The sequence below is a fragment of the Chenopodium album genome, chromosome 16 (assembly GCF_948465745.1).
Source record: "Chenopodium album chromosome 16, dcCheAlbu1.1, whole genome shotgun sequence".
In the NCBI taxonomy this organism is placed as follows: domain Eukaryota; kingdom Viridiplantae; phylum Streptophyta; class Magnoliopsida; order Caryophyllales; family Amaranthaceae; genus Chenopodium; species Chenopodium album.
In genome coordinates, this window is record NC_137849.1 from 33,782,818 (window position 1) to 33,926,996 (window position 144,179).

General features: G+C 34.3%; 3 protein-coding genes, 1 long non-coding RNA gene and 2 pseudogenes across 8 annotated transcripts; 2 read left to right on the plus strand and 4 right to left on the minus strand.

The window, feature by feature from the left end:
• The first annotated feature begins 58,298 nt into the window (after nt 1-58,298).
• Nucleotides 58,299-72,002, plus strand: LOC145586397 (carboxypeptidase SOL1-like). 2 transcript variants are annotated; one of them, XM_081643231.1, is made up of 15 exons: nt 58,299-58,588; nt 58,841-58,877; nt 59,070-59,165; nt 59,335-59,365; nt 59,446-59,502; nt 59,670-59,765; nt 61,911-62,033; nt 62,807-62,911; nt 64,257-64,303; nt 68,950-69,075; nt 69,191-69,293; nt 70,244-70,306; nt 70,397-70,480; nt 71,196-71,259; nt 71,502-72,002. In XM_081643231.1, exons 1-15 carry the CDS (start codon nt 58,489-58,491, stop codon nt 71,813-71,815), a joined length of 1,446 nt encoding a protein of 481 aa, XP_081499357.1. In that variant the 5' UTR covers nt 58,299-58,488; the 3' UTR covers nt 71,816-72,002. The 2 variants fall into 2 exon arrangements, with proteins under 2 accessions (XP_081499357.1, XP_081499358.1); XM_081643232.1 differs by lacking the exon at nt 62,807-62,911.
• Nucleotides 72,003-72,046: 44 nt separating this feature from the next.
• Nucleotides 72,047-75,546, minus strand: LOC145584108 (tryptophan aminotransferase-related protein 3-like; annotated as a pseudogene). The gene is made up of 5 exons (XR_014100336.1): nt 75,232-75,546; nt 74,263-74,566; nt 72,988-73,287; nt 72,426-72,706; nt 72,047-72,276 (listed from the first exon to the last, which is right to left on the minus strand). The product of XR_014100336.1 is annotated as a tryptophan aminotransferase-related protein 3-like (transcript).
• An 11,611-nt stretch (nt 75,547-87,157) lies between these two features.
• LOC145585141 (putative S-adenosylmethionine carrier 2, chloroplastic) lies at nt 87,158-107,082 on the minus strand. Its single transcript, XM_081641877.1, has 12 exons — nt 106,919-107,082; nt 105,138-105,242; nt 97,396-97,482; nt 92,275-92,347; nt 91,602-91,692; nt 90,415-90,468; nt 90,235-90,330; nt 89,996-90,085; nt 88,749-88,800; nt 87,844-87,905; nt 87,655-87,735; nt 87,158-87,499 (listed from the first exon to the last, which is right to left on the minus strand). The coding sequence occupies exons 1-12, from the start codon at nt 106,950-106,952 to the stop codon at nt 87,395-87,397; spliced, it is 930 nt and encodes a 309-aa protein (XP_081498003.1). The 5' UTR covers nt 106,953-107,082; the 3' UTR covers nt 87,158-87,394.
• Nucleotides 107,083-110,198: 3,116 nt separating this feature from the next.
• LOC145585142 (uncharacterized) lies at nt 110,199-110,868 on the minus strand (annotated as a pseudogene).
• Nucleotides 110,869-113,903: 3,035 nt separating this feature from the next.
• On the minus strand, nt 113,904-117,694 carry LOC145586398 (putative choline kinase 1). Its single transcript, XM_081643233.1, has 8 exons — nt 117,592-117,694; nt 116,302-116,721; nt 115,619-115,740; nt 115,289-115,484; nt 115,076-115,193; nt 114,877-114,924; nt 114,423-114,523; nt 113,904-114,276 (listed from the first exon to the last, which is right to left on the minus strand). Exons 2-8 carry the CDS (start codon nt 116,647-116,649, stop codon nt 114,145-114,147), a joined length of 1,065 nt encoding a protein of 354 aa, XP_081499359.1. The 5' UTR covers nt 116,650-116,721; nt 117,592-117,694; the 3' UTR covers nt 113,904-114,144.
• Nucleotides 117,695-131,835: 14,141 nt separating this feature from the next.
• LOC145585144 (uncharacterized) lies at nt 131,836-136,533 on the plus strand. 3 transcript variants are annotated; one of them, XR_014100573.1, is made up of 4 exons: nt 131,836-132,340; nt 132,820-133,957; nt 136,081-136,182; nt 136,279-136,533. It is a non-coding gene; the product is annotated as an uncharacterized LOC145585144 (long non-coding RNA). The 3 variants fall into 3 exon arrangements; XR_014100574.1 differs by lacking the exon at nt 131,836-132,340 and having other exon boundaries at nt 132,351-132,938; nt 133,941-133,957; XR_014100572.1 differs by lacking the exon at nt 131,836-132,340 and having other exon boundaries at nt 132,351-133,957.
• The last annotated feature ends 7,646 nt before the right edge of the window (nt 136,534-144,179 follow it).

Here is a 144,179-nt window from a genome sequence, read left to right on the forward strand (position 1 = left end):
TGATATAAAATCAATACTCCAATTTATTTATCAAAACCAATTTATTTAAACATGCTTTTATTTCATAAATCATAATTCAATTCAATTTAATCCAATCATCACAAGAAATCATTCAAACATGCTCATTCAAATCAATCATTTTTCAAGGTATCTAACCACCTAACGTACCTTGATCCTTGCTTAGCAAAAAAACACACAAAAAGAACCTCAAGAATCTTGATCGAACACACCCTACAAATAAATATAACCTTAATCAATATAAGGTTAACAAATAATCACAATAATTAAATTAAAAACCCCCAACTATATGTACATGAACCTTTTAAATTAATTTTCATAAACATCATTAAAAATTTGATTTTACATAATTAAAACTACTCTTAATAATTTTTTTTTATAAATCCCCCAAATAATAATAATAATTGAATAAGAGAAGAGAAGAAGAAAAGATAAGAAACCAAGGAAAAGAGAAGAATTGGATTTGCGTTAGAAAGAATAGGCAGAACTTGCAGAGGCTGTAACTCCTTCGATATAACTTCGAATTGGGTTATTCTTTAGCCTAACCTCAAGGATTTTTCGAGAGGAACAATCTTTTGGGAAATGTCAATACCCCAAAAACTGACCAGAAGTGCCCAAAAATTGGCTTTAAAGATAAACAGGATGATTTGTGTAAAAAGAGGAGAAGAAAAGAAGAGAATTGGTGTGAAGAATGTGAGAGGTATGGAGGGGTATTTATAAGCTAGCTCATGCAAGAATTATGGCAAGAGAATGTTGGAAGAATTATGGCAAGTAGGGTTTATGGAATTACTTGGAGAAGTGAATGAAAGAAATATGGAAAGTTTTGATATTAAAGTGATTGTGTATAATACAATATGGAATGTATGTACGTCATAAAAAATAATAAGGAAATTGGAATTACTTGGGGAATAATTAAGAAGAATGAATGGCAAGAAAATATGATGCTTGGATATTAAAAAGATGGAGAAATAGAATTAAGGAAAATAAAAGATTTTGGGAGATAATTAAAAATACAATTTTACCAAATAAATTCCCCCAAAATAATTCAAAAGGGCCGAAATATTGAGCTTACCATACTCAAATTTTCGGATTCCTCTAGATATATTTAGGAAGATTTTGCTCGGTTTTTAAGGAATAAAATAATTATATAAATAATATAGAATAAATAATTAAATAATTAATTAATAAAATACCAATTATTCACCTATAAATGACCAAGAAAAAAAAAATCAGATTTTCCATACATGGAAAATCCGAAATCCCTAGCTAAATGTTGGGAATTTTCGGCCATCTAAAATAATTAATAAAATATTATTTTGCTTTAATTAAAATATCCGAAATATGTAAAATAATCAGGTTTTTTAAATAAGATAAATGGATAATAAATCTTATCCAAAATAATGATTAGTTTTCAAAATACTTTTGGCGCCAAAATTCAAATATTATTTTTGCTCCAAATAATGAATTTACTAAAATCCTTAAAATAAAATAATTCCTAATTAATTAATTAATTAGAAAATACGTATGAAAATATGGAGTATTATATTTGGGACCAAACCCTCAGAAATTATCAACCTTTCACGTCTAGGGCGAAGGTAACTTCGAAATTGGCTAGGTGTGTCTGGATCTCGTGAATGCGATATTTTGTAAAAGGGAAAGATTTAGAAAGAGGGAGAATAAGCTATTAGGTTGAGAGCATTAATGATGATTGAAAACGAGGAAATACGACCCTATATATAGAGAAAATAGTCCGGAAACGATAGAAAATAATTAGAATTTGAATCAGAATAAAACTGGCTCCTGTCGCGAACGACAGGACCCAGCGCGAAACGACAGGGATCATGCATGGCGACAGGCTCTGTCGTTTGGCGATAGGTTTGTTGTTTGGTGCTGGTTTAAAAGATAAAACGCGCATTTGTACGGAATTCTTTTCCTAATATAATTAAGCAATTAAACTCCGTGTTTATCAATTTTAGATCAGATTTTATCATAATAAAATACTTTTTTTTTTATTTCAAATCAAACTCATTATTCTCAAAAGATAATTATCAATCCTAACTTCATTAGAACTCAAATTAACCTTCTAGATTATTCTAGAAGATTAGAATTAATCCTAATCATTTTAGGAATAATAATTAATGGGCCCTCCACTAGATCATTGAGCCATAAAACTATTTCAGATCTAATTTAGTATTTTGGCCATAACTTCCTCATTATTCATCAGAAGTGGACTTATAATATATCATTGGAAAGCTCTTTGCGAGCCCGATCCAACTACACTATTATTGGACCCTTGTTATGGACCAAGATAAATTGGATTAGCTATTTTCATAAATAGAGTAGATTTTTGAAAACAGAAGGAAAGATTTTTATTAGAACGACCATATCACAAGACTTTTCATACCTTTACCTCGTTCAATAATCAAGTGACGTGAAAAGTATTCATCACTAGGTTTGGTTTTTGGGGAGACACATTTAGGTGTCTACACATACATACATACTTGAATTTTTGCCTAACTCTTTAAGAGCATGCGGCAGATGACAAACCGATTGTACTTGCCCCTGGACGGCTATGTGGTTGGTTTCAAAGCTTATTGATAGATTGACTTGGGAACTTTTGATACTTTAAAGAGTATGAAATGTTCCTAAGTCAATCAATCACAGTAGTAATTGCCCCAAAGCAAGTACACAGCTGTCCAAGCATACAAGAGAGTAGTCGTTATCCCAGGCGGTGAAATAGTTGTATTGAACTTCTTCTCCTCCGCCTAGGGTATTTGCAATCCAATTACGCTCAATGTCCTTTTTCCCCATTAGGAGGACTTGCATAATTTCGAAAAATAATTTAAGTTAGAGCTTCGGCCGATCACTGGCTGATGTCTTTAGACATTCGGTTCTCGTAGACTTAATTGTTCTTTAGATTACCTAGGTCAGACGGTTATGAGTTGACCAAATAGGTCGTTCAATTGTTGCCGTCTGTAATCGTTTGTAGAACACTGTGTCACCCAGATGGGAGATGCTCTCTGCGATGATTCCACCCGGATGGGCGTTGCCGGACGCCTTACTCATATTGGAGCAGATGAATTTATAAAATAAATTATCATCCGGCCATTGGCCTCACGTCTCTTAGACATTTGTTTAGCTACTAAGTTTTTAACTTAATTTATCATCCGGCCATTGGCCTCATGTCTCTTAGACATTGGTTTAGCTACTAAGCCTTTAGCTTTTAGATATAGCATGTGAAATTGGCCGTTTGTGTTTTGCACAAGCGACGCTTTAGCCATATTACGCATGTACGTAAAGCAATAAATAACAGAATTGAAAACAAAATGCAACTTTTCATTGATAGGCTTTTCATTTACAAAATTTATAACTCAGAAGTAGTACTTTTTGAGGTTATCTACATTCCAAGTTTTGTGCAGCCACCTACCGTCTGGGGTTTCCAGGCGGTAGGTGCCGTTCCTTAATTATTCGTAAATTTGGTAGGGACCTTCCCAATTAGGAGTTAACTTTCCCTGCTCATTAGCCCTACCGGTTGCCTCCATTTTCTGTAACACAAAGTCACCCTCTTTCAGGGGCCGTTTGTGTACTCTTTCGTTGTAGGCACGGTCATTCTCAGGCGGTAAATCTCATGTCGCAAGGCGGCATTGCCCCTGTGTTCCGGGAGTGAGTCCAATGCTAGCCACATGGTCTCCCAGTTTGCCTCTTGATTGTATAGCATGACTCGAAGAGTCGACTCATAATGCTCGATAGGCAAGACGGCTTCAGCACCGTAAACCATGAGAAATGGGGTTTCACGGGTTGCCCCTTTTTCAGTTGTCCGGATGACCCATAGGAAGTGAATTTATTCTTCAGCCCATAAACCACCAGCCCTTTCTATTTTCTTTTTAATGTCGTCTAAGATGAGTTTGTTGAAGGCTTCAACTTGGCCGTTTGATTGGGGTCGGCTGACTGATGCTAAACAATGTGAGATCCCTTGATCTCCTAACCAAGTTTTGAGCTGAGGCGTTTCAAACTGAGGGCCATTATCAAAACCATAGACATAGGTACCCCAAACCGGGTGATGATGTTCTTCCAAATGAAAGAGATGACATCCTTAGTCTTGATATTTTTGACCGCCTCTGCCTCAACCCACTTGGTGAAATAATCCACAGCCACCAAAATATACCGTTTTCCGCCTAGTGCAGGCGTATACGGACCCAAGATGTCCATGCCCCATTTTGCAAACGAGACTGGGCTATGGATTACTGTTTAGTCAGTGGCCGGTTGATGGATGAGCTTGCCAAAACTTTGACACTTGTCACATTTTTTGACCATCTCCATGGCGTCTGACTCAAGAGTGGGCCAGAAATAACCCTGCCGCCTGGCCCTGACAGCCAAGGATTTGCCGCCTATGTGAGAGGCGTAATATCCCGCGTGCAATTCTTCGAGAACTTCCTGCCCCTTTTCAGGGGTAACACACTTCAACAGAGGCTTTAAGAAACCTGCTTTGAAGAGTTCTCCGTTTCTTATCTCGAAGTTTGCAACTCGTTTCTTCATGACATCCGCTTCCTGTAGTAAGTCAGGGAGCGTGCCGTCTTGCAAGTATGCCCGGATGTCATCCATCCAAGTAGAGCTCCGGTCAAGTATCCCAATGGGCTATTCTTTAATAATTCTTTGTTTTTCCATAACTTCCCAAGAGACTGACCAAGGCGTATTACAGGAGGCGGAGGATGCCAATTTGGATAGTGCATCCGCCTGATTGTTTTTAAGGCACTTGACTCAGACGGAATTCTTCAAGTGTCTCAGCCTCAGCTTTGACTGCCTGAAGGTATTTGATCATAGCTGGATGGGTGGATTCATAGTCACCATGGTATTGGCTTACAATTAACTGTGAATCAGAGCAGGCGTCAATTTTTGTTGCCCCTGCCGCCTTACACATGCGGATACCGGCTACCAGGGCTTCGTATTCTGCCTCGTTGTTTGAGGCCTGAAACTTGAATCGTAGTGCATACTCATATTTGTCCCCCTTAGGAGATTGACAGATTATGCCTGCACCACAGCCGTTCATGGTAGAGCTCCCGTCTACATAAACTTTCCAAACCTGATCAATATTGTCCAGTGCAACCGACCTTGTCATTTCGACAATGAAGTCTGCGAACGCCTGACCCTTCACTGCCTTTCTCGGATCGAAAGTGATTTCAAGACTTTGCATTTCAATAGCCTATTTGAGCATCCGACCGGATGACTCCAAAGTTATCATAGGCCTCTTGAGAGTTGGTCTGTGTAGACCACAACCGTATGTGCCAAGAACTAAGGTTTTAACTTCTTGACAGCCATGTAAAGAGCAAGGCCAAATTTTTCAACCATGGGGTACCGTAGTTCAGCATTTCTAAGTACATGGCTAATGAAATAGACCGGGAGCTGAATGTTGTCTCTCTCAGCAAGGAGAAAAGCACTGAGGGCATGATCTGAGACGACTAAGTACATGTGAAGCGTCTCTTTGGGCAGAGGGCTAACTAGCCTTGGCAAAGAGTGTAAATGTTCTTTCAATTTCTGAAAGGCCGCCTCAGCATCATCCCCCCATTCAAACCTTGTCTTCTTTTTGATCGCTTGGAAGAAATAGAGGCACTTGTCACCTGACCTGCCGAGGAATCTCCCCAAAGCCGCCAGTCAATCGGTAAGTTTATGAACTTCCCTTACAGTACGGGGTGACTTCATTTCTATCACCGCTTGTATCTTCTCTAGGTTGGCCTCTATCCCCCTTTGATCAATCAGGAATCCGAGAAACTTCCCAAACTCAACACCAAAGACACACTTCTTGGGATTGAGCATGACCTTTTGCCGCCTAAATGTGATGAAGGATTCTCGGAGGTCAGCAAGATGATCCGTCTTTTGCTTGGATTTGACTATCATGTCATCAATGTACGCCTCTACATTCCTCCCAATCTGATTAATGAAGACAGTATTAATCATCCGTTGGAAAGTAGCAGGCGCATTATTCAAGCCAAATGGCATCACAGTATAGAAGAATAACCCTTGATCAGTGACGAAGGCCGTCTTCTCTTGATCTTTTTTCCACAAGGGTATCTGGTGGAAACCCAAGTAGGCATCCATAAAACTCATCAAGGCATGCACAGTTGTAGAGTCGACCAAGCTGTCGATCTTTAGAAGCGAGTAACTGTCCTTTGGACATTCCTAGTTCAAGTCAGTGTAATCTACACACATGCGCCAGGTAACATTCGGCTTCTTTACAAGCACAACGTTGGCAACCCAATCATGGAAGTTACATGGTCGAACAAACCCATCGTCTAACAGCCTTTTAACCTCGGCAGCTGCTGCCTGACTTCTCTTCTCGCCGTGATTTCTATTATTTTGCCGGATAGGCTTCTTCTTAGGATCAACGGCGAGTTTGTGGACAACGAGATCCAAGCTGATGCCTGGCATCTCTTCCACTTCAAAGGCGAAAATGTCTTTGAATTCCTTCAGCAGAAGGTGCAAGTCTGCACCCAACTTTTCAAAAGCACCCGTCCTTACCTTAACAGTTCGCTTTGGATGGCTGTCATCCAGAGGAATATCAATATGATCACCAGCCAGCCGGGGACGGAGTTCATCTGACCGTTCCCCGGTCAGTGATTGCTATTTTTTCTCTTTATTCACCTCCACCAGCTGATTAGCTTTTCTTTTCTTTCCGGTTGTTGGTGCGGCTAGGTCAGAGTCCTTGACATCGTCAAGGTCTATTGGCTCCTTCACATGACCAGCTGCAGCAGCCGTTGGTTTAACGTCTAAGAGGTAGCACTCCCTTGCCGTCTTCAAATCCTCGTTCACGGAGCCAACATGAGCCATAATCCTTTTCATATTATAGCAACATGAGAGCTGGGATGATGATAGCCTTGCACTCGTTCAAAGTGGGATGACCTCGAATAATGTTGTAGGTGGTCAGCTCCTCAACCACAAAAAATCGAACGATCATATGCCGCCCTTTTCCCTTCTCCCCCAGCCGGATGGTTAAGTCAATTTGTCCGACTAGGTGTATAACCCCTCCCCCGAAACCAACAAGAGGATGGAAGACGTTGCGCAGTTTGTCCAGCTTGTACTTCAGCTTGGACAGACACTTGTAGCTGATGAGGTCAGAGGAGCTACCTGTGTCTATAAGGATCCGACCAACCAGTTGGTTGGAGACCTTACATTTAATGACAACCGGGTCGTCATGCGGCCGGTGGACTTTACTCTAATCCTTCTCAGTGATGAAGACATCTAGAAAGGTACCGCTGGCAGATGCCTGACCCTCATCAGCAACATGGATCATCTTTTTCAGATGATCCTTGATGCCCCGAATGGTCGGACCACCACTTGCGAATCCGCCTGCTATGGTGTAAACCGACTCTTTGTCCGTGTTCGAGCTACTAGTAGGCTGGAAAGTTTTGGACGACTGTCCCGGATTCGTCTTAACAGTCGCTTTGGACTTCAAGACATAAGATTTTAGCACCCCCTTGTCAGCCACACGGTCCAACGTCCGCTTGAGGCTATAACAGTCGTTGGTGTCATGGCTGACTTCCTCATGGAAGTGGCAGTATTTATTTTTGTTCCGTGACTGGACGGAACTCTTCATCGGATTCGACTTCTCAATGGTCAGCCGATCCTTTATCTCCATGAGGATGGAGTAGCAGTCTTTATTAAACTTGTACCTTGGAACGTACGGTTTGAATTATTTCTTTTTCTTCTAGGTCGGCTGATCAGATTCATCAACCGCCCAGACTTCTTTTCTCTTTTTGCTCTCTTTAGCTTTCTGAGCCGGCTGAGCAGACCGACTCTCTTTTTTCTTGTTAGACTTTTTGGAGTCTGACTGATGGCTGGACGAGCAGAGGTCGATGGCTTGAATAAAGCTCTCCGCCTCCATCAGCGCCTCTTGGAGGGTGAAGACCCTCTTCCTGATGAGGTCAAACTTAAAGGTTGACCCATCCTTCAGACCCTTGAAGAAGTCTGTGTAGGCTACCTCATCAGACAGCCCTTGAATCTGGATTCTCACCAGATTGAACCTCCTGACGTAGGAGCGGAGTCCTTCTCTCTCTCTCTGCTGTATGGTGCTCAAGTCAAGACTTATTTTCTTGGCAGGGATGTTCATCGAGAAGTTGGAAGCAAACAGGAAGGCAAGCCTCCTGAAGCTATCAATGCACCAGGCTGGCAAGTTGCCAAACCATTGTTGGACTATACCCTTCAAGGTAGCCAAGAAGCATCCATCACATAGCATCTTCCAACCCCTGCATGTTCATAAGGTTAATGTAGGCCATGAGGTGGTCCTCAGAGTTGGTGGTACCATCGTAGGCACCAACCAAGACATTCTTAACCTTGGCCGGATGTGCCGCCTCGGTTATCTCCTTGGTGAACGCAGAGGTTTGTTCACCAAGTCTGAGCAGATGGAGCTGCCAGTCTAGGGGCTGGACATTATGTGCCGCCTGACCTCCGAAGAGGGCCGGCTGCATGAATGGTGGGACATACTGCCCGTATGGCATCTGGGGCATATACGGGACTGACCCAATCATCTGAGGGCCAGTATGGACGGACTTGCTACTTGTATGGCTCTCATGTAAGGATTGAGAATTCCTTGCGGATGTATTTTTAAAGGTGTCTGGAAAGCTCGATGTAGCGGCTGACTCAGACAGCTGCTGACTCCTAATATGCTCGATGATGTGTCGAGCATCGGAGAACGTTTTCTTGCTGCCATCCGGCTGAACAGCTCGGATGACCTTCCTTTTTCTCGTCTGAGGCAGAAGGATCTTGGACTAGTCACTGGCAGGCATAGCCTTCTTCTTTGGATGTGGAGTAGGCTGCCTGTCTCTAACTGACTTTCTCCTCTCATTTTGAGGAGTCTTCTTGGTCAACTGACCCTTGCTAGAGCCAGCCGTCCTCTTGTTGATCAGGTCCTTCATTTCACCCTTGAAACTTGTCATGAATTTCATGAGTTCGTCTCGGGTGACTGGAGCCTGACCCCTTGCCATGTGGGTGTTCCCAGGCGGTGGTCCAATAGACTTGATGGGACCAGCTTCGTTGTTGCCCCGTTCAGGTCTATCCCTAGAACAGATGCGCTTAGAGATGAGTGACCCATTGCGGGCTACATAAGTTTTGACTTCACAGTCGTTATCTAAATCATGGCCCGTATGGACCTCCCTGTCGACCATAGGCCGGTTGGGATCAGGTAGTGGTACAGAATCTTGAACCATCTTAGAAGTACTCTCCTTACAGACGACGCCAAATGTTTTGGGTGTTTTTGTCCCTTGGGAGAGTTACGTTACCAAGACTGGTCCGGCACGATCTGTACCTGCAAAACACAGAGACTCCGGCTGGTAAGAGCTCCGCCTCCAACGATCAAGTTAGTATTGGTCGTAGTGGATGAAAAGGTGCAGAAAAGGTAAAGATGAGATCTTCTCGAATTCCGGGATTAGGTTTTTTCTCTGATGTGGGAGAATGTAGGGTTGTTGTAATAAATGAATTGTGTCCCCAAAATGGGGGAAATATCCCAATTTATAGGGTCATTGGGAAAAGTGCCCTTCATTAGGTCAAGATGACCTAATGGGCTGCGCCGTTTTGCGGAGTTCTTGGTAATTGGGCCCTAAAGGCCGCCATTCTATTTGTCATATGTGGCTGACACGTGTCAGCTGGTGAGTGGCCCATGTTAGACCTATCCAGGGTTGACATGTGTCCCTCTCTGATTGGGCCACATGTCTAGGGTATTTTTACCCTAAACAATAATTTTATAACAATTTTGCCATTCACGCTTTTGATGAAAAGGAATATGGCTGAAAATGGGCGAGGAGAGAGAAAATGGCTAAGAAATAGTTGAGGAGAGAGAAAATAGCTTAGAAATGGGTGAGGAGAGAGAAATTGTAAATGGAGGTTTTGAGGGTTTTTTTTTTTGTATATATTGGGTAAAATCAGTTAGTATGTAATGGCTAGTGGATATGGAGGTAGCGGATGGGGGTGTAGGTAGAGCTCCCTACTCTAGAGTGTAGAGATAGATAACTCTCCAACTACACAATTATTGGACCCGGACTATGGACCAAAACAAACTGGTTTGGACTATTTTATAAAGAGGACACGAAATGAATGATTTTTTATTTAAAGACACGAAATGAATGATTTTGGATAAAAATATTTAAGGGAAGGTTAGAAATGGTTAAAGCTAACGGGAAATTCACGAGACTCTTTAACTCTTCACCTAACTCGATAATCAAATACGTGAAAGGTACTCATCACTAGGTTTGGTTTTTGGGGAGTTACAATCAGGTGTCTACAGATACCTAAAATTAAGTTAGTTAATTTTATTTACACACATTAATGATCCGTGCCATTTATGGCACCTTTAGGCTACGTTTTCTTTATATTTCTATGCTCCTTTGTAGTCGTTTATGTCGTGTTTTTAGAGAATAATGCTCGATTCGCGTGTTTTTGTGTTAGTTTAGAGAAATGCATGCTTTTAATGGTTTTCTTATCATTTTATTCATTTCTCGGCTATTTCTCTTGCTTCTATGTTTCTTTGTGTTGTTTTGTAGGTACGTCGCGGGCCATATGCATGGAAATTGAAAATAGCACCCACTAGCATCAATATGCACTTTTCGGAATTGAATTTGAGTTTGAAACAAAGGAAAACGAAGGATTGCAAAGTATCAAATAGGACCTTTGTGCATTGTTTCAGCCATATCTCAAGTGCTACAGATCGGATTGATGTGATTCGAGTTGGGTTGGAAACAAGACTTAAAGAGCTTTCCAATGATAGGTCGCACGCCTTCATACGATTCATAGATTGAGAGTTACAGCCTTCCGAAGTTAGCCCTGAAATTCTGCCGCGGGCGCGGGCTACAGTACCCGCGGGCGCGGGGTTGCTGCAGCTCCAAAACTGCCGTTTTTGGGCAGTAAGCACCCGCGGTTATCCCGAGGGCTCCCCGAGGGCGCGGGCCTTGGCCCCGCGGGCGCGGGCTTGGGTCGCGGGCGCGGCTATCGGGGTTTCCGTCTTCCTCCGCGGGCGCGGCCGAGTTCTCCGCGGGCGCGGGAAACTGGGTCTTTTACGATTTTAAGCTTCTTTTCTCCTTTTGTTTATATAGTTTTTGGTTTCCTTTATTCTTCATTCATGTAATTCTTTAGTTTTAGAATAGTTTTCTCTCTCTTAGGTTGAGAGCTTCTCTCTCTAGATTAGGAGTAGTTTTAGAGAGAGAAAGTGAGGAATTTCAATGGTGATTGAGAGATTGAAGATGCAAGTGTGACAATTGTGTTGGAGATCTTCCTAATTATCAATGAGCATTTCTAAACTCTATCTCATTCAATTGTTTTGTTTAATTTGATGTTTGTTTGGTTTGATTTTGATATTTGATGTTTGATTAGAGTATTTGTTCTTGATATTTTGTTGATTCTTGTTTTCTATAGTTAATAGTAGATTTGATGATGATGTTTCTTGAGTAGTTTACTTGCTAGGGTTTGGGTAAACATGTGTGATTGATGGATTGAGATTGATTTGGGAATTTGAGTAGTTCTTGTGTTGTGATTAAATTGATTCATAGAGGTTTGCATGTTGCATAAGTTTGATTGGAGTAGCTAACCATGATTCCTAGCATTGATTGCATGATTGAATTGATTGACATGACCACTTGATATCAATTTGATCATAATTAGTTGAGTATTTGATTATGTTTCTTCATATTGTTTAGCACTAGAGAAATCTATGTTAGAGAGTGTGAGGATGATTACTTGAATGCCCCTAATTGCTCCTACTATTTGTCTTTGCATTGCTTGGATTGCTTGACTCCCTAATTAGCTTGGTTATCATGAATGCATGTTGATCCCCATTCCCTAGTGTTTCATTTGTTTGATTCTTGATTTAGGAAGTAGAATAGCGTTAACTTTCACCTTGGACTTCGACCTAGCTTAGGCGTTAATTAGAAATACTTGAACATAACCGTTCCTAGTGGTTCGACCCTTGACTTACCTATATACTTGTATTTAGGTAGTTGAGTGATTATAAATTTGTTTGACCGTAGGGAGGATTAGTTCAACGACATAGTTTTCCCCACGTCAAAATGGCGCCGTTGCCGGGGAACGGTGTCTATGTTTGAGTGTTTTTGATTGCTTGAGTCTAGGTCTTTGTTTATACTTTTCTTTTATTTCTTTTTGTTTGCATTGTAAAAAATGGCATGTCTCTCATTTCCTCAATTTGACAATGAGCCTTTTTGTGAATATTTTAATAGACTAGAGGGATTTCTTGATTGTAATTGTTGTAATATTTGGGAGGCTTGTGAGATTTGTTATTTTGGTTTGAATGAGCAAACTAGGGATGAAGTTGAATGCATGCATAATGGTGAATTTAGAGCATTGTCTATTGATGATGCTTGGGATTTTTATGTTTGGTTTGCTAGGAATGTCTATAGTAGGGGTAATCATGATCCTAATATTGATATGCAATGTGTTGATTCTTCTAATATTAGCATGAATTCCCATGATTTGTCACATGATCCTATTGGTGAACCTAAAATACATGATTTCAACTCTATTTCCCCTTTTGTTCATGATGATGAAGTACATGCTCAAGTTGATGCTAATGGTGTGTTTCAATATTCTTCATTATTTACTATGTCTTCTTGTGATGTGCTTCATTCCCTTAATGATGAATCTCATGTTCTTGATTTTGCCCCCACTCCCCAATGTGATGTATATGCTCTTGATCATAATGTTGATTCTTCCAATCTTGGTTGTATTTCTTCTCCTCTTGTTGAACCTCAACCTTCTACATCTTTTGAATCTCTTGTTGATGTATTTGAATCTCAAATTAGGCACATTGAGCTTGATAATAAGTTTGGGCCTAGTAAGGAGATGATTCTTAATTCTATGAGAGGTCAATTAGAGATAATGAAAAAGAGTGAGAAATGTCTTGAGGAGGGAAAGAGAAGAAAAGAAGAGTTAGAAGGCCAATTGTCATCCTTGATGCTTATTTGTGAAAAATCCCAATTTAATGTGTGTGTTGAGGATGATGATGATGATTTTGAGCAACCAAGAGAGTGTGAGGATCCCATTTGTGAGCATTTGAGTGATGGTGAAGGAGTTGAGAATGAAGAGAGTGTTGATTTTGAAAATCCTATCCCTCTTTCCCATCTTGACGAGTCTCTAGTGCATGATTGTGACTCTTCTATCCATGAGTATTTGGATTCACTTGAGGTTATGTCTAATATGTTTTTTGAGTGTCAAATGAAAACCCATAGCCTTTTGAGTGAGTTTATTAAGAATGCTTCATGTGAGAGAGATGAGTTTGAAATGAATTTACATCCATTCATGCATGGCTTTGAGACTTTAGGCTTTAAGGAAGTTGAGGGAGTTGTTGTTCATGGTTGTGATGGAGGGGATTATGTAGTTCCTCTTGGAAGTTGGATGTTTGAGGGAGATGTTGATCATGAGTGTTCTTCTTTTGAGGATTCTATGATTGATTTTCATGCTCTAATTGGTGATTTGAGGCATGGTGGTGAAGAAGAGTTCATTTGCGAGACCATAGCTCCTATTCCCTCCTCACATGTCCCTTTTTCAAGGAATTTCAACCATATCCCCTACACTCCTATGTCCCTCCCTTCCTTTGTTAATGAGCCTATTGGGGACCCTCTTGTCTATGATGGTTTTTATGTGGCTCATTTGTCCCCGATTGAGGAAAGGGGTTATATTGTCACCCAAAAATATTCTAGTGAGGAGGATTTGCCTTTTTCTTTTTCTTTCCATTCTTTTATTCCCCCTTCTTCTTCTTATTTTCTTGTTTTTCCTTTTGATCCCTCTTCTTCTTTCTTTTGGCATCTCCCTTCTCACTTGCGTGCAACGATCTTGTTGCACGTCCTTATCCCGTCATTTGCCTACCTTTTATCATACGAAATGTGTAGTAGTGCATTTGACAAGCTCTTGCGTGCGTTGAATTATTATTTTTTAGAGCGGTCAAGCTTGGACCTTAAGCAAGCCTTTCTCGGGAAGTAACCCGTGTTTTATTGCTTTCATTTTATTTTCTTTTTAGATTAGATTTTATCTCATGGAAATGTTTGTGTGCCTTTTGCTAGGTACATGACTTGATATACTTTGGTGCTTCAATATGGATCAAGAATCAAGGAAGGTTGACTCCTATTTTTGCTAGCATAAGGAAGGCAAATTCAACACTAGAGGTTGTTAGCCTTGAAAGGGTAAAATTGGGTCATTTGCGGGTATTTACACCCACCTAATATCCGGTAATATCCTTCCTTGCTCTTTCTCTAGTGGATGATGACTTGTTGGACATATGATGGTTTGTTGGATTGATCTCCTTGTGTTCCCCTCCCATGGATTATATAATTTATGTTTGAGTGTAATGTCTCATTCAAGCTTGGGGGAGGGTATTCTATCATGTTTGGTGGGATGTTGATTCATATATGCTATGCACCTTTGTATATGCTTTTCCATGTTCTTATATTTTGAAAAACTCCAAAAAGATTTTTGTTTCCATCAAGGCAAATTTGCAATGTGTTTTTTTTTTTTTTTTTTTTTTTTTTTTTTTTTTTTTTTTTTTTTTTTTTTTTTTTTTGTTCTTGCTTTGGACATAATAACATTTGGACTTGCATAATTGAATGCTTTTCTTCCTAAATGGTAGTGGTGTGCACGGTTTGAGATTACGTTTGGTTGATTCTAGGATAAAGCATGCTAAGATAGTTGTCTAGAACTAGGGGGATCATGAAGCCGGATTCTACTTGTTTGTGGCATGTTTGGTAGTTGCTCCCTTTATTCGATTTGACAACCTTAGTGAGTTTTTGCTACAACCATGTGAGATTTATATTTGTTCAAGCTTTCATCATATTCTTGCATGAGCGGCATGGATCCTTGACTTTGCAAGCCTAATCTATAAAGCTTGATGTATGATTCTTAAACCCGAGACCGAGCTATCTAGGGAGGACAAAGGCACCTTTTTCGGGGTGGTATTTTTCATTTTTAGGTTAGTTTGTTTCATATTTGTTTTTGGGTTTCCATTTGCCTTCTTGCAACCATTTGAGCCTATTTCCTTCTTTTCAAGCCACATCTTTAGATCTTTGGCCTTTTGTTTCATTTTCTTTCTTTTCTTGTTTTTGTGAAGCAAATTGACCATATTTGATGGAGTTTGTTGTGGTGAAGTTGGATGTTTGGTTTTTATAAGTGCAAGATTGTGTTAAGTTTTCTTTGTGAATAATGGCAAGTGTATATGAGTAAAAGCCGTCCTTAATCATAAAAGGCATGGACTAATAAATTGCATCATAGAAAAAGCCGTCCGAATTTAGCAAAAGGCGAGGACATTGCAAGTTTAAGTAAAAAAAAAAAGAAAAAAAAATTGATTGAAAAAGTGAAAATTCAAAAATATTTTGATGTATTCTTTTCTCCTCCTAAGCATTGAGGACAATGCTTCATTTAAGCTTGGGGGAGAAGCGTTTATGCTTTTTGTATATATTTCTTGTGGGTATAGCTTCAAATAAGCTTGGGGGTGTTGCTTTTGTTTGGTGATTTCTTGATCGTGTTGTTAAGGATTGATCACCCTTTTGCTTCACTTTTTAGGAAAACCGCCAAATTTTAAAAATTTTAGCCTACCTTCACCCTTTATGCCTTACGTTACAACCTTGGGGAAAGACCTTTTGACCTAGAAAGTTGAGTCATTATTCGGGGGAGGGAATCATGGGTCATTGCCTAAGGAAAGGGGATGCGAAGTCAAGATGTCGAGTAGCCCAAAAATTTGATCTTTTTCCGGTTCCTTCGCGGAATCTATGAGATGCTCACTAAGGGGAGATATGAGATTAGTAGGGGGAACGCGGTAAGACCGTTTGGGATGAAAGTGGAGTGTGATAACTAGTTCCTATGCTTAGCATATTTATGTTTCAATCAACCTTAGGTATCTTATAGCGTGCACTCCCTTACTTGTTTAGAAAGATTTGCATCCACTTGTGCTTGTACATTTGCAAAAGTCCTTTCATGAACATTTGTTTGCTTTTCTTGTATTTTGTTTTCTTTTTCATGCTTTGCCTTGTTTGTATTATTATGAGAGTTATGGGTAAACTCTTAGGATACCCTTACGAGAGCATCACTCGTCCTCTAGGGCGATCTAGGGGTTTAAATGGCTTGTCTTTAGTTGCTAAAATTGACCGTGATTCCTACGAAAGTGAGTTAGTGTATATTCCCATCTTCATTCTCTAGTTTTCTCGTTTCTTTTTTTGCTTGAATAATGTCATCATTTTTCCCTTGGGTTGGATTTTGTTTTGCTCGAGGACGAGCAAAAGTTTAGCTTGGGGGAATTTGATCCGTGCCATTTATGGCACCTTTAGGCTACGTTTTCTTTATATTTCTATGCTCCTTTGTAGTCGTTTATGTCGTGTTTTTAGAGAATAATGCTCGATTCGCGTGTTTTTGTGTTAGTTTAGAGAAATGCATGCTTTTAATGGTTTTCTTATCATTTTATTCATTTCTCGGCTATTTCTCTTGCTTCTATGTTTCTTTGTGTTGTTTTGTAGGTACGTCGCGGGCTATATGCATGGAAATTGAAAATAGCACCCACTAGCATCAATATGCACTTTTCGGAATTGAATTTGAGTTTGAAACAAAGGAAAACGAAGGATTGCAAAGTATCAAATAGGACCTTTGTGCATTGTTTCAGCCATATCTCAAGTTCTACAGATCGGATTGATGTGATTCAAGTTGGGTTGGAAACTAGACTTAAAGAGCTTTCCAATGATAGGCCGCACGCCTTCATACGATTCATAGATTGAGAGTTACAGCCTTCCGAAGTTAGCCCTGAAATTCTGCCGCGGGCGAGGGCTACAGTACCCGCGGGCGCGGGGTTGCTGCAGCTCCAAAACTGCCGTTTTTGGGCAGTAAGCACCCGCGGTTGTCCCGAGGGCTCCCCGAGGGCGCGGGCCTTGGCCCCGCGGGCGCGGGCTTGGGTCGCGGGCGCGGCTATCGGGGTTTCCGTCTTCCTCCGCGGGCGCGGCCGAGTTCTCCGCGGGCGCGGGAAACTGGGTCTTTTACGATTTTAAGCTTCTTTTCTCCTTTTGTTTATATAGTTTTTGGTTTCCTTTATTCTTCATTCATGTAATTCTTTAGTTTTAGAATAGTTTTCTCTCTCTTAGGTTGAGAGCTTCTCTCTCTAGATTAGGAGTAGTTTTAGAGAGAGAAAGTGAGGAATTTCAATGGTGATTGAGAGATTGAAGATGCAAGTGTGACAATTGTGTTGGAGATCTTCCTAATTATCAATGAGCATTTCTAAACTCTATCTCATTCAATTGTTTAGTTTAATTTGATGTTTGTTTGGTTTGATTTTGATATTTGATGTTTGATTAGAGTATTTGTTCTTGATATTTTGTTGATTCTTGTTTTCTATAGTTAATAGTAGATTTGATGATGATGTTTCTTGAGTAGTTTACTTGCTAGGGTTTGGGTAAACATGTGTGATTGATGGATTGAGATTGATTTGGGAATTTGAGTAGTTCTTGTGTTGTGATTAAATTGATTCATAGAGGTTTGCATGTTGCATAAGTTTGATTGGAGTAGCTAACCATGATTCCTAGCATTGATTGCATGATTGAATTGATTGACATGACCACTTGATATCAATTTGATCATAATTAGTTGAGTATTTGATTATGTTTCTTCATATTATTTAGCACTAGAGAAATCTATGTTAGAGAGTGTGAGGATGATTACTTGAATGCCCCTAATTGCTCCTACTATTTGTCTTTGCATTGCTTGGATTGCTTGACTCCCTAATTAGCTTGGTTATCATGAATGCATGTTGATCCCCATTCCCTAGTGTTTCATTTGTTTGATTCTTGATTTAGGAAGTAGAATAGCGTTAACTTTCACCTTGGACTTCGACCTAGCTTAGGCGTTAATTAGAAATACTTGAACATAACCGTTCCTAGTGGTTCGACCCTTGACTTACCTATATACTTGTATTTAGGTAGTTGAGTGATTATAAATTTGTTTGACCGTAGGGAGGATTAGTTCAACGACATAGTTTTCCCCACGTCAATTAATCACATAAGGATTACATTACAACGAATGTCGTTATTCTAATTTAATTCAAATTCGTGAAATAAACAAAATAAATAAGATTTGCCTTGTCTTGGGTGATAAAACAATCAATTAATTATTTAAATTCTAGTCTTGATTAACGCAAGAATACTATGTGAAGTAATTAATTAAATTTTATTTAAAGTGATCAAACAACACTAATAATTGATTAAAAGTTATTTAAGCAAGAAAAGAAAGGTGATTTATCTAAGTGCTTGGAAATTTACCACTTTTCCTTTCTAAATCTTTGTTTAGAAAACTTATGGACTCCTTGTTCGGGAACCTCCACTGTAAGAACAAAACGACAAGAGCGATGATTAGTGCATAAATTCACAAAGTTTCTGGTGACTTTTTAGGTTAATTTATGTGTCTTCAAAGCTCGTATTGAACCTTTATTTATAAGGAATGGGTGAGTTTAGGGTTTTGAACTTCTGTCGTAGCAGGTGGCGCGCGCACATCTTAGTGGGTGTCGCGCGACTGCTGCGTGCAAGTGATTAAGTTGCGCTTTTCAAGACAGCGCAACCCATGGTCTTTCGCGTGGCTTTATGGATTCAATTTAGTATATTTATGAAATTTTGAATCTTCAAATTCCGCAGCACACCACTAGAGGTTGCGTTGGGTGTCACGCGTAGCCTTGAGAGTTGTGCGCGCCAGACCAGCGCGAGGCTTGAGTTGCACACGGTTTTTCCTGCAACAGCCTAGATGCACTTCTAAATCCGTCAAAATTAGGTTTAATCTCGAGATTAGGCCTAATTGCTGATTGAGCTTAGTATTAACAAGATTTGGTTCGTTTCGTTTTGGGTCAAGCTAGTTGGTTTATGTGTTTAAGGCTTTAATCAGTAGTCCATAAGCATTCTTTACTCCAATCCAACACAAAGATGGAATTATTTATCGTCATAGCACTTCCAGTCGGGACAAGGGACCAAAAGTAGATTTCTACAAAAATAATTTTCGGCGTATATTTCGCATACAAAGACCACTTTTTCTTCGCATTTTGAACACATTAAGTGCAAGTAATAGCTATTTTAAACAACATTAAGATTCTATAATTAATGCGACTGGGTGCTTCAATTCAGCTATTAAAAAATGCACAAGGCAATAAGGATTATAGCCTATGGTTTTGCAGTTGATCAAGTTGACGAGTATCTTAAACTTAGTGAAACAACATCTAGAGAATGTCTTACACAATTTGTTAATGGAGTTATTGCTCACTTTTCCACTAACTACCTTCGTAAACCAACACCCATATTAAAGATGTCCAACGTCTTTTGAGAGAAGGGGAGGAAAGAGGTTTTCCTGACATGTTGGGGAGCATCTATTGCATGCACTGGGTGTAGAAAAATTGTCCAGCTGGGTCATGGAAAGGTATGTACCAAGGTAGATCTAAAATAGCAACTGTGATCTTAGATGCTATTGCTTCAAGGGATTTATGGATTTGGCATACTTTCTTCGGGACACCAGGGTCGTACAACGACATAAACGTACTTCAATGTTCCCCAGTTTTTGATGATATTATGAACAATCGAGCTCCACAAATCATGTTCACCGTGAATGGAAATACTTACAATAAAGGTTTTTATCTCACCGATGGTATTTATCTAAAATGGTACACATTTGTGGATGCCATTACTACCCCACAAACCGCTAAGCAAAGGTTGTTTACTGAACGCCAAGAGAGTGCTTGAAAAGATGTTGAGCGTGTCTTTAGTGTGCTACAAGCTCGATTTGCAATAATTAGGAAACCTGCTTTGGCATGGAACATTGATATGCTATGGAAAATCATGATGGCGTGTATTATAATGCACAACATGATTGTTGAAGATGAGCGTGATACTTATTTGAATTATAAAGACCCTTGTGAGTTTGCCCAATACCAACCAAAAAATATGATAGGAACATCAATGGGAAATGCTACGACAATCACTGTTACACCTAGGCATTATGGTCCGCACAATTTTCGTAGATATGGATGGATACAAGACAAGAGGTTCGTGATAGAACAACTCATTTTTCATTGAAAAACGACTTGGTTGAACATTTATAGGGGAGGTCCAGGAGATTGTCTGCGGATTATTTTTTTAATGTACTAGTTGCTTAATTAATTTAAGGTTTTTCGTTATTTTAGTACGTAATTAATGTAGAACTGTGTTATTCAAATGTACACGTGTTTGTGTTGATTGGTTATTTAATGCAAATTTTAATTTTATAATATAAGTTATTTAAAGGTTACAACTCGATTTATTTTATCAATAGTAACTAAAAAACAATTAATTAGGCTAATTTATATTTTAATCACTTAAATTATCATTGTTCCAAAATTAAATATTTAGTTAAGAAAGATATTACGTGATGGAATATATAAAGTAGGAGTGAGGAAGGGAGAAAGGATCCTCTTTGATGAGTGGAAAAATAAAGAAATAAAAAGAGGAAAAGGAAGGAGATAATGGGAAATGATGTGGAAAAAAGAGAATATGATGTGTTAAAAGAAGAAAAGGAGAGTAGAAGAGAGGATATAAGTATCCTCTCTAATAATCTTACTCTAAGAATAATGTATATATAGTCCTTTGAGTCCAACAAAAAATGTATATAACCCTAAAGGTGAAGGTAGAAGTGTAATTCAATAAAGGTAGCTACACCCCTCCTTACCCTCTGCCTTGAATGATTGTCTCAATTGCTACTACTCTACTAAGCTATTCTACTACGCTAGCATTGTGATCATGTAATACTACTCTGTACATTTATTAACTAGGATTATACATGTATAAGTGTTAGTTCTAGAGAGCTCTTCAAGTGGAAAGTGACGGCCGATGGCGGTGCTGTGGTGGTAGTTGCCTACTTGGTATAATATGTACAAGAAACAAGGAGTGAAGTTGATGATCCTTGTGATGTAAGATGGTATGGTAAGGGGCAAGGGGTAATTTTGATCATTTTGCCACCTCACTGATGTAGTGATATGGGTTAAAGTATTTGTTTGGGCCAAATAAACTAGAATATATATTGTCCATGTCATTGAAGTCAATTGGTCTTACATGCATCCTTATGTAGCTAGGATACATGCAACACCAGTTCAATAAAGAAGCAGCCCAGTTGTAAAACTCGCCCAAATGCCCCAAAAAGAAAATTCAACCCAACCCAAACCTTCACTTCCCAAACGCGACCCACACCAAATCCATATTTTGGTTTTTCTAAACAATAAAGATGACGTCATTAGGAAAGAGTGGGGATGTAGGCAGCTCTACCTACCCCGGGGTGTAGGCAAAAATTTGTAGTAGTTGGATGGTGTAGGCGTCGTTTGAAGTGCACCTACGTTAATTATGTGTGAATATGCTTGGCACTCTTAGAAGATACGATTAGGGACAAGGAAAGTAGGGAGCCGCTAACAAGTTTTTAAGGAACTTGTAAACCGTTCACGGATCATAAAAGGCAACCACGATAAAGGGACAACGAAAGGAAACAACGATTGACCCGTGAAGGTGACATCCCCCATTCAAAATCCATGAGATTACTAACTCCATATGGTTCGAAACCACGAAAGGAGGATCGGGAATAATGGTACGAAGTGAGTCATGGAGTCACATTCGCCCGTATTGGCCTCTACTCGATTCTTATAGAGAAAAGTGATTCCTGCGATCTCAAAGGCATATAAACAAAATATTCATTTTGCTCCAAACCATTATTATGCTAAATTGGTTGCATATTAATGCAACATATAATTCTAAAATATTTTTTATCACTTGATTAAACAACAAGATTAAAAGGAACCTAAACCGGTTGTCCAAATTATCTTATTAGTCGTGATTTCCAATTACATATTCCCTTTAACATACAATATGGTGATCATAATAACAATAGAATAAACAATAATATTGGAAGCAATTCAACAATAAATTGTTAGTGAAATCAAATCATAATAAACCTAATCATGATACTAGTAACAAGAATAAAAATAAGAGTAATTAAGTGATTAATTACTCACTTTCCGCGTTTCCTTGAATTGCTACATCATGAATAAACTGTTAGTAACTTCAATAAATATATAAATAAAATTAAAAAAATTAAATTAAATAAAAAGTAGAGTTGATTTGGTCAAACCCTTAGTTAATTATACCTTTCACGCCTTGGTTTTAAGTATAGAACTTTGGGTATTGTATGGACTCCTTAGGGTGCTTAGGGGAAGTATTATGGAAGAATAGGGAGACTAGTGTTTAGGCTAAAGAGGGATAAGAGAATGATTTTGTGATCAAGCTTGTTAATGATTGAAAAAGGGGTGATATGAATTCTATTTATAAAGAAAAAAGAAGGGTCGAAGAATTAAGATAAAATCCGAATTCGAATCGAAATAAAACTCTTGCGATAGGCAGCAGTTTTTGCTGTTTTTTTCATATCTTTTGATCCAAAAATCGGAATAATATGTCGTTGGAAATCTCTTGACGTCTACTTTCTAACCCAATTGGAATCAGATTAAAATAGTTTGTAGAATAAAGATATGGCCGAAATAGTGGGACGGTGTCAGTTTTGGATAGAGTTTCGTATTTCTTTTATATCTTTTTCATTATAGCTCAGAATTAATATTATAATATATCATTAAAAAGATAATTTCAAGAGCTATACAACCATCTAAGATTTAGATAAAAAAATATGAGGCACAAAAATCATATCTGACTATCTTTGAACGTCTTTCAATTCGAATAAAATTAGGACTTTCAAAAACAGGAGTTTCATTCAATTTCAAACTCTTTAATCTTATCTTTACATAAAGGATAATTAAGATCTTTTAGAAACTTATAGAAGCTTCCAATTAATCCTAATTGGTTTAGGAATGGGATTAAATCCTTTAGACCCTCCACATGATCATTGGGTCGTAGGTAAGGTGGGCTTAGGTTCAGTTTTGGCTCAGTTTAGTACTTTGACCATAACTTATTTGTTATAACTTGGATTTGAGCTTATAATATATCGTTGGAAAGCTCTTTTCAATTCCCATACAACTATTTAATGATTGGACCCATATTATGAACCAAAATAAAGTGGTCTAAATTATTTTATAAAAAGAACACGAAATGAATGATTTTAAGGGACACGAAATGAATTATTTTGGATTTAAAGGCACGAAAAGAGGAAAATAAGTTATGGTTTGGGGAAATGGGATAGGAATTGGGTTGGTTTATGAAATGTATTGGGATTGAATATGGATTTAAGCACTCCAAGATTAGATACTCAACCCGACCAATAATGGCGGTGAAAGGTTGTTCATCATCGGGTTTGGTTTTGGGGAGACATTTTTAGGTGTCTACAGATAGGGTTTGAAAAGAGCTTTTCAACGATATATTATAAGCCCAAATCCGACTTATAATGAAGAAGTTATGGCCAAAATACTAATTGTTGTTAGCTAGTCTCGAGACCAGCTAGAGTTGGCTGGTCCCTCATTTCAAAAATGAGCATTTACCATAACAAAAATGAACATTTTCTAACTAACATATTTTACAATAATTTTGTATTTCTCAATAATTAAATTTTCATTTTCAGGTAGTATGATGTTCATTCGTATAAAATAAATGTTCATTTTCATGACGTATGATGTTCATTCTTATAAAATAAATGTTCATTTTCTTTTTTAATTAATGGAGTATAGATTTTTGTGTTTGTTCATTTGTATAAATTGTTCGTTATTATAGTAAAGGATGTTCAATTATAAAACATTAGATGCATAATATATTTTTTTTTTTTGGTTTCATAGTCTCTTTATTTTTATTCTTATATTATAAATGTTCATTAACTAATTAATCTTTCACCATGGAAATCGGGTTGGAAATCGAAAGGGAAATCGGGATGGAAATCAAAATGGAAATCGGGATCCATGGTCTTAAACAACCCCTTTCTTTCTTTCTCCTTAAACTCCCAAAATTCATACTACTACTAAAACTACTACTAACAATAACTATACTATTTTCTTCACATTTTAAATTCTCAAATGCTTCAATTCACACTTACGATCGACAAATTTTCAGTGAAGTCGGCACTTCTAATCTTCTTGCTGGTGGCAGTGAAGCTATTCATGCTTCTCGTTCTTCCTTTTCTTCTCCCATTTATGCGCGCGTCTTATCTCACTCTCTGAATGATGGTACCTCATTTATTTGGTATTTTTCTCTCTCCTTTGATCAATATGTGAATACCCTTTTGTTTGTTTATCCTAAATTTTTGATTTTATGAACTGGGTTTGATTCTGATTGTTTGTCTTTGTTGGACTTGATGTTGCTACACATCGTTGCCTTCCATTTTTCACTCACTTTGATTATGCAATGTTCAATTACTAAATGTTCATTTTGTTTCTAAAAAATTTTCATTTTTATAATGCGAGACCAGCCAGGTATGGCTGGTCGCAAGACTTGCTAAAAATTTGCGCCAAAATACTAAATCGAGCCTTACCTACGACCCAATGACCGTGTGGAGGGTCCATTAACCTTAACGTCATTCCTAAACCCATTAGGACTTATTACAAGCTTCTAGAATATTCTAGAAGGTTGTTTTGAGTCCTAAATCCATTAGGATTTGTTATTGGCTTCTAGAATCCTTTAGAAGAATCTAATTTATCCTGTTTTTGAAAAGATAAAAGACTTAGAATTTTATCGGATAAAATACTTGTTTTCAAAAGATTTGATTCTGATAGAACTAGAATACGTACGAAATTTCGTCTAAACAAATTTGATTGGAAGACAGATTCCGTACGAATTCTATCTTCCAAAAGTATCGCTGAGCGATGCTAATATCGCACAGCGATATAAGTATCGCGTCGCGATAAAAGTATCATGTCGCGATATAGCTGTCGTTTCGCGATACAATTTGTTTTATCCCAAGCCGGGTTCTGACTCTTTTCTGATATTTTCCCTCGTTTTTCTCTATAAATAGAGGACATTTTCCTCTGTTTTCATTCACCAACAATCATCATCTTAATCCCTTTCTAAGCTAAAGCTTATTATCTCTCTCTTTCTCTCTTGATTTCTAGCCTAGCCTTAGCCTAAACACATCCCGACGCGTTCAGAACACACATACTTTGATACTTTTCCTAATCAAACACCATACCTCATTCACGAGATTCGAATACTCAAAGCCCTTCTAGAAGTCGCCTTCGACCTCGACGTGAAAGGTTGATAGTTTTGAGGGTTTGGTCCCAAATCCATATTTCAATTATTATTTGAGTTATTTGTTTGATTTAATCTTTCTTGAAGTTACTAACGTGTGTATTATTTTGATAGAAAGAGATACGAGACATCAAAGTAAGTAATTTGATTACTTAATTATTATTTCGATATAGAAATCATGCTTAGAATATTATTTTAATTCCTAGTATCATGTTAGGATGTCTTTATGATTTCTAGTATCATGTTAGGATGTCTCTATGCTTTCTAGTATCATGTTTAGGCTAAAGCTTTGATCTTTGTTATTTAGCGACATACTAGGATTTGTTATTAATCCGTTTAGTATCATGCCTAGGATCTTGCTAATTATATTTTGACAATATTATTATGATGATGATTCTTGTGTCAATAATTATACATTGCTTGATTATTCATATTTATTGTTATTTCTTGATCACGCCTTTCTTGCGGGATTAAAGAGAATTTGTACTTGAAATGACGCTTAATAAGATAATTAATAATTTGATTTAGGCTACTATGATTTTAATTCAAGTGATCACCAATAATAGATTTATTTGTGCATTAGTAATCAACCAATATAGGTTAAATATGCTTAGGATTAATTTATTGTATGTATGTTGATCGGAAAACGCACATGAATATCATAAGAATTAAGTAGAGGCCGGTTTAGAGCGGGTTCAATCTCTTTTTGGTTGGATTCGTACCATCATCCCCGAATATTCAGTCATAGTTCTAGACCACTATGGAGTTAGTGATCTTCGTGATCGTGAATGGGGTGTAATCTTTACATACAAGTTCCTAAACTGTTGACGACTCTTTTATCTCTAGCTTTCTTCCCTTTGGATGTCACCATGCTTAAATGCATGATCATAGTGGGGCTCAAATTTGATGTTTGAAATATTCTCTACAGTATCACGTTGCATATATGGTTTAGTAATGAACTTGTGGAAAAGGAAGAGCTAGTAGAGGCTGCATTTGGGCTAGAATAGCGCTTCCGCCCTAAAAGAAGCGTTATTTTAGTACCCTCACTCCCGAACTCATTCCTAGTACAAGTAGACCAATTGTGGCATGGGTAAACTTATGATTCATGCTAAATATCCCTTGAACTCTAATTGGGAGAAAGGCATGAATGAGGTTTATGAGTTTTCCTAAAACTCATTGGCGACCCCTTATTAGTTTCTTACAAAAAAAGCGTAATGATATGATCAACTCTAATTCAAGGTCATCCAAACAGTCAGGAATTCAAATCTTAACACACCCTAAATAAAAAGTATAAAGTCTTAGGATTTTAAAGGACCATGAGTATAGAGGAGAAGGATCCCCTATGATAGGCACACCCTCCTTACAATTTTAATTGTATATTGGTTGGTCACTGAAGTAGTCTGCAACCAAACGATCGTGAGCTGCTTCATGATCCCTTGGAACAGTTACCCTCTTCTTTAATTTCTTGGATTTTGATGTTCATTTTGTTAAACATTGGTGTTAACAACATGTCGTATTGCGCCTTCCACTACGTGCATGTAATTCATGACTTTCCTCAATAAAATCCATCATCAAGTAATCATATAGATCAACACTTGAACTTGATGAATTTGAATCAATGTTCATATTGCAATATGATAATTGGTTAAAAAAATTTAGATAAAGGTTGTTGTGGGTTTGAGATGTTAAGTATATGAATGAATACAATTTATAGACAATGTGTTGGTAGATCAATTTTGAAGATAAGGCTAATAATAAAAAGATAAGGTTGGAGATAAATATGTCAGAAGGTAAGATTTTGTAGAAGATAGGATTCAAAATCATTACATATGATGTTGCTTAAATTTACTATATTGTTGGGAAATTAATCAAATTGAATAAAAGTGGTTTTTTTTTTTTGTGACAAATAAATGGAACATAACTAAAAACATTACAATTTTGTTATATATATATATATATATATATATATATATATATATATATATATATATATATATATATATATATATATATATATATATATATATATATATATATATATATTGATTATAATTAAAAATCTTACAACATACAATAATTTACTAACAATTATACTAACAAATTCTAACATTGATAATAATAAAAATAAATTTGGTCTACTACTGATAATTAGAGGAATACACTAACACTAACGAAAAGACTATGACAATATATGAATAAAAATGACAATACTAACCTTAACATTGAATTATAATTGTAATTAATACTAATTATTCAAAGCAAAAAACTTAGTATTGAACTCGTCTCTTAGCTTCAAGTACATTTGTGCTTCAAGTTCATCATCATCTTATTTTTGCATCAACATTTCTAACATCCGAACTTTGTGGCCTCCTCCCTTTATTTTTTTCTTTCTTCACCTCGTTCCTTCATTGCCTCAAGCATTCGTATTCCCAAGTCATTCCTCTTTTCACTGAGAGATTCAAGAGTTGTGTTAAAGAGTCTAAGACTTGCACTTGTAGAGAAGAGGGGGATTGTTTAGCCTTCATTTTTGTTTGCTTTATGCCGCTTGGTCATTTACTTCTTCCCTCAACCTTAATTGGTGAATTTGGTTTAGACCTTTTATTACTTCCCCCATTTTCGTGGGTAGTTTATGGGAGGTTATCATAAGGTCCCATTTCGGAAATTCCCTCACAATATAAAAACAATGCAACAAAGGGAACATCTTACCATTGGTTTTGTAATAACCTTTATGAGCAAGTCGTTCCAAATTTTGTTCTAATTCTCCACTATTTTTCTCCCGTAAATGAATACCATACACATCTACCTAATTTGAAACATGTTGATTGATATGGTCCCAATGATTTTGCATAGATTTGATCGTTCTTGGACGAATATTAGAATTATCTTCTCTAGCACGCTCGTATAGCTTCACAATTTCTACCCATAACCCGCTTTTTTTTGTGTTCGTGTTCCGAAGAACATCACCTCTGGCGTTGATGTAGGCTGATACAAGTGCTTTGTCTTCGTCTGCATTATATTGTGCTGCACTATTCTTCTGCTTAGCATTGGTGAAAATTTCTTGGGGAACAACTTCAACATCAACCTCTTCAATATATTCTAGATGTTGTGCCCCTCGTAATTCTTCTATTGGAGTCGAGTTGCTACTACCAATCCCTTCGGGAGATTGCTAATTGGATTGAGTAAAATGTTGAGATATGGAAAACGATTGAGTATCTTGAGAAACAGGTTGTTGAAAATGGTGTGCGTAATTTGGATTTATATAGGTCTTGGTTAATTAGCATACGATTAGAAAGCAGATTGAAATTGAGGGTTATGGAGGATATTTGGATCAAATTGGACATTGTTTGGATTATATTGGGAGTTTTGGTTAAACGGAAAATTTAAGTTGTGCCTGTGGTTTGCATTATTTCTATCCATATTGAAGGAAAAATAAAAGGAGGATTACTATATGATAATTAGAAAAGAGAGGTAAAAAAGGATAAAATGTATGAAATATGATTAAATTTAGGTTCATTACATAGAGGTAAAAAAATATAATCAACCAATTTTTTTTTTTTTTTCAGATAAGTTACATTTTTTTTATTTATTACCGCTACAAATTTTAAACCACTGTTAATATTATCACCCAAAGCTGTTAGACTTCAGATAAAAATATAGTCATTGGTTTTGGTTAAAATATAGTTGTTGAGTGTTTACTGCATGCATGCTTCTGTGGGACCCTTGCATCAAGTTGTTGGCTATGTTTTTGTTTTTTCTACAAAAACTCATCGTTTCGGTGAATAGAAAGGCAAAATGTGTGTATATATATATATATATATATATATATATATATATATGAGTTGTTCTCCACTCACATGGAAGGTTCTACCATAGTTGTCAACTACGGACGACTATGGACGACTATAATAAGAGATTAAATCTGAATCGTTTATTATGTTTGTTGCTTAATCTTAGCCTTTGAATATTACATTTTTAAAAAATAAAAAAATCTAATTTACACATCATTTAATTTATGACCAGTCAGCGATCAGTCAGCAAAGTGTTGTTTGTTTTTTTACTTTTAGAGAGTAAACTTTTTTCCAAATTATAATATTATAAAGAACCATCCAAATAGATTATAAATTTGATAAAAGTCATCCAAAATAAATATATAAAAAAAAAATTGTACAGCTTCATCCCCCATTTTGATAGCTTCATTCATCATCAATGACATACTTCATCGTCAACCTTCGATCTTCATTAATCATTCAAAAAATATCCAAAAATTACCAAATTATATATGGAATCAATAAGATTATTGTTTAATATAATCATTACATTTATGCTTCAATTTTTTATTTCAAAGTTTGTGGCCATTATATTAGATCAAATCTTAGCCTTTTATTTATTATTTTAAAAAATATAAATCATTGATTTGAAATTTAGGATGATTTTTTAGTTTTTCAAAAAAGTTGATGAAAAACAAAACAAAAAATAAAATTGTTTTAGTTTACCCAAAACTTTATTTTCAATTCCTTGATCTCTAATCTTCTGGAATTAAACATGTTTTAATGTTGCAAGTTTCTTGATTGTTTCAATATTCCTTCGACTTTTCCCCTCCTTATTTATTTTTATGGAGCAATGCTTAAAGTATAATACACCATGGAAATTGTTAATACCATATTCATGTTTTTTTTTTTTTGGAAAAAGCTGGCTCAAAATTTTCGTTTATCTCCAATCTCCACAATGTATTTGGCATAATCCTTTGTTAGAACATTCTAGGCATTAGAGTATTTTGTTGAAGGAAATCACTTCTATGACCTTTCCATTTAACGTTCACCAAATATAGACAAATTACAAAAAGCAATATTGGGCTACAAATCTGCCATTGATTTGCTAATACTAAGGAAACTAGCTAAAACTAAGGTAACCGAATATTTGACAACTAGGAAAGGATATACGAAGTATACAATTAAAGATCATTATATACAAAATAATCTAGAATATATCCGTAATATATTGAAGGAGTGAAGGAGGAATTGAATCAAAGAACTAGCCTTTTTTTTTTTATTCTCTCAAAAAAAAAAAAGAGCTGTTCTTTTTATTGGTCAATTATCCTTTGTTTATAAATTATAAAAATAATTGTCACCCAAATCAACAGTTTATAATAATCAAAATAAATGGTTGAGATTAATTTAATATAATGGCTACAATTATATTGTAGCCACTCAAAAGTCATCCATAATGTATAAAAAAAAAATCTTTCTATATTTTAGAGGATATAATCAACCTAAATATATAACAGTATAAAAAGAGAAAATGAACTTATTTAAAAAAAATGAAATTCGTTTAAAAACAATAAAAAATTAATTAGCCTTGGTTTTTTTTAAAAAAAAAAATGAAAATGCAATTATTTAGTAAAATTAAAAAAGAATGTGCTTTTAGGGTGATTTGTAATCTTTGACTACATCTTTCCATAATTATCTATTTTTTTTTCTAAATTTTACAATATATCAATATGATAATTTGATTTTTCCTCAAAAAAAAAAAAAAATGGTTTCAAAAAATAATATATATATATATATATATATATATATATATATATATATATATATGATAATTATTTTCCCAAATTTGCATTGACATTTAATTTTAAAAGATTTTTTTTTTCCAAAGAAGTCCCTAACACTAATGCAAATTATTTATTTGATTATAAGATATTAAGATTTAAATTAATGCAAATTATTTATTGTCAAAGTTAATAAATTGAATCGAGACAATTGAACAACATAAACCATGTAAGTAGGTCGGGAATTTTTCACAAAAAAAAAAAAAAAAAAAAATCCCATAATACCATGTGCATCTATTTTGTCTAATTATATATAAGTTTTTTTTTTCTTGTGTGTGTGTGTGTGCAAGACAAGTCTAATACGAAGTAATATACGTAAGGAAGATGAACATAGGTTCCTGAAATAAGAGGTATTGGATTGTAGTTTGTTTACTTTGTTTTTTATTTTTTTGAAATTAGATAATTGTAGACTATTGTGGTTTGTGGCTTGGGGTTTGTTTTTGTTTAAACTAGTTCTTAGCCCGAACAACGTTCGGATATTCACAAGAAAAAAAATTATTTTTTATAAATTACTATAAGTTTATAAGAAATCTATTTATTTTAACAAATTATTATAGATTGGATACGGTAATGTAGAGTACTTAAGTTTGTTGACATGCTATGAATTTAAAATCCTTTTTTTAAGTAGAAAAAAAAAATAAAATTTATATATTCACGATTAAAGATTCAAGGAAATATACATTTTATAGATTAACGATTAAAAAATATTCTACTTATTTAATTTGTTATATTATTGTTCTATTTTTTTAGGTTGTTTAGGTTGCATTATTTTTTTTTTTAATATTATCAGCTATTTTTTTAAAAGGAAAAAAGGATTTTTGGCGGGAAATTTTTTATTATAAACGCGACACGTGTACTTTGAGGATAATACTGGTGATTACTTTAGTATATAATATTGATGATGATTGTCTTATAAAACAACCAAATGAAAAAAACTTTTAGTGACTAGTCGAGGGATTTTTTTATAAAGAGTATACAATACTTTTATATGTTTAAATTAATTATTTTTTGAGTCAATAAGACATGAAAAAGGTGTGTATATATCTATTTGATTGAATTTTGTTGAAATATGTATTTTGTAATATTCAAATGGGACCTACCAATTAATATATAGATAACCTCAAATGTTAAGGGTTTAATTAAAATGGATATATAACACAACAAAACTATATATTCTAATTTATTTTATCTTTTTTAAAAAAAATAGTTGTATAGCCGTATATTTTTTGTGTCCAATGTGTCTTAATATTCCACTACTTTTTTCCAAGGTATTGAGTGATGGACTAAGAAGCAAAGGGAGTACATGCGATTGGTTAATTCTTTATATTGTTTTTTGAGTTTTTTGGGTTATTCCATTAGATTATGATGTTATATTGCGCTCACACATACAAACTCACACCCACACACAATCTAAATTAGGAGTTTAGGACTACCTTACTTAATTTTAGTAACCTTAAAATATTCTTAACCGGAACTACATAATACTCCCTTCATTCTTTTTAATATTTTCGATTTCAATTTCGATATGTTCTTTTTTTTAATCTTCCCACTTTTACTTTATTTCTTTAATGGTAAAAAATAATTCCGCTTTTATCACTTCTTACCTCACCAGTCACCACATAGCCCAAATAACAATATAATAAATTAATAATGCCAATAATGTTTATAAACAACTTTACATGAGCAACAAATGAGTAGCCGGAAAAAAAGAATGAAAGGAGTACTTAATTAATAGGATTCACCTACTTTGATTGTAGTAATCATCAAATATTCTTTATTGTGACTCTATAATAATTAATTGGGATTGCCTAATTTGATTATAATAACCTTGAAATATTCTTTGTTTTTTTTAATAATGAATTGAAAAATTCTTTATGAGGACTCTATAATATTTAATTGGAACTGCTTAAATTAATTTTTAAAACCTTAAAAAATTCTTTATTGGGACTCTATAATACTTAATTGGGACTGCCTAAATTAATTATAATTATTTTTTATTGAGACTCTATAATACTTAATTGGGAGTGCCTAATCTATATACTATACTAAAACAGTGTACACTAGCTTCATGGCTGCCACATGTCCCTGTTTTAGGAATTTTTTTTTTTTTTTTGGTAAAATGTATAATTGTTAAAGATCCTATTATTAAAGATACTCCGAGATAATATCTTGACTTTCTTAATATTGTTTCTCAATTAATATTATTCATGGATTTTCAACATATATTTAGTCCATATCATTTGACTTTAGATTGCTTAATTCAAGAGGAGTATATGTTGTTATTTTGTACTCCGTACATTATATTTTGGGTTTCCTTATTAGCACACGTACAACTATATTAGAGCATGTTATTCCTTCTACCTAATTTTTTTCCTCCCCACATTATTCCTATGGCTACTAACACCATTCCTAATGATGTTGAAGCTAATTGTGCTTTGTTGTCAACCTCACTAATATTATCAAACTCAATTCAATCAATTATTTATCCTGAAAAATTCAACTTGAGACTATACTTGTGGGATATGACCTTTTCAAGTTTCTTCATGGACCTCACCCTGGCCTCCTCCATCCATATCTTTTATAATTAAGTCAAGTTTATATTACGGATTAGTAAAAGATATATTTGATTATATATTAAATGTAGATTATCACTCAAATATACTAATGTGTATAAAGTATATATCTTATTTAAAAGATATAATCTATATACTATACTAAAATAGGGTACACTAGCTCCATGGCTGACACGTGTCCCTATTTTAGTTTCATTTGTTTTTGGTTAAAAATTATTACGTGTATATTTGTCAAAAATCCTATTCATATATATACTATTGAATATTTTTACATAAGAATATTATATTATAATACTTAATTTTATTGAGTACTACATAATCTGAACCAAAGATAACACATGTCCCTATTTTAATTTATTATAATTTTTATTTTTGGTTAAAAAATTTTACAGTGTATTTTTTTCAAAAATCTTTTTCATAAATATTATTGTATATTTTTACATAAGAAAATATTAGTAAAGTACTTATTTTATGGAGTACTATTAATCTTTCTCAACTTTAAATAAACATGTATAAAATCTTTGTCAAATAAATATTATATTTTTAACAAAAATAAACATATGTTTTGAACTGTATTAGTTTAATATAATTCCTTTTATAAGTTCTTTATATTAGAAATCACTAGATTTGTTCAAAAGATAGGACTTAATAGGATAGGCCACACTGCCACACTTCCTATGTAGGTTTTTTTAAAATAATAGTATGAGGCATGTAAGTGTATGTGAACCACCCTATAAGAAAACTATAATTTTCATTTTTAATATAGATTTTGGTACTAATTTTATATGTGTAGCCAACCATCATAGGGTTATCGATTAGTGTTATAGGGGTTACCCAGTTAGTGTTACAGTTATTACTTTGTTATTGTTGCACTTTGTTATTTAAGGGTTACTAAATAAGTATAATAAGATTCTGTTCACTTCACCTTAAACTCTTAAAGATATAATATTTGGTAAAAATAATTTTAGTTTAGTATAAATAAGTTCAATTTGGTATATTTAATTTCAGTTCAGTAAAAAGCAATTACTTTAAAGAAGAAATATAATAGAGAAACAATAAAAAAAAATTATCAACAAAAATAATTTCAATTCAGTAAAATTAATTTTAGTTCTGTATAAATATTTTAAGTTCACCAAAAATAATTTTAGTTCAATAAAAATAATTTCATTTAAGCAAATATAAGGTGAAGTGAACCGAGCTTAGAAGTTACTCTATCAATATAATAGGGGTTAGTTTGTTAGTGTCATAGGGGTTAATTACTCCGTTTTTTACAAGCGGTCACACAGTGTGACAAGCCGCACAAAAAATATGTTGTAGATTTTGTATATGTCATCACGGGTGATATGTAAGAATGATATGCATATTTTTGCATCTCTTATATGCATCTCTTTAAATAAAAAGACAGATAATCAAACAATTGACAAGTCTAAACATCATTCTGAGATTAAAATTTTAGAAAAAAAAAATTATACTTTGTACTAAGCTTTTAATTTTAGACATGTAAGTTTTTGGTTGTAGAAGGTGCAATAGATGTGTGGTGATGATCAAGTGAATTTATCATGTCATAAAATTAAGGTAGTAAGTGATGGGATCAAAAATCCTATTTTTAAAAGTTTCATGTTAAATTTTAAGTGTTTTTAGAGGCCATAGAGGAGAAAAAAGATACGAAATTACTTGTGATATACGAAGTACATTATATAATGATCATATTGTTATTATAATGGTAAAATTTTCCAAAAAATATATTGAGTTAGAGGACGGAGATAATCATTTAAAAGGCAAATTTTTATATGTGGCTGGCTACACTCCGTGTGGCAGGAGTTACTCGATCAAAGGTTACTTGAGGGGTCGGTCAGGGGTTAGTTAAATACTCGGTCATGGGTTATTTAAGAGGTTACTCGAGGGGTTACTCAGTCAGGGTTTACTTGAGGGGTTCGGTCAGAGGTTAGTTACTCGGTCATGGATTACTTAAGGGATTACTCGGTCAGGGATTTTTCGAGGGGTTACTCGGCCATGGGTTACTCGGGTTACTCTGTTACGGTTTAATTTAGGGGTTACTTTAGGATTTTGTTTAGGGTTACTCGGTTGTCATGGGTTACTTGAGGGGTTCGGTTAGGGGTTACTCGGTCTGGGTTACTCTAGGGGTTACTCGGTCATGAGTTACTCAAGTTACTCGGTCAGGGGTTTGGTCAGGAGTTACGAGTTACTCGATCAAGGGTTATTTAAGAGGTTAATCAGTCAGAAGTAACTCGAGTAACCCCTTACTGAGTAACTAGAGTAACCCCGGCCACACGGTGTGACTAGCCACACAAAAAAATTCTCCCATTTAAAAATGAGTTGGCCAATGGCGCAAGTAGAATTGAGGGGAAAAAAATATGACTTAATGTGGGTATTGATTGTTAGTTCATTGAGTTGAATTATTTTTCAAATATTTCTATACAAGATAAGAATTTAAAAAAAATGAGTATTTATAAGTAAATTCATTATTACTCATTAAATCATTTTATTTTGAAATTTTCGTGAAATGAGTATGAGTATCAAGATTTATAAGTCGTGCATCGCACAGGTGCTATACTAGTTAAATTAATTATAATAACCTTCATATATTCTTTATTAGGTTTTTATAATACTTAATTAGGAATGCCTAATTAAATTAATCAGAATAACCTTCAAATATTCTATATTGGGAATCAATAATACTTAATTAGAAATACCTAAATTAATTATAATAACCTTTAAATATTCTTTATTGGACTCTACAAAACTTAATTATGAGTGCCTAATTCAATTAATTATAAAAACCTTCAAATATTCTTTATTTAGACTCTATAATACTTAATTAGGACTGCTTAATTAAATTAATCATACTAACCTTCAAATATTCTATATTGTGAATCTATAATATTTAATTAGGACTGCCTAGAGTAATTATAATAACCTTTAAATATTTTTTATTAGGACTATATAATACTTAATTGGGAGTGCCTAAATTAATTATAATAACCTTCAAATATTCTTATTGGGACTCTATAATACTTAATTGGGGTGTTTAAATTAATATAATAACCTTCAAATATTCTTTATTGATACTCAATAATACCAAATTGGGATTGCCTAATTAATTATAGTAATCTTCAAATATTTTATATCGGACTCTATAATACTCAATTGGGGCTGCCTAATTTGATTTTTCCCACAACAACAACAGGGATGGGATAGAACCTAACCACTCTAAACTGACAAGCCTCGAATTCGGATTAGCCCAAATGGTGACCCAGGTAGGAACACAAAATAAAACCTTTAAATATTCTTGATTGAGACCACATATTACAGGGTTGTTCTGTTCACCTTCTTTTCACTTACTTCCGGTTTAATATGTTTAGATAAGTTAAGTTAAGTTCAGATAAGTTCAGATAAGTTCAGTTCATTAAATAAATTCTAATAAAGGCTACCCCAGGCCAAGATCAAATTATTAATAATAAGTATAAAATATAATAATTGAATATTAATAATATATTCATTAAACAATTCTAACAGTACTATGTACACAAGGCTGTATTGTTTCATATGTATGATCACTATCATTGATTAATTGGTCAAACATTTAAATTAGATAAATTGAATAGTGGAAAAAAAATTCAATGTAACACTTAAAAGAAGAAGCTAAGAGTAATAGTAATAATAACAATAACAATAACAAGTGTTCTTAATCAAATGGAACTTTTTATGAATTACGAGTGCTAAATTACACGCACATTTCAATAGTACTATACATGCAATACTATAATGTTTAATTTAGGTTATTTTCGATAAGTGTTTATTCGGGTAAAGTAATTAAGCCCTAAATCGGTTAGGTCATTTTAAGTATTTGTTAATTTTGGGTTGGCTCATTTTAGGTATAGTTCAGGTCGCATTGGGTTTCGGGTCCGTTTGGGTTAATTAATTCGGGTCAAAATCGGGTTGGGTCACTTTGGGTTTCAAGTCACTTCAGGTCGGGTCACTTTGAGTATCAGGTCAATTTTAGGGCTGGTCAATTCGGATATCGGGTCAATTTCAGGTCGGGTCGATTCGGGTATCAAGTCAACTTCGGGTCGGGTTAATTTGGGTATCGGGTCGATCGAATTAGGTATTGGGCGAATTCGGGTCAACCCCACTTCGGGTCGTGTATGGGTCGGGTCGGGTTAGATTTGTGTTCGAGTCAATTTCGGGTTTACGTTTTCGGGTCATGGGTCGGATTAGGTTTGTCATGTCTACTCCGTGACAAAGTAGAAAAATTTTTATGTTTGGAAAGAAATGTATTATTATCACTTTCATTTTTTTTTTTTAAAACATATTATCACTTTGATTGAAACAATTAACTTAAGAAAAAGTTTTTTTTTTTTTTGAAGTAAATCAATTAAAGTTTGGAAAAAAAAATAAAGGCTTGTTTGGCATCATTTTTGGTTTTCAGTTTCTTGTTTTTTTTTAAAACTAAAAACCAAAAACAAGAAACAAGAAAAAGATGTTTCCACTTTTCTGTTGTCAGTTTTCAAAATTATCATGATTTTAATAAGTTTAAATAATTTTTGCTTCATTATGGACATATATCCACTCTTAAAAAACAAAAAACCAAAAAACAGAAAACCACAGTAATGCCAAACAAACCCTAAGTTATTTAATTATTTTTGTATATTTTTTCCCTTAAACACTTAATTAATTAAATATTGATCTAAATACATATTTGAAATCAATGAGTACATAAAATTCTCGTAGGAATTTAATGTAATGAGAATTGGTTGCACTTAATATTACGGCATCAATTTTTAAGTTGTTGGGTTTTTTGGTTGGGCTGAGAGTGAGTTATTTAGGAAAAGAAAAGATATTTTTTGTTGCAAATTTTACCCTACACTACAGTGTAGGTAGTGTTACCTACACCCCATCTAACGCAGCATTTTGCGTGCTACCCACACCCCCAGTAAGCTTCTTCATTCTTCAATTGTTTCCTTTTTTTTTCCTTTTTTCCTTAATTCTTTGTTTCTTTCTTTTCAAGCTACGTATATATATTAATTTAAACCCTATATTTTCTCTCTCCTTAATTGAAGAACCTCCATTTTTGTAATTGATCAACCTCAATTTTCACCATTTTTGAATCGATTTTTTTTTTCTGGTTAATTCATTCGAATTTGATTATCATTATTGTTCATCAATGGCAAATTCTTCATCTGGAGATTGCGATGATTTTGATCGTGATTGCGAGCGGTTGTTTCCTTTTGGAGTTCTTTTGGTTGAATCGTTTGCTCAACAATGTGAGTAATTAGCATCATAATTTTGTAATTTTTGATAATTTTGTAAGTTTGTAATTGTATAATACTCTGTTTATTTGAATAATTTGTTCGTTTGGTTGAATTGTTTGCTCAACAATGTTAGTAATTAGCATTATAATTTTGTAATTTTTCATAATTTTGTAAGTTTGTAATGTTATAATGCTTTGTTTATTTGAACTTAATTTATATATTATGATTCATTTTTGTTGTTTTAACTTTCTAATGTGATTATATTATGCTGAAATTTTGTAAGTTTGATTATATTATATTTTGTAAGTTTGTATTGTGATACTCTGTTATGAACATTTTGGTTGTTTAATTTCTTTGCTCTGTGTTTTAGAATTGTGTGTTTTTGTTATGAACATTTCGTTGGTTTATTAATTTTAAAATTGATCATGTGCTGTTTTATTTTTGAACATTTTATTTATTCATTATTGTTCATTCCTGAAACCCTTTATGTTCATTTATAATTGTATATTTAAACTTTGTGCAGTGTATATTTATAATTGTATATTTAAAAGTATAATATTGTTTATGAAGAAGCATCAAAGTCTGAATTAAAGGATAAACAATTTAAATCTAAAGATGAAGCTTTTGATACGTATAACGAATATGCTTTTAGGAAAGGTTTTGGAATTCGAATTGGGAAGAGTAAAAGAAGAAGAGATGATTCATTTTTGATGAAAAGATTTGTTTGTTGTAATGAAGGATTCAAAGATGATAAGTGTAAGAAAAAAAGGGTTTATGAGAAGCTGGATATTCGAACTGGTTGTTTAGCTTTTGTGCAGTTTCATATTGATCATTTAGGTGTTTATACATGTACAAGACATGAAATGTTTCATAATCATGATATGATTCCTCCTGAAAAAAGGCATTTGATAAGGTCTCAAAGGGCTGTCAATAAAGATCACTTCTTTTCATTTCTACAATGAAATTGAGCGGAGTCAAAGTTACCGATTCTTTGAGGGTTCTAAAGAAGGAGGTTGGTGGATCTCCTAATCTTTCTTTTACTGCTCCTGATGTGTACAATGCATTATCATCTGAAAAAGCTGTCAAAATTGAAGGATGTGATAGTAACCAATTGATTAAATATTTTGCGAAGAGACATGTGGATGAGGCAGATTTTTACTATGATTTTGAGCAAGATGATAGTGGTGCTTTAGTTAGCTTTTTTTGGCGTGATGGTAGGATGATGAGAGATTACCATTACTTTGGAGATTTGTTGGTTTTTGATACAACCTAAAGAACTAACAAATATGGAATGATATGTGCTCCATTTGTTGGGATGAACCATCATGGTAATAATGTCATGTTTGGTATGGGTTTATTCTTAATAAGCGCACCGAGTCTTTTGATTGGTTGTTGAATACATTTCTACAGTCAATGGGAAGGAAAAGTCCTATTACAATTATGACAGATCAAGCACAAGCGATTGTAGCGGGTATAAGAAACATTTTTCCTTCAACCGTCCATCATCGTTTATGTGTATGGAATCTTGAACAAAATTCGAAGAAACACATTGGATCATTGAGAGCTTTGGAAGGCTTTACAGATTTGCTTGGATATCTTTTGAAGTATTGTGAAACTCCTCCTGAATTTGAACATTTCTGGAAAAGGTATATTATTATTTTAATATTTATTTTTGATTTTTATTATGTGATATATTTGATTATTATGTCATATGCATATGAACATTTAGTGTTTTACATATGTTCATACAATTTATGTTTTTTGTATGTTATCATAATATTTATTAGTGTCCATGTTGTTTATGAACATTATTCTTTATACAAATGTACATATATTAATTTATATTTTGTTCAAATTTCAATTAATATATGATCATTTCTGTTGTACAGGATGTTGGATAAATACAAGTGTGAAAATGTTGATTGGTTATGTGAATTATATAAAATAAAAGAAATGTGGTGTCCTGCTTACTCTAAGAAGTATTGGTCTGGTGGTCTTTTGTCCTCTCAACGTAGTGAAACTACTAATAAGTCAATTTCACAACGTCTTAATAAGACCCAAGGTTTATGTGATTTTTATCATGTTTTTCTTGATGTCATTTCTGAGTGGAGAAGTAAGGAAGGTGGCAAAGATTTTAATACTTTGAGGGGTAATAGGCACCTAGCATTTGCTAATATTGGTATATTAGTTCATGCAAGATCATTGTACACTATTCAAGCTTATGTTCTTTTTGAAGAAGAGTTCATTAAGGGGACTACTTATGATCATGTTGATAATGGTTTGTGTTTTCCAGAATATTCATATCTTCTTTGGAGACCTAGGAAGGATATAATTAAGCATGAAGTTGTTTTCAATAAAGAAACACATGCAGTTTGTTGCACATGCATGTACTTTAGTGAGACTGGTTTACTTTGTTCTCATTCTCTTCGAGTTTATCATTTGCATTGTGTACGTAATATTCCACAAGAGTATATAATGAAACGATGGACAAAGGCTGCCATGTGTAGTCATGGTATTGAAGAACCTACTTTGAGCACAAATATTGTGGCTACTAGTGTTTGGAGGTCAGAAACACTTCGAAAGTTTGTTAAGTTGATAACAAGTTGTCAGAATTCTTTGAATGCAAGGGCAGAGGTTGAATGTTGTTTCAATATTTTAAAAGAAAAGGTTGAGAGCATATCAGGTGCAATTGATTTTAGTGAACCTGTTGAAGAGGTTGAAATTATTGATCTTGAGATCAAGAATCCTCCAAAAGCTAGGCCTAAAGGTGAGAGGAATGTAAGGCCTAAGAGTACCTTGGAGAAACAGTGCAACAAGGCAAAGGGTAATTGAAAGAGGAAAAAGTCAATGTACACTCCTTACAAAAGGGGTATAGGGCAAGCAGTTGTACAGGTATATGATCATTTAATATTTCAGTATTGAACATTTGTGTTTTCTGAAATGAACATATATATATATATATATATATATATATATATATATATATATATATATATATATATATATATATATATAGGAACTTGCTGAGAATGGGTGTGCTTTTACCTATGCTAATTCTATCAGTGATCCCACTGAATTGATTGTTTTGAGAAATAAACAGTCTCAGGTAAATTTAAATGTTAAAAAAAAAAGTCTATTTATATTTTATATATTAATGATTTTTAATTGTTTAAAAATACAGGTTGGATTGAATTCAGTTGTTTTAGAAGAAATTCCTTCTAGTTTTAAGGAATCGGATCAGAGTTTTTCTAATGATTTTGATCAAGTATGTTTGTTTGCTATTAATTATAAATTTATTTTATTTTTATGCATATGTTATGTATATAATATTTTATTTATTTTTTGTAGGCTTCTGGTGAAAGCACTGTTCAATCCAGCATATCTGTTGATGTTGATATTTCATCTCTTGCTAAGGTTTTTTTTTTCCTTATATGTTTATATAAGTTTTTGTAACTGATCATATATACTTTTAATAATGATCAATTTAATTTTTTTACAGGCGAAGGATTTAAATGTTGTTGAAGGTGTTTCTGCTGTTCAATCTCGTTCCAATGTTGGTGCAAATAAAGGTGCTGCTGGTGTTAAAACTTTTTCTCAAGTTAATTCAGGAGTTCCAATTCATACTAGTGCTTCAAAAAAATCTTCTACTGGTGTTCAACCTACGGTTCCTAGGATTGTTCAAACTGCACCTCAGAATTGTTCAAACTTTAATCCAGAAATGTTCAAATCCAATTCTACAAATGTTCATTCAACAAATGTTCAAGGTATTCCTCCTACAGTTCAAAGAAATGATCAAGGTTCTCGTATTCAAAATGTTCAAGTTATTTCTCCCACAGTTCAAAGAAATGATCAAGGTGCTCGTGTTCAACCTAGTGTGTCAACAAAATCTCCTGCTGGTGTTCAACCTACGGTTGCTAGGATTGTTCAAACTGCCCCCCAGAATTGTTCACAATTCAATCCATAAATGTTCAAATCCAATTCAAGAAATGTTCATTCAACAAATGATCAAGGTTCTCGTGTTCAAAATGTTCAAGTTATTCCTCCAACAGTTCAAAGAAATGATCAAGGTGCTCGTGTTCCAAATGTTCAATCAAGAAATGTTCAATTAGGTTCTGGAAAAATTTCTTCTAAGTATGACAGGTTGTTAGCCTTTTTTGATACAACTGTAGCTAAACGTTTGGCTAATAAAGATAAATAGGTTAGTATATTAGATCTTTATAAATGTGGATTTAACTTCTTATTTGTAATGGTGGTTTAAGTATTATTTTGTAATGTTGAATTTTCTGTTTATTATTTTAAAGACATAAAAATTTTCTGTCTATTTCATATAGTTCTATTTAACTCTATTTTATATATTTTGTAATGTTGAACTTTATATTAGAATTTTATATGTTTTTAAAATTCAACATTTATAAATGATTATATAGTCATTTGTATATGAACAAAAGTAAAGATCAATTAGAACTTTATATTAGAATTTTATATGTTTTTAAAATTCAACAATTATAAATGATTATATAGTCATTTGTATATGAACAAAAGTAAAGAACAATTAAAACTTTAGATTAGAATTTTATATGTTTTTAAAATTCAACATTTATAAATGATTTTTTAGTCATTTGTATATGAACAAAAGTAAAGAACAATTATCCATTTTGTAAAACTTATAAATTTTTTCATTCAAAGATTAAAATGAAATATCAACAATAAATTTTTAACAAATAAAATTCATAAGTCTATTTCTTAAAAAGAAAAAAAATATCTATAAGTCTATATATAATATATGAACATATACATATTTGTAAATGAACATATGATACTACTCCTTTGCAAACTTTTTTGCTTTCCTTCTATTTATTCTTGATTCAAAATTTTCTTCAAACAACATCAGTTCCGTTGTGTATTGGATCCTAAGCTTCCTAATTTGGTTCACATGTTAAAGAAAATGAATTATCAAATTTTAATTTTGAAACACTGTTTTATAAATGAACATTATATCTTATATTATTGAACATTTAATAACACATAATTGAACATGTATCTAAGTATAAATGAACATATTATCTCACCATCAATTTTGGTTGTTCTTCATACTTTTCTTGGACTGAGACATGTTGTGGCAGTTTTCTATTGTCTATTATATGAATTTTGTCTTCTATATGATTAACGCACAACAGAAAAAAATGTTGAGAAGTTGATACTGGGAAGAAGACCTGAACAAATAATAAAATATTATTGAACATTTTACTAAATATAATTGAACATTTGTATATGATTATCATGGCAATACCTGTTTGTATCCAACAATGCTATCAATTTTATTCCCCTTTAGCTCGTTGTTCATTTTTTCTATGAAGGATTCAATTCTTTTCTCCATGGATGAGCCTTCTTGACAAAGTCTATTTGTGCACATAATGTGTTGTTGAAATAAACACAAACATATTCAAAATTAATGAATTTTTAGCAATTATAAATCATATAAAACAACACCTATACTTTAAAAAAGAAGTAAAACTAACATGAAGCATTGTTGAGAAGTAAATCTTGTTTCTTGGCTTTTTATGATTAAGAAACCTTGCCCATGCATCTATCACACAATTTATCACTTCAACATCATCTCCAAGTGTTTTCATTTCTTGTCTATTGATGTGATTCAACCCATCATAATATAAAAGTGCACTGCAATATGAACATTTAGTAATATAAAGGTGAACATATTTTCTAAGATTATATTTAACCTTAAGTAAAATTAGTAAAAGTAAATACCTTTCATCTTTTCCACCTAGTGCAAAGTCTACTGCAACTTGGTTCATGGTTTTGTCATCTTTGAATAGATCCTTGTATTTGATCATGTAAGGAGATCGGAAAGCAAGAGGAATTGTTTGCTTTTCACGTTGTGGTCTTGTTGTACATTAAATAAAGTAGTGAAATTAAGAACATTATTTCTTATACAAATGGACATTTATATGTATATAAAAAAATATAAAATTGTACCTTTCAACTTTTTGCCTTCCAGTGTTTTTATCCTTTTCTGCAATTGACTTTTTCTTTTCATCATTCCTGGACATATTAAATAAGAAAAATGAACATTTAGTTATCTGAAAATGTTCATTAATAATTTTGAACATTAATTTTATGTATGTACCTTTTTGTGACTTTTAAGAATGTTGTATCAGTCTCCTTGGGTTCACTGAAATGTCAAACAATGTCAGTACATATAAATAAAATGATAAGTCATATAATACGTTATGTGCATTTTCAATTCATAAAATGAAAGATATTTATATAACATAAACCACACATTCATATTACATATTCAACAAAATATTGTACACACATACAATAGTTTATGAAACACCAGTTTGAAGTTACAACACAATAGTTACGTAAGTTAAATTGTTCCATCTAGATAATTTATCCTTACTAATTACATAACCCTAATAGTAAGACACGTCTTCAAGTTTTTACCCCTCCACTTTTTCATCATTCTTTGTTTTTTCAAAAACATCTTCCTTGTCTTGTTCTGCTTCTCCGATTGGATCATCACTTTTTCCACCAATATCTGACTTAGTGTCAGCATCAACTTTTGAACCAGATCCTGCATCTAAGAAGAAATAAAATTAGATATGAATACTATTTCTTTGTAAATGAACATTTGACTCTTTATAATTGAACATTCTACCATTTCTTCAGCTGTATTATAAATCATCATTATGGGTATACATAAAGTTAATAGTATTACACATAATAATTAGAAATGAAGATTTATTTTTCACTTATGTACATTATTTATTATATAAATGAACATTTTACCATTTGTTGAAGTTGTTGGTGGTTCAATTATATTACCAAGTGTTGAAATGTTGGGTCCTGTTCCTGTTATTAAAACTTAACAAATTAAAATAATTTAGACCACAAATTGAGAATTTTGCATATAAAAATCAGAATAGTGTCTTTGAGTTAGAATTTACCAATGGCTGGAGAAGGTGGAGTCAACCCCAAGCTGAAAGCTTTTCTGATGTCATATTCTTGTTCTTTTTCCTTTCCCTTTTTGGTCATTTGCTTCTCAGAAATTTGCTTCTCAGACATTTGCTTCTCAGTTGTTTGCTTTTCAGATGCTTACATCAGATCCTTCTCAGCTTGATCAAGTGCATTTAGGAAATCATCACTGCTAAAGAATTCTTCATCTTGGCTTAGAATTGATGGTTCCCTACTTGCCACCTTTCCTAACACTTCATCAACTTTTTTGACCAAGTCATTTCCAGGAAAGATGTCCTTTGCCTTCACCAATTTTGTAGAAAGCTTTGACAGGTTTGAACAAGTTGTCTTTACCAGGGTTACAAAATCATCCATGAAAACCTAGATTATAAGAATGAATATTCAGAATTATGCAGATGAACATTTAAGATCATATAAATGAACATTTATGTTAACGAAATTGATCATTTTATAACCTAAGGACTTTCTTCAACTTTTGCAGCAATCCTTGATAGAATTTTTCCTCTCCCAAATCCCAAATCAAATTCAGTCTTTATCCTTTAAAGAACCATGTCTCTTTTCCATGCAGATATAATAGGAAATGTTCTTGGAGGCCTTTTGTCTAACCTCTGAACCCTATCAAAATAAAACAGCTACAAGAAAAAAGAAAACAATGAACATTAACAATAAAAGAAATGAGCATTTATCAAAATATAAATGAACATTTTGTATCTAAGCATTTACCATCAGAAATTGCAGAAGGCCTTTGTAGAACCCCTTGCCTTGCTTCTTTCTCCAATCAACATGACTTTTGATAAGTGAGTCAAATACATATTGACACCAATTCAAATTTCTTATTCTTTCTTTGTCCATCATAGAAAAAAGAAACTTGAAATGACATTCATTGTTTGCACTGCATTTCATCATGCAGTTCACAGCCACTGCTAAAAAGTTGGTTATGAAATGTTCACTTGGTGGTCTGTTATTGATGAATTTGTCATGTATGTATCCATTGACAATCTATAAACAAAATGACAAAATATTTATAATTGTTGATCATTTAATGTATTATAAATGAACATTTAAAACTGATCATACCTGACTCACTGATGGACTTTTTCCTCCCCATGACTTTCTCCATTTCTTCAGAAATTCTGCATACTCCTCACTAGCTTTATCAGACTTTGCCTTAACAGTTGGAATTTCTCCTGTAGGCAAGCCATAAACTACCCTCACATCCTCTACCTCGATTTCTATTTTTTCGTTCTTTGGCAATTCAAAAGTTTGGCTACTCTCTTCAAAACTTCCCAATATCCAATTACAGAACCTTTGATCAAGTTGAGGTAAACTAATGTCAAGAAGTGATCCTAACCCTATATCAACAACTTGTTGTTTTTGCTCAGCTGTCATTTTATCTATCCATTGCATGAACTTGACATGTCCTCCTCTTTTTGATGCTTTCTCTTCCTCAAATTCCTCTCCTGTATTTCCTCAACTTCCTCAGTTTCCATTGCTTCAACTATTTCAGTTTTCATTTTCTTTTTTCCCCTACCTTCGCTCTTTCCTTGATCATACACTACCAACTTTTGCTCCCCCTTTTCAGCCTTTGCCTTCACTAACTTATGTGCCTTCCCCTTCTTTGCCTGTTTCTTCTTTGGATTTATTTCCTCCTTCTTCTCCTCCTCCTCCAACTCATCATCTTCCTCACTGACAGGCTCTGCGTCAGCTTTATATATTGACTCTTCACTATCATCGTCACTGTTAGTTGAACTTTCATCAGTAGGATCTTGAGATGGTTCATCAGATGGTACTTCTTGTATTTTTTTTTCCTCTTCCTAGCATTTTTCTTGGCAGGGCTGACAACTGAAAATTGAAATTTATATAAAAATCATCTCCATATGATTTTTAATGTATTGAAAATGAACAGTAACAAAATGATAAATGAACAAAATTGTTTTTATAAATGATCATTCTATATATAGAAATTGAACATTTATAACATATCATTATATACCTGCTTTTCTTTTGCCAGCAACCTTAGAAGTTTTCTTCACTTCTTCTGCAGTTTTCTTTTTTCCACCTATATATTGAAATTGAACATTAATAATACATCATTATATATGATCATTCTATAGATTAAAATTGAACATTTACCCTTTTTGGCTTGTTCTTGTACAACTTTTTCAGCAGGAGCACCTGACATTTTTTTAAGAGGTGCTGCAACATATTCAGCAGGACCACCTGACATTTTTTTTATTGGAGTAGGTGCTGCGGATGGTGCATCAGCTTCCTTTTGAATAGGAGAAGTCCTTGTAGACATTCTTCTTTTCTGACCTTTTTTCGCGGTTTCTTCGGCAGGCTCAACAGCCTCCTTCTAGCCTCCCTTTTCAGATTCATCTAACAGAACATCTATTTTGTTTTTAAATTTTATGTTAGTAAAGTTAAAAATGTAATATTTATTATTAAATAGAAAAGTATTACCTTTACATTGGCTTCTTGTAACTCTACCACTTGGCACAACAGGACTTTTATTTTTGTTTTTCCTTGCAACCATTTTGTATCTTGATTTCCTTTTGGTTGACTGTTCACTCTTTTGAGATGAGGCAGTTGTTTCCTCACTTATTTTTGTGAAATCTTTATCCACATCTTTATCTAGCAGATGAGTTTCATCCTCAATTTCAACATAATCAGATGTCATTTGTGCTGCATATTAAATGATCAAATATAAAACATTAAATAAACATTTATGTAAATAGGATGACAAATGTTTAATATATACAATATAAATGAACATTTTAGATAATAAATATTACCTTTCTTTAGGCTTTCATTTGCAGTTGTATCTTTCATTTTTTTAGGCTTTGTCATGTCTTGCTTTCGTCCATCTATATAAAATTAATTAGTGAAATTTATTAATCTTCTTGAACATTTAATATTATGCAGATCAAAAATGAACATTTTATGTAATGAATATGTACATTTTTCAATATTTACCTTTCAGATTTGTTGTCTTTGGAAAGGCATCTTCCACAGTTTTCTCTTTAGGGCTTTTCTCTTTTTCAGGCCCTTTTTTTCCCTCTTGTCCTTCTATGAAAATTTAATCAGTTAAAATTGAAATTTATTAATCTTATTGAACATTCAATATTATGCAGATCCAATATGAACATTTTATGTAATAAAAATGTACATTTTAAAATTTTTACCTTTCAGATTTGTTGTCTTTGGAAAGACATCTTCCACAGTTTTCTCTTTAGGGATTTTCTCTTTTTCAGGCCCTTTTTTCCATCTTGTCCTTCTATGAAAATTTAATCAGTTAAAATTGAAATTTATTAATCTTATTGAACATTCAATATTATGCAGATCCAATATGAACATTTTATGTAATAAAAATGTACATTTTAAAAAAATTTACCTTTCAGCTCTGTTTCCACAGTTTTCTCTTCTACTGGCCCTTTTTCTTTCTGTTTTGCTTCACCTTCAAAAGTAATAGTATTGTTAAAATTGATATTTATAATTATTAAACAAAAATATTCAATAAATTTGAACATTTACCTCTCTTGATTTCCTTGCTTGCCTTTTCCATTCTTTTGAGATTTTTCATAATTCTGATTGTCGATTCTTTGTACTTCCTGTAAATGTATGATACTGTTATATAATTTTGAAATATCTACATTATTTGATTATATTAATTCACTTATTCAAATTTGTACATACTTTGGGTTTCTCTCTATGTCTAAATGTATTTGTTGCATCTTGCCTTTAAGGTTGTTATTTTTGATTTTTTTTCCTTGCACGCTTCTGTTGATCATCATCTTTGGGTTTTATGATAATTCATTAAAAATATGTTTAAATTTACAATTTTGATTAAATAAATAAAAAATGAACATAAAGTCTATAGAAAATGAACGTTTAACTTATCTTACTTTTGGCCAGGAGTATTGTTTTTTGTATTGCTTTGCAAATGAACATAAAGTCTATAGAAAATGAACATTTAACTTATCTTACTTTTGGCCAAGAGTATTCTTTTCTGGATTGCTTTGCCCTTCTAGTTGAACTTCTTTTTGCTTACTGAAATCAATACTAAAATATACTTTAAATAAAAATACACATAAATGGTACACAAAATAGATAGTTATCAAAAATGAAATGAGCATTATTTTATACATATAAACTTACTTGTTTAAAGTGTATCTTTGATAACTACTACCATATTCATTTTGTTCTATATCTTCTTTAGAGTTAATAGTTCAGATTTTCCATCTCTAAATTGAAGCAAGTGTATCACTCTAAATGGCACATCACTACATTATAAATTAATTACAATACATTAGTTTGAATGCAAATGTTCATTAATATATGTGCATGATGCTTCAATGAAATGTATATTTGTTATTTAAGCCTCAATGAATACTCAAATGAACAAATATAAACATATGATCATAACTATATCTATAAATGAACATTATGAGTATCAACTATGATTATATACAATGATGTTTCAACAAAATGTACATTTGTTCTTTAAGCCTCAATGAATACTCAAATGAACAAATATATATATATGTTCATAACTATATCTATATATGAACATTATGAGTGTCGAATATGATCATATACAATAATATAACCAAATCATAATAACTTTGTATATGATCAAATACAAATAGCATATTAAACAATGACAAAACCAAAATATTATCAAATACAAAAAGCATATTAAACATGAACATAATATATTCTGTAAATGATTATATACCTTGGTAATGGAGACATTTTTAAATCTGTAGCAATTGACTTGTCAATATCTTTTAATAGTTCAGGATCTACAATTGGAGCCTTTTCGCGGTTTTTTTTCAATTTTTCTACTCTTGACTGAAGAGGTTGATCATCATCGTCTCTGTTTTGTTTAATAAATTGTTAATTTTTTATTAAATTGTTAATTTTCTGTAAAATCTTACTACACTCTCAAGAAATTGAACAAAAATTAGGGTTCATAAATAAAATGTGAAGAAATTGAACAAAATTGAACAAAAATTAGGGTTCATACTCGTCATCAGAATTTTTCACCGAACTACTCTTCTTTGAAGTATTCTTCTCGAAAGTGACTCTACAATAACAAAAAAATGAACAAAAATTAGGTTTCATACATAAAATCGCACTACAATCGCCATCGCAAGAAAATGAACAAAATTACTTACTCCTTAGTTACATTTTGCTCCGATTTTGCAGTTTCATCTTGTATGTTCTTCTCTGAAGTGTTCTTTTGCAAAATCACACTACAACGCAAGAAATTGAACAAAAATAAGGTTTCATTCATAAAATTGCACAACAATTGCAAAAAAATGAACAAAATTACTTACTCTTTATCAAAATGTTGTTGTGATTGTTTAATTTCTTCTCGAATATCAGACATTTTAAGCAATTTTGGAGTATTTTGAAGCAATTTTGCAGTAATTTAAATCGATTTTCGTTGGGTTTGATGAGAGAGAAATTCTAGAGAAAGGAAGAAGATGGTTTCTAGAGAGAGAAAATGATTTGAAATTTGGAGGTTTTTTTTTATGTAAATATATATGTGGGGTAAGGGCGGTTATTTTTTCATTTACTGTGGTTAGTGGGGGGGGGGGGTGGGTAGTTACTGATGTTATGTGGGTTAGTGGGGGGTGTGGGTAGGATGCTAAATGTTTCGTTTAGAGGGGGGTGTAGGGTGTGGTACCTACACTAGGGTTTAGTGTTCACTAATTAATTTTTTGTGAAGTAAATCATCAATTAAATTTAGGAAAAGAAAGATAAGTATTGAATTTTACTTACCCATTTTTAAATCACGCTTCTTTTTAAATAACGCTTAATTCCAGTTCTTTTGTCTTCAAAAAAAAAAAGTTTTTTTAATTAAAAAAATAAATATGTTTAGGTAAATTTCTCCCTTGAATAACACTTCTCTCTAATTTTATTTTTTTCCTTAAACAAATAAATCTACTTTAATATTTTACCTAAAATCATGCCATCTCTTTCTTAATTTAATTTTATTACCCTTGAGAGCTTCAACCTTCAACAATGGCATATTGTTTACATTTGAGAGTTTCAACATTCAATAATGGCGGATAAACTAAATATATAAATAATTTAATGATAAAAAACAAAATTATAAAATATAATACATTGTACATGCTTATTCGAAAGAAATATGTTTAAAGTTAACAAAGTGAATATAATACCTATTATATATGCGAATCACATTACTATAATTGATTAATACAAATAATTATTATTTCAAAAATTGAATTGAATAATTTAAATGATTGTATACTGTAGTTAGACTCACAAATTCATCGAAATAAAATATTGGTTGAATGTTTAAGGATGAAGATGACATAGGTTGAAGATCGATTTCAATTTTAATGGGAGAGATGATTTAAGTTTTTTTTTTTTTTTTTTTGTTTTAGTAAAAAAGAATTTTCATGCGTGTATAAAGAATTATCTAGTAACCAAACAAGATTTTGATGACTGTGTAGCATAGGTGTTAGATTAGATGGCTAGGATTTGATAAAGAAATATCAATGGTTCAGATTTAATCTCATAACGTGTCGTAGATAGTCGTCCGTAGTCGATGACTACCCTAGAATTTTTACCACTCACATATCCTCTTCCAAATATTTAATATCCTCTCTAACTCCAAAGAGAATATATTGCATTCCTCTTTAAAGTAGTATCCTTTCTTACAATTTTACATCAAAGAGGATACTACTTTGGAGGAGAGAGAGTAAATCCTCCCTAATGTGTGTGCTCTTACACTCCCATAGAGTTTATATATATATATATATATATATATATATATATATATATATATATATATTAAAGATTTTTCTTATTTAATTGACATATTTTTATTTTGTTTTCAATACTAGTTACTTTTAGTTGGTGTGGGATTTGATGTTGAGAATTTTACCCCAAATTAACAAAATAGAAAAAATGTTGTGATTATATAGTTTGGTTTTGAAGGAAATTATAAAGGTTGCATCCTCTCTAAATATTTAAAAGATAACATAGTATATTCTAATTTTGGCTTCATTTTGTGATTTATATTTAAAAATATATTCGTTTGTGTCTTGGTAGTTTTGTTTTAGTGAATATTTTCATAATATAAATGTGACTAACTGAATGTGTCAACTAATATGATACAAAAGGACACTAGTGTCTAGCTATGCAATCTAGCATGACCATGGTCCATGGCAACCGGTATTGAGCAAAGTGATTTGACATTCTTCCCAAAGCAAACAAGGGCTTAGGATTAATAGGCGCATAGCATCACGGTCTGAGATTTTGGGCACCGGAACATGCGGTGCGCTCTACTCTTTTGGCGGCAAGAACGCTAGTCTTGTGCAGCATCGAGACTTGTGAGCACGAAGCAACACAAGCAAGCAATTAATTAAATTTTCAGAGCACTCATGTCTATTTGGCGACGGAGTGCGGGTGGTCAGGACTTATGACGGTCGATACTTTAAGGCGGGCACAGGCGAGTCTGAACCACGAGTTCATATAGCATCAAGTTGGTCTGAACCACAAGTTCATATAGCATCAAGTTGGTGACAGTAGGAATCGAATAGCGACGACCCACCACCTTCCTCGTCGCACAGGGAGATGGGATTTTTTATATCTAGTGATCAGAACAACCGGCGCGCAAAACTGGTTGCTAGGAACGGTAATAAGTTTCCAACACAGGTTGACCACGGTAACCGACATCCAAAACCGATTACCATCCTTGGTGACCGGTTTTGCACGCCGATTGACCACGGTTAACTAGTGTCCAAAACCGGTTACCGTGGTGTCGGTCTGCCGGAGATTTTTTTTCAGAAAAAAGATTAGAGGTGACGAATTTATTACCTCCGATCGTCGCTGCCGCCACTCATAATCCACCTCTTATGTACTGCCACCGCTTCCCTTCCACCTTCGACGTACTGCCGCTGCTCGTACAACCACTGTTGTGTTGATGGTGGTTGGGAAGTGGTGGTTGCAGCCCTTATGGGTGATGAGAGAGAAAAATAAAAGAGGAAGAGGAAGATGGGTAGGGGGTATAATAGGGGTATTGATGTCCATTCACCTTAAATGTCGGCGATTTTGATCAAAATTGTTGGCGGAGTTTAACACCCCCTTAGCTCACCTATGTTTGACTTCATTTAATTATAAGTTATAACTAATAATTCAAAAAAACTTGGGGGAGGGGGGTTGGGCCTTGCCCATCATATTATATAACCAAGATCCAGTGACCCCTGAATTGAATATGTACAATTATTCTACATGCGTTAAAAATTCACCTATTTTCGATATATGGCTTATGATTTTAATTCAAATAACTATTGATTACTTTCTAGATGTAGACTGAATAGGATCTTAAACTTTTCGCTGGAAAAAAGTAGTAATTCATGCAATATGACTATCTCACACAAATTGAGCAAACCAAGTATACATTGTTTTCACATAAATTGCAATTGGACAAAGCATGTTGCATGTAGCAAACCGCAATTTCTATAGTACTCATGGAGTACCATGAGCATGGTACTCCAGGGGGTCAAATACTGGCTTTTTAATTAAAAAAATCCGTTCTCTATTTTTGTTCTCCTGCTCTTTCATTTGTCTTACTTTATTTTTCAAAATTCTTCAAATAATCACTCTATTATTAAGAAATTTTGTTAAATTGAAGAGCTAATTGTTCAAATTACCAAAATCAGAAAAATTAAAACCCTAAAAATCAAATTGAGTGTTTTATATTTGTGAGAATCTGATAAATTTGAACAGCAATTTGAATGAAGATGATTTTATTTAAAGAAGAGAAAAAGAATCGAACAAATTTATGAGAATTTTCTAAAGAAATTTTACGTAGAAATTAATTTACTTGAAAATTAATTGAGCTCATTTTTTCGGAGAGGGATATTAACATATTGTTCTGTAAAAATAACATACATTTGAAAATAACAAAAAGTTGAAGCAAAATAACAAAAAGTTCAAGTAAGATAACACAATAATCTTTTACCAAAATAACAAATGATTTCAGTGAAATAACACAAGGTTTGTGTGAAATAACACAAGTTTATAGTAAAATAACACGGGCTGAGGTTTCCACAAAATAACAGTAGAACTTATCAAAATAACACATGGTTTACGTAAAGTAACACAATGTTTTAGCAAAATAACATAAGGTTATTTTAGCAAACAACAACATAAGATTTGCGTAAAATAACATAATGTTTTAGCATAACTACATAGTATTTTAATTAGTAAAATAACATATAGTTTTCATAAAATAACACAACATTATGGCAAATTCAAAAATAACATAGATTCGATTGAATCAAATCAAATTAACATATTTAGTTCAAATTAGCAGTATCATTTTCAATTAATTAAATTAAAAATAAAACAAATTAAATATACTTACTCTGTTTTGCTCATTCTTGTTCATGATTGTCGTTTCTTTATATTTTTCATGAATATAAACCATTTTTTATATAGTGAAATTGATTTTCAACTTTGATTGAGCAATTTTGGTGCTTGTTTGAGTGGTTAAAATAATAATCAAAATAAATTTTGTGGTTTTTGTTAAAAAGAATGAAGGATTTAATTATGTTAAAATGGTGGGTTGGGAAATTAAAGAGATTAAAGGTGGGGAGAGAGAGCTTTCCAAAAAAAAAAAAAAAAAAAGGTGGGGAGAGAGAAAGTAGAGAGAGAAATGAAATTGAAATTTTGCTTATTTTAAATTTATATTCATTTATATACTCTCACAGCTTTTTATGTTATTTTGTTTTAAAAGTATGTTATTTCATTTAATATGTTAAAGTACCATGAGCATGGTACTCCAGTAGTACCTAATACTAATTGGTAGCAAACACTATTTCACGCAAGTAGTATTTGTCCTAGTAAGTTAGTTGTATGAAAAGGTATGATCAATTCCTCCAAATTGCATACAAATTGGATAGATTACCTAATAATGGTGATAATGGCGGAACAAAAACTTTTTTTAAGAACTATTATGTTCAATTTTTGGTTAATTTCTTGCTTTCATATGTTTTTCTTTAGTTCTTGATACGCAAATAGTATGACACTATGACCAAACTGATTTCAATATCATATTGCTCGCATAACACATGAAACATAATTAATAAACAACACGTACGTGTTGTGCATTTAGCATTTGCTACACTTTTTGATTTAAATGATATGATGGTCTTAATCTTTCCTTATAACAAAAATAAATAATAAAAAAAGAAAAAAAATGAAGGTCTTAAACAAATAATGTTTAACACTTTTATGTATCTAACTAACCACTTTTAAAATGGGACAATGAGTAACGGGTAATGGGTAATACCAAGTAAAAAAGTTCAAAAAATTGTCTCAATAAAAAAGGCAACTTTATACCTAAGAAGGTTTGATGTACTATCATTAATCATAGACAAGGGGTGAAAATGTTAATGACATTACCTATTGCAGGACGCTGCTAAATGACCCAAGATTAGGGTCGTTCCAATCATTTTGGAAGCCCTGTTCTAAACTTAGAAATTGGGCCTAATTTTATTTTATTTATTTATTTATTTTTTTTTAACGAAATTATTATATAACAAAATTTTAAACAAAACTTAATCAGTTCAACAACTCCATGGCATGCATCTTCTTGACTTCTTGTTAACCACTTAACTTATGCCCAATTTATTATTATTATTACTAATTTACTATGAATCTTAATTTAACTTTTTTTAATTCTGAAATATAATTTGAGTATAATAACAAAGGTTATTGAAGAAAATAGGAGATTGAAATTTTGAAAAGAAATTTATAGGGGTAAAAAATTTAACCATTTGATAAACGAAAATTAAGGGGTTTAATTGTGCAAAACACGAAATCAATTTTTCCTTGAAAGCAATTCAAGATTTGAGAAAATATTCTTCATGCCCGTTGTAATTGATAGAAGGCAAAGCTTTAAATATGGAAATTGAATAATTTGGAGGTAAAACAATAAAATTAAATGAAAAAATAGGAAGGACTAGAAGGGAAGATAGAAAATTAGGAAAAAAAATTCAGAAATTTGTAGGTTGGAGCAATTCACGAAGTATGGGGAGATGAATCTAGACAATTGATTAATGATGGGAGTAAATGGAGGAAGCTAACTTTCAGCCTTTCATTGCCTGAGATCAGTTTTTTTTTTTTTTTTTTTTTTTTTTTTTTTTTTGTTTTTGTTTTTGTTTTTGTTTTTTCCTTCTTATGGCTGGGTTGGGCTTCAAAAATAGGGACCCCCAAAATTTCGAGGCCCTGTGCTAAGGGCCTGTTTGCACAGGGCCTTAATCGGGCCTGCCCAAGATGGCAAGTTAGAGTAGCTCATGTCTATCGAGAGGGGAATCGAGCGGCGGATTGGTTGGCCAATTGCGGAGTTGTTCAAGACTCTCAATTAGAATACATTAATAATGTTCCCGTAGAGCTTAGTCGTATATTAGAGGAGGATGCTAGATGTGTGGCTATGCCACGTTTTATTCCTCCGTAAGAAGTAGTTTATTTGTTTTCTTTTTTTCTTTCTCTTGGTGTTTGTACCTCTTTTGAATAAAAAAAAAAGAGAAAAAAAAAATAATCATAGACAATAGTGTTTGAGTCTTAAGGAGCAAGATATATGTTAGCTCAATTTGTAATTTAATACAGCATCAAAAATTATAGGTAATCTATTTTATTTATACAAAGTAGTTTTTTAAAAAAGGGTGAGACAGCTTTGATAATGTAAGGCTAAATGTTATATAGCTTTATAGAGTATTATATGGTTGATCTTATGGTGACTTTAGGTTGTCTCATATAAAAGAATTTAGAAAAAATCAAACAATATCATTTAGCTTAGCTAATGTAACATTGGGGATAGTATCTAGGAGTTTGAAATTGATTGGAAAATGCACGAGATAGACAAAATTGAGCTCAATTGGAACTTGAAAAATCTAATTCAACCTAATTCAAGTCAATTGTGATAGATGAACTATCAACTATCATTGAAATTGCTACAATATTAAAGAAATATTTTTCAAACATAATCATATGTTTTCAATCTAATTATTAACATAAGCCTTATTTGGCAAATGGCTGTTGGCGATTGGCTGTTGACTGGTTCACTTGGCTTGTTTGACCAGGTGGAATGTTTGTTGTTTATAATGGCTTTTGAAATTGGCTGTTTAAGCTGGCTATTTATAAAAGTGTTTGGTAAATTAATTGTTCATTGTTGGCTGTTTATTAGATAATTTGTGGGCCAATAAGTTAAAAGCCAACAAAAATAGCTACTCAAAGCAGCCTTTTTATTTTGGCTTAAAAAGCCAGCTTTTTCGCTGACTAAAACCTAATTATCAAACACATTTTTTGGCTGTTTAACCACATAAAAAAGCCAAAAGCTAACCAAAAAGCCATTTACCAAAACATGGCCATAAAATAGAGAGAAAAAATGTCTAATCGTTACAAATAATATAAAATAGAGGTAATAAAAGAATTTAAAAGAGAGTTCCACCGAATATTTTTAAGTGGTGGGAACTTTTTTTTAAAAAAAACTAATGTGTTCACGAGGTACAAGTAAATGAACAAGGCTATTTTTGAGATTTAAGAGCCCTGTAAATTCAATTGTTATAATGCATAGTCGACGTTTTAAATTCTCAAACAAGCATATTAAAAAGCTACAAAATGGCGAGCTTAGCGACTTTGACCCCCAATGCACGGGCGCATGGGCATGGGGGCATTAAGTAAGCTACAAAATGGCGTTACTTGTACTCAATGCGCTTTCTTTTTTCAAACACCGATCTGTTTAAACTTTAAACCCAACTCTCAATGAATCGTATGAACTAAAAAACATGAATTCCCTTTCTTTGTACCTACTTTCATTCATCACTATCACTCTTACTTTCTTCTGTTTCATCGACCTCGCCTTTGCTCTCACCTCTGAAATCCCAGGTAAAATCTTTCCCTTTTTCTTTTTTATTTAATTTATAATTATGGGTTCGTTTCAATTGGAGTACTTTTTGTTTTTGCACTAGTATAGAAATATATGAAATGGGCAATTGTAAACTGTGAATTAAGATAAACATGATCCCAGAATTTGAATTTGTAAAAAGGGGTGAATTAAGTTTGATGGGCAATTTTTTCTATTTATTTTTAATTATTTATGAACTGGGTTTTGATTTTTCTAATTTCAAATTTGATTAGGTAGGAGATTGTTGGATGATGAGTCCTCTAAACCCAGGTAATTTGAAGTATCATAGTTATTTTTTCTTCAGATTTTGATTATTTACTGTGTGATTTGGTTGTAATTTTGATTGATGGGTTAATTTTTTTTTTTTTTTTTTTTTTTTTTTTTTTGGCTGCACTATGTCACTGTTATCAATATTAAAGAGAGAATTTTTATTTTTTATTTATTTAATTTATATTTATGTAGGATTGATGTAACTAAAGGATACATGAGTAATCAGGATTTAGAGAATGCTATTATGGCATTTGGTGAAAGGTGCAGTAACATTTCAAGGATATACAGGTGATTGATCGGGCTTTTTGAACTAAGTCTATTTTTCGCCAAATCATTTTGGGACTAAGGCTTTGTTGTTGTTGTAAATCTTTTTTCGGTTTTTTTTATCCAACCCAAAGTTGATTTCACTGACTTGAAATTGTTCTCTCCTTGAGGGATTTTACATATTGCTGCTCAGTATTGGAAGGAGTGTCAATGGATTTCCACTGGTAGTTTTCTCTCTTGAATTGGTTTTGTTCTGTAGTGTGTTTAGCATTGACTAATGCCTGGTTGATTTGGTTTCATACAGTGGGTGATGGAAATTTCTGATAAACCAGGAAGCGAAGAGCCTGAACCTGCATTTAAGGTGAGTTGTCGATGTTTAGAAAGAGATTATTAAATGGAAGGTGGTCTTTCTGCTTGCAGTCAACAATATTTGGTGCACCTATCAAATGTATTGAATAGCGTGCAAGATGAGAGAAGGTGTATCTTTTTAACTTGCTAATTTGTTGACCTGTTTTGTCGTTGATTCAGTTCATTGGAAATGTTCATGGAGATGAACCTGTTGGACGTGAGCTTCTAATACGTCTTGCAAATTGGCTCTGTGATAATCATGTGAAGGATCCACTGGTATTTCTCCTTACATTCTGGGGTAGGCAGTTATTCGACTTTTTATCTTTGCTTTCTATTTGACTGTGTATTTTTCCAAAAATATGCTGTTGCTGTGATAAATTTTGCAAGGTAAAGAGTTCATTTAGATTATACGGAGTCATTAAAATAAAGCCTTACATAACTGAAAGATCCTTGGAAAATTCTTAGAAGAGCAACACCAATTGGATGTAGGGTAGTAAGGAACACCTTTTCTAACCCACAAATCCTATCTTACTTCCAAATCCAGCTATTTGTTTTTAACAATAATACGCTTAGAACGCCCAGACAAGCTCCTGCCTGTAAATATTTCCTCTTGAATTTCTCCCGTTGATCTCTCATAAGAGGTTTATTAATGTAATGAAAAAATGGTGAGGTCAAACCTACTAATACCAAACAATCTTCCCCAATAATATGCAACCACTTCACAATGCAAGAAAAGAAAAGTCTTTACCTACAAATTTTGATGGCACGATATACATACAAACAGGTTTTTAAGTCTGCAGGTCGTCAATATTGTTAATCCTCCCTTAGTAGATTTGATCTATTCTGAAAATATCTGAGATTTTTCCCCACAAATGCAAATGAAATGCATGTGAAATTTTCTGAGTGATTTTAGACAACATTTCCAAGTAAATGAGCCAGAAAAATACCCCTACCACATTTTACTTGATGAATGTCTCCTACTTTGAAATTCTAAAGAGGATGTACCTATATTCAAGAAGGAAATCTGGTGTTAAAGGGAAGGGAAAGAGACACATAGACCCTGCTTCCTACTTCAGTCTCCTTCTAAGAGCTGTCATCTAGTTGGGTAATGTACTGTCTTAATTTGAGATTTTATTGGCAGTTGAGCTTACAAAAGAGTAATTGGTGAAGGAAATTAAACCAAATCTGGAGGCTTAAAGGAGAAATGATATGTCAATCAAAGCTGGTGATAGAAAACAGAGTCTTCCTTTAAGTTTCTGTGGGTTTATGATAATCAATTGTAGCCAATTTGAGGAATTAAAAAGTGCATGAAGTTTCTGTGTAATACTAAGATGCGTATAGTGCAATATGGCAATCTATTTTGACCTTATGTGACTTTCATATGTATAAACCATGCACAAAAAGAGATGGTAATTATCTATTCAGGAGAAAAATAAGTTGGGAATTTGGGTGAAAATATAGATTGAGACGTGCGGTTGATTATAGGTTTAAAAAATTTAGATTGAGGTATGTAAAATTGGTTAAGAGTGAGATGTGTAAAGCTGACTGTTGTTGAATTAAGAGATGGAGAGGTAAGAAAGAGAGATTGGGTCTCTCCTCTTGTACAGCTCCTACTTAAATAGTTCATCCCCACATGTAGAGAAACTCTGTTATAAATCTGGATGTACTATGCAAATAGTACATACCCTTGTTTTTTTGCTCATTTGGAGCTCTCTCAAATGAGACAATAGAAAGGCGTAGGCTTAGATGTACAGTACATCTGGATGCACAATGGAAATCGCCCTGCAGTAAGTTGCTGGAATGTGGACTACGAATGACAGTTGTTTTGCCCATGGATCAGGTGACTGGAAACTTTTTTTGTCACCTTTCAAGTTTGAATAGCGTACTTTTACTTGTCCAGTTCCGATTTCTTATGTTTTCCATTAAGGGTGCCTTGTGAAATTCCCACATCTCACTTGCTATTTTTCATTGAAAAAAGGGAATGAGAGAAAAAGTTCTACATTTTCAGATCCTTTCTCTTTTTACAATATATATAAACATGAAATTTAAATGTGAGTGGATGAAAAGAGGTACCAAAACATCCTCTTAAAGTGACAAAGTCTACGAGCAAAAAACTTTATGTGATACTTGTGTGTTATTTATATATATGTTATGTTACTCGGACTCTTCATTTCACCTCACGTACCCGTGTCGGACCCTCGACACTCGGACATGGGTATGACACCGGACACTTCACTTTTAGTTCAAAATCATGGAAATTTTTCAAAAAAAAGCCGAGTCGGACACTTAGACACATACCCGTGTCGGACATGGGTACCCGAGTCCAAGTAACATAGTATATATGTACCTTGCCGGCCAATACACAATAGAGAAAATGAATAATGAACAGTTTGAAAATTCACGAGATTTTTGTGTTTTCAGGCAACATTTATTGTAAAAAATGTACACCTTCATATACTACCATCAATGAACCCAGATGGATATGCTCTTAGAAAAAGAGGGAATGCCAAGAATATTGATTTGAATCGAGATTTTCCTGATCAGGTATGTTTTAGTTTGGCTTTTTCATCCTCATTCTTGGGTTTGGAGTATGGACAGTTAGAGTTTTTTTTTTTAAAAGAACACCATGCTAATTATGTTTCTAAGAGTCACAAAAGTAATTTGTCTCACATTGGTTGTCATTATTCCTGTCAAATTTGACAAAATCTTTTTGGGGTGGTGCATTGCTGTTATTTCAGGTAGAATCAATAGTGCTTTTTTCTTTTTTTCCTGCCCTAAGTGATGCTTGCATGTCAATGTTCAGTCCCCTGCTCTTTGCCTAGCATCCTGTACTTATTTGTTAGCTATGAACCTATGTTTACTACAGATAATCACAAGATACATGTATCTTTTTCATGAAAAGTTTCCAGAAATCGAATGTCTTGCTTTCTTGTCTTTTTGCACAAGGACATAGAAGCGCTGTTTTTTTTTGGGGTAATTTTTTGTTAACCAGAATTTCTGGTCTTCAAGGATATATGCTGTCTTGCAACTTTATTTAGGAAGATAGTCAAATATATTGATTTTAGAGAACAAGAAGTTTCAGAATTTCATGGTAGTTATATAGCCATTGCGGTTTGATTTGGATGTTAGTAGCACCTAACTTATTCATATTTTCCCTTTTAAATAAAAGGTCTTTTCAGAATATAAGTAGACTTTGTGATTTGAAAACAACTTGAAGGAAAGATGTGTTTTTCAAGATCCATCTTGAACCAGTTTATATTTGTCTTTTCTTATGGAGCAACTGATGATGGATTTTTATGGTTAACATGGCATATTAGTTTTTCGCTATCAATGACTTGGAGGATGCAAGGCAGCCTGAAACAAAAGCAATTATGCGGTGGTTGAGAAGGATACAGTTTACAGCCTCTGCCAGTTTGCATGGGGTAGTTCCTTCTTGCCTCTTGTTTCCTTAAATATTCTGTCCATAGTATCCTACTCTGGTGTGATCATTTATCATTGAAAAAAAGAATTATATATTAATCTCCCTGTTGAAAAGCTGAATGTTTATACCGCAGTTGTTCCAAATAAATTACCATTAATAATTGTATGTTCATCTCTCTGTTGACTTATGGATATAGACTAGAATTCAAAAGTTGTACCTTTATTTCTCAGTTGGTCTATGGTTATAAAATTTTGTGAAGAGTTTGAAAAAGGTGTACATGTTCTATTCTCAGTCGATCTAGGGATATTGATTATAATTGGAAGAACGGATTATATCATGAATTGATAGGTCTTTATAAGGTTTATGAAATTTGATTATTGCTTAACATTTGATAAGAGACGAGCAATAAAAGTTAAGAACCTTCTGGTTAAGAAAAGGAAGGTAAAGGGTCTTGTGTCAAAAACCAGTTTTAATTTGTCATTAGTTCTTTGTTTGTTTCAAATTTTATTTAAAGTCTCAAATCTGTCATTTCCAGTTCCCGATAGACCCTGTCAAATTGACATAGTGTGAAATAATTAGGTATGTATTTATGGCATGCTTCTGTGTTGGCTTGGCTCTGATTAGCAAAATATTAAGATTTTAACCATTTTATTAGGTGTAAAGTACTGCATCACTTCTGACTTTCTGAGAGTCGATGAAGTGCAGATTGTTGGTTTTTTACTTCAATCCTAGCGTTGATACTGAGCTTCTTAGAACTAAATTATGTCCAACATCTCCTGGCATGTCGTTCTCTTTCACTATGTGTTGTGCCTGTCTCCCCTTGCAGGCCTTTTCATTGTTACCAACAATGCCACTTCATGTTTTATTTTAAATGTTATTATTATTTATTAGTTTTAATGTTAATAGATTTGGGCCTCGAATTGTTAAAAAATATTAAGAAGTGACCTAATTCTGGTTTGCTACTGAACTCAAAATTTTGTGACACATACTCACATGTGCTCACTAAAGGTTGGAATTCGTTAATGGGGGATGATGCTGCTGCTTATCAGAATATTATATGCGGCTTGCTGGATGGTTGATTACAGTAGGGTTTGTTTAGCATCACTGTGGTTTTTTGTTTTTTGGTTTTTGTTTTTTCAAATTATATGATATATGTCATATAATGAATTAAAATTAGTCAAACTTTTTAAAATCATGATAATTTTGAAAACTGACAACAGAAAAGTGGAAGCACCTTTTTCTTGTTTTCTGTTTTTGGTTTTTTTGTTTTTAAAAAAACAGAAAACAAAAAACGTTGCCAAACAAGTCCGTAGCGGTTTGATGTATGATTTTCCTTGATTTTGCAGGGTGCTCTTGTTGCAAATTATCCTTGGGATGGCACTCAGGATAAAAGGTATAATATTTTCTAAAATCCTTTACTGATAGATAACCTGTATTTTAGCACTGCTTGTATGTTTAGAGAGAACCATAGCACCATATGACCTACTTGTGTGTTAAGTGAACCATAGATAACCTGCTTGTGCGGTTTTAATTTCTGCAGTGAGCCAGTTAGACATCTTTCAGAAACCCTAGAGTACCCGATTCATCCATTTTATTCTGCAATGAGTAGCTTGATCTCATTTATAGATTGCTGTTTTGTTATTTAGATGTACCTTCATGTGGCAAGGTGGTACTTTCTAGATAGATTAAGGGTCAATCTGTAATTGAATAATAATGGGATGATTAAGGATAATGAGCTGGACTATAATAAACTTGACCCTTATAAAGGGTATTTTCTCCATTAAATGTGATTGGGCTTAGGACATGGGCTAATATCATTAAGGGTCAAACACTAACCAAATGATCCAAATGTTCGGCCATCCATCTTTTAAGCGATGAAGAAGCCGAAGACAATGATGATGCATAGACTATTAGGGCTTTCAAAAACAAATAATTATATGTAATGTCTAGCCCAACTTAATATCAAAATCAGATTGTTATAATTTAGTTAATTGCTTATATTAATGGTTTTTTTTTTTTAGATTATTATTTCTATAACCTCATGCTAAATGTTATCCTAAATGAATGAATGCAATTCCTACACAAAATTAGGATTTAGCATACTAAATTTCAAGGTTTACAAATTAAGGGGGACATTTGTAATACTAAGAATTATTTAGTTGACTTTTTAGAATGCAATTTGGGCTAAAATGGCGATAAAGTGGATCAAAAGCCACATTAAATTACTCTTAAAGCCAAAGAAAGACAAACAATGCAATGTGTAACAAGGCACATGCCAAACATACAAGAATTTAGGTGTCATTTGGTTGACTAAAAAAAACAATAGGAATTGAAATTCTTTTGGGGAAGTAGAAATTCCTAGGATATTCCATACAAAATGAATGAACTTAATTACGTAAGGAGACCTAGGTAAATGTATATTCTCATGGTTAATGATTAACCAAACAACTAGCATTTCCTAGGAAATCCAATTACATGGGAATATAATTTTCTAAGAAATTTGCGATTCCTACATTCAATCAACAAGACATCAATTAAGAGAGGATAGTGCCAAAATTTATTTGGACGTGGTTAGAAGATCCTCAATTTCTAGAGTTAAGTATAATAATGGGGTTTTTGGGACCTAGAGTCACTTTTCCGGCCAAATACTAATCAAAGGTGAGTTAAGAAAATAGTCCCTTAGTTAAAAAGATAGTCCCCTCAAAAAAGATAGTCCCCTATTAATATTAAAATTATTATTGATCTTTATACTTCCTCCGTTCTTTTTTTATTGCACCATAGGAGTTTAGCACAAGATTTTTGGTAGTGGAAAAAAGGATGAGAGAGAAAGGTAAAAATACAAGATTGTCCATGTGATGGTATACATAAACTAAAAAACCAAGTGTGAAAAAGTAAGGGTATATTTGGTATTTGTAGTATGAACACAAATATTTCTTTTCCTAAAATAGAAATGGTGCAATATTTGTGTTATTTCCTTAAAAGGTAAGTGGTGCAATATTTAAAAAACGGAGGAAGTATATATTTTTTTTCCATCAAAAATATAAGTTACATAAAAATAAAAATAAAAAACACAATTGGATTTCCTTATTAGGGACCAATTATTTTTCTATTTGGATGGAAATATTAATTGCTAAAAGCCTAAAATATATGAATTTTATTATACTAACGATCATTCTTTAAGAAAAAAATATGATACTAACAGGTCAAAAATAATTTCCTTTAGTTTAATTTGTGGACGTGAACTAATTTATAGTATACGGAGTATTATATATTCACTAATTAAAGTTATTACACATTAAAAAAGATAAATAAGAGCAATAATTATAGAGTAATAATTTACTCCGTATTTTTTTGTTATACGTATATAGAAAAGAGCTTGTAATTAGGAAACATTATCAATGATAAACAACTGCAAACATGGTAACTAAACCCACAATAATAAACAATCAACCAAACATAAACTTGTAATTAATCTAATTATACATAAATAAAAAAAAGAAGTATTGTCCAATTTATATACTTGTAATTAATCTAATTATATGTAAAAAATAATAAATAAAAACTTATTTCAACTTATGCTTCATATTAAAAGATAACAATAACCCCCCCCCCCCCCCCCCCCCCCCCCCTTTTTTTTTTTTACAGAGTAACCCTTTTTAATTTGCTAATGGTAGAAAAAGAAAACTTCAACTTACACATAGTTTATAGCCAGTTTATCACTTTTTAAATAGGTAATTAGTCACATATCATGACTATCGGCTGCCATCAATAGAGCTGGTGATTATTGTTTATAGGTTATGCTTATGCTTTTCCGTATTTGATATGTACATATTAGATATCAAGTTTAAGTGGTCTCAATTATAATAATGTTGAAGTCACACATAAAAAGTAAGTAATTAGTAGGTAAAAATATACAAAATCCACAAGTAGAGAGTATCATGCAATGTGAAAAAACATAATCCCTTAGTTAAAAACTTAGTCCCTTCATTTATCTTTATCCATTTCAGATTTTTAAGGACTAAGGATCTATGTTTTTTGGAAATTTGGCAAGTAATTAATGGGAAGGAACCTATGTTTTTACTCCGGTGGGTTAAAGTGTAGTTAGTTGGCCGGATTATCAACCCTAGGTCCTAAAAGGTGAAAAAAAAAAAACATTGAGGTCCCAAAAGGTGAAAAATCTAAAAACTTAGTCCCCATCTTTATACTTCAATCCAATTTCTATTAGTAGTGGCAAGCAAAATGAACATCAACCAAAAAGATACAACGATTGCTCTTTTGTAGTATTCTTTATTGTTTTTCTTAGCCTCCTCTTGGCTTAGTAAGCAGGCCTTAGTTTAGTAGGTTTTAGTGAACAACAATTGAAGAATCAACTTTCCAATTTCTTGTAACCTAGGGGTAATTTTCCTCTTTCGTTGAATGCAATTGTGAGCCTGATTTCTTTGTTTTACTCAATGACTATCACCAGTTTAATAATTTTGTTTGATTATGCTTACGAATATAGAACTCCATCCGTTTTTTAAGTGACATGGTAGCTTCCGCACAGAGTTTTAAGAGAAATGTATAGAGTGTAGGGTGATTTGTTGAAGAATTTATTATTAGGCTGTGATTTGAAAGTAATAGTAAAGATTGTAAAAGTGAGGATCATGAGAATTGAGAAGAAATAAATAATGTAAGATGAAGTAGCGGGAACCAAAAGAAAGATATAATTAAAATTAGTATAACCTTTCTTTAAAAAGAAATTGCTTGGTCTAAAAAACCGAAGGTTTAAGGGTAGTGTCACTTAAAAAAAAAAATGGAGTAACTGCTTTTATTTTATGTAAAAGTTCATAAGGTCACTTAACTGGTAATCGACAACTTTAAGAGCAGTTCGAGTACCCTAGATCCACTTGATAGGGTATTACTGATTTGTTTGTCATTGACTAACGATCATGGTTTAAAAATGTGGATGCACTGTATCAATGCGAGCGAATTATAACGTTTTGTCAAGTTTACTGTAATGAGATATCATAATTTGTTATGGTGCAAAATAATAAACCGTAATATTGGTCTATTCACCTGATAAATAGATTTTACTCAGTTGAGATAAACAGCTACAATTTCTTGATTCGCGATTTTTCCCCTTGACTCTACTGGAAACCAAAAAAAGAGAATAAAAAAGTGAGAGTAGAGAGAAAGAAACTGGTAATGATGTCTTGAGTGTGGTAGGTGAAGCCGTGAAGGTGAGGGGTAGGGAAAGTGGGTGTGAGACAACTGTCTTTTTTTCTTTTATTTATATATTTATTTTTTTAAAGAGGCAACTTAACCAACCATTCGAATTCCCACATGTTTAAAATTTTAGTGTTATCCTTTCTTATTCGAATTTCCACATGTTTAGCACATTTTTTGTTACATTTTGGGTTGCCTATCTTTTTTTCGGCTTATATGGTAAGCAGGTAATGTCATGTGGCTTTTGTTCCACTTTGTTGTCATTTTAGCCCAAATTGCGTTATAAAAAGTCAACCGAATAACTTTTAGTGTAATAATGTAATATTGTAAGATATAGTGAGAATGATATTAGTATTCGAAAGTCGTCTAATATTGTGAGTCTAGTATTAGGGAACTTACATAACGTGGTCTAATGTGATTAGGGAATGTCATTGTTAGGGGTATGATGGATGGCACTTTAGGAAGTCTAGTGTTGTTATGTTATGTGGTGTGTGTATGTATAAATATGTGATTGATTAATGATAATTACTTGTGACCAATATTGTAACCTTTTATTGGTTTCCAAAAATCTTTTTGTGAATCTAACAAGATGTCATTTGATCTGCATGGAAACATGTGGAATTGGTCTTCATTTGTTTAAATGTTTCTTAAATTTGAAGCATTTTATTCTTTCCTTTGCATGGACAGTGTAGTTTTCTTATCATATTTGTCAGCATCTTGTTATTCTTATTGTGTTCAAAAGCTAAGATTTATCTGCATAATCTTCACTTTCGATCTTGAGCCAACTTTTGTTCAAGTTTTGGGCTTGTACTCATTAATTTAATCATTATTCAGAAAGGAATACTACGCAACCCCTGATGATGAAACATTTCAGCTTTTGGCTAGTCTGTATAGTCAGTCTCACTATAACATGTCTACAAGCAAAGAGTTTCCTGGAGGTATAACCAATGGAGCAGCTTGGTGAGCCTTTGTTTAACTTCTTAAGCTAGTGGATCACATCTGCTGATTTTTTATTAGCATTTTTAGTCTTATATATGCATGTGTAATTTAACCATTTAACGAAACCCCAATGAAGGTATCCCATCTATGGAGGCATGCAAGATTGGAACTATATACATGCTGGTTGTTTTGAGTTGACATTGGAAATAAGTGACAATAAATGGCCTAATGCTAGTGAGGTGAGCTGTTATTTTTTTACCTTCTGACTATATAAATCAATAAAATTACACATTAATTAATATTATTATCTATGTGTGGTTTTTCTAGGCACTTAAAATATTGTTTTTATATTTTTTTGTAAAGATTTTTATCATAAAAAAATTTATTTTGTTTTTATGTAATTTTCTTTCCATATATTTTTTATATTCTTGTATAATCAACACTAATTTGTAAAATTGGATTCAAGATTTGTGGTGCCTTGATTCTACTTAATAACGATCCTTGATGGTATGTTTGGTTAGTATTAATATATGGTGCTAATAAGAATGAATTTTTGTATAAATCTGTAAAAAAAAAAAAAAAAAAAAAAAAAAAAAAAAAAAAAAAAAAAATTCACTTTGATGGTATGGTAGCTAGCTGATCCTAGCTCCAATTATCTCTTTTTCTTCACAAATTTACATTACCATTTGGGGGTTGTATTGGACATTTATGAAGACACAAGTTTGGGGATAAGATTACATTATTATGAACATTAGAATGTTATTTAGCTTGCCTACACTTACGGTGAGTTTGGATTGAAGGAAATGGAGGGAAAGGAAGAGAAGAGAAATGGAGAGATGAGATATTTTTCATTTGGATAACAAATGAGGTAGGAAGGGAATTGGAGGGGAGAGAAATGGAGGAATTAAATTGTAGGAAATTGATCCCTCCATCAATGGAGAGATTTGGAAGGAAAACTCACCATTCCTCCCTCCCCGCGCTTTCCCTCTCCTCCTCTTCTCCTCCCTCCCCTTCTTTTCCTTCCCCTTTCTTTATCCAAACACACTGTTAAATCCATTTGTATTGCCGTCGTATTTAACCAGTTACCAGACGGACCATCAATGATTTTCTACGTATATTTAAGTGCTTTACATTAGACAATATTAGTTACAAGCTTCCTGATCATGTTGGTTTACTCTCTGATGTGCAGCTTCCTACAATTTGGGAGTATAATAAAATGAGCATGTTAAATCTGGTGGCTGCTACTGTGAAGGTATTCTTGATATTTGTTTCATAATGTCTAATCCTTGTCCCATTTCTCATATACAGTCATTTAACTAATAAGAATTGTCTTATTTGACAGACGGGAGTCCATGGAAGGATTTTTTCATCAGATACTGGGAGGCCATTGCCAGCCTCTATCAATATCAAGGGATTTAATCAGACGGTGAGTTCTTTGCTGACTGTTTCTGTAAAATGTTTTAGACAAAAAAGCTCTAGATTAAAATCTGGAACCTCTCCTTCAACTGCACCTGCTAAAATGTTTCCTGAAATCTGTAAAGTTTACCAGTCCTACGTTTTCTTCTTTTTGAGAAGGGGGGGGGGGGGGTGTTCCTTTCTTCCACATCTTGCACTGGTGAGGCTGGGTTGCTTATTTGTAATATTATCAGATTTCGCCAACTGTGGACCCATTAGCCTATTAGGTAATTGTTCGTGATGTTGTGAAGTTCAATTTCAAATAAAGTAGTCCATGTGACGCTGATTAAAATTTTTATAAGATTTTCTTCTTTTGAGCTTCTGTCTGGTTTTTCAGATTAAACTGTAAATCACATCAAAACAAATTCCTGTCTCACCTATCCTTCTTGTGACAAGTGGTCTAATTTGCATTCACTCTGAATGAGTTATCAGAAGTCCCTTGCCCTATGATTTTTGAGCATTAGTGACGTGCTGTTTTGTCTTTGCGTCTGGCCTCTTTTTATATGTCTATTGGTAATATAGCTGCAATTATATATTTACGTATTGACTTTGCCTGGATGAAACTAATATGGTTCTTGCTTTTATAATTCATCGAGTCTGCCCATGACATGTTCGGCCCACTTAATGTCTTAGAATTTGAAATGGGTGATATGCTTTATAATACCTTTTTTTTTTCTTAATCGCAGGTGAAAGCTGGACGTCTATTTGCTGATTACCATCGTTTACTTGTACCAGGGGTCAAATATCAAGGTGTTTTGTCTGGAATCTCTATCTTCCTAGTGATTATGCTTTTCCTGTTATCCATTATTCACATATTCTGCTTTTTTATAAATTTTACTTATTTATCTACGAGTATTATGCAAATAGTGAACAGAGGAATGGCTTCTTTCTGTATCCCTCGTCTATTGGTTTTTTTTTTTTTTTTTTTTTTTTTTTTTTTTTTTTTTTTTTTTTTTTTTTTTTGGTGAAGTATACTTTGTTGTTTGTTACAGTCACAGCCTCGAGTCCAGGTTATAAGTCTAAATCGACCACTATCTTTCTCGAGGAGGGAGCCACAACAGCGGACTTTATTCTTGAACCAGAAATCAGTAGTGTGGGGAAAATAGTAGAAACTGGTTGCCCTTGCTCTGGCAGCAACAAAAATAGGCTTGAAGTGGTTGATATACTTGCTCACCCTCAAATGGAAATTTCTCTGGTCATTGTTGTTGCATTTGCGTTTCTCTTGCTTCTGTACAGAAGGAAACTCTGTTTTAGCCTTCCAAAACATAGACAATTAGCTGCGTCTAAAAGACCGACTGTTGTATGAACCTTATCTTGCTCTTTTTGACACATTAGGAAACTGTAACCTATGTTAGCACGTTACCATAGCATTGGTTGCCACAGAGCATTACCACAGGCAAGAAAAACAGCTTCGAGCAAATTCTGTATAAGCTTCATTGTAGAAATACTTAGTACATTGTAACTTTTGTATACTAATTTATCATATGTCGTTGTGAGCCAAAGTAATTCTTCCAATGACGTGTAGCAAACCAATTGATTATAACAAACTCATACGGTATTTGGAATGATTCTCAAATTCAGTAGAAACCAATATTTCTAAGTTGTACAAAAGAGAGTCGAAATCTTCTTGGCTTTTTAGCAGGCTAAGCCGTACATAGCGATCTTCAGCTTCGAATAATCGACCCCTACGACCGAGGATTCCAGCTTCTTTTAGCAGTTGATAACAATCTTCATCTTCTTCTCTCTCGCATTTCAACCATGCATATGCTGCCGTGGTCCAAGATCATTCATAACAACAAAAAAAAAATTGTTATACCTCAGGAGACGTGAAAGTCAAACTGTTGTAAATTAAATAAAACAGAGAAAGTATATGTAGACGAAACAAATTTGAAAAGTGAGAAAATATTACTCCGTACCTGGGGAAGGTTCTTTAACTCGTTGATTGAAAGAGCAGAATTGAGGAGGTATGTGTTGGAGGGAGAAGCGCGATGAAGTAGACAAGATTGCGGTTAGTCCTTCCCATCTTTCCTTCATTATTTTGTGTCCAAATTCGAATATTTCTCTTCCACCTTCATCAACGATAGTTTTCAATAGCTTCAATACTCGCAATTTAGTATCATGAGACACACCTATCGTATTATGCATCACGTAACTCTCCATTTTTTGATGTACAACCTCGTACTTCACCAATGCCCACCTACATTTCAGAGGAAATTAAAGTACCGGAGTAACTCTTCTTTATTTTCGCGTTCTATTTGTTTGATTCATCTTAATGTATGTAGTTTATATTGGCTTATAAAAGAAGTACCTAGATACATATACACGAAGTATATGACTATATGAGTGTCAAGGTTCCCTATTCTTTAATGAGTTTTATCATCACGTACATATGATTTCAAACAATATATCGATTCAAATAAATTAAGAAATTAAGCTAAAATGCGACTAATATGGATTAGAAGGAGTAGATAACTGTACCCGAATCTGCTGCCAGCATGACCAGTTAACTTGGAGATAGAAAATAGCATGAGATCTTCAGCAGCTGGAGTTGTAATAGCAGTGTAATGAGGCCAATAATTGACACGATCATGAATAGTCTTAACTGAGGGTCCTTTAAGAACACTATATTTAAATTGACCATCTGGATTGTTTGGGGATGTCACAAATTCTATAAATGTAACATTTTCATTGCTTGTTTTGTTCTTCCATAAGGATGTGTCACCTTTAAACTCGTATGCACGAGATTGAAACAACTCGATCGGTTTGGGATTTGTATATCTAAAAGAAAAAAAAATAAAAAATAATTATAATAGACAAATGTAAGTGATTAAAAATAAATGATACAGAGTAAGTGATGATGGATCTAAAAATAATACGAGTATTTAGTGAGGGTTATTAGATTAAGATTGACGGATTTCTATTTGGATTACATGGTCATCAATTTTATATCACAATCTTTAAAAAACATAATAAAATGTAAGTTTGGATTAATTGACCCTACAATCTTTAATGTGGCTTCGTCCATCATACCACAACAAACATTATGCTTATGGTATGAATGATCTCATAATTAAAATAATGATATATATAAATGCATGGTACTTGTAAAGTCATTTTTTTTTCCTTCTTGAAGAAAGGTACTTGTAAAGTACTAATTGAGGCGTGGTAAACTTTTTTTCTAATCAAATTGAGGTAGCATTTTTTTTTTTCCTCATATAAATACTACTCCCTCTGTTCCCGAAAGAACGACCCATTTGGGTTGATTACGCGGGTATTAAAAAAGTTAAATAAAAAGAAGTAAAAGTATATTGAAAAGATAAATTTACATGGGGTTTGTAAAAAAATAGAGAGAGAAAGTAATAAAATTACATGGAAAATCAAATTTTTATATGGGAAAGCTAATTTTGCACAAATATTGTTGCAAATTGGTGGGTGTTTTAATGCAAATGGGTCATTCTTTTGGAACTAAAATTAGGCCAAATGGGTCGTTCTTTCGGAGACGGAGGGAATATGTAATAATAATCTACAACTTACACTGTTATTATCTATAACCACTTTAATTAAAAGTCAAAAAGTTAAAGAGCAGAAAATAGCGGTACTAGCATGTTCCAAAGTTGTAATATGAGTCTATTGTGGTCTCGAGTGTGTCTAGACACAACACATAGGCTGAGTTACTTGAGCTCTATTTATGAAAGATCAGCACGACACGACTTTTTCTTAATAAGTTTCAAATAAAGTAATGTGGATACATACCGGGTAAAAAGGAATGGAAGCAACCACAAATGCAGGATTAGAGGAGTTAGAGGAAAGAGCATTCACAGCAGCATTAAGTAGTTGAGTAGAGCCAGTCCCAAATACAATATGCCTTCCTTCAGTTTCTGCATTTCCAACCAACTCATGCACTTTGCGAATGTACTTCTCTAGCTCCGTTGATAGCCTCCGACCGTCGTCGTCGACCGGTATGTATGTATACCCCATTCGATGCCATCCTGATACCAACACTCCACTGCTTTCCTTTTTACTCATCCAGTAAGGCTCCATATACATAGGATTCCCACTGCAAAATATTACACATAGACATAATAAAGTTACTCGTAGAATGAAAATCTAATAAGTTCATTCAAACAAGGTGTGATAAGATAAAATAAGGGTAAATAAGCTCTTGTATTATAATATATGGATTTGATATACTTGAAATATATTTTGAATAATATAACAATTACCTGAGCTAAGGATCGGAAAAGTGTAACTTAAAATAGAGTATACAGTACACTAGATACCAAAAGTTATACAACTACGGACAAAGAAAAGTGTATACTCTATTATAAGAGTAATCAATTACATGAAAGTATTGATTTATGTTACAATTAAGAGCAAGTTCTAGATTGGCTAGAAAATTTTGATTAAATAATCTAATTGAGTATTGTGTAAAAAAATTCTACTCTTAATTGTCAAATATGGTTGTTGGATTGATTTTGCTTGATTTGAGAAGATTTGTATAAGATTTTTTTTAATTTTTTGTCTTCTAAAAAGGTCTCTAATAACCAATTTATATACGAAGAGAAGTGCATGTTACGGTGGACACCAGAATTCTCGTGAGTTAACTTATAGAGTACTATTACGTATTTACGTGGTTTGTACATGGTAAATGTACATAAAAATTAGTTGTGATTGTTATGTTAGATATTGAACAAGGAAATTAAAGACCAAGAAACTCCTTACGCATCAACATCTGCAACGCATGGCAAAGAAAGAAGAGAGCAATCAGGGGCAGTGTAACAACCGTAGCACTCGCACACTGGTTTTCCATCAACAACCAGGCCATCTAAGAACGCCCTTCCATGTCCGGAACACGATATAGCCGCCATTTCCTCTGCCTCAGTTGCCGCCTCTCGTGACCAAATTAGCTGAGTACTTAGACTACTTACATCACCCCACTTTACATTCAAGTATAAACCACTAAACACAATATTTAGGATTATTGAGCAAAGCAATAAGCATAAGTGCTTAGCCATGAATGAGCACTTTTAACTTCAGAAAAAGCTAGCTCCTTCTGATTGGTCTAAATATGGATAATTAGACCCTCATAATTGAAGATGAAATCAACACTCTACCCATTATTTTATATGCCAATCAAATAAAGCAAGGTGGAGTTTTACAAATATAGATACAAAAGATTGATATTATTCACTTTTTTAATACATAGACAAAATATATACAGTTGAAAATGACATTATAGTCTTTATTGATCAATTATCAATCATTAAGCACCCCATCTTATAATATTATACCTTTGGATTCCATATAAAGTTTGACTAGGTTACTGAAGTCAATATTTATTTGATGGAATAATACTATATAGTTTCATATTTCCTCCGTTTCTTTTTAGTTGACAAGTTTGTTTAGTCACGTTTGCCAATGCACAACTTCAACCATTTATATCTTTAATTATCGATAAACAAAAATTATGAAAATTTGATATTTTGAAAATATATATTGTGACGAATCTAACAAGATCCCACATTACTATTTTTTTCATTACGTATAAAGCATAAAACACGGTCAAAAAAGAGTGTGTAAATAGTGCTAAAATCAAAAAGTGTCAACTAAAAAAAATGGAGGTAGTATTATTTACAACGATTAAACATTTAAATGTCTAATCGTTGCAAATAATATAAAGGAGAGATAATATAAAAAGGGATTTTATCACTGGTACCCTCAAAGATTTGACTTTTATCAATGGTGAACCTCATTAAGTTTTCATTATCAGCGGTGCCCCTAATATTTAAGCCTAATTGCTACAGTGATCTTTTCTCTAATCAAACGTTAACTAAACGTTAATTAAAGTCAATTTTGGCTTGTTTAAGGAGTATGGGAGATGGATATACTAAAATGCCCTTACCCTAAGTACTCCCTCCAAAATTCTTGTTATTTTCCCTCCCTTTTTTTCGATTTTTCCCTCTCTCCTCTCTTTTTTATTTAAACTTCTCTGGTTCTTGACATTTCTATCTTCTTTTCCCTACTGTTCTCTTCTCTGCTCTTCTCTTTGAAAACTCATACTCATCAATGGCTTCTTCTGGCAGGGATGAATCTTCAAGGAGAATTAGTGTTGAAGGGGCTTGGTTCAGAGGCATGAACTGCAATTGCCAACCATCAAGATATGCAGACATAAGGTTTTCGAACTCAATATCGAATCCTAGAAGGGCTTATTATAAGTGTAGGGTCTGTGATTTTTTTATGTGGGTCAGGGAAGATCAAATGCTGAGGGACAGTGGTGGAAGGCAAGGAGATGCAGCATATATACATGCATTAAGGGCTGAATTTGCAGAGTTTATGCACAAGACTGATGAATTTGCGGATTTTATGTACATGGTAGTTAAATTGGCTGTGGTGATGTATTTGGTGTTTCTTGTAGTTACTTTGAAATAGATGAAATTAGTTAATGTCTTGTAATTGTAAAACTCTAATGTAGTTGATGTTTTTTTTTGGAATAAAAACATGGGTTTATTGGGATATTTTCCATATTTTGGAATCAAGACATGAGTTGCTTTTTGACAATAAAAACTTGGGAAAATTTAGATATTTTTCATATTTTGAATAAAGAGATAGTAATTTTTTGACAGTGCAATAAAATAAGTGCATTACCAATTCACAAAGTGGCAAAAAATAAGACTTAATTGATTATAAGCAATTGATCCCAAAACAATAGGACAACTGTTTGCACAAAACATTGTTCTAAAAAAACAAGTTAATCAAGTCTAACATTTGTTCCAACACAAAAAAATTACCAGGAAAACAGGACAACTAGCATTAGCAGATTATGTTTGAAGACAAAAAAAAAGTAAGTTCCCTAAGATTATTACATCAGAAGAACAGGACAACTAGCATTAGCAGATTAGCTTCATGGCTGTGACTGAGATAGGTCTTGAGGTTGGCTTGGACATCTGAGATGAAGAGATCTCTGTTGCAGCTCCAGCAGCCTTGGACTTTGCAGCAGCTTCCTTGGCAGCATTTGATTGATCCCTCACCCTTGGATTTTTAACCACCAATGCCTCACTTGCCTTTAATTCCTTCCCAGTTAGACCTCCCTTGCAAGTCTTTTTGTTGTGGCCAAAATTACCACAGCTGCTGCATCTCACAGTTCTTGCCCTCTTGCCTGGTTGCTCTTCACCCTCTTCCCTTCTTCTGTTTCTGCTTGGCCTTCCAACACCTCTCTTCATCTTTGGTGGAGCAATCTGGGTGGGGTGGTTAGGATCAGCTGGTGGCCATTGAGAGAAGTCTGGGATAGGGTGTATGGCATGGCAGTAGACCTGCTTGTATGTCTTTGCAGAATACCAAGAGCTCACATAGTTGTGAGGATCAACTTTAGCATGAAGCATAGCCCTCACTGCATGTCTGCAGGGGATACCAGACAACTGCCAAGCTCCACATGAGCATATTTTTCTGTTGAGACTTAGAGGGAATTGAGACTTCCCCTCATGAATCTCATACTCTCCAGGACTTGACTGATATGCCCTGCATGTGCTTGTAGCTTTGCTGATTTCTCTGAGTAGCTTAGCTATTTTAGGACACAAGTCCTCATCATTCCAGTCTTGTGCCCTTTGATGCCTTGATGCAATTCTCACCATGCAAACTCTTCTAATTCCTGTTTGAGATGATAAATAAAGGTACATTAGCACACATTTCATCCAAGTCAGCAAATTGTATAGTAAGTTGTAGTTACATATACCTTCAAGGAGTGTCAAAACTGGTCTGCATCTATCTACCCCAAGGGTGGAATTGAAACTCTCAACAAAATTTGAGGTGTTGGAGTCATTGCACACATTTGGATCAAACTTATGTTTGCTCCACTTTGACTGATCACCCAAATCAGCAAACCATTTCATCACATCTGCTCCACCTTCCTTCTGTAGCCTTTCCATTGCCTTTCTGAAGCTGTAGATATTAGTGGCATTACACGCCCTCCAGAACAAAATGTACATCAAAGGCCCAGGAAAAGCTTTCTTGTAATTCCTACTCAAATGTCTGCAGCAGTACCTTCTCTTTCCATCTGGCCACACATTGGTCAAAGCAATATCTACTCCCTAACATCACATTACATACACTAGCATTAGTTATAATTACACATACTCAAAATTTAAAAAAAAAAAAAAAAAGAGAGGTAAGACTTATACCTTCTGCCTGTCAGAAATGATGGTCCAATCTTTCCTCCCTGAATCCTTAACAATGTTGTAGATTTGCCATTGAAAGTATGACCATGTCTCTTTGTCTTCTCCACTTACTATAGCATATGCTAAAGGAAATATTTCATTGTTGCCATCAATTGCAACTGCAGACAACAGTACACCCCCATAATTTCCTTTCAAATGGGCCCCATCTACTCCAATCAATGGTCTGCACCCAGCAAGGAATCCCTTCCACTGTCCAGCAAAGCTAATGAACATTGTACTGAACAAGTTAACCCTAGGTATGCTCTCACTTAAGGTCCATCCAACAAATGCCTTAGACTCTGGGTTAGTTGCACATATCATGTCAGCATACCTAGGCAAATGAGAGTAAGACTCATCATGGCCACCAAACAGCTCTTCAATCACATACTTCTTGAGCCTGTACAGTGATGCTTGTTTCATGTAGATGCCAAACCTCTGGAACAGAAGCTCATTGAGGGCCTTCCCTGGAATATCTGGTGCTGCCCTGATATCTTCCATCACCTTAGGAGCAGCCCATTTGACAGTACATATAGGGTTGTAGGTCTCTAACCCTCTGCAATTATGAACATCAGGCCATATCTTTTTAATTGCCCAGGTCTTCCCATCAGACAACCTACTGGCATGTAGTCTCCATTCACAACACTCTGCATAGCATGTGACAGTGTACCTTTTGTTGTCTGCAGCTATGACATTCAAAGCAAAACCCTCTTGCACAGCATAATCCTTAAGTGTTTCTCTCAAATGGGCCTTATCTATGAACAACATCCATGGTCTTACAGTGATTTTCCCAAACTTGACCTCTTCATACACCTCTCCCTGCCCATACAGCTTCTTGAAATAGTCATCATCATCATCTGAGTCCACAGACCAAGCCCAAAACCCAGCCTCCCAGTTGTCTTCTATGTGGGGTACAGAGTTCAGTTCAACCCTTTCATCTTCAGGTACCTCACCAGTAGGGACCACCTCCACATCAGATTCATCATCACCATTAAACTCATTACCCTCAAAATCATCATCTTCACTGTCATCACCAGTAGAACTGCTAGACTCACTAGGATCACCCCCACCATCACCATCATTAGTAGCATAAACTATCTTCCTCCTAGCTCTAGGTTCACTAGGTTCAGCAGATTTTTTTCCCTCAAGTACACCCTTGGACTTAGCACTAATCAAAATCCCTTTCCTTCTAGCAGTGGTCTTTGCAATTTTCCTAGCAAATAATGTAGGGTCAGTGATAGGTGCACTTTGTCTAGGGTGAGGACTAGAAGAAGGAACAACATTGGTTTGTATTGTGGGTTGAATAGGTGAGAACCTAGGGCTTCTTCTAACTGCCAAGGTTTTGAAGACAGTGTGTGGGGATATGGGAGATGGGGGGTACTTCTCACCACCAGAGGTTACTACCCTCTCCATGTCAATCTCTTCACTCACTTTCCCTGTCTCACTTAACTTCCCTTTACCTTTCCCACTCACTGCAGCAGAACCACTACCCTTCCCTTTCCCTTTTGGTTTTACCCCAGCTGAACTCAATGCAGCATTGGCCTTCTCACAAACTTTCTCAAACTCTTTCCTGCCCTTAGTATATTCCTTCCTTGTCTTCTCATTTTCCTGCTGATTGCCTTCCTCATTATCTTGCACCAAGTCAGCCCAAGTAACATAAGGATCATAGTTAAACTCACTCCCTAGCATAGTCACTAATGGCTCACTGGTTGGAGCATCACACTCACTACTAACAGCCACTGACTTACTACCCTCATCAAGGTACTTCTTCACTAGCTTCCTTCTAGGTTTAAGCTTGGTTGTCTCACCCTGGATTGTATACTTAATGGTATAATTGGGTGAAGCTGGTGCTTGAGTAGGAGATGGTTGTGTTTCAACTGTAGGAGGTGGTGGTACATCACCAAGTTCAGCAACAAGTGTAGTAGTGTCACCATTAATGTCATACAAAGCAGATTTAGGTACATAGGTTGGATCATTTAAAAGGGGGGGGGGGGGTGAGTCTGGATCAGTTGTTGGAGGTGGTGGAAAGTCCCCTACTTCAGCAACTAATTTGTTTCTCCTAAACTCATAAACAAGGTCATTCATATAACTACTCCTAAGAGGGTTAGTTCCAACTAAAATCTCATACATTTTAGCCCCAGGAAATGTCCTATACATCCTTTGAATACCCCCATCATCATCAATAGGCCAGTGTTTGCCTCTATAAGCATAAGCAAACATAGGATTCACTATAACTACCCCTCTTCTCTGTAACTCATCCTCAAAATCAATGATCAAGTCCATGAGATTACATCTATCAACATCAACTTCAATATCAACTCTATGCACTTTATACTTAAATCTGAACACAACTGTGTCATCCATTCTGCACAAATCATTACACTACCATTTAAACAATACTCAACACAAAATATCATCACACACTCAAGAACAACAACATAAACTGACCTAGGTTATGCAATTAGAACTACTGAAGCATGCATCCCACAAAATCGAATTACAGATGGAAAAATCCAAACTTTATGCATCAACATTAACTACAATGCAATTCTAGCATGAATTCAACATAAATCAAACATCAACACTCATAATTCCATATTCAAACTTATATAAGAACACCCAAACAAAAATAGCAAAAACTAAAATAAAACACTCTGCATTTATACGAAATACTGCACAAAACCAAAATCGAGGAAGAGTACTAACCTTATAGAGCAATTCGACAAGCAATTCTCAGAAATTTTGCTTCAACTAGGGCGTACTTTGTGCTTCAGAACAGGGGAGAGAGGAAGATGGACGATCAAAATTTTTGGCAAATTTTTGTGATAAATGGGTTAGTTGGGCTTTGGGGGGGAAGTTAATGAGGGGGGGCATTTTTGTAATCTCACCATTTGACCCATTTTCTTAGGGCAACTCACATTTTCTGACCTTATTCCACCCCAATTGACTTTAATTAACGTTTAGTTAACGTTTGATTAGAGAAAAGATCACTGTAGCAATTAGGCTTAAATATTAGGGGCACCGCTGATAATCAAAACTTAATGAGGTTCACCATTGATAAAAGTCAAATCTTTGAGGGTACCAGTGATAAAATCCCATATAAAAATTCAAGAATACCAATACATAGTCGATCAGGTTAGATGTATGTTACTTTTATTTTAATCTATCTTTGCTGATGCATAAAAGATATGTCACCCAAGAATTGAACCTGTAACCCCCAAATGCATTATTGTTGATTGCTTACCAACTAATCTCTACCATTTTGTCATTTGATCATATCAATAATTTCTTGTTCCCACGTGATTCACATGCATGAAACAATCAAGATCTTCGTTAATATATAATTCCAAAAAAAGAAATATGCCCATACAATCTGGTCGTAGATGAGTCAATGTAATTCTTCAAACAATGTGTATGTTACCAAACCAATTCAATTTATTATTACAAACTCATGATTTTGGAATGATTTCGAAATTCAGTGGAAACCAATATTTGTAAGTTGTACAGCAGATCGAGAATCGAATTCATCTTGGCTTCTTAGCAAGCTGAGGCGTACAAAGCGATCTCCAGCTCCGAATAACCGACCCCTACGACCGAGGATTCCGGCTTCTTTAAGCACTTGATAACAATCTTCATCTTCTTCTCTTTCACACTTCAACCATGCATATGCTTCCATGGTCCAACACCATTCACAATTTAATGTACTTATAAAAATGTGTTCAAGTTCAAAATTTTGTGTACATGTTTACTAGAACATTTAAAATACTTTCAGCTACTACCGTATTGCAACAAACCTTAAAGCCCCTATGTGTAAACATGTTAGATTAACACATTTTGTTAGATTTGGAATAGTATTTGCTTGATGTTATCTTGAAATTAAATTCAGCTTTGATTTAGATCCCTACCTTAAACAACAACTAGAGATGGTGAATGTTGAAGTTTAAAGGTTTTGATGATGATGAACTTAAACTAAAGCAAACTCAACTCATAAAGGTTTTCGAGTATTTGATTAGCACAGGTGAAGTAGATCAGGGTGGTGGAAGAGTAACTCAAGCTAAGAAGACATGAAGAGACCTTTGAAGAAAAGTCAAACAAAGTAGAAGAAGAGTTCTCTAACAAGAACTGAGTTCCTTAACAGGAACTTGGAGAAAGCAAGCTGAAGACAACAAGTTTTGAAAAGAACTTAGTCTGCGAAGTTCCAGTTGAAGACTAGAGCAAAAGTGACAGCAGGAACTTGGTCCTGGTCTGCGTGAAGCCCAAGTAATCCACAAGTACAGAAATGCGGCTCAACAATATTTATTTAGTTAAGATTTTATCTTCTAGATTTATTGTTAAATATGTTGAGTAGATATGCACGAAACTTATTTGAAGCATGACAAGTTATTTGGCAAATGTAATTAACGGAAAAGATAAAAGATAGATTTTAAGAAAAGATTTTCAAGTTGTTTTATTTCTTAAAATCGGTTCTAACAAAAAGATATTACTCTTTTTGCTACAACTTATTTATCCTATTTTCCGAAAAGATTTTCTTTAAAAAGATTTACATAAAACTATATTTTGTGATTTAGTTAAATTAACTTATTTATCTTTTGAAAAACCCTACTTGCTATGCAAGTTAATCTTGTATAAATAGTAGAGATCACATTATCATAAGTTTTGGGTGAGTTTTGTGTAAAGAAATCTCTGAGCTTAATTTGTGTAAGTTTGCCAAGCTTTTAATCTTGTCATATTAGTTTCGGGTTTCGTGCATTGCTTGCCTAACATATTCTAGGTGTTTACATTCTGTATTGGTTGGGTTATTGGGTGTGTGTGTGAAAATTATATTGCATACAGGTGTGTGAGCTTTGAGTGAAAAACTATGAGGTAGTACTGTGATAGTACGAGTGAACTCAAGTGTGGAACTTGAGTTGGGTAGGATAGGGTCCAACTGTGTAGTAAGTTCAATTTGGAACTTGTGAGTAAAAGGTCTGTTTTATAATAGGTTTATAACTTGGTGTTCGCCCTATTATAGTGAATTGGTTTTGGTTTGGAAATCCCTTAGAAGAGTCGAGGTTTTACTTCCAGTTGGGCTTGGAAGGTTTCCTCGTAAAATTTTGTGTGCATTGCTAAGTTCCTTTATATTCTGTTTTATATTTTGCAAAAGTAGTCATTAGGAACTCACCTACAATTCACCCCCCTGTTGTAGTGTTCGTTTCAACTAACAGTGAAATTATATACAATAATGTTGAGCAGTTACAAAGACAACCCTATTGATTTATAATTGCAACAACTTAGCTTTCATACTATGTAGTATTTATTACTAACTTTGACCACATGTTTTGTTCATATATGAAAAAATAAATTTTATTGGATTAAACTCATTTTTTCCTTTGAATATTAACTTTTTTTATATATGGATATGGGTGAAAAATTGTGCGATAACAAATATAAAAGTCAAATTGTTGTGATTTTAAGGAAACAATGAAGTATATCATATGGTGCAACGATCAAAAGAATATTACCCGGGGAAGGCCCTCTAACTCGTTGATAGAACGAGCAGAATTGTGGAGGTATATGTTGTAGGGAGAAGCGCGATGAAGTAAACAAGATTGTGGTTAGTCCTTCCCATCTTTCCTTCATTATATTGTGTCCAAACTTAAAAATGTCACTCCCTCCATCATCAACAATTGCTTTCAATATATATTGGATTCCCACTGAAAACAATTCCAAAACTGCGTCACATTTAGTAATCAGAATAACAAATTGTCTCATGTTTATGACGATAGACCTGATAAAACTGACTCATGAATGTGGGTTATAACTTTGTTAGAAAATAATAGGAAAATTTGCAAATTGCAGGCATTTAAAGTTCGTATTTTGCAAATTGCAGCCATTTAAAAACAAAATTGCAAATTGCAGCCCAAAAGTTCGTATAAATTGTAAATTGCAGCCAGATTCAACTTTTTCATCGGTTTACAAGTCCAAAAATCTTCGATTAAGGTTTTAGAGGCCATATTAGTCCTTAGGGATCCGATTTGAGCTCGGAATTAGTAAAAAAATAACGCAAGTGCCTCGTTTTGCGTAACAAAAATGTATCGGTTTGTGGGAAACTGTAAAAATGAGACACTTACATTATTTTTTTGCTAATTCCGAGCTCAATTCGGATCCTTAAGCACTAAAATGACCCCAAAACCTTAACCGAAAATTTTTCGACATGTAAACCGATGAAAAAGTTGAATCGGGCTGCAATTTACAATTTATACGAATTTTTGGGCTGCAATTTGCAGTTTTTTTTTAAATGGCTGTAATTTGCAAAATACGAACTTTAAATGGCTGCAATTTGCAAATTTTCCTAAAAATATTGCAAGGTGATGTTTATGACTTATACAATTAGACTGTCTCGTCCCTAATTATTTTCACCTTTTAATTTCATTATTGGAGTCAAATTCCATTGTTGGAGATTTGTACATGTTTTTTTTTTCTCTTAAAATACAAATTGTTTATCGGCCTGGACGATGAATTGAATTATTGTATGAATAAATTTTATAATGTTGTTCATCATGAATAGTGTCATAATCAATCATTCATTATCTCATATATTTAAATTCATTTAAATGGACTACATGTAAGTATGTAACATATCATAGTCTAGTGCCTATAAGACTTGACATATTTGAATTTGAAATCACGGATGGACCACTGAATGTTATAGAACCCATATTTTCAATTTAGTAAATACATGAGGGTGTTTTTGGCAAAGCATATTTTTTTTTTGGATATTAAACCCCTCATAAGTTGGTTTATTGAATTGAGGTTTGGAGTAATAATATAAGATGTTTTTTCTAATGTAAATTTACATTAAAATATATATTATGATTGTAAAATACTCATATAGTCGTATTTGAATAAGGAAGAGATATAAGACCAAAAAAACTCTTACCCATCAGCATCTGCAACGCGTGGAAAAGAAAGAATGGAGCAATCAGGGGAAGTGTAGCAACCATAACACTCGCACACTGGTTTCTCATCAACAACCAACCCATCCAATAACGCCCTTCCATGTCCCGAACACGATATAGCCCCCACTTCCTCCGCCTCAACTGCTGCCTCTCTTGACCAACTTAGCCAAGTAATTACATCACCCCACTTTACATTCAAGTATAAACCACAAAACACAATATTTAGGATTATTGAGAAAAGCAATATACATAAGTGCTTAATTATGATCACCTTTTAGCTTGAGAAAAGTTCCCTTTGATGAGTCTACTATGGAAAGTCATACCCTTGTATGTAATTGAAGATTAAATTAACTCTTTCAATTAATTATCTTGACTAAAACATAAATAAATGCAAGTTGGGGTTCTACTATGTATTATTATAGATTCAAAATGTGGAAATTGTCATTAAAAATCAATTGTCATACCTGAGGATCCCAATCAATTGTCATTATAATTATTTTTATACCTTTGGATCCCAAATAAAAGCTTGAGTACGTCACGTACGTGACAACATCTTCGATTAGGATTCATTTCATAATAACTTATGTAATGTTAACATTGTGTGTTGCTCTTAGTTCAACATGACATTACATCTTCGCAGTCATGATTCCAGTGATATCTTCTTGACCTTTTGTATATAATATCGATTCTTTAACCGAAAAAGGTAGGTTTCCATCCTTTCAATCTCAAAAAGAGACTGATCAGATTCTTGCTCAAGATAACCTATCATGTTGGCTAACCTAAAGTCAGGATCATTTTCGAAATTAGAGGCGGTACAAGGAAGAAGCCACATAGTACTCATGAAGATCGAGTCAATGATCCTTCTTCCATTGAGCAATTAGCCTACCCAAAAAGCAATTAATCCAATTATGGTTGGAATCCCGAATCATCTTACTAGTTCAAACTCTAGGAAAGAGAACTTGTCAATTGAAGGCTCGTCCATACAGCTAATCGAGCCCATTATAGCAAAGTGGAGCATGGACATCGATGTACGAAGGATATGTGCCTCCATTTCTCACAAAAAAAAAGTTGTCGGCCTCTCACACTCGTATCAAGGCCAAGAGCAACCTACTAAAAAAAAAAAGTTGTCGGCACCTCACACTTCTATTAAGGCCAAGAGCAAAGCTAGGAAGGAAAGTATTCAGTACTAAACCAGGAAGATTGGATTGGTATAAGGATGTCTCTTTCTCGAGTTCTAACCCAAAATTTGAATGCAGGTAACAAGTTGGTCATAAAAGAAAATGTGATACTTTCCCGCAACAAATTGGATAAGTCACTGAATGAAGAAATCAATACCATACTCGCAAATGGAGACTGCTGTCATAGTCCTAAGTCATAAATGAACGACAATCAACACCATTACACCACCACGAGGCCAGTTAAAAACAAAACTTTAATGACTTTTTCGCTCTCCAAATAACAGGTCATGACAATAAAGTACAGTAAGAAAATGACAATTTTTTATGCATGTAATGATTTTATTTTATAAAATGCTATGAAGTGCGAAATGAACAAGCTTTGATCTCAAGTCATGATACAATTGCTAAGACTACCAGCTAGATGAAATTCACTAGAAAATAAGAAATTGTAAATTCCAATGTGATGTTCACAAAGAGAAACAAAATTTCCAAAATTTAGTAAATAAAAGAAAAACAAAGCAGAGAGAAAGAGAGAGGGACGCTCATTTGCAGTTTAAGCTGATCAATTCTTGGGTTGGCCTTGGGATAAAACCTGTTTTGTCTTCTCCAAGACACCAAAAAATATCGAGCCTCCAATTCCAATCCATAAAACTCTTGGTCCAATGCCCTGCAGTACACAACAAATACACAGCTTTGAAATTCCTTTTGCCTGTTCTTTCTCTTCACAACTAATTTGAAAATAGTACAACCTAATACACAATCCCCCACTAAAAAAAGAGAAAAAAAAAAAAAGGCGAATACTCGTACAAGATGAGGACAAACCTTCATAAAGACATGGCCTCCTTCTTCTCTCAGTATGGTCCTCACACAGTCATATATACCCTTGTACTGCTTTGACGACCCCTGTAGAATTAAGACCATTGTTTCACACAAGAGGACAGGCAAAAAATTAGCACGCTAAACTTCAAATGAAAGAAGACTTGAGGCAGAAAAAAATGGATCACTATATACCTGAATCATCAGTCTTGTCTTGATCACATCAAGAGGAGTCGTTATAGCTCCTGTTATAGCTCCTGTTCAAGCAATGAATATTAAGTCCAGCAAGTACTAAATAGACCAATCCGTTTTCTCTAAATTTCTTTCCTCAAAATTTATTCTTATTATATTGCATGCGTTATGTTTTTGAATATCCTGAAACCGACTGATCAGCCTAATCCATAGAGCTCAGCCTTTATTGCAATTTTATTATATTTGGAAACATACTACACGGTCAAGTGGTCAACACAAAACAAACTATCCCAACAACTTAATCTTGATTATACCATTACTCTTTCTCCAGAATAGGATCATTGGAGGTTTTAGGCATGAACACCATGGCTAAGGTTCAAGCCTTAAATATTCATTGGGGAGTAGTAGTGGAGAGTTTGTTTCCGGGCCTGGGTTTGGGCCCTTATAAAGGGCCAACTCAAGATCGTAAACCAACCAAAAAAATACACTGCACCCTAATTGACACCAAAGACAGGTCATAAATTTACTGCAGCAGGTCAAGATTTTATTTATGTATCGCTAACTCAATTCTGTATCCAGTCTGATACAAAGTATTTTGTATCATAAGCTCATAACATTACACAGCAATATCCATGTTTCATCTTAACAGCTCAGTTCACAAGAATCTGTAATTTAGATAGACCAGTATTTTACAAAGGGTATATAATCATAAGTTCCTCACTGCCCCCAACAAAAGTAATTGAAGAAAAATGATTATGGTTAGAATAGGTAGAAAATTGGAATTGCTTACAAATATCAGTCATGATCAAAGCACAGAAGTCTGCATCAAGCAGCTGTTTGACATTTTTTGTTTATCAAGTAGTTTTAAGCATTTTTTTACAGTAAAAATAAGAAGAGTTATTTATTACCTGCAAAAGCACCAATCAAAGCATTTTCAGGGTCATTTAATTCCCTCTTAGCCTGCCAAAAAAAAAAAGTTGTATTTGGTCAATGGACATGTTAACCAAATATGTTACTAACCATCAAACTTTCTACTTCAAAAATGTTAGAAAATAAGCAGGCTTTCACCAACATATGCTGAAACTGGTAAACCTAAAACAGACAAAGCTAAGAATCTATTTGAAGATTCACAAAGAGGTTGCAAGTGTCTGTATGCACTGTGAGCATATGACAGCAAATCATGAAAAGTATTCTCAAGCTTTAAGATCTCACAAGTGAAACATCAAAAAGATGAAACGACAACCAGTTACAGCTTACAGAACATGAATATTTTAAGAATCATGGAACATCAAAAAGATCACTCCCTCTTAAAACTTTGATTTGGCACAGAAGTCAAAAGTAAATAGTACGTTGTAGAGAGAATAATTTTGTAGGATAGAAAAAGAAAAATTATTGATGTGACGAAATTAGAAGAGTGATAAACAATATGTATTTTTTTTTTTTTAATTCAATTACGATGAGTTTTATTTGGTGACATAAAAATTGAAAGTAAAAATTATATTGAAATGGAGAATATGTCTAAAAGATGGGGCAATTTCACTGAATAATCCTATAGTTTAGCAAATATCACAAGATACCCTTACATAGTTGCATATCTCCATATTTCTCAGAAACTTTTAAACAAAGAAATTAAGCGTATCAAAAAAATTGGAATGCAGATGAATTTTTGCAAACATACAACATCCCCTGTTAAATTTCCAAAATATTTACTCCATGCCACTACATTAATAGAAACCTACTCTTATTAGATGCTCTCTACACCAACTTTTATCCATCCCCAAATGGACTAAGTTTTTTTATAAACCATGAGCTTATGGAAGATGAGAGAATCCCACATCATTTCATAGACCTACATTCATGTGAAATATATCAAGAACGTTGTCAAACATTTAACACAGGAATTCGCAAGGGTATTCTACAAAAGAACCGGAAGCAACGTTAATTGCTACTTATGTAGCTTTTGGAATTCTGATTGTGAAAAATATAAAAACAGCCTTTTCAGGTTATAAAGTATAAGGGTAATAATTTTATCTTTTATCCTCATAAGCCTACAATTTTTGATAAATACGAATATAAAATTTAGCTTATAAAATAGACAAGATGAAATATCTTAATGAATATAAAGCTCTTATCAAGAGAATATATATCAGCTTACCGCCAGTTTATAACCAATCCTTATTTGCTCATAGATACAAAATTGGATGGCATCGAAAGGCAAATCACGAAGTAGAAAAGATCCATAACCCTGCAACAGAAACAAAAATTTTAGGATCGAAAAGCATCGGTCAATAGACAGCATTCCTCACAAAGCTACAATTGGAGAAAGCATGGAGCACATAGCCTACTAACCAACTTGACAAACAAATTTACTGCACGACAGAAGATCTCACTTACCGCATAAAGTCCTCTGAAGCCCTCTTTAGAAACAATCATACGCACGGCATTAGGTGCTGTTGCAAATTGACCCGTCTGCATCCTTTGTTTCACAACCTATATTATTGTTTAGGATGACAGTATATTTTAAACCGCATACACTTGTAAACCGAGAATGACAAATTGTATAAATATTAATACCTCGGTTGGGACTCGGACAACAGAAGAGGCAGCTCCTGCAATTGCACCTGCAGACTGAATGAAGTTTAAAACTAAAACTGGCTGCATACAGCTCAACAATGAACTAAGTTGTTACACAAAAGCTATTGTCATGGACTAATTGATTTACAGTAAATCGGCAATAAGAGAAATGCCTTGGACACATTCAGCCCCAACACCCTTTCTTCCAAAAAGAAAGAAGAGGGACAACAAATTAGGCTACAAGAAGGCTTCCACCTCAGTGTACAATGAAAATCATAATAGAAAGACCTACGCAATGGTTAGATGCTAAATTATTATTATTATTATTATTATTATTATTATTATTATTATTATTATTATTATTATTATTATTATTATTTATTTATTTATTTATTAAAACATGGTTAAATACTTACAATATCAGTCCATCAACTTAAAACTTCCTCTACACAGTGCATAATGAAGGGGAAAAAAAATCCAAATCCTTTTCCTCAAACTCCAGACTCTAAAAGTATGTGATAGATTAGGCTAGCAATAAGCGCAAAGTAAGTAGGATCAGATTACAGTGTGACAAGGTCATTCCAGCAAGACACCCATTGGAAAACTATAGCTTGCTTTCCATTTCTTTTTAGATGCATCACTTTCTAAATAAGGAAGTTTCAAATTAGATGAATCACTTTCCTTTTTAGTTAATAAATTCTCTCTATCTCTCATATTACATGGGTCCTCTTTTTTTCTTTCTCTCTATCGCTCTCATCTCCAAAAACTAACTAGGAGTCGTGTTTTTGTAAATGATGCAACTAAAAGAAACAGAGGAAGTAAATAAGTACAGGAAAGATTAGATTGAGGTTTGGTTATATCTGCCAGAATCCAAAGTTAGTATTGACGAGTAGTCACTCTTCGCCCACGCCCCCCCCCCCCCCCCCCCCCCAAAAAAAATAAAATAAAAAATTATTAATAATAGAATCACAAATAGAAAACCTCAAAAAGAGCTTCAGCACATGTTAAAGTACATAATGATTTGTTTTTAACAGTGAAAGTACATGAAGAGGACACAATGTCCCTGGAAAATAAACATAAACAGAACTACACATTAGCAAAATTAGTCTGTCTAACACAAAAGATTCAAATTGCATCTTCAAGAAAATTCAGTCGGTTTACCCATTTTGCTTATTTATGCAACTTACAAGATGAGCCAGAGAACTGAGGTTCTCAGGAATAGCCTTTAACAATTTCTGCTTTACTGGCTCGTACACACCCAAAAATATCGCAGAAGCCCTGAAAGAAAACAAAGAATTTCATCTTCATATAACTTTGCAATGTCACTAAAACAAGCAGAAGGAAAGATATAACAACTGACATACTATACAGTTAACTATATATGAGCTGGCAAGATATAATGACTGTAATATTACTACAGTGGCAATTGTAATACTCTTGCCTAAAGCAGGGTTAGGGAGGATTTATAAACAGAGTATTACTCTGACAATAGCAAAGAGGCTCTTTCAGCCTTACCCCTTTCAAAAAAAAAAAAAAAAAAAGCTGCATGTGCTTGTTCCTTGATCAAAAAGGCAATTAGCGGTTGTTCTTTCAGCCTAAACCATTGCAAAACAATGTCATAAGAAATGAATGAAATGTTGAGAGACCCTGAAAGTAGTCATTAATCTGTCCGAAATTCTGAAGTTGCTAACAGAATTAGGCATCATAATTGTGTACATAGCTATGTATGGCCAGGCACAGACCATCAAGGGGTGCACACTCACACTAGTCACACATACATAACCAAGAGAGACAGAATTGGAATGGATTAAATTTGCATAAACCCAGGCAGAAAGTACTATTAAAATGGACAACACTTACGGTAAAACACCAACCAAATTTCCGGACAATCCGGAGTAGAGGCCTTTTAAAATGATTTTTCCACCACCATGAGCTGCCTAGAGTTGGAAGAGTTAAATTTAGGCATTAAGTCAAAAGGCAACTTAACATATGCGTGATTTAATTAACAAAAAAATACAATGGTTATAGCAATTCCATTCTGTTAAAACTTTAATGCAGATAAAATTGACACATTAAGTGAAATAGTAATATTGATGATAAGCACAATTTTTTTTATGATTCATTAATAGATTTTGAGAGAGAAGAAAGATAGATGGTTTAAGACTTTAAGCTAAGAAAGATCAGAGAGGAAAGAAATTAAATCAGTAAATTCACAGAGGATAGAAAGGGTGGATATTGAAGTAGACGTAAGTAATCAGAACTGGAAAGCAATATACAACAAAAGTATCTTATATTCCTATGTATTGTGCAGTCTTCAATTGCATCTAGAAAACTTATAACTATTGAAAACCAACTATAGGCTATGGACTTAAATTACCAAGTACAAGTCTTTTAACTTACGTATTCTTTCCAAAAAAAAAAAAAAAAAAATCTAGGGACCTAGCATAATTTTATTTCTTTTTAATATCATTCCTTCCTGCCTTGTACTCGCATCTCATGAGTTACCAAGAATATATTAATAAGGATGTCAATTCAATCCGAATCCGACTCAAGTCTGTCCCAATCTGAAGGAAAGAGTCAGGCCTGAAGCTGCCAAAAAAAAAAATATCCGAATCCCTAACAAAGGCCAACTCTAATTAAGAGTCTAATCGGATTCGAACCTTCCAACCCATAAAATTTAAAGACAATTACGCTTGACAATTTGATGATGCTTTCACTGTTAGATTTAGTGAGGTTATGTTCGTTGTGTAATTGATTTTTAAAAATATCACAAGGTTGAATACCTTAAAAAGGTTGGAAATTTTGCATTTTTATACAAGGGGTAGACTTAGATTGGTCTAGGCTTGTCTTAGCAATGGAGTTGCAATTTGCATATGAAGAAGAGAGGAGAAATTGCAAGACTTTGGTGATGTCGTTGGCAGAGGGAGTGGTTTGAAGAAGAAAGTGAGTGCGATATCATGAGAAGCGAGGTAAATGTATGTAACTTGTTGGTGATTGGTCTTCCGCCTATGCCTAATACCTCAGGCCAGTAGGGCCAACAGCCAGTTTGGGAATGAATAGGGCCAATGGTGCAGCGAGTCAGAAGGAAAAAATAGAGGTCGGTTAGTTGTTGTATAAGTTACAACAATGTAACTTGGTTATGTTGTATAAGCTGTGGGCCACAGAGCAGTGGTTGGAAAGATTCCACTATCCATTGTTAGAAGTAATTTTAATTCGCATCTTGGCTTCATCTCATCATCATTCTTCCTCTCTCCACAAAGAACCCAGACTTTCTATTGGTGGAGTGTGGTAGTCGTAGCTCGTCACAACAGCATTGTAGCGTCACTCACAATACCTCTTCACAATATTTGTTGTTAGTACAACAACAAGAACAACACATCATTAGTCCCAAAATGACTTGGGGTTGGTTATCATGAATGATGAATCGTCATAAGGAACTGCACGATATAAAGAATGGTGAGTAAAGTGAGCAAAAGAAAGAGCATCACTTAATGCTAGTAAAACTTGAGTAAAGTGAGTAAAAGAAAGAGTTTCACTCATAGCCTTAGTCACCATTTTAAGTTGGTTGACTGATCCTTTCAAAGCCCGACCGTTGCTTGAAGTGACATAAGTTTGGTGCTCATTTGATCTTGTTTCAACATCACATGTGGCATCATGGATTGTAATTTAGACTCGACATCAAACAAGCAAAACCCAGTTGTTCCAAAAGAGGTTGGAACACCGCTACTCAGTGTATTTCTTGTAGAAACACGAACAATGACATTTGGGCTTACATTCCCCTGGTTTTTCAAGCTTCTCCACCGATGTACCAAGTTGGTCCGGCTCTTCCTCACTCACATTAGTCACATCTACAAACAGAGGTGGCTTTAGTGTATGCATAGCCACCCTCAAGTTCCTTCTTATACCGCCTAATTTTTTCTTTTGATTTTTGTCGACACTCTCTTTGTTTCTTTGATGCACGCTCATCCTCTTTACTCTCTTCTCTATTTTCCTCCTTCTAAACAACCTTTCCAATTTCAATTGGAATAAAACTATTTTTCCCATCTACCAATGTTAAGCCAAGGGCAGACTTATAGTAGTAGTCTTTAATATGTTATTAGCTTGCATACCAAGGGAAGCATAGACACTCAAAGTCTACATTAAAGCTTTCAAATGGTAAGTAAAGTGCCATAGCCAACCGTGCACTTTGGAATACAATGGCTCAGATGTTGGATCATAATTGATGGGAAATTGATTTGCACCTTATTTCCGAGACATATATTAAGATAGAGTCAAGTAAACCCGCCTCGATCCTTTTTTAGGACAAGGAACCACACCCTTTATAATATTAAACAACACTTTTACTAGGGGGGAGAAACTACATTGATATATCACCGTAGTATTTTTATCACAACCACTTCCACCAACAAACTTCACAATCTCATCATGTTTCACATCACCAATATGCACAGTGTGCTTATGTTTAAAGTAGTTAAAAGATCCATGATTAGGTACTTTAAATAATTTTGACAAATAAAGAAAAAGTACCATTTACTCTACTCCATTCACACATCCAAAATTCGTCACAAGCTCATTCATAGCATCCGGAATTAAAGGCTTCTTTGCATGTACATTCAACAATTTAATCCATCCTTGAAACTCTAGAATGTCAATTGGTTCAAGAAACTTACTTGATTGACAACATTGTAAGTTTAGAGCAAAACTCCAAGTTAAAAAAAAAAAAAAACGGTAATCTTTGAAGTGAGGCGCACTATTTGGGCAGTTACAAAATTTTGGCTGAAGTGCGCCTTGGGTGCGCCTCGGCCGCTTTTTGTGCGCCTAACCCAAAACGCCTTCCCAGACCAAAATAAGCGCTCACCCTGATCGCCTTGCGCCTAGGCGCGCTTTTTCAAACACTGCCATAACCCGAACCCGTTTAACCAGTAAATTTATTGGTCAAACCCGACCTAAACCAGACCCAACGACCCGATTTTATGGGTTTTTTTCTAATAAATACATTTATTTGAAAATTAACATTAGTTTATTGATTAAGTTTGATTGTTTGTCTACCATCGGACATACATTTTATCTCTTTCTCATTTATCTATCTCATATAACTCTTGCTCAAATCCATCTCATTTATCGACCCACACCAATCACCTCCTATACCAATTATCGACCCACACCAATTGCATTTGTATAACCCACATCACCGTCTTACCACCAATCGACATTATTTCAAGAGATATAATACTCCACATATATAATTATGTCAGTCTCTTCCTTTAATTTTGGGATGTTTAAAAGTTTTATTATTAAGTTTATTATTATTTTTTATTAGTTAGGAATTGATAAGATTTGGTGAAATGGTTACGATTTAAATTATGCAGTATGTAATGGCTAAAAATAATATGTTGAAAATGCTCAATCAAAAAATTGGAAAAAAATTAGCAAAGTAAGCTTTAAAAATCAGAAATTTTTAAAAATAAGCCCAAAAAAAAAAAAAAAAAACGTAAAACTGTTCTAAACCCGTTAGGTTGACCCAAACCCAAAACTTAGCATTTCTCGACCTGTGGCCCGACCCGAAATATCCCGTGACCCGGAGCAACCCGACCCGACTGACTCAATTAACAGGTCTAGCATACATTACATTGTTGACATTTGAAGTGAAGAAAGCAAAGAAGGTTTGAAGCTTCGATGTTCTACTCACCTCTATTCCACTCACATTAAGTTAAACGTACTTACGTACAATATTTGAGTAAGAAATATATTTTGTGTCAGTGGGAGTAATCCTTTGTTCCAACTATTAGTAAGATCATCTAAACACGTAGAGAACAAATTATTGAGTTGTAATTTGGGAAAGGGTTGAGTAATCCTTATAAAGACTTAAAGATAAATCTTGAGTGTAGGCTTCGGAGTAGAAATAAGGTGCAAAATAATCATTCGAAAGTGTTTGGAAAAAAAACGGTGAGTATGAAAGAGTTTTGAAAAGAAAAAAATAATGAGTAAAGTGAGCAAAAGAAAGAGCATCATGTAATACTTGTAAAAGGTGAGTAAAGTGAGCAAAAGAAAGAGCATCATTTGTTGTTAATACTTGTATTTAATGATTGTTGATTAGTTTCACTCATTAAATTTAAGAAAAAAAATTCAAGTATAAAGTGTTCCATTATTAGATAAGACTCCAATCTTAATTAAATCAATATGGTTTACTTTAACGCTTTTTTTTAATCTTTTTTTTTTTTTTAAATCTGTTTTTCTTAAAGGAATTATTAGGCTTATGAAAGGTAATAATCCTAACCAATAGTAACATCTATTCATCTGCCATCCTTGAATTCATAATAGTATTTCCGATTCTTTTTAGTTGCAACAAAAGATATTTTATATCTCACAAATGATACCACTTAGTTGCAATAAAAAAGAAACGGAAGTATTGTTGTCAAAAAAAAAAAACGAAGAAAAAAGAAGCAAAGGTAGTAGATTAGTGAAAGTCACTCATTAATCTTCTCAATTAGCGCATCAAAGTTTCATATCTTCAAATTGATTTCAAGTTCAACAAATAATTCATCATCTGCCTCTTATGAAAAGGATGCACATATTTCACTCTCAACAGTTCTTTTTATCCCCACAATATAAGGGTGGTCTCCTATCCTAACTCTCTCTAAAACAAAAGGCTAAAATTTCTTGGCAGAATGTACAGCATCCATTTTAGCTAAACTGAATTTATGAACTTCAATAGTTCAATCATGCCAAAAGGTTCATGAAATAAAATTGCCAGTCCATTAGACAACAATAACAGAATTATGTTTCCCATTATCGTGAAGAATATCAACCTTAACTTAGTGGTATGACAACATCTATAGATTCAATTGATGATATGATGCATAGGCTCTATACATACTCATAATGATTTATCAGATTTTAGTAGACTAGACAAAGTATAATATTTAAGCTTTAACTGATATAAAACAAATTACAAACAACAAGAAGTTGAAGATTGTAGACCTGCCTGGAGCCGAGTTTTAATTGTATCTATCGGATATAAGGCTGCTTCTACCACACCACCTGCAATGGCTCCAGCTATAGCACCATCTGTGAAAGACATTTTGTAATTATCTTTGATACGTTACTTTCTTGCCATAGCACAATGCCAAATAGTATGATCAACTACGATGATTTAGGAACAACCTCATAATTATACAAAAAATTTAGAAAAAAAAAAAAAAAAAAGCATTATGCAACCTCCTCATTATGTACTCCCTATGAAACTTTCAGATTTCAAATTTAGAGAAAGGAGAAGAAAGTTGTAACAAATGCCTTGGGTAACAAGAATAGAGGCTGGATCACGAATGAGCGAAGGAGGAAGAAAGGACAGCAGCAAGGACTGTCAGGGAATGAGCTAGAGGAGCAGCTACCAAATCAGTGAGCAGCCAATGACTGCTGTGAAGGCTGGCAGCAGCCCCTCACATTGTGACAGCTGCAACTTTTATCATCTTTCTTTTTTGGGGTTGACTGTGTACATATAAGTAAAGGTGGTTTAGGATTGTGCTAGGTAGCTAGTAATTTGTAAACACTAGAGTGTAGAGAATTGTGCCCTCAAGGTACTATTGAGAGAGTGGTGGCCTCAAGCCTCCTTGTGTGCAAGATTCAATCTTTTAATCAATGAAATAGCTGCCTTCTTCCCTAAAGGATTCATCTTTCTATTGCTTTCAATCTAATATTACAGTAATAGTTAAGCAGAGTGTTAAAAGTGGTATCAGAGCGGCAGTCCTGCGACTGCCGGTGCCGGAAACCACCACAAATCCCTGAGTAAAAAAAAAAATGGTTACTTCTGCAACCCAAAGGTGCGACACACTGGAAGAACAGTTGACAGGAGTACAGAATCAACTGGAGACAATTGAGGCAGCGATGAAAACGCAAGAAGAATCCCTTAAGAAGTCCTTGGATGAGGCCATCCAGAGGCTTGACGGTCGGTTCGAGTTGTTCCAACAGCAGCAAGATGCTCGGATGACGGTGAACACCACCACTCAAGCTCAGTTCTTTGAAGAACTACGAAACCTGGTTAATCAGAGGAACCATGAACAAGGGCAACCGTTTAATAATGGAATGCGAGGCTCGCAGGACCAGGGCGGCGGAGGTGGCCACCGGTGGAAGCCGAGGAAGTTGTAGATGCCACTCTTCGAAGGCACGGACCCCAATGGTTGGCTGGATACTTAGGGGCGAGAAGTACTTTCAACACTACCAGCTAACGGAGGAGCAGAAGTTGCAGGCCGTCGTGGTAGCCATGGAGGGTGACGACTTGCGGTGGTTCCAGTGGGAAAACCGTAGGAGGCCGATACCTAATTGGGAGAGCATGAAAGCTAGGGTCTTGCGCAAGTTCTGACCCACTCACGCCAAAAGCCTCCACGAACAATGGTTGGCGGCAAGTTAGGAGACCACCGTCAGCGAGTACCGGAAAAAGTTCATCGAACTTTCAGCCCCCTTAGAAGATATACCAGAAACTATTATGATGGGCCATTTCATTAATGGGCACAAGGAGGAGATTAAGGCAGATGTGAGGCTGATGAACCCGTTTAACCTAGAACAGGCCATAGAGATCGCGGGCCGGGTTGAGGAAAGAAACCGGTTAAGCGGGTTAAAAAAGGGGGCCAGCAATTTCGGGCCAGGCCTCATTAGCACCTACGGGACTCCAACCCAGCAGGCATCCTCTTTCAAAGGATGGCCTAAAGCGCCCACTGAATCTCAGGGATCGGTGAATTTTCCCAAGACCACCACTTACTCATCTTCAAAGTCCGGTGAACCACGACGGCCGACGGACGCCGAACACCGAGAACGGAAGGCGAAGGGCCTCTGTTTTAGGCATGATGAGCGATGGAGCGTTGGGCACCGATACAAGAACAAGGAGATGAGTGACCTGCTGTTGGGCGGCGCAGAGGATGCCAGAGTGGGTCCATCCAGACCGCCTGAGTTAGACTCCAGTGATGAGGAGGGGGCACCGGAAGTTTTGCTCTGTTCGGTGGTGGGGTTATCCAACCCTCGAACCATGAAGTTGGAGGGGAAAGTAGGGCCTAAATCGATGGTTATTGTGGTGGATCCGGGGGCCACTCACAACTTCATCTCCGACGTTTTGGTGGGGGTGTCGATGGTGGTTAACCGAGAGTTCGGTGTATGCTTAGGCCACGACGATCTAATATGGGGAAAAGGGCGGTGTAAAGGGGTGAGGGCAGTTCTCAACGGCGGTTTTGTGGTGGTGGATAATTTCTTACCACTACAATTGGGGAATACAGATTTGATTTTGGGTATAGAGTGGCTAGAAAAACTTGGTCCACTGGAAAACTCACATCATAAGTTTCATGGTGGGCGACCAAAGAGTCACTCTAGTGGGAAATCCGACTTTGGAGAGCACTAAGGTGTCACTCAAGGCTCTGATAAGGACCTTGCGACACGAAGGTGGAGGGTTGTGGGTGGAAATTAATCGGGTGGAGATGGAAGCGGATAAGAGTAAGGTGGAAGCAAGGGATGCCGCTGTCCCGAGGTGGCTTGAAAACGTCATGGGGCAGTTTCAAGAAGTGTTTACCGACCCTAAGGGGTTACCACCCAAGCGAGGTCATGAACACGCGATAGTCTTGAAGGAGGGTAGTAACCCAGTGAGTGTGAGACCTTACCGGTACCCACAATTTCAAAAGGACGAGATCGAAAAATTGATTCGGGAAATGTTGGCTGCCGGAATCATCAAACCTTCCATTAGTCCCTTCTCGAGCCCGGTTTTGTTGGTTAAGAAGAAAGATGGTTCGTGGCGTTTTTGCGTCGATTATCGGGCATTGAATCGGAGACTATCCCGGACAAATACTTCCTTCCCATTATTGATGAGCTGTTGGACGAACTTCACGGTGCTGCCATTTTTCAAAGCTCGACCTCAACTCGCGCTACCACCAAATTTTGGTGAGGGAAAAGGACATACACAAGACCGCCTTCCATACCCACGAAGGCCATTATGAGTTCTTGGTGATGCCCTTTGGGCTCACAAATGCCCCCGCCACCTTCCAAGCACTAATGAACGAAGTGTTCCGACCCTATTTGAGGAAGTTTGTATTGATGTTTTTCGACGATATCTTGATTTATAGCTCCGACAAGGAGAGTCACCGAGAACATATGAGGATAGTGTTGTCCGTGCTCAAGGAGCATCGCTTGGTGGTGAATTTTAAGAAATGCAAATTTGGGCTGCCACGAGTGGCCTACTTGGGTCATGTGGTGTCCTACGTTCCGGGTAACGTTGGTTTGAAGTATATAATGGAGCAGCGAGAACGGGGGGGTGATTACCAGAATTGGGTTTGCAAATTATTGCGGTTCGACTTTGAAATCCAGTTCAAGCCGTAGGCTAGTAATCGTGTGGCAGATGCCCTGTCCCGGAGAGTTGGTTGCTATGGTCACCATACAGGGCATTGATTGGGAAGAGCTAGATAGCGAGGTTAAGGCCGACGAATTATTGGGTAAAATTGCAGCAGAAGTGGCCAGCGGACAAGGGAGCTATGTGGGGTATACCATAGAAGATGGAAGGTTGATGTTCAAGGGAAGAGTACCATTCCCAAATCTTCCAAATTAATTCCCAACTACGGGAGAATTGCATCGGAGTGGTATTGGCTTGGGATGAGAAAGGACATTGGAGCTCATGTGCGGCAATGCCCAATCTGCCAGCAAGCGAAGCACTCTCAATTGCAACCGGCAGGGCTGCTTCAACCATTGCCGATTCCCGAGACAATATGGGAGGACATATCGATGGATTTTATAGAAGGTCTTCCTACATCCAAGGGTATGAATTCTATTTTGGTTATGGTTAATAGGCTATCCAAATATGCGCATTTTGTGGGATTAAGGCACCCATATAGTGCGGCAACAGTGGCTGCAACATTCGTGAAAGAGGTGGTAAAATTACATGGGTTCCCTACTTCCATAGTTCCGGATAGAGATCGCATATTCATGAGCATATTTTGGCGAGAATTGTTCAAGTTACAAGGCACGGATCTTAAGCGAAGTACGGCGTACCATCCATAAACCGACGGTCAAACGGAGGTTGTCAACAAAACCTTGGAGACTTACTTGAGATGTTTCGTGAATGGGCAACCCAAATCATGGGGAATGTGGCTACACTAGCAGAATATGCGTACAATACAGCATACCACGCATCAACCGGGTTTACTCCTTTTAGGGTGGTCTATGGAAGGGATCCCCTGAGATTGATCAAGGTTGGTAAGGGCCAAACGCCGGTGGACAGTTTGGATGAGTGGCTGCAAGAAAGAGATTGGGTGCTCGAAAATCTACACGTGAACCTACTCCGAGCCCAGCAAAGGATGAAAGCCAACGTGGATTTGTAAAGGAGAGAGGAAGAGCTTCAAATTGGGGACTTTGTGTATTTGAAGCTCCAACCACATAGACATAGGTCCCTTGCTAAGAGGCCTAATGAGAAGCTATTTCCCCGCTTCTACGGGCCTTTCAAGGTAGTGCAGCGTATCGGGCAAGTGGCCTACAAATTGGAGCTGCCTGAATCGTGTCGTGTGCATCCTGTGTTCCACGTATCCCAACTGAAGAGAGCGCTAGGAGTTCAGGAGGCTAGCCCAACCTTACCCACCCAGACCGACAAATTGGAGCTAGTAGTGGAGCCTGAATTGGTGCTTGATGTTAGAGAATCCAAGAGCGCACCGAAGGTTCTGGAAGTGATAATTCAGTGGCAGGGGCTACCCATAATCAAAGCTACATGGGAGGAGGCATCTGTGATTAACGAGCAATTTCCATCCTTTCACCTCGAGGACAAGGTGACTCTTCTAGGGGGAGGGAATGTAACGAATGCTTTGGGTAACAAGAATAGAGGCTGGATCACGTATGAGCGAAGGAGGAAGAAAGGACAGCAGCAAGGACTCTCAGGGAATGAGCTAGAGGAGCAGTTACCAAATCAATGAGCAGCCAATGACTGCTGTGAAGGCTGGCAGCAGTCCCTCACATTGTGACAGCTGTAACTTTTGTCATCTTTCTTTTTTTGGGCTGATTGTGTACGTATAAGTAAAGGGGGGATAGGATTGTGCTAGGTAGCTGGTAATTTGTAAACACTAGAGTTTAGAGAATTGTGACCTCAAGGTACTAGTGAGAGAGGGGTGGCCTCAAGCCTCCTTGTGTGCAAGATTCAATCTTTTAATCAATGAAATAGCTGCCTTCTTCCCTAAAGAATTCATCTTTCTATTTCTTTCAATCTAATATTAGAGTATTAGTTAAGCAGAGTGTTACAAAAGTGAAGGATTGAAAAATGAATATTCGAAAGGGTGCAAGAACTTAATGTAGATAGATTCTTCTTAAAACAACTTAGGCTCCACTCTACCTTATTTCACTTATTTCATGTCTAACAATTTTAGATAAAGTAAGATGAGATAAGATAAGATAAGATAAGGGTCGATAAATTCAAATAAGTTAAGATAATAAGATAAAATAAGTTCGAATAAGGTATAATAAGCCTTTATAATAAGGTTCTTTTATCTCATGTTTAATAAGTTCATATAAGATAAGGTATAATAAGTTCAAATAAGATAAGGATTAAATTCAGATAAGATAAAATAAGGTTGACAATTTTAAAAAGGATAAAATAAGGGTTAATAAGTTCTAATTTAGTCAAATAAAGTCCATGATAAGATCTAATAAATTCAAATTCAATAAAGACTAATAAGTTCAGATAAGATAAAGGCTAATAAGTTCAAATAGATAAGGGTTTATAAGTTTAGATAAAAAAAAATTAAAAAAAATTTTTTAAAAAAAAAAAAAGGGCTAATAAGTTTAAATAAGATCATGGTTCATAAGTTCACAATTCGAACTAAATAAATTATAGTCTAACAAAATACCTCTAGGATACTACCTGAGGCCTCTTATAACTTAAGTATAAGCATCCTACTATTCACCTTTTCTAGGTTTGTATCTTTAATAGACTATTCCATGCCATATTCTATTGGAGTATTAACTTGACTGACATTTTTCTAGTATCTATTTAGTATAGAATACTTATGGCTATGAAAAATATCATCATTACATTGTACAACTTTGACGCCTGCATACTAGGACATGAATTCAATATCCTATATCTTTAACGAATGTGACATCCTCAACAAAAATACAAAAATATGAGTGGCAACCTTGTAAATGCACCTTTAAAACCCTTAATTTTGCAAACAATTCAAAGGCAATGCTTTGCTTGACTTTAGCATCAAACTTAGCTTTGTATATCTCCACAACACTCTCGTTATTCTTCTTGATTTTGAAGATTCACCTAAGTCTGATTGCCTTCTTCTCTTTTAAAAATTGTTACCAATTCCTCTATATATTCTTTTCAGTGAGACACATTTCCTCATTCATTCCTCAAGTCCACTTCTTACTTTCTTGGCCTCATCGAAGCTCGTTGGCTCAATATTAGTGAATAAATAGTGTAAAAAAAGTATATTCCAATCTATTAAGGATTTAATAACAAAATAAACAATCTAAAAGACTTTGATATCTCTTTGGCCTTTCATAAGAAGTAGGTAGGTTAACTTGATAACGGTGAAGATGTGCAAAGGAATAGAAGTGAATTTGGGGTAGGGTTGCAAGCATATGGTTACATGCATATCTTGTTTCAAAGAAAGGAAGAAAATTATAAAATTATTTCTCTTAAGCACTCTAACATTTTGACCCTATCCCCTTCAACAAATTGAACATCTCTAATTCTCTATTGACCAATGAAATCGATTTCATCATTTTTCACAAAGCATACCGATAACTTAGTTTTTATGCCTTTTTGAAGATGGCTTTTCGTGGAATAAATTGAAAATCCATCACAAAGTTGCCTTTATGTAATGGAGTGGCCTATCTTCAAACTCCATGTTAATATGAGTTACAATGGTAGGTGTGTTATGGCTAAAACAAAGACTCTTAGATATCCAAGTTGAATAACTTTGTAATATAGAATTTCTTACCATGTTTCTTTATGATGTTACTCTATGGTGAATTTTCGGCTTGGAGGTAACCTCAATCAGCATGACAGGAACACATTTGCTTTCATTAATTTCTGAAGAGGTATATAGGTCTTTTGTTGATGTACCCATTATGTTACTTTTTATATACTGTAACAAAGTTAAGTATTCAAACATATGACTTCCATCGATGAAGAATATTTTATTAAAAACAGCCCTACTTTGAGAGGCAGGATTTCATTAACATATACTTCCTCCAATTCATGTGGGCTTTCTTACTTCCAACTTTGAGATAACTGCCTGTCCTAGATGTTTTATTACTCCCAGAGGCCACAGTCCCACTACTTAATGGAAAAAAGAAAAATGCACAAGTCTATTAGAATATGCTGCAATCGTTCTATTTAAGCACTGAATGATTTGTTATTAATATCTAATGAAAACTTCAAATAAAATTAAGATCTCTAGAATATATATCCAATTGACCAATTCATGAGAAGATATTAATGCTCTTTGAGAAAGTAGCAGGCTGCTTGCATGTTAGCCACTTGAATTTTCTCCTACAATCGATACAGGTGTTTCCATCTGGAGATGCAACTAACATATAATATTCTCACATAAAGTAGCCTTCTTTAGGAAGTTATTATAGCATATTGGTCAGTAAAATTACTAAAATACTGTTTATTGCATCCAAGACAAGGTGGTTTCAGTAACATAAGGTCAACATTTTTCACAACAAAAGTTTTTTATAATAACAAAGCAACATACCATATAGGGATTGCAGCAAATTCAATGGATTTTCTTCCATGATAATGCCAGATGCAAAATTCTTCTCTTGATCTTTGGAAGATCGCAATTGATAATCCAAAGCACCTGCAAGATGTAACATGTCATACAAACAACCAATGCTCTCAGCACAGAAAGAGTAACAGTATATAAATAAAAAGGTTGCATAAGGTAAGAGAAAGTGAGTAATAAAACACAGGGTATGCCCAAATCAATGGCACCTGGACAGAGCTTGGACAACAGTGTTTAAGAATGTGATATTACTGCAATGACATTTAGACATCATTCAAAAAAAAAAAAAAAAAAAAAAAAAACACAAAAAAAAAGTTAAAATATCCCTTTACAATAGGGCTTTGGGGATATTGGAGTGTCAACACAAAGAAAAATCAAAGAGAGTTTAATCTCCATGCTGGCATGCTAAGCACCTCAATAAGTTAATTGGATGTAAGTCATACCAAGAAAAATTGAAGAGAATGTGTAAGGTATCAATTTGGATCATGAATAACATTCACTCACTTAAATATTTATATTCTAAACATAATATAAAGACATCATTCGATTCACTTGCACCTTCTGGTTTCTTTTTCACTTCCCTTATAACAATAGTCTCAATGCATAAAAAGGCTCATGGCATTAGTGCGCCTCATTTAAGTGAGGTGCACATATCAAAAGTGAAAAAAAAAAAAAAAAATTAAAAAACTGGAAATATTGTTGTGCGCCTTTTGGTGAGTGTTATTGCTCCTTTTACTGTGCCGCACCAAAACCCCATCTCCTGGACCAATAAAGGTGCATGGCCCATATCGCCTTATACCTCAGTGCCTAGCCTAGCCTCAGATGCGCCATTTCATAAACTGGGTAGTCTGAATGATTTGAGAAGCAAACTAATTTTGGTATAATGAAACTAGCAGCACGACAATCCATCACAAAATGTTGCTTTAAGGCTCTAATATAACCTACTATAAGTATAACTTGCATGAAAGAATCACCCTTGACAACTAAAAAAGTTAAGAGTAATGACTGAAAGATTAATTGAGCATATACTAATGAAACACAAATAGACACATTGTAGAAGCGGACCATGTATAATAGAGCAGGGACTATAACCAACAATTTAACATCATTCACAATAAAACGAGCAAATAACACGCTGTTAACACGCGTCCAAAACAGCTTGAGTTCAATTTAAAGATAATGTGTAGCAGAACATTTCAAAATTAGCATAGAATGAAGCAGATTTTGAATTCTATGCTAATTTTGAAATGTAACACTTAATAGTGCTATGTTTGAGCATCAACTATCTTACAAGGATGTACTTCTTTTCAACTGAAAATCACTTATTTCAGCACATTTCAGTCTGATATTTTCAACAATTGAGCTCACTTAAATTCCTACAATTATCTTACAATTACTTCCGGCAAAATCGAGAAAACTAAACTGTGCAGCGAAGTCGAAATCGGAAATCATACAAGTAAAACTCAAATCAACAATCATTTGACAATGTGATTGAAGATAATTGAGGAATTTCTGAACCAAACCATACAAGAGAGCTCGAAACTTGACAATTCATACTAAAACTTAAACGCCACTCAGATTAAAGTAAACAATAAAGTATAAGATATTTGAATTATACAGATAATACAATGCAATTGGAAAATACCATGTAATTGAATTACTATGATTAAACAATCAACATTTCAACCAATGAAGGTGTACGAGAATTAAAATGAACCCTAGAAATTTTAAGAAAGGAAGAGAGTGATTACTTGAGGGAACAATAGTAGAGGTTTCTGTCTTCATTATAGCTGCCTGCTGCTGCAATTTCTCTGTTTAACCCAAAAATGAGGATGATACTGTTGTCAATCGTAATTTTCTAATTGAAATTCTATCCAACCTTTAACTGTTTGGTTCATTACTTCAACAAGTATTGAGGAGATTAAAAAAAAATATCATGCACGGGCTATTCGTACTTCGTAAAATGCTTCTCGTGCTCAAGTGAGTCGTGTTTGGATTGACTTTGAGAAATCTTGTCATGACAATCCATTTTTGATTAGTTTTTGAAATGAGTTTAAAAGAATTGGCCTAATAAGTTGGTTGACTTGTGACTTTGTCACGGTTTATGTCCACTGTCCCACCGACATGTCTTGTTGGACCTGTAGTGGATTCGTGTTAGGTTAGATCATTTTTCGTGCCAACCTAAGTACCTAAGCCATGCTTAGCTTTACTTGACCACTCATTTATGACAATTATTATTGCATGTTTTTAAAGTTTAATCGTGAATTATTTTTGGGCTTAGGTAATACCTACCTTATTACATGCGCTTAACGATTCATTCCCAATTTACATTTTTTAGATTTTGTTTTGAATAGAATCATCATGAAGTAGTTGTGGGCTGAGAAAAAGTGTGATATACTACATGGCAAGATAAATCTCTTATTAAACACGTTTTCTAATGTATAAACTCCGTATTATAAATATTATAGATATCTTTATGTTAAACAAATTATAAGAAAAGAATTTCAAAAAAAAAAATTAATTATAGTATTTATTGAAACGATTTAGCATATACTCATGTCAATTGGTTATTAGTGCAGTGGTGATTGGAGCTGCATTGGGTAAAGAGGATTGCATGTTCGATCTCTCGTAACAACGTAACAATTGAGAGAAAAGTGAAAGCTAATCATCTAGAACTGAACCCCAAAACCAGATTAACCCGAAGGGTGAACTAGATTAGGAGGGAACACAAAAAAAAAATATACTTGTAATTATATTTCTCTTACATATAAATTACCAAAAAATTAATAATAAAAAAATAATTTAAAAAAAAAAAGAAAAAAAAAAGTAAGATGATAGTTGTAACACCCCAATAATTTTCTCTTTAAACCTGTAAGGACCCTAAACAATATTCAAGAGAATTACCGGTGTGCTACCGCCACGTGTTCAAACGTTAAGGCTATATCAGAAATTAGCAGCGGAAAAACTAATTCAGTTACAAATAAGTTTCAAAACCAATAAGCAAAACCAAATTAAGTCTTACAACTTGGAACCGTTAAGGTCCTTATTCAAAATCCAAACTAGAAGAAATAGTATAAAATGAAAACGAGTTTAAATAAATTCAAAGGTAAGTAGCAAATTAAATTGTGCAAAATAAAATAGTGCACATCATACGAAAATCATAATGTATAACCAAACAATCATTCCCAGTCTTCTCTATACATGATACTAAGTTCGCGATACATCCCTAAACATACTTCTAAAGGCAAGGTTTCATAACTCGTACGTACCTTGAATATACGAGTTGGTATGCCACTTTACTATCTAGAAATCACCTTCAATAAACTCCTCTCCTAAACCAAACAATAACATCTCAATCAATACCCAATCAATCAAATTTACAGCAATACTAACTTACGTAAAAAAAACCTTCAAAATCCAATTAAACAACACTTTAAAACCTTCCCTTTAGTTAAAATTGAAGGCTTATATATAGTTCTTTAAATTTTCTTCATAAAAACCTTAAAAAATACTCTTATACATGAAATTACAGCAAGTTTAAAGTTTAATAAAAATCTGAAAATTATTTAAAAACCCCTAATAATCTCCCTTTTTAATGGGTGATTAAACCCTCTTTATAAAACATCAAAAGTAGTACTTAGAAACTATTTCCAGCACTTTAGATTAATTAAAAATCCTTCAAAACTTTATCAATACATCACTTTTATACTCAATTAAAAGTCTCCTAGGAAGTAATCACTTCCTAAAAAAACAACCAACAATTAATATTACTAACCCAAGTAATTTCCAACAATATAATATGATGAAAAACCTCTTAAAACTTCAATAAAAACATATATTTATGCTTAATTAACTTTAAACATAATTAATTTTATTAATCAAACTCAAGGATAAAATTTTAAGCATAAAAAAAACTTTGTTAAAAATCAAAAACTGCCCAAAAATCATATTTAGAGGCTGAATTTGGCCACGAGAGGGTGGTGCTCACTACCATGGGTAGTGAGTCTTTCTTAAAACGTTGTTTCCACATGAAAAACACTACTTTTTTATCAAAATCGGATGAGTTCAGAACCTAATCGGGATTAAAACGAGATTATTATTAACGAACAAAAATCTAAAAATTAAAACACGAATTTACGTGTTCAAAATTAAGTTAAACTAATTAGTGGTTATAATCACCAAAATTTCAAATATCATTACTATAAAAGCCCTAAATCAATTGTTCGTAAAAACCCTGAAATCGTGATTTTCAATAATTAAAAACCCTAGGTTATAAAATTTACAAAATCTGAAAATTATGACATTTATAAAATCTGAAATTGTAAAGTTTAATCATCAACATACAATTTGATACTAATTAAATTAATTTCAAACAATAAAATCAAAACTCATAAATCAATAATTATAATTACACAAATTAATAAAACAAAAAGACTAACCTTTTTGTGCGGGAAATTTTTGGGGATTCATGGTGTATTTATAGAGTAGAGAGTGTAGGGTTAAATTTAGGCTTATAAAAATGTGGGCTTAAGTTATGGGATAGGGCTTAAGTTATAGGTTTTGGAATAGGTTATTCCAATAAGAGTATGTAGGAATAATTTACATTGCCCAATAATTAATAAACGTTTAACCCAAAATATATTTTACTTTTATAAAACCTTATATTTAAAATACTTTAACCCTTTAAAATATTTAATTAAAATACTTGAGCCCTTAACAATACATTTTATTAATACTTAAATACTTTATAAAAATGCATAAAAATACGGGGTATTACAATAGTGAATGAATAAGGTAAGTCAAATTGTATCAAATAAAAAAACAGATTGGAGGAAGTAGTACTTATACACCTATATAATCAAATCAGTCCTACGTACTCCAATTATCACATCATCATCACCCAAGAGTCTACTAAAGATAGAAGATAATTGAAACTGGATTTATCAATGCTTTGACAACTTGAGCAATAACAATAATTATGAGATACCAAATTATTTCTTGAACAGTTTAATAATATGCAAATTAAAGAATTTCAGAGCCATAGCTAATTAGCTATCCATCATAATTAATCTTTAATCCAAAACAAGTTTCTCCTTGAATTGTATACATAAATAAAATTTGAACTCTTACACAGAAAGCATGTAAAAAGATACACAAAACCAAATAGAGAACTTTTAAACATTAGCTAATTAATCTTATCAGTAGATAAAAAAACTATAGATGTACATATCTCGAATCTCTCCTTTGTTAAACCCATACTTCCTTAACAATCCTTCCTTCAGAAAACCAACTTTTTCCAATACTTTTTGAGACCCAATATTCTCAACTTCCACCAAAGCTTCAATTCTTACAAGATTAGGAAATTCCGTAAAGACCACGGGTATAGCCTTCCGCAAAACACTTGTGCAAATACCATGGCCCCAATACTCAGAGGCCACGGCATAACTCAAATGAGCTCTAAATTTATCATTGTCCGAGCCAGGCCGGACTGAAACATATCCTATTGAATGGTTGTCGAGGCACACAGACCATCGGAAAGGATGTGGTATAATAACGTTCTTAAGGTACGTGAATGCTTCCTCCTTAGAGAGGATTGTGTTCCATCTAAGGTACCTAGTTACTTTATCATCACTGCCCATTTAAAGAAATCATCGACGTCCGAAAGTGTGAATGGACGGATAGAATTTGTTGATGGTTCCATCTATAAAAATTAAAAAGCTTAGCTTGATATATAAAAAAAATTATGGAGTTAAAATAAGTCTATATCTTAATCTTTTTTGATAGAATGATAAACTTAATTACTTTCTCCATTTTTTTTAATCGACACTATTTGACTTTCACACTATTTACAAACTACATTTTAACTAACTTTTGTGATTTATAGCTACAATAAAACATAATCAAGTGAAATCTTATTTGAATCGTCTCAATATATATTTTATTTATATTCACTTTTTATAATTTTATAATATCGAGAATTACAAATATTAATTATTAAAAAAGTACGTTGACAAGCATGATAATAAAATGGTGTCAACTAAATAAAAACGGAGGTATGGAATAGTAATTTATGAAATGGTGGAGAAAGACTTTCATCTCATGGCTATCCATTTTTGACTTACGTGCCTCGTGACCTTGACTTGGAGTATATGTGTACTTTTCTTTTCCCAAAAGATTTTAATATTCTCAATTGATAATTATTTGCGTGAGGCAGTCTTAATATAACTTATTATGGGATGAAAATGACTTATTATGCTTTTAAAGGACTTATTATCATACATTCATCAGTTGTGCTTTAAAGGACTTATTATCATACACTCATCAAGTGTATAATTTAATTTGTATAAAACATGTACTCCCTCTATCTCCAAAACTTTGACCATTTTGGATTGATTTCGCGGTTATTAAGAAATTTAAATAAAAAGAAATAAAAACATATTGGAAAGATAAATTAACATGGGATTTGTAAAAAAAATAGAGAGATAAATTATTAAAAATGCATTAAAAAACAAAATTTTATATGGGAAAGCTAATTTTGCACAAATATTGTTGTAAATTAGTGGGTATTTTAATGCAAATAGGTCAATTACTTTGGGACTAAAATTAGGCCAAAAGGGTCGAAGTTTTGGGGACGAAGGGAGTACAATTTAATACAATTTTATGTAGAACAACTGAACAACTAAACAAGTAATTGAGTTATATCGTAATTTAATCTCATGTGACCATTTATTGCATTAGAAGGATATACATACATTGGACAAATTAAAGTATAATATAGAGCCATTTCGTAGCCTACATGTGAAGTGGAAAACGAAAACAAAGTAGGTGAGAACATGAGATTTAAGTACAATGCAAAGAGCCATTCCAATCAATGATTTAATTGTTAGGTTTAGGTTACCATGATTGAGAGAGTAACAACGTTTAACAAACTTTGTCATTGTTTCTTGGTTCATTTTATTCAACTTGACAGTACTAGCTATTTTATGAGTTTATTATCGATAATCCAAAACCAAATAGGAAAATTAGTATGTACTCTCTCCGTTTTTTTAGTGCAACTTTTTAACTTTTTGCATTATTAACCTAATTCACTATAACTAATGTTAGTGATTTATACATAAGAAAAAAAATATAGTCGTGTGGGTAAGAGCATCTGTGACCAGAACCAAAATGCATAGTTTCATATACATTTTAATTTGCCAAGAGCCAATTTAAAGAGTAAGGGACAATTAAATTAGAAGGTCAATGATCAAATTATTCTAGTTAGGGTCAAGGAAAGAACATGTACTAGCTGTAGCATACTATGACTAACCTTTCCCTATACCTCTTCCCATAATAAAGTGTAACATATCAAAAAAAAAAAAAAAGTATCTTGATATTCTAAGTTACAAAGTGTGTAAGTCATTATCATTAGGTATTATTTGATATGTTTATTAGTATTTTTTGAAGAATTTGTATACCTCTGGATTCTTATAGTTGCAAGATGACAATGACATCATACTAGAATTTTAAATTTCAAAGGTATTTTGTATTGTCTAATGTAGAGTAGTTATACATACGCAAGTATGAGGATGAGATTGCATTTCTATGGACACTGTCACACTGGGATGTTATTTGGCTTTCGAATTACACGTAAATTCATTTTTACTATTGTCATTTATAACTGGTTATCAAATAGATCATAAAAGATACTCCGTAATAGATTAATTAGACAAAGCATTATATATGTAGAGTATTATAAGAAGTATATAGTGCAATTTCGTAGCCTAATTGTGAATTGAAAAGAAGGGTATAGATAATGAAAAAGAGACTAGTTACGAGAAGGTTAATAATGGGTTAATAGATTACATAAGCCATCTTGAACCATGATATTATGTAGAACAAAGTGAACGAGGTAGTAATTTTTTATGAAATACTTCTTTTACGTGAACCTAACTTTCTATATACCTCTTTTGATAATATAGTGTGAAATAAATGCTTAGATCAACTGGTAAAAGAGTTGTTCTAACTTAACAAAGTATCCCGTTAGCTTGGTATAAGAACACAACATCATTTGTAGCTAGAGAGATCTTTCCCTTCTATTGGCTTGGGCCTAATTCGGCTTAAATAATCCGGTTAAGTCGGAGTTTAATGGACTCTAGATGACCAAGTAAGCTTGCATTTAAAAATACTGTGTGAAACAAATCAAAGATAATTTTGACACTATATTTAGAAAGTATTTTAAATTAGAAAAGTATGTAAAGCATGGTCATTAGGTATACCAGAAAAAATATTGATATTCATATATATGTATGGTTCTATAGGTATGTATATGGATATTTATAGGTGTAAGTAGTGACAAGATTTTAATTTCATAGGCAACTATACTGTGTTATAGCACTAAAGTACCTATCTTTCTTAAGCATTCTTGCATTGATCGGGTTTTCAAGAAGTTTATTGTACAAACATGCATAAGTTGTTACCTTTTTATGAATTTCAAGTAACACAATTTTCTGGATTGAGGTTTTTGTATAGTGTTAGAAAAATTGTGGTTAGAAATCTACTATTGTTCTACTACTGCTACTTAACTGTAAATATATTTCAAGATATCAGTAAAAGACCAATAATGTTGTGTAACTTGAGTTTTTTTCATTAATTTGAGTATCTATATGTTATAGCAGACTAAAAATGAATTACATATGATTGTTAAACTAGTAGATTTCAATTCAGAAGTATACAGCAATGCAAGAACACAGATCCTTCGGCGAACCAGATAAGTACCGTTTCATCATAATCAGGGTCATTAGAAGATACATTCTAAGACTCTTGACAAGGTACAAACAATTACTTGTCGTTTACAATTTACAGCAGCAGCATCACGATGCTTAAGTGATCTGATACACATTGAAGATCATTACATTTCGATTTTACACTGCGCTTAATTTACAAAACTTTGGGCATCAAGAATAAGCCACCCCTGCATTCTGATGTTCTGCAGGTTTCAGAAACCATTTTCACAGTCATCGCGAGGTACTGCAAAGGGACCGAGGAGTTGAGGCTTCCTTAGCCAGTACTGGTGGAACCTCTGTCGCGCATACTCCTTGTAATCAAAGTCGATATTGTTCACATAGGCCTGCCGTGACAAATTAAATACTCGTTACCAAAACTGATTTTTTTTTTAATTTTTAACTAAACATTATGTCCTACAATTCTACTGTCAAATCCAATATCACGAAACAAAGATAAGATATAGTGCGAATGTAAACAAAAGATGCTTACCGAGATGATTCCCCACAAGCCCCAAAATATATGATTTGCTAGTGAGTATTTTTCAGCATTTTGGAGCAAATTTTCCACTTCACTATCACAAATGTCATCACCTGTATGTGGACCATATGAAAAACACATTATCAAGCTGTTCGAAAACACAAATTGAATCAATTGATTACGAAAGTTGTACAACATTAGAATATATGCAAATTTCCAAAATATCAATTTGGATGGATCAGCAGAAACAAACATAAAATATCAACATGAAGAATCTAAGTTAATACAAGTCGATTAGATTCCGAGTCAGCTCCAGATAACACTTATTTTGTTCTCACTTAACAACTGGCCAATTTTTCGACATTTCATTAAGCTTAGAGTTGAAAGAAATTATTTCTGAAAAAGAGTTCTCAACTGCTTGAAAAGGGCGGTAAAAATCACTGAAATTTTACTGATTAACACTAACCTGATGAGTTCAAATATGCAACAACAAATCTTCGACGTTCTTCCTCATCTGTCATAAAATGCAACAGAAAATGTTAGCTTCAACTGTCACAAGTATTTCCCTAGTCCATCCATTCAGATTTAATAGTCACGTAAATAGTATAATTTGAACTAAACCAGGATGAAAGTATTAAACATTAGTTACATGACCAACAAATTACCTGGATATTTAGTGTAGTCCAAAATATGAGGTTGATCAGTATGATAATTGGCAGCCATTTCAGAGAAGTGATTAGCAAGATCATAGGCAATAGGATTATAACTCGCGTACTCATAGTCCTGCAGAAGGTTATTAATTCAGTCAGATAACAAATTATGAGCATAAGCTAAAGAAAATCTGATGTTTTTAATCAAACAAAGTCATTGGAATTTACAATTAGAGTGACTAATTTAGTCTGTTCGTCCATCATTATGTTGCCATATTGAAGGTCATTGTGACAAAATCCGATCTCTTGATCATCTTGTGTGAGTTCCTTTTCTAGGAGCTGAATTTCGTCGTCTAAAGTATCTAATCCATACTCCTTGATGTCTGCAAGTGAGCATAAACTCTTTGCCTTCCTCAGCCAACGCCTATGTAACGCCACGAAATAAAATGAACAATATTAGGTAAGCTGCTAAAACAATCAGTTTAATTTTCGGGGCTAATCGGTTAACTGTTAGTCACCTAACACTCAATAAATTATTTTTTAACTCGAGTTCAGTACCTTAATCTGTTCCACAGGATGACAGTTTTCGTGCCAGGCATATCAAGGCCATGAAATTCTCTCATCTTGCCAGCAATCAGTGATGATATTTCAGGATCACGTAGATCCTCTGCTGTTAAAGTCTGTAAATCACCCAATAAAGAAAAACAAATAATTAGATTAAGGAATAATCCGTAATTATTAAGAATTAATGTGATTTCTTGTTATAATTGAATTGTAAATAGTAGGTAATCTCCATTAAGAAATTTCTAATAAAAACATGATTGCTACATTCACCTACACAAAATATACGAGTACAACTAGCCGATTTTGCATCAATGAAAAAAAATAATCGTATTTTAATCCCAAAAAGACATGTTAGGGTGCATGAAACAATAAATTATCTTCAATGTTCGTCCACATGTATACTTAATTTGATAACACAAAAAGGTGTTATCCACATATAATTATTTCTTTGCTAGGATATTAAGAAATGAACGTGTTCTTGTTTACCATGGCGTATACAATACGTAACAAAATTCTAAACAAGCATTAACTTCATTCACAATTGACATAATGACATTCATGCTAAAATAAAATAATTTTGATATTAGTTGTAAAAGATTTGATTTAAAAATATTTAAAGCATGAGAATTAAATGAACAAATATAAAACAAAGAATGTGTTCATACAACCATACATACCCTGGCATGGAGGAACTCTTCAACGCGGCCATCGGAAAACCGGCCAAGAAGCCGAGGGCCTTGACCGTGGTGCGACAAGTTTTCGAACGTACGAATTTCATCGTCTCGATTGAAGAAGACCTCGACACCTTCACCGTAAATTCTGACCAAAACTTTTCTATTAAGATCATTTTTATCATTAGGCCAAAGAATTTGAAACACTTCATTAGTCATGGCACCACTTAAACGTTTTACTTGTATGTAATTAGGGTCATTGACATCTTCCCATGTTGATGCCAATGTCACCAAAATTTGCATCAATTCCTCGGGTAGCGAACCGTCTACGAATCCGTTAGTCTTGATCGCCATCCTTGTACTAGAAATCGAATTTCGGGTGATGAAAATAAGGCGTATTTAGGCTTGTTTTGGAGGTTCTTGTACCTTAAGACAGGGGAAACAGAGCATTAGGAATTGGTGTTATATAGAAATGAAGTAAAATAAAAGGTGTAAGAATATTATATTAATATTATAAGGCTACAACTAATGTTTGACTAAGAAAAATAATGCAAGCAAACTTTAGTGGGTATAACAAAGACTTATTTTCAGTCTAATTGTACAAGTAATTCGACCGAATCTAAAGCTGACAATCTCTAACAATAAAGGACGATATTATTATCATCAACTTTTTGCAATATGCTGTGAATTTGTGATATTTTACTAAAACTGAAAGTACATAGAATAGTGACCTATTAACTTAAAATGCAAGCCTTTAAGAGAATCATTATAATAAAGTAAGAAATCAGAACAAAAAATTCGATTCTTTTTCTAATCAAAATCATCAAATACAAGCAATTTTGCAACAATCAAAGTGGAAGATGAATTGGTTGACTAACCAAAAAAATACAAAGTAAAGAATCAAAATCTTTCTTTCAATTATAACCGTTGCTTTAATGTTCTATACTTCTATCCATCCATCTCTTTCTCAAGTTGGCAATTGAATAATCAAATCAAATGAAAATTAAAAAAAAAAATTCCAAAAATCATAAGAACCCCAGAAAGTGAGAAATCTTTTGGTTGGAGAACAAACATTCAGATCTTTTCTTTCTACCGTCTTAATGAATTCTCGGGATTGAAATCCTGTCTACACCGCCCTTTATACGCCAAAAACAAATGAATTCACATGAAAACATTACGAACAAAAATAAGGATTCTTGACAATTTTAGCCGGCTTATATTAAACCCATTAATCATAGCAGAAAAACCCAGAATTTTTTTAAATTTTCCCTGAAAATTAAAGAAATTTCCACTTACCAATAAGAAGAAAAATGAGAGGAGAGAGAAAATGAAGGTTAGATAGTTGCAAACTTGCAATAACAGAGGAAACAAATTGGGGAAGTTGGACTATTTATTCTTGAAAATCAACCAATTATTATTTATTTTTTTTTCATTTTTTTATTACTGAAGATTTGTGGCACGCGTGTTTAAAACGCGTGAAAGGTGGGAGCGAATGGAATTTGGAAACGTGGATGGATATGATAGGATTTGATATCTGACTAGGAGAAAGAAAATGAGCTGAAAAGGTCCTGCTCGGCTTAACATGAGAGAAAAAATAAAAAATAATAAAATTAATTAAAAGGATGGAAATGAATAGTGCAAGTGGGTGATTGACACGTGTAGGTTGTCTCCCAGTTGGCGGTTATGACGGTAGAGAGCAGTGAGGGTGTCGGTTAACGAATTACCAAAATGGTTCTGTCTGCCTTTTCTAGTTTTTCCTTATCCGTTAAGCTTTTAATACTCGTATTATTATTATTTTTTCAAAGAAAATACTTCCTCTGTTTCATAATATTAGTTTTTTTTTTTTTTTTTTTTTTTTTTGTTTTTTAAGGGAAGATCAATTTATTAATAAGAAGCCATATGACATATACAAAAGAGATGAGAAACGATAAATACAATGAAAATCGAATCCAATAACAATTCTAATTCTGTATAACTACGATCGCGAGTGAGAATTGACATTGATGAATACCCTCGTCTCTTGAATCGCTGTCCTTTGCAGCCTTCTTTTATAAGGGGGCCTTGCGATTTTTGATAGCTTTTGAATTGAACAAAACCCGATTCAATTAATTGTAATTGTTGATCTAACAACTTATTCAACGCCGCACGAACCACCATCAAAAAATTAGAACTTCCGATGACAAAAGAGAAATCATATACATCGATCAAATCCATCATAAGGATGGATCTATTATTATAAGCGATTAAAAAGGGATTTTGGGGCTTACCACTAATCAAGGAACCAGTGGTAGCCCCTACCAATAATCACAATGTAGATCAAGGAGAGAAGGGTGAAGGAGGAAAAAGGAAGAAGATCGAAGCAAAACCCTTAAAAAAATAAATAAATAAATAAAAGCAAAAGGCTAGGAAAAACACCCTCCCAAGGAGATACCTAGAGGTTTCATAATATTAGTCTCATATGTAATCAATCACATAAAATAAAAAAAAAAGAAGAATATTTGAAATCTAACATTAAAATACAAAATAATTCATAATTAGTTAACCTTATTTAAGTTTTTTTATTTTTTGGAAAAGCATAGATCATAATTGCATAATTCAAGGTAGAGATTTCCTTACTTAGGCGTGTTCTTCAACTTAATTTTAATTTAGTTCAGTTCAATTTATTAGCTCCAATCAAATCAGTTCAGTTCAGTTCTTTTGCTAATTTATTTGTTTTATATGATTTAGCTAATGATATTGTTTATGACATTTAGTTTAGGCATGCCTTTGAGCCGATCTTTTTAAGTTCATCTTTATGTCTAATGATATTGCTAATGATAATTAAAGCCAAATTTCATAATTTGTAGTATATATTTAAAGTCAGCCGCTTATAATAGCCGGAGATGAAGGAGCTTTTTGGGTTTAGGGTAGCCAAAGGACGGAGATGAAGGGCGTGTAGTGTGATCGTGTAATAGCGAATTGAGATGAAAAAAATGGAAGTGCGATGTGTATTTTTTTCTGGTTTGGAATGGAAGTGCGTAGTTTTGGGTCTTTGTTTCCTTTTTTGTCTTTTTATTTTTGGATATTTTCTTCGTTTTTTTTTGTTTGTTTTTGATTCATTTTTTAATAGCCAAACTATTATGTTAGATTAATTTTACAGACATTTATTAACATGAAAATAAAAATTTTAAACAAAAAAAAAAAAAAAAAAAAAAAAACTATTAGTGGATTTATTTTGAACTTCATTTTATTTTTCATAATTACTAGTGGATTAATTAATATCATTACTAATCCATTGTTAAAAATCATTAATCCATAGTCAAATATTTCAATTAAATTTATTCAGTTCAGTTCAGCTCCAATCAGTTCAATTCAGTTTAGTGACCGCAATCAATTCAGTTCATTTCCAATTAGTTCAGTTCAGTTCAGTTCAGCTGTTTAAATCGGAACATACCCTTAGAGTCGTATCATCATTCCACAACTAATTAATTCCAAAAATATTAAGTTAAAAATGGAACATATTCAATATGGGGTAGGTTTTTTTAAAACGACCAAAATAATATATGAGACTAACATTATAAGGCAATGTCTAAATCTATGTTTAATTTGTTTTTAAGTTAAGTTATTGACAAATTAAATATAGTTTTAGATATTACCTTACAAAGAATTGTTTTTAAAAATAATTAAATACTCCACTTATGGGATTAAACCTTTGATTGATTGAATTAAATACTATGTATTAAGTTAAGTTATTTGAGAGAGAGTGAGGGATAGCTCATGTGGTTAAAGCTTCCCTCTCGATTACAATCGATTCTGGATCAATTCTCATCACTTGCACTTGTAAAAAGTTAAGTTATTTGAATTTATTAATTTTATCTTATCTTATTTGAATGATGAGATATGGAGTATTACATTTTAAATCTTATAATATCTTTTCTTATCTTATATTTATAATGCTTTGATTTTATTAGTCCAGTGCATTATTAACATGTCTAATGTAATTCCGTTAAAAAAAAAACATATCTAAATGAATTAAAGTTAGGTTTTTTTTTTTTTTTTTTTTTTTTTTTTTTTTTTGGTGAAGATTAAAGTTAGTATTATTATGTATATGCAAGTATTTGGTAAAGAGAATAGTGTGTAATTTACACGTACGAAAACAAAACGGATATTGTAAAATGTCGGTCCAATATTGAGGGGCATTGATCTATCAAAGTACAAATTATAAAAAATATTATAGGAAAGAAATTAACAATTTAATAATTAAATTATAAAATAAAAATGGTTTTTAAAAATCATTTTAATTTAAACTTTAATTTATAATGTGAAAATAGTATAAGTAACATCATTGGTGTGGCGTGTATAATTATTGTAAAGATAATTGTGTCAAAGTAGGACAAGTCTGGTATCCGAGTGTCTAAAAACATATATAAATTAAACACTATTTTTCAATTGTTTAACACATTTAGTTGTGTTTTACGTGTATCGTTATCAGACATAATATCTAAAATAAGTATAAAATATGACAATTGAATGGTGTGTACGTTCTTTATTGATAATAGAATTACATACTCCATAAAAGTTTGAGTACTGTATTTCTCTTAGGCTCTTTTTAGATAATGTATTTTAATAGAATGTACTTTGACTTGATGTTTGTCATGCTCACAGCTTGCTACTAAGTTTGAAAAGTGGTATGAATGAATTAAATGAGCAAACCAAACTTGACTGGTGATGAGTCTACAGCTAAGAGTATCTCAAGTCCAAACTCATGCTTTAATGTTGGATAACTTTTTGACTTATCATGGATAACAAGTAGTGATGGTCAATAAAAGAAATCAAGATATGACGAGAAGAAGAGGATAGAGAGAGTAGAGTGAGCGTTAAAGACTTAAAGGTGATCCAATTAATTTCTCTGATCTCTATCCATTAATTTCTCTTTTAATAACTTATTTTTTGGCGACTGCTGTATAATGTATCGAAAATATTATAAACCATCATACATTTTGCCTTTTATGTTTAGAATTTTATGCCCTTGTTAATTTTCTCTTAATGTCTCTAACGTAACAACTTTGTAGTATTAAACTCAAATAAAATCTAACAGTAAAAAGTAAACCTAATACATGATGTTTTTCTTCTTAATTTTTAATTTTTAAAATGGATAAACCAAATGTATGTCTTGACCTTTATCATAACTTATTATTCTCTAGACAATTTTGAAAATGGAAATAAGGTGTGCACAATAGGATCTAAGTTCTACTCTAGTCTAGGAAAAGATATATAGTTCAAGGAAAATAAGGGTTATTCAAGTTTTTGGGACTTAAATAAGTTTAAATTTGATCAATAAAAATAATTATATTCTTGTCAAAAAAAAAAAAATAATTATATGATATAAAATTAGACAAAGTGAAAATGATTATAATTTATTAAAATAATTTTTTATTTGGTAAAATTCAAGTTAAGAGAAGAGACATTATTTGCAAATATGATGGTGGAGGCGTATACAGAATGCTCACTATGCATTTGTTGAATATCAAGCCTAATACTACATACCAACTGAATATAAACTCCAATTAACATAAGAGTTATAACTAAGATGATGGTATATTTATTAGAGTTTATGTTCTATCCATTTAGGGCCTGTTCACTTCAGCTTAATTTCAGTTCAGTTCAGCTCAAATCAGTTCAGTTTAGTTCAGTTCATCTCCTAATTTCCTTCTCTTGTAAAATATTCATTTCAACTCAGTTCAATTCAGTTCAGTTCAATTCAGCTCCAATCAGTTCAGTTCATTTCAATTCAATTCAGTAAATGTGAACAAACCTTGGTCTTTTTTATGTTATTTGATTTTATGCTCGATATTCATCGGATGCTTTAAGTGCACTATGCGAATGCCTTTATCACCCTATTATTGGACAATACCTACTTTAAATATGAGGTCTTGAGTCTTGACACTTCTACGAAAAAGGCCTAGTATAACCAAAACTACTTGTTAACAATGATGGACTGCTCCAAAAAATTCTAATTACTAATGCCTACACCCTAGTGTAGGTAAATCATTGATGAGGTATTAATTTGTCTTTCCTTTTTTCATTTCAATGATTTGATATAACTGTTAAATATTGATTTGGTTACTCTAATTTTTTTCCCCAAATTGATTGTCAAATCTTAGAAAAAAAAATTAATATATGAGTTGAATTATATTAATATTTGATGTACTCTTGTGTTGAATTAGTTTATGGTGTGTTATTATATTATATAATTATTAGACATAAATAATTGAAAACAGAGTGTTGTTGTCCTAATTTTCTAGATAGTTTGATCTATTTCTTCAGATTATTGATATGTAAATATAGTTTAGTGTAGAAAATAATTGTTGAAGAATGTTCACTTTTGTTATGATAGATGTTCATTAGCTGTAACACCCCCAAATCTCCCTCTACAGAAATACTAGTATAATATGTATAATTATACCGTAGACATAGACTTGGGTGTATTACCGCCGCGTGATTACGCAAGGCTACTCAAGATACTTAACTCAATAATAAAACTTGCAGCATAAACTCAACTTTCTTTTATTAATACTTATAAAAATAGTAATATTGTTATGAGTACCCAAAATAAAGACGAGACCAACATTCCTAAACTAGGTGAAGCAAATCTCGAGACTCCCATATGCTCATTCATGACTCCACCTGAAAATAGTCAACACTGCTTACCATTACGGTAAATAGGGCGAACCAAAACAAATAGGAAATACGGATTAGCAAAATATGCTAAGTACGATAAGTGCAAGATAATGTAAACTCAATTTATTTGCAAACATGCTTTCAAAACCAATTCCAATAATTAATCCAATAATTCCAAACTCATTATTCCAAAATCAATTCCAATGATTCAATAATCAAAATAATTAATAAAACCAATTCCTTTAATAATCCAATTCCTTTTAAATCCAATTCCTTTTAAATCCTATTCCTCACCCAAGTGTGCATGTAATACCCCGTATTTTTATACGTATTTTCCTAATTAATTAATTATTATTTTCTAAAAAGGGTATTTTAGTAATTTAACTTACTATTTAAATCTTGGAGCCAAAACGATATTTGAATTTTGGCACCAAAAGTATTTTAAAAAGAAATTATTATTTTGGATAAGATTTATTATCCATTATCCATTTTTAAAAACCGGATTATTTATATATTTTGGATATTTTAATTAAGGCAAAAGCTATATTTTATTATTATTTTAATAAGTCCGAAAATCCTAATTATTTGGCTAATAAATTTCGGATTTTCCTATGTGAAAATCTTATTTTTATTAGTTAAATTATTTGGTGAATATTTGATATTTTATTATTTAATTATTTATTACAATAAATATTATTTACACAATTATTTTAATTCCTTTAAACTAGAAAAATAATTTCCTAAGTACTAAATAGGAGGGCCGAAAATATGAGCTTGGGAAAGCTCAAAAAATTTGGCCATCCCATGTAAATTTTGGGAAAAATATTTTGGTAATTTATATTTTTAATTATCTCCTTAAAATCTCCTATTTTCCTTAAATCTAATTCTCCATCTTTTTAATATCCAATCATTTTATTTTCTTGCCATCCATTCTTCTTAATTATTCCCCAAGTAATTCCAATTTCCTTAATATTTTTCATGACAAACATACCTTCCATATTCAATTATACACAATCTCTTCAATATAAAAACTTTCCTTAAATCTTTACCCACTTCTCCAAGTAATCCCTTAAACCCTACTTACCATAATTCTTCCTACATTTTCCTACCATAATTCATGATCATACTAGCCTATAAATACCCCTTCAATTCATGTTCAAACCTCACACAAAATTCTCATAATTCTCTCTCAAATTCTCTAAGCAATTCCTTATTCTTTTCTTTTTTTCTTCTTCCCTTGCGCCACTACCACCACCACCGTTCACCACCTCCACTCCGGCCGCCCTCCAACCTCCGGCATCACCTGCTGTCGCCAGCAGCCACTGCCGCCACCACCTCCCCTCTCTTCTCCTTGGTTTCTTACACTTCTTCTCCTTTTCTCTTATTCAATTATTATTATTATTATGGGAGATTAATATAAAATTATTATGAGTAGTTTTAATTATATAAAATCAGATTTTATTGATATTTATATTATTTTAATTTAAAAGGTTCATGTACATATAGTTGGGGGGGTTTTTAATTTCATTTTTATGATTATTTGTCAACCTTATATTAATTAAGGTTATATTTATTTGTAGGGTGTTTTTAATCAAGCTACTTGAGAGTTCTTTTGAAGTGTTTTTGGCTAAGCGAGGATCAAGATACATTAGGTGGCTAGATACCTTGAAAGTGATCGATTTGAATGAACATGTTTGAATGATTTATGTTGTTTGAATTAAATTGACATGAATTATGGTTTATGAAATAAAAGTATGTTTAAAAGATTGGTTTTAATAATTAAATTGGAGTGTCGATTTTTATAACATGTTTTGATTAATTAATTTATTATTCATGTTTAAAAAGGATTAGGTTTGAAAGCATGTTGGATTTATAAAAAAAAAACAGGGAGTTTGAATTATTATTATTAAAGATTGGAATTATTGGATTTAAAGAGGATTTATTTAATCATTGAATTAAATTTATTATTTATGCTTTATAAGCATGTTAGTAATCCCAATATGCGGATTTGGTATATTGATGAGGCCTTGGACTTTGTATGACCAGGTCTTTCCTCAAGAATAGCCTTGTAACATAAGGAGACTAGCTTAGGGGGTGTGCACACTTGGGAGAGGAATTGGTTAAATTGGTTTAATTGGTTTTAAAATAATTGGAATTGGTTTTATTGATTATTGGGATTTGAATATTGAGAATTTATTTTATTAACTATTATTTTGAATATTGAATCATTGGAACCGGTTTTGGAATAATGAGTTTGAAATTACTAGATTAATTATTGGAATTGATTTTAAAAGCATGTTTGCAAATAAATTGAATTTACATTATCTTGCACTTACCGTACTTAGCATATTTTGCTAACTCGTACTTCTTATTTGTTTTGGTTCGCCCTGTTTACCATAATGGTAAGCAGTGTTGCTTATTTTCAGGTTGAAATCCATAATTGGTGCACTGGAGTCCCCGGATTGGTTTCACTAAGTTAGGAATCTTGGTCTTTGTATCTATTTTTGAGTACTCATAACATTGGTTTCTATTTATAGTTATTATTAATAAAGAAGAGTTTTGAAGTTTCCGCTGCAAAGAATTGTTTTGTTAGTAAGTTGAGTAGCCTTGCGTAATCACGCGGCGGTAATACGCCTAAGTCTATCTCTACGGTATAATTATACATATTATACTAGTATTTCCGTAGAGGGAGATTTGAGGGTGTTACAGTGCACACTGGGCTAGTCTCCTTATATTACAAGGCTATTCTTGAGGAAAGGCCCGGTCATACAAAGTCCAAGGCCTTATCAATAAACCAAATCCGCATAGTGGGATTACCAACATGCTTATAAAGCATTAATAACAACAACAACAACAACAACAACAATAATAATAATAATAATTCAATGGTTCAATAAATCCTTTTAATATCCAATAAATTCCAATATAATTCAAACTCCTTTTTAATAATTCCACATACTTTTAAAATCAAAACCTTTTAAATAGATACTTGAGAATAAAATCTCATATTAATAACTTTTCAAAATCAATAACTCTTCCTTGAAAAACCTTTTATTTAATTCAACAAACTTTTTAAAATCAATTCCTTTATTTAAACACCATAAGTAATTCAAACCATTCAAAACATGATTTAAAAATCAATCATTCAAAATACTTTCATTAAAACAAATTAAATATTAAAATCAATACCTCCAAACATAATTCAAATCAATTTAATTCAATCACCAATAAAATCATATAAAACATGTTATTCAAATCAATCACTTTCAAAGGTATCTAGCAATCTAAACGTACCTTGATCCTTGATAGAAAAACCACACAAAAAGAACCTCAAGAACCTTGATTCTGAATATCAATCAGCACTTCGCACTTTCAAAGTTCAATTACGAATACACCTTGCAAATAACATAAACATAAGGTTATCACAACATAAACTCAAATCTAATGTGCATGGACTATAAAACTCTTTTAAAACAATACTTTAATATAAATTATAGCTTTGAAATAGGTATTTGTATTTTAGAAAACTAACCATGAAGAAAATAAAGGAATAGGATTAAAGAGAATTGAATTTTCGTTGGAAATAATAGGCAGAACTTGCAGAGATCATAACTTCTTCAATATAACTCCGAATTGGGTGATTCTTTAGCCTAACCTCAAGGATTTTTCGAGAGGAACAATTTTCTATCAAATAGCAAAACCCTAAAACTGAACAGAAGTGCCCGAAAACTGGCTTCAAAGGTATACGGGATAATATTTGTATGAAAAGAGGAGAAGAAAAGTATGAAAAAGTTTAGGGAAAAGAAGAATAAGAGAGAAGAAGAGAATTGGGTTTTTGGTGTGAAGAATATGAGAGGTATGAAGGGGTATTTATAGGCTCATGAATGAGGGATTTTTTTTTTTTTTTTTTGACAATAGCAAAAGAACAACAATCTAAGAAAAAGTAGACAAAGTAAGACGACATCTTCTAGTTATGTCGTTAGCCCGTTTAATCTGTTCTCTTGGCACCTTTAAAATTGCACACCTCAGAAAGGTGGCTCCCTATAGATACCTAAAAATGTCTCCAAGAAACCAAACCCGATGATAAACAACCTTTCACCGCCATTATTGGTCGGGTTGAGCATTTAATCCCGGGAGTGCTTAAAATTCATATTCAATCAAACTCAGTACATAAAATCAGTCTTAATGTTTAGTAAAAGCATAGTCCAATTTTCATTTTGGCCCAAACCTTTTTTTATTCATTTCATATTATTTATTATTTTAGCCCAATTAATAAATAATAAACCTAAATAGCCCGAAATTATAAAACGGCACTTAAAAATGCTGAGTGTAATTAGGGTTAAAATGAATTTGGACGTAAAAATGGAAGCAGGGTCCACCGCGTCACGGCAACTTGTGCCGCGCCACGGGAACTGTTGCCGTGCCACGGTGCATATACCGTGACGCGGGATTGCTCCGTGTTTTCTCCGCGTAATCCCTAAACGCGTTTTATCCTCTGTAGGTCTGTTTTGTCCCGCGTTACACCAAAGTACCCCGCGTCACACTAAGGTGTACCGTGTCACGGCATATTTTGCCGTGTCGCGGCATTATTTTTAGTGTTTTTATCTTTTTAGGGTTCCGTGTGTTCCCTCAGCTCATTTTCTCTATAAATACCCCCTCATTTCATTTGTTCGAGGCATCAATTAACATTCTTTTCTCCCTTCTATGCTCTAACCTAAACACTAGCTTACCTTATTCTTCCAAAATACATTCCTTAAGCACTCCAAGGAGTCCGTACTTTACCCGAGGTTCTGTCCTTAAATCAATGCGTGAAAGGTAGAACTGTTTGAGGGTTTGGCCTCAAATCAACTCTATTTAATTTAATTTTAATTATTGTTTTATTATTTCCTTGAAGTTACTAACTCGTTTATTGTTTTATAGTTGCAAGCAAGCAAAATCAAAGTAAGAAATCATGTTCCTTTTTATTTCTATTATTTTTCTAACAATTTTATATTATTGGATTTATTGTTAAATTGCTTCCAATATTAATGTTGATTCCATTATTATTGATCACCATATTGCATGTTTAAAGGGAATATGTAATTGAAAATCACGACTAATAGGATAATTTGGACAACCGATTTAGGTTCCTTTTTAATCTTGTTATTAATCGAAGTGATCACGATATTTTTGAATTATGTGTTACATTAATATTTAACCAATTTAGCATAATTATAGTTTGGAGCAAATTGAATCTTTGTTTGCATGCCTTTGAGGTCGCAGGAATCACTTTTCACTATAAGAATCGAGTAGAGGCCGATACGGGCGAATGTGACTCCATGACTCACCTCGTACCATCATCCCCAATCCTCCTTTCGTGGTTCCGAACCACATGGAGTTAGTAATCTCATGGATTATGAATGGGGTGTAACCTTCACGGGTCAATCGTTGTTGCCTTTTGTTGTCCCTTTATCGTGGTTGCCTTTTATGATCCGTGAACGGTTTACACGTTCCTTAAAAACTTGTTGGCGGCTCCCTACTTTATTTGTCCCTAATCGTATTACGTTAATTCCCACTTCGAACGATGCCTACAATTTGGCGATTCCACTGGGTAGGATTCTTGGTTATTTATCGATTTGGGTGATCGGTATTTAATTAAGATAAGTGGATGAGACTTGAAAGATTCTTGAAAATATTCCTGTGATTAAATCGGCATTTTTGCATATGCATAGACGTTTTAACGTCGCAATCAGGTCTGTCCCGTAGGAAAAAATTGAATAACCTGATTGCGAACGAAGGAAAAAAGGCACCAGTAAGATTTTCTGACTGTCGCGCCACGGCAGATCTTGCCGTGTCACGGCGCTGGGCACCGTTACGCGGTGTTCAGAACCGTGTAACGGTATATTCTGTCGTGTCACAGCAGTCCTGAAATCTTTCCAGTGGCTTTATTTCTCTTCTCATAGTCAGCTTCCTTCGATTTTTCTGAAAAAACGTGTGTGTTCTACATACGTCTTAGGCCTGGGGGATTTAAGCTCTATCAACCCAAAAAACGCTCATGGCAATAAGGGTTCATCCGAGTTATTAAATCCACCCAAACCATGGAGTCGAGTTCTATTTCATCACGAACTCGCGGAGCCGCCCGTTGGCATACACCCTCAAGGGAGGCTGCCTTGCTAACGCGTCTAAACTCTCAACCATGGTACCCTTTGACACCAAAAATCTTAACCATAGTTGAACATAGATCTTGACCTTAGGTTACGAACTTTTTTTGTATCATCGTGACTAAATGCTACGTGGTTTATTTGGTGCTAACCCCACATGTGTTTGTTCATTTTGTTCTAACCTATGACCGAGGGTTTTTATTTCCACATAGTAATTAGTACGGATTTAAAATTGAATACAACCTGGAAAATTCACAAAACCGGACCTGGAACTGTGCACCGTGTCACGGCAGCTCTGCCGCGCCACGGTGTACAGTGCCGTGACACGGCGCTTTGTACCGTATGACGGTGCATTGCACCGTGTCACGACATTCAGCACCGTGACACGGTGCCCAGGAAAAGTGTCTTGTTGGTTTATTTTTGGTTTTTGTGCGTACTTATGTGGTTCGTATGATGTCATGTCTAGTTGTACGGTCATAACACGCGTCCATAACCTCACTTAATCACTCACAAGTCATTGAGTTGTGCACCATTTTGGTTATAACCGTACTTTAGGATGGTTTTGTGTCGTTTTTTTTAGGAGTAAGTCGGATGGTATCCTCCCATACATACTTTTACTCTTCTAAATTTTTTTTTTTTGCCTTTTCTTTTCCGGATGGGTCAAGGTTAAGTCTGGTCATTAAAGGTGCGTTTGTTTTAATGTCACAACACTTGGTAAAGAAGCAGGGGTAGATTGTTATGGTTCGAGTTACTACCTTGATTAACAACCCCTTAAACTTAAGAGGCGTACAAGAAAACAATCGCAATCATCTCCACAGAATCCACCTTCATCTCCAGTTCATTTGGAATTCGTTCCAATGGCCACTAAGGAAGAAGTTGAGAGTCTCAACAAAACCATCGAGACACTTGCTGCTATGGTGCAAACACTCACCACTAAGGTCCACACCATGGAGCAAACTAATGTCACTACGGCTGCGATGGAAAAGATCAAGGAACAAGTGAGCAAAATTTCTGAGGACTTCACCTACGTGGAGCAACCTGCCGCTTCTTTGGCTGTCAAGGACAAGCTTCCTGAGAAATTTTCCACTGCTGACATCCTAAAATTTAAGCCTACTGATAACCCTATGTTTCATTTAAAGGCTTTTTCTGCAACTATGGCTCTCAAAGGAGTATATGTAGCACTCTTCCCTACTGTGTTCCCTCTCTCCTTGGAGCACGCTTATCAACAGTGGTTTTACTCTTTGGATTCCAAGCATACTGCAACTTGGGAGGATGTTACTGAAAGTTTCATGAGCCGTTACAAATGTAACATCCAGGCTAAGACCTCTGAACGTGAACTCTCCATTCTCAAACAGAAGGAGAATGAAGGCTTCACTACCTATCTGAGCAGGTGGAGAGAAACAGCTACACTCTTGATGGATCCTCCTAAAGAGAAAGAGATGGTTCGCCTCTTTATTTCAAATCTGACTCATAAGTACAAGCAACATTTAAAGTTTCTGCCTTTGAATACCCTTGAAGCTGTGTACGATATTGGGATCAATATTAAGGATGAGTTGATGAAGACTGCTGGTAGTAACAATAACACCAACAACAACACTTGGAAAAACAAGAAGAACGACAGTCTTTCTTCTTCGTCTTCCAAGCCCAACAATGCTACTAACAACGTTAACCTCAATGATGTGTTAGCTCTTAATGTTTCTACTCAGAGATTCCAAAGGCAAAATAGGGTTTACACACCTTTGGGAATGAGCTATGATGCTACTTTTAATCGCTTGCACAGTCAAGGATTGATCATGCCTATTGGGCCCTTTCCAGAACCTCGACCAGAGAACAGAACTGATAGCTATGACCCCAATGCTCATTGTAAGTTTGATCAAGGCAAAGGTCATACTACTGAGAAATGTTAGAGGCTGAAGGATGCGATCCAAGACCTGATTGATGCTAATCAGCTTCCTATCCCTCCAGGGGGTAAGAAGCCCAATATTCAAACAGGTCCTCTTTCTGATACTTTGGCTATCACGGGAGGTGAAGTCTCCTTTGATCCGTCACTACTCATTCAATCTGTGAATGAACCTCTACCAGAAGTTGTTTTTGTTTCAAGCTATGAAGAAGTGAATGGAGTTTGGGATAACGACGATGAAGACATTTATCTCAAAGATATAGCCTGTTCATCTCTTGGCACTAGTGAAGATGTTTGGGGGGACCTTGAGGTCAAAGTTCTCACTGGGAATGGAAGGTTGCAACAACCTAGTCCACCTCCACCTCCACTGGAAGCACAACCAATAGTTGATCCCATCGACCCTGTAAGCAACGACATGATCAAGCAACTACAAAAGACTAAGGTGGAAATGAATGTATGGAATCTTTTGGCTACCTCCCACGAGTATCGAAAGGTTGTGATGAATGCTCTGGTGAAGATAAGAGTTGATAGTGACATGACTCCTCAAGGGCTAGTCAGCTTTCTCACTACTGAATTGCCAACACTACTACATTTACGATCAAACGCAACGCCAAAACATGAGCTAATACAACGCCCAATTTAGTGTCATCGCAATAGGTAGCCTGATGCAATGGTAGGATAAGCTAATACAACGGTCAATTATAATGCAACGGTCCATTATATGCCGTGGCATTAGGTTGGGCTAACGCAATGGCAACAAGAGCTAACACAACGGGTGTAAAATTTTCAACCTTATATTCTCTCCCTCCGTATTTTTTACCCAAAATTTCGAAATTCGAACTGAAACCTCCAAATATTTAAGCCCCCGCTTTTCTCTTATCTCCAATATCAGAGTTACAAATTAAAATATCTCCAAATTCCTGTTCTTCTAGAAAAATTTAAAAATCCTCCTTAAAAAAAAAAAGTAAAATCCCTAAATTCTTTCAAAAATCAGATTGGATAAGTAGAAATTCACATTTTTCTTCATTTTTTGGTGGATTTTCAGTCCACATAGTTAGGGTTTCCTATAACTTATAGATTTTGGTTATCTCGTAATGAGGAGCACCAAGGGTTCGTAGATCTGGTGCGGCACTTTCAATTACCGACGTTCTGTCGCGCTGGTGTGTGGTGGGCCTATGCCTTCAACACTCTTACGGTATCCCTCCAAAAATAGCCCAGTCAAAAAGAGGAGATAGAACATCATAGTAGGAAGAAGAACAAAAATTAATTTTTCTCATATTGCAAAACTCTTATGGCGACTGTGTTCAAGGTTTTGTTCTTAAATTAGTTGTTGCTACACCTTCTGGTAACTCATCTATTATAAATTTTCTTTTTATTAAGTAACTTTTTGAGTTTTCAATTTAGAAATGGTGATTATTGCTATTTTGGGGTTAGCTAAAGTAAATAATTTTAATTATATAGATGTGTTTAATTGATAACAGCTCACTGATGTGTTTTTTTTTTTAATTTTTGAAGGCAATTATATGATTATTACATCTTTTATAGGAATTTTTGAGTGTATTATTTTGATTAGAAAGTACTGTAATATTTAATTGGTAAGATAGTTTTTACGACCTTCAATTTTCTAGTTTTTTTTCCCTGTGCATGTCTTTAAGTTGTTGCCTACCTACTATTTCATCCTTACCTGCCTTTATGCTGATAATGATACTAGTGCAGAAATCAAATCTTGCCCCATTTTAATTTTATCAAATGTTGTCGAAAATGTTGGAGAGAAAGCTAATAATTTGTTGTAATATGAATGGGAATTGGTGAAATATTACTTAGAGAAGGGAACAACATCAGCACTAGAAAATGCAGATTCCTTTTTCACCTTGCATGCAACTAAAGATGTGGATGGTTTTTATAGAGATCACTTTGCCATCACCAACTACTAGACCTCCCAGGTAGAAACATGTACGAAGTAATTCTTATAGTGTAGACACCCAAATGTGTCTCCCCAAAACCAAACCCAGTGATGAATACCTTTTGCGTCGAATGATAATCAAATAAGGTGAAAGTGTGAAAGGTCAAGTGTTGCGGTTAGTTTTTATTAAATTCTTTCTTTCTGTTTTCGAAAACAACTCTATTTTATAAAAACAGTCAATCCAGTTTAGTTTGTTCCACGACAAGGGTCCAATAATAGTGTAGTTGGATGGGGCTTGCAAAGAGCTTTCCAACGATATATTATAAGCCCAATTCCGATGAATAATGAGGAAGTTATGGCCAAAATACTAAACTGGGCCCGGTTTGATCTTTACATGCGGCCCAATGATCTAAGGGAGGGCCCAATGTTAATTATTATTCCTAAAGTTATTAAAATTGATTATAGTCTTTTAGAATTCTTTAGAAGGTTCACTTTAATCCTAATAAGATTAGAATTAATAATTATATTTTTTGATAAGTTTTATTTGGAATAAAATATTATTTTATGAAAAATATGATTTCGATTTTCATACGGACTTTACAAATCAATTTTGATTCATATGTGGGCTCCGTGTTTGAAAGCGCGTAGAAATCGAGGCTGTCGCCTGGCGACAAGGTCGGTTTTGCAGCGACAGAGTGGAGTTTTATTCCTTATCAAATTCTACCTATTTCCGGACTGTTTTCTTATAAATAGGGTCCTTAACCTCCGTTTTTATTCATCTACAATCTATAACAATCTCACATCTTTCTCTCTAAAGCTAGAATCTTTCTCTATTCTTTTTCTAAACCTTCCCTCTTACAAAATTCCGCATTCACGAGATCTAGACACACCTAGCCGAGTTCGAAGTTGCTTTCGCCCTAGACGTGAAAGGTTATAATTTCTGAGGGTTTGGTCCCTAATCTCTTTTTCAATTATTTGATTTAATTGTTTGATTTTATATTTTCCTTGAAGTTACTAACGCATGTTTTTTGTTATTAGAAAGAGATACGAGGCATCAAAGTATGTAATCTTATTGCTTTATTCTTGTAGAAAGCATGTTTAAATTTGTTTAATTCATAGTATCATGTTAGGATGTTATTTATTGTTTTCTAGTATCATGTTTAGGGTGCCTTTTACTCTTTTCTAATAGCATGTTAGTATCATGTTAGGGCTAAAGCTTTGATCTTTAATGTTTAGTGACATGCTAGGGTTTGTTATTAATCTTGTTAGTATCATGCCTAGGATCTTGCTATTAATATTATGCCTTAACATGATTATGATTATAATTATGATGATTATTATGTTGCTTGATATATATTATTATTGTTATTGCTTGATCACGCTTTTTATGCAGGTTTAAAGGGAATTTGTACTTGTAATCACGCTTAATAAGATAATTAATAATCTTGTTTAGGGTTAATTTGATTATAATTCAAGTGATCGCCAATAATAGTTTTGTTTGTGCATTAAATTCAACCAACATAGATGAACATGTTTAGGGTTAACCTATTGTTTGCATGCTAGTCAGAAAGCGCACATGAATATGAGAAGAATGAAGTAGAGGCCTATTTTTAGGGCAGGTTCGATCTCTTTTAGGTTGGATTTGTACCTTCATCCCCGAACCCTATTTGGTTCAAGACCTTTTGGAGTTGACGATCTCCTGGATCGTTAAGGGGTGTAATCTTCACCTTGTGAACGGTTTACAAGTTCCTAAAACTTGTTGGCGACTCTTTTGCTCTAACTTCCTTCCCTTTGGACGCCACCATGCTTAAGTGTATGATCACAGTGGGGTTCAAGCTTGGGATGGCTTGAAATATTCCCTACATATAGTCTTATGCTTTGTTTATTTTTTATTTAAAGAAAATGTTCATAGACTTATTCGGTGTCGATTGTATAAGTATGTGTCTAATTTTGTGATATTGATTATATTTTGAGTAATTGAAGATTAAAGATGGACTTATTGCTTGTCTATGAGCTTACTACTATGTCATTAGTATTGAGTGCATTATCTTGTAAAGCATGTTGACCTGTGAACTACTACTAGATATCAGGTTAATTTGTTGGTTTTGTTAATCTGCTGAATTTTGTTGTTACTCTTGATTTTATGAGAAGTGGCCATGTTATTATGAACCTTTTAAGAGAGTTTTATATTAAAACTTGAGGATTATACTTGGCTGAAACTATAATTATCAACCCTTGGAAATATGAAATCATGTGTTAAGTGATTTATGGGTTTATCATGAATAAAGTTTAGTTGAATTTACATTGGTTGATTGTTGTTGTGGTGGTCACTTGACCAGATTTTGTGTTAGAATCAGATTTTTAAGCTTTGTTTCTATATTTGTTTTTGTCTCTGTTTTGTGTTTAGAACTTTATTATTTTTGCAAATTATGGGTCATTTTTTTGGTGTTAATTTGCTTGATAGATAATGTGACATTTTATATGGGTATTAAAATATAGTTTGTACGTATTGATTTGAGGCTCTAGTTATATGTTGATTGATGTTGGGGTTTAAGAATGTGTTGATTACATCTGAGAGTTATGAACTTCTAAACTTCAAATTTATGTTATTTAAATTATATGTTGCTCTTTATTGAACCTATAGCTATAAGCTGAACTTAGTCGACTTTTCAGAACTTATACTTTTGGGTTGCTGAAATGCGGTCTGGGTGCCCAAATATATGCAACTCTACTTCTACTCAGAATGTATGCTCTAAGCTGGTGTAGAGGCTAACTTTAAACTTGCTGCCTCCTTTTTCTTCTATTTCTATTTAATCTTTTTTTAAGGGACATGGATTGGATAGTTTGGGCATTTTAGAGAATGCTTGCTATCAACTTATTAAATCATGTTTGTTATCTTATTGACATACTGTGATAATGTGCTATAGAGAAGTTAATACTATTTTAGTTGGTGGTTGACACTGCATTACGAGATCTGATTAATATAGTTCTTTCTTTCTCTAGTGAATTATATTGTGCTTAATCTTTTGCTTATCATTTTCCAAGGAAATGCGTCTCATGGGTGGATGACTTATGTACATTTGTCCTATGTTACTTGGTTTGGGCTTTACTTCACCAAGTACCTAAGTTGATTGAATTACTGCTACTGTGCCTTTGCTTCATATTTTATGTTTCGTGTGCAGGAGCAACACAAGCAAATGACTCCATGAGGATGCTTATAGCTACATGAGATCCATCAGACCAAGGGTTCAGCTTGCTTCAATCTATTATGGCAGCCCTGGCAGGTACTTTATCATTGAATTGCCTTGTTTAATTGCCTTCTATATATAATAGTTGACTATATGCTTAACTGCTTTGGATTAAATTTTTATATTTTTCAGGTATTATTTTGAATTGCATTGTGTTCATTGATGAAATTGATGCTATTGGGAGGCAAAGAGGAGGAGCAAGAATGAGAGAAAGAAATGATAATGCGGTCCAAACAATTCCCCAAAATATCAGACAAAATGATTTAGTTTTAAATTTTTTTTCTTAGTTTAATAGTGATAATTTAAATTTGTAATTTTCCCTTATACATAATAATGTACAAACTTTTTATTTATATTAATAAAATTCTGATGTTTTTTTTTTGAAAATTCTAATCTGAATTGTATTATTATTATTATTATAAATAAGTTTTGACATTATTGCACGCATGGTGTTCATATAATAATAATAATAATAATAATAATAATATTATTATTATTATTATTATTATTATTATTATTATTATTATTATTATTATTATTATTATTATTATTATTATTATTATTATATCTCAAAAACAAAAGTCATACAACCTACAATAAATTAGTGAGAAGCCGAGATACAATCTGGGCCCCCACTCCTCTAGCTATAGCAAATCCTACCCTAGTGAAGATATGAGCTGCAGCATGAGCCCCAATGTCTTGCGTCGTCGAGAAACTCTGAATCCGCTTCAGTAACGCAATAGCCTCCTTCTCTAATTCCCCAAGCGAAGAAAAGGAGAAGGGAATGAAACCATATCCAATCGCCTGACATCGAGCTTCATACTTAACCCGCTTCCGATGAGTAGCATCAGCCACAACCCGCCCAGGAATAAAGTCAGATAGCCCTGACTGTGTCAAAGGAGAAGACCCTGTCAAATCAACACAGACATCGCGACCACGATCCCATGAATAAAGTAACACATCCGCAGGTCTGAGGGCCTCGCCGTTCCCTCCAGCCAACCCAATGTCAACCTCTTTTCTCGCTGAAATCCCAGAACGATAGCAAACATCAACAAGGGTATCCCGAACAACATTATGCCGATGTTTAATACCCACAATACCAGCACAAGACACCGCGTGATCACCGAAAATATCTCCAGCAAAAACCCTCGAACAAGCAGAGCACGACGTCGAGATAGAGAACAATGGAACACCCAACCGATAGGACAACACACAGCGATAAGTCTTGGCGTTCATCGTCTGACCCAACCCCGAAATAGGAACCGCCCGAAGCCAAGCAGAGGTGTGATCACCCTGCTGTGATTTCCACAATGCTGATTGTCGAGGAGTTAAAGAATAAGCAGATTCGGCAGAAGCGGTAATCTTTGTGAAATACATATCTGCCAATTTCTTCATGAGTTTAGGGGCAGCGACCTCACTCGGATTACTCAAAATGTCAGACTCCACTGTTCCATTAAACAGACACAACGCATCCTCAAAGGCTCGTCCAAGACCAACAATGCTAGTATGCCGAAGAAGTTGTGTCTGCAACCCAGCAGACTGCAACCGAGAAGCAAGAAAAGCATAGCGACGAACATCACCTGCAAAATAAACACCAAGCCCTCCAAACGCAAATGGTAAGGTGGCAAGCCGCCACTACCAATCACCAAACCCAGGCCCCGAAGCGGTAACAATACGCTCCAAGGAAGATCGAAGAGCTCCATCAAAAGTGCGCTGAGCTACCTCAAAAGTACTTGGAGGACAAGTACGTAATGCAAAGTAGAGTTTTGAAACTCCAGTACATGCCCTAAGTAACAACAGTTCACACTGAGGATCATCTAGCATAGCGACCTTATCCATATTATTATTATTATTATTATTATTATTATTATTATTATTATTATTATTATTATTATTATTATTATTATTATTATTATTATCAAAAACAAAAGGCATACAACCTACAATAAATTAGTGGGAAGCCGAGATACAATCTGGGCCCCCACTCCTCTAGCTATAGCAAATCCTACCCTAGTGAAGATATGAGCTGCAGCACGAGCCCCAATGTCTTGCGTCATCGAGAACCTCTGAATCCGCTTCAGTAACGCAACACCCTCCTTCTCTAATTCCCCAAGCGAAGAAAAGGAGAAGGGAATGAAACCATATCCAATCGCCTGACATCGAGCTTCATACTTAACCCGCTTCCGATGAGCAGCATCAGCCACAACCCGCCCAGGAATAAAGTCAGATAGCCCTGACTGTGTCAAAGGAGAAGACCCTGTCAAATCAATACAGACATCGCGACCACGATCCCATGAATAAAGTAACACATCCGCAGGTCTGAGGGCCTCGTCGTTCCCTCCAGCCAACCCAATGTCAACCTCTTTTCTCGCTGAAATCCCAGAACGATAACAAACATCAACAAGGGTATCCCGAACAACATTATGCCGATGTTTAATACCCACAATACCAGCACAAGACACCGCGTGATCACCGAAAATATCTCCAGCAAAAACCCTCGAACAAGCAGAGCACGACGTCGAGATAGAGAACAATGGAACACCCAACCGATAGGACAACACACAGCGATAAGTCTTGGCGTTCATCGTCTGACCCAACCCCGAAATAGGAACCGCCCGAAGCCAAGCAGAGGTGTGATCACCCTGCTGTGATTTCCACAATGCTGATTGTCGAGGAGTTAAAGAATAAGCAGATTCTGCAGAAGCGGTAATCTTTGTGAAATACATATCTGCCAATTTCTTCATGAGTTTAGGGGCAGCGACCTCACTCGGATTACTCAAAATGTCAGACTCCACTATTCCATTAAACAGACACAACGCATCCTCAAAGGCTCGTCCAAGACCAACAATGCCAGTATGCCGAAGAAGTTGTGTCTGCAACCCAGCAGACTGCAACCGAGAAGCAAGAAAAGCATAGTGACGAACATCACCTGCAGAATAAACACCAAGCCCTCCAAACGCAAATGGTAAGGTGGCAAGCCGCCACTGCCAATCACCAAACCCAGGCCCCGAAGCGGTAACAATACGCTCCAAGGAAGATCGAAGAGCTCCATCAAAAGTGCGCTGAGCTACCTCAAAAGTACTAGGAGGACAAGTACGTAATGCAAAGTAGAGTTTTGAAACTCCAGTACATGCCCTAAGTAACAACAGTTCACACTGAGGATCATCTAGCATAGCGACCTTATCCATAAGGGCAATGGTCTTGGTCACCCTCTGCATCACAAGCTCACCACAGAAACCAGAATCGGAACTAGCGGGACCTCCAAGCAACCTAACACCACGCAAAGGTCGAGCAATATTAGGCGGAAAGACACCCACCAGCCTGCTTCGAGGGTCTTCCGTAGGCCAGAAAACTTCAGTTTTTTCCACGTTAAGACATAACCCAGAACGAGGTCCTTCCTCCATAATCAACTGCAGAACTTGCCCCACCACCAAAGTGTCTCCAATAATCGTGCCGTCATCTAAATACCAAGCCTGAAGACATACATCAAAAGTCTCTCTAATTTTACACACCAGAGGTTGTAAAACCAAAGAAAAAAGCAAAGGACCAAGGGGATCACCCTGCTGCACCCCTTGAGATGACCATAAGGTTTAGTCCCCATAGTACAACCTGGCTGGATTAGAATAGCAGAATTCAACCCATCGCGAAATGCCTGGACAACGGCGACGTACCTCACTTAACATGACCGAACGATCAACCAGATTGAAGGCATTTTGAAAATCCACCAACAACATAGATAGACCCACATCAGAACCACGATCCTCAATTAACCGATTCACCGCATGAAGAATTGCCTCACCACCTGAAGAAACCCCAACACCAAATTGAAGGCCATCAAAGTAACTCCCTAAAGACTGACCAACCATAACAGCACCCACCTTCGAAACGAGACGCCGCCAAACCGTACCCACAGCAATAGGACGGATACCACCACCGGGCTTGACAAGTGGCGTAAGAGGAGCACTAGCAATGTACTCTCCTAATTCCATAGGACATCTTCCAGCTAGAAAGATATTAACCACCCCGGTAATAGAGTCAACCAACTCATCTGAGACTGCCACAGCTGCACCACTTAAGCAATCCATAAGATGTTGAGCACGCAAACCATCCCTACCACATGATGTGCCACGGGGGAAGCTCTTAATCCGATCCAAAACAACAGCAGAAGTCGTTACGAGATGAAGGTGATCAATAGGTATATCAGGCAAGGATGGAGCTGGAGATGAAGGGTGCTTGGACAGTAAATCCGCAAGAGTGGCGTCATTATAAGGAGCAACGCCTGAAGAAGAAAGAACCCGAACTGCAGCAGTGTAATGGCCATCGCAAATCTTCCTACGACACTGCTTTATATTACGCTCCTCCAAATCAAAGTCCTCATCATCAACCACCGACAAAGTAGGAGATTCCTCCGCCAAAATTTCCCTCACAAGCTGCAAATTACCACCCGCTACATTCCAAGAACAAATAGCACGGGAAATACTCTCTTCCTGATGCCGACGTCTTACCGCAGACCGAGACTCACGACTACTCCGAGGGCGAAAGATTTTAAGGATGCAAAGAGGTAACACCAACAAAGAGACCCAATTAGAAATGTCATCAGGCTTAGAGATCACCTTATCAAGAGCACCTTTCAGAACCCGAGAAAACCCCAAACGACACTTGGGAGGGATAGACTTAACAGTGCGAAACCCCTTAGAGAAAAAACAATCAAGGAGAGCCACATCAAAACCACCGTTATGATCTCGCACCTCACCATCCACATGACCAACTCGAGCAGGAGAAGAAGGAGCTTGCGGCTTGGTGAAATTATGAAGCACAAAACGAACAATACCATCTCCTTCATCAGGGGGCGAAACATCCTCATCCCTATCATGACGACACTTAGAACGAAACGTGTGCGTTTTATAGCAAACTCCACATAACCAAATCCCCATACGCCTAAAAGTAACTTCTGCCTCATTATAAACTGCTAAATTAGAAGTTAGAGAATGTCGGGTGATATCTCGCGCACCGATACAACAATGACGATCACTAAGATGCCTAATTAGAGAACGTCGAGTAAGGCCATTTCCACTCCCATCTTGACAACCACTAAGACCCACAAAGGGACAATGAAACTTCACAACGGCAGCCGACATAGATGACTTGCACCACCCAAAACTGAAATACGCCCAAAAGAGCACCAGAACCCAAAACTGCACCCAAGAGCTGCCGAAACTAGACAAGAAACTGCACCAGAAACTGCTGCAAAAACAGCACCCAAAACTGCTCCAAAACAGCCCCCAATATCGAAAAATCACTGGAAATATTGATCACCGAAACCCAAAATAGAAACCAACGAAGAACCTCCGCTGAACCACTGCAAAAACACACCCAAAAAACCACTGAACCGACTGCAGAATCCACCTGAAAAGCACCAGAAAACCCGCTAGAAACGCACCAGAAAACAACCAAAAAAACCTTCCCGAAACTGATAAAAAAAAACGGCTACCAAACTGCCCAAAAACTGACCAGAAAACTGACCAGAAAACAGCAAGCAAAATGCCTGAAACACACCAGAAAACGCACCAGAAAACAACCCAAAAACCTTCCCGAAACTGATCAATAAACGGCTGCCAAACTACCCAAAAACCGACCAGAAAACTGACCAGAAAACAGCAAGGAAATACACCCAATTTTCGCCTGAAAATCGCCTGAAATTGCACCCAAAAACACCCAAAACTGCCCACAAACTGCCAGAACAAACCAGAAAATAGACCTGAATAGAAAGCCGCTTTATGACGATCACAGAACCCGACGCTGCACCAAAAATACACCAGAAAATTCGCCTGAAAACCGCCAGGAAACTGCCTGAATTACGCCCTAAAACAACACCAAATTGAACGAGAAAACAGAGTCGTTGCTGCCCCTATATATGCCGGACCACCGCTGCAGAAGCCGCCGATGAACCTGCCGGAAAACTAACGTGGAAACTGCCGGATTATTGACGAGGACGAGAAACCTGATCGCACCCTAATCGCACCCTAATCGCACCCTTATTATTATTATTATTATTATTATTATTATTATTATTATTGGCATTAGGTATATGCACTGTGGCATTAGGTACATGGAATTGTGGCATTAGGGTATATGAACCGTGGCATTAGGTATTATAGCTAATGCCACGACAATAATGTTGTCGTTGCATCAGGTATTGATCTAACGCAACAGAACATTGATGCCGTGGCATTAGGTGTCATGTGCCGTTGCATTAGACTTACTGCAGCGCCAGCAGATGCCACGGTACGTGGCCGTTGCATTAGGCCTACAGATTTTGATGTCTAATACAACGGATTTGGGGGTTGCAATAGGTCAAAAATGTAGTAGTGCAAGTACCAATAATATGATTTCCTTTTCTAATAAGGATTTGCCCCCGAAAGGGGATCAACATAACAAGGCCTTACACCTCAATGTGGTGTGTAGGCAGATGAATGTTCCCATGAGCCTAGTTGATAATGGCTCAACAATCAATGTATACCCACTGCGTACTGCAAAGAAGTTGGGCATAAAAAATGAATAATTCGTGCTTATGATAATACTCGCCGTCAAGCCGTGGGTGCTATCATGTTAAACATAACTATTGGAGCCATTGAACGTCGCACCAAGTTTCAGGTGGTGGACATTAAGGCCTCTTTTAATCTGTTGTTAGGTCGTGCTTGGCTTCATGAGCTAAAGGCGATCCCGTCATCGCTGCACCAAAAAGTAAAAGCCATAGTTGGAGGGGTTCCAATCACCATTGATGCTTCTCCTATGCGTATTCAAGTTATTGACACTCCCATTGTCCATGTCGAACATGATGAATAAGACGAGGATCTCTGGGGATTTTCGCTAGACGATGTCCTTATGATTGAAGAAGAGGAGAAATGTCACCTCGAGTTTGATTCCTATTCAAATACCAACATCAACGCAATCATGAAGAAGCAAGGGCATTTCCCTGGAATGACCCTTGGACTTAAGAAGAAGATGGTTGAACTCTGGGGTCACCCTGGTGCACCCAAGAAAGACACCTTTGGCTTGGGGTTCAAACCAACAAAGGAAGATGTGAAACAAGCTCTCTCGAAGATGAAAGCTCGCAACAATGCTCAAACCATGAAGATGGAAGTGGCCATGGATCCTTATCCCTTCACTCTCAATGGCCAGTACATCAAAGAGGGGGAAAATGTAATACCCCAAAATTTTCTAGTAAGTATGAATTATAAATTTATAATTTATTTTTTTCAAATATATATATATATATAAATATTTTTCTTCTATTTTCGGTTTAGTATTTAAAAAAAAAAAAAAAAAAAAAAAAAAAAAAAAAAAAAAAACTGATTTATGATCCTTTGGAAACCGATTTTGAAATTTGATAAAATAATTAAGATTGAAGCTTATCTTTAGGAATTTGCAACAAACTCAATCTAAATCGAGTCTTATCTTATGAATATTCTAGAGAAGTTCAACCTAAGCTTTTAATATATATATATATATATATATATATATATATATATATATATATATATATATATATATATATATATATATATATATATATATATATATATATATATATATATACCCCAAAATCCTAAATCTAATACCACACTCAGCTCTTTCAATTTACCCAGTCGTCATTCCCGATCAATCTCTCGTCGGTAAGCGATGGTTCCCTAATTGATACTCTAACACTAAGCCTTTTCATGATTTCAAGTCTTACCCACTCATTTTTTTTTGTAAACTTTCTGTAATTAACGAACTAAGATTTCATCAAAGAGTAGAGTGATTTTCTTTCTGCCAAAAGTAGACACCATTGAAGTAGACACCATTGATTTTTTTTAGAGAGTTTGGAGTTGGTGCATGCGTAGGATTTGCAGAGTAGGAGGAAGATGTAATAGTGGACCACTACTACTTATTACTCTTTACCTCTAATTTTCTCACCTAACATATACTTATAAGAATTTGTCTATTTTTTTCCCTCGTACTAATACTAACTTCGTATTAGATTATTAGCT

Coding starts and splice junctions, on each gene's coding strand:
- LOC145586397 (XM_081643231.1), top strand. CDS start 58,489: ATGAATTCCCTTTCTTTGTACCTACTTTCATTCATCACTATCACTCTT. Junction 59,166..59,334: donor AACATTTCAAGGATATACAG/GTGATTGATCGG, acceptor ATTGCTGCTCAG/TATTGGAAGGAGTGTCAATG. Junction 70,481..71,195: donor TCAAGGGATTTAATCAGACG/GTGAGTTCTTTG, acceptor TCTTAATCGCAG/GTGAAAGCTGGACGTCTATT.
- LOC145586398 (XM_081643233.1), bottom strand. CDS start 116,649: ATGGCGATCAAGACTAACGGATTCGTAGACGGTTCGCTACCCGAGGAA. Junction 115,741..116,301: donor AAGAGTTCCTCCATGCCAGG/GTATGTATGGTT, acceptor GGTGATTTACAG/ACTTTAACAGCAGAGGATCT. Junction 114,524..114,876: donor TGCATATTTGAACTCATCAG/GTTAGTGTTAAT, acceptor GTCCACATACAG/GTGATGACATTTGTGATAGT.
- LOC145585141 (XM_081641877.1), bottom strand. CDS start 106,952: ATGAAGACAGAAACCTCTACTATTGTTCCCTCAA. Junction 97,483..105,137: donor TTTGCTGCAATCCCTATATG/GTATGTTGCTTT, acceptor TGTCTTTCACAG/ATGGTGCTATAGCTGGAGCC. Junction 92,348..97,395: donor TAAAACTCGGCTCCAGGCAG/GTCTACAATCTT, acceptor AACTCTAGGCAG/CTCATGGTGGTGGAAAAATC.